The sequence below is a fragment of the Castor canadensis genome, chromosome 9 (assembly GCF_047511655.1).
Source record: "Castor canadensis chromosome 9, mCasCan1.hap1v2, whole genome shotgun sequence".
Classification (NCBI taxonomy): domain Eukaryota; kingdom Metazoa; phylum Chordata; class Mammalia; order Rodentia; family Castoridae; genus Castor; species Castor canadensis.
In genome coordinates, this window is record NC_133394.1 from 54,271,011 (window position 1) to 54,415,189 (window position 144,179).

Here is a 144,179-nt window from a genome sequence, read left to right on the forward strand (position 1 = left end):
AATGATGGGTAGCCAAACTCTCTTTCTTGTTCTTAATTTCCCTTGAGCCATTACTGTAAATGAGAATGGTGTGTAATTTTCCTCTCTTCCAATTTCTTCCACACTACATCAACTTAAGTGCCAGTTAGGTATGGGAATCTTAATTGCTAAAGGTAATAAATGAATGAAAACATACAACATGGTTTCCTTGACTGGCATTATCATATTCTTAAAAACCCTCACTGGGCTTTGTAGTACCCATGTGTGTTCCCAGCACTCAGAATGCTGAGGCAGGAGGACTAAGAGTTCAAGGCCAGAATGGATACATAGTGAACTCAAGGTCAGCCTGAACTACCCAGCAAGACCAGTCTTAGAAACGAGAAAAAAAAATCCTCAATATTTACCTACCTCTGGAGTATATTAATAGTATCTTAGCATTGTACTTATTAATTTAGTTTAGTTTTATAGTCACTTGATATGCTTTACTGTTTCTATTTCTCAGTGGATTCCTTTTTCTTTTCAATCTTTTTAAGATACAATGACTGAAAGGGGACTCTTCTTAAACTTACAAATTGGTAATTTTATGATTGCAGTGCTTTAGATTAAACTGAATATTAAAGGTATTATTATGAAAACATATTTGGGATTTTATACTGAAATGTCACTACCCCATGCAGAATTACCTGCTGCCATTTTGGTAGTCTTCAATTAATTCGTCCCATGTTTCTGAAGTGCTTATTGTACTCCAGGCACTATGCTAAGTACTTGGGATTCAGTTGTAAACAAAACAGACACAGTCCCACAGAATGTACAAGGTAGTAGAAAAGAACCATCAAAGCAAATCACACACAATTGTAAATTGTGAAATTACAATTACAATAATATGGCTGAAGAGGGTGAAATACAATTGTAGGAAGAATTATATAACACAGAAAGTCAGAAAAGATTTATTTTTTGTAGGGGAAAAGCAATCTAAGGAGAAGGGTAGCCAATTCAAGGATTATAGCTGAAGGGAGTACAGCAACTTCAAAGAACTATGAAAACTCTGATGGGTCTGAAAGATGATGAGAGAAGAGACTGGGAAGAGCTCTGGGTCAAAGGTGAAGAAGGGAGCATTTCTGAAATCATGGAGATGTGGAGTATTTTGGAATACTAGGAAAATTCCCACACAACAAAAAGCCATGAGGTCTAAACTTCCATGGTGGCCCATTTGAGAAATACAGAACACATTAGCTATGTTAAAGTCTTTTGTCACCATAATAGAAAACCACAAGGTGTTTTCACTGTAGGGCTAGGAAGAAGAGTGATGACAAGATCAAATACATGTTTTGAAAAGAACATTAAGGCTACAACATGGACAGCAGATTGAAAAAGTCCAAGAACGGGAAGGAGCAGACCAGTAAGGATGGTACTGGAATGGTACAGGCAAGAGTGAATCATATTGTCAGGGGTTTGGAAGCATTGGAGAGAACTGGTAAAAAGGTGAGATTATTTCTTACCAGCCATCAGGATACCGCTTTATATTAAGCATATGTAAAACTTTGACTATTTAGCTCCCCAGTTTTGTACAGTCATTCCTACCTTAAAGAACAACAGATATAGAGAACAAATAGCTCCTGTCCTGTCCTCATACTTTAAGCATTACCCAGTAATCATCCTGGCCACAGTCCTCTGTGCTGACAGCATACACTTGGCAATGACAGTCATGGAATGTTACACTTCTGAGAACATTAGAGATCATGCACTTAGGACATGGTGCTTCAGAAGACTGGCTCTCCGGAATTAATTGATAAGCTAAAGATCATACATTTGGTTAATTTAAGAATTAAACCAGAAACAAATATGTAGAGACAAAAACAAAATATATGATTTTAATATATAATAACCATAATATATATAATTTCTAATATACGATTTCCTTCAAGGATTCAAAAATTTTGTTCATTGTCATCCACATACTGGCCACAAACATCTTATACTCTGAAAATTGCAAAAAGTCATGAAAGTTACTAGAAATAAAAAAATAATAAATTAAGAGCACAGCTTTTTATTCCTTCATATTGTTTTATCTTTTAAATTTTTTAATGTCTTCAGAAAAAGCATTCCTTCACTTGTTCACCACAGGCTGTATCACCACCTCTTGTCACCCATTTATATAAGCTTCCTCACTGCCGGTGTTTTCCCACTGCTGACTGAAGCCACTGCTCTTTCTCCATCTTCACCCAACTCTCAGCCTAGATTAGCCGGGCAGTCCATTCCCTGTGCTCAACCTACAATTTGTACTTAAGGCAGGCAGAATGCTCAGACTGAGTTTCTTCACTTATTTCTGCTTCTAAATGTTAAGTAGTACACTTGCCAAGAGTCAGTTTTGCTGTTCTTCCAAGCTACTTATGAGTTTGCTTCTTTTTTTTTACTATTACAAAAATTAAATGAAATGTATATAAACTGATGGTGTGTGAGTTAAGAATAAAAGGAAAAAGAATTATTGTTTCCATACTAGTTAATTTGCCAACTTGGAAAACATCTAATTAAAGGTAGTTCCCAAATTTAGGCAAGGCAAATATAAAAAATGGTAGGAAGAAACTCATAAAAATCTAAAAGCATTCTGTGTTCACACTATGTTGTATCTTAAAATTCTTGTTCCCTTTTAAAGAAACAAACACTAGAATTCATATAACTCATTGTGGATCAGAAAGCCCATGTGGACCTTCAAGTAGATCCGTCTGTAGAGAAAAGGACTCAGTAAATGATATATGCATGTATTGTAAGTTATACTCAATTAATATGGCATTAATATATTATCTTTCCTAGTTTTAATGAATTTTTTAAAATTATTGCCCCCAGTGCTTTTGTATGGCCTATAAGAAAACTTTTTATGTACTCTTCAATACCAAAATGCTATTAAAAAAATCAAAGCAGGGTGCCAGTGGCTCACACATGTCATTCTAGCTGCTCAAGAGGCAGAAATCAGGAGGATCTTGGTTTGAAGCCAGCCCCAGGCAAACCCCATCTAGAAAATAACACACACCCACACACAAAAAAAAGAAAAAAGAAAATGGTACTGGTGGTATGGCTCAAGTAGTAGAGTACTTGCTAGCAAGCATGAGGCCCTGAGTTCAAACCCCAGTATTATAAAAAAAAAAAGTCAGTGTAAGTCCTTTTGTATGTGTAAGTGTGTGAATGTACACATACGTATTATTTAGAAAATTATCTTATAGAATTTTTATTAGTTATTATATACACATATAAGCACAATAATTTTGACTTTTGGCTTAGTACTTACCAAGGACATTTCATCCAAATTTTATTGAACTTGATTAATATTTAATTTTGAACTTAGTAAAGGCAGACACTAGAATTAAACAGTTTCTAGGTAAGTAGACCCAGAGGGAAACAGATTTTATATAGATAAAAATCACTTGTCAGTTTCTAGTACATTCTGTCTTAAGTAAATGTGTCATGCTTTTGATTGTATTTATATTTTGACACATTCCAATGCTGTAACATAGACTTGACCAACATAACAGACTTAGACAATAGCAGAAGAATTCTTTGGCAACTTTTAGCATTATGTTTTTAAGGTTTTTAAAACTGATTTTTGCAGAATTTGACTCTGACAGGTAATACATCCTAGCCCTTGAGCTGACATTAGAACACCATGTGTATTAAAAGCTGTCACCACAAGTGGTGAAAATATTCATAAAATTTGGTTTACTTCCAAAAGTAAGTTTATCCTCTAAAGTTGAGTTATTTTGGAACTGTGGATTATGTAAACTTCTGCTTAAACAATCAAACAGCTTATGATCTCCACTGATGCACTGAAATTCATCCAAGAATCCAAGTCATCTTCTGGTTAAGTTAAACAGAAAGCCACAGCTGCTTCTTTAGCAATATAGGAATTCCTTTGTAAAACGGAGGAAGTGGGCAGGGCGAGGAGGAGAAAGAAGAAGGTAATCAAGGATGAAATGTGTCTGCTTTTAGCTAGAGAGGACAAATACTGTCAGCCACCTGGGTGCTTTCCTGTTTATGGTCCTTAATGGCAAATCTTTTGGTTCTGAAAATTGTATGTGGTTATAGTTGTTTTCCCAAGGAAAACAAAACTAGAAAGCAAGTTTAAGTAAAAATTTAATCTGTTTGTTTCCAATTTCCTTGATATAAAAAGGGAAAAAGTAAAATTATTTACTTTTGGTTGCTGTAAATATCTGAGCAATTACATTGTCCATAGCAAGTGTCATTAATCCTTAAATTTTTAAATGTCAGTTCTACTTATCTTTCGTCTTATCATCTTCTTTCTTGTACAGTTAAGTATCATTCCTTCATTCTTCTGCTCTTAAAACATTAAGTCCTGAGATCTATATTGGGTCCTAGACATAAGAAAATAAGAAACACCTGATTTGGGACCACTAAGGTTTGTCACCCTATTTTCTCAGCAGGAGTGTCACCCTATTTTCTCAGCAGGATGATAAATTCTTTGAAGCAAATACCTATATTTTTACCTGAAATTATTAATAAAAAAGAGCATTAGAAATAGTTAGTGTATGGCTGCTCCATACACTAACTCTCCACTTATGACCGTGAATCAAAGTGATGAACTAACCACAATTATTTTACTTTCACCTCTGAAGACTCCATTAAAACAACATCTGTCAACAACTACAGTGCTAACTTGATCATTGCACATTGTATACACATATTGAAATGTAACACTGCACCCCATAAATATGCACAATTACTATGTGTTAATTGAGAATAAAAATACATTTTAAAAATTATAGAGTACTAACAGCATGCTAGTCACTCCTGTAAAAGCATATATACTTAAGTCTTGTCACAGTCCTGTGGCACAGGTATTATTATTATCCTCATTTCATGGAAGAGAAACAGACACAGAAAGGTTATAAGCTCCCCAATAAGAGCCATCGGTGGATCAGGGATTGTACTTGGGCATTCTTACTTGTGAACCTACTGTTACTCACCGCTCTGCCTTTACAGATGCAAAGAAAGGATGTTTTAAAAAGCTGTTTATAAAACAAGGAGAGAAACCAACTCTTTCCACCCTATATCTTTTTAAAGTCCACTGGCATTAAGTAGCTTGATTTTCTTCACCTTATTCACAGAAATTTAATCTTAATAACTTAGAACTTCTCCAAAATTTATCAAAAGGATGTGCCAGAGTTTCTAGAAGCAGTTTCAGAAAAGTGATCTCAGTATTTCATTCACAGCAACTTTGTTGGAATAGAGTAGATGTGCTATAGTCATGTCTCTGTGAAACAATGACATACAAAGATTTGGTGCCCATGGACCATACACATGAACATATTTGGGCAAAATAATGGCTTCTCAGAAGACCCTGCATAGCAGAGGATGGATGTCATAGTTATGAGAGAAAGGGAAGAAAGAGCTTGTGCCTATTATCTAAAAGCTGTAACTAAACAGTAGAGACTTCACTAGTTGTATTTTTAAGTATTTCACATACCCAGTCTGTCCTTTTATCTTCCCACTGTTTAGTGTTCACATATGATCTGCGTCTGTGGAAGTTCACCATTTAAGATCTATTTTAAATATTTAAAATGTTTAGCAGTGTAAAAATGTTTTGATTTCATTATATAAGAAATTAATGATCAAAACTAGCTGCATTTATGTCCTAAAATTGGATAGGAGTTCTGACTAGGGTGTCTCTGGGTTTCTTGTATCAGGTGTTTTTCACTGCCTGTCTTCTGGTATCACACCAGCCAATAAAAATTCAGCAAGTTCATGACTTCCCTGATAGACTAATTCTGTGCATTTTTTGCCCTGTGAAAAATTATAGGGGAGAGAATTTCAGTAGAATTCCTATCATATGGTTAATGTCACTCTGACTTGTAATTAGAGGAGATAAAGTTTAGAGAGTCACACAAACACTCGCCAAGTCCTCTGAGACTTAAGAAGTTGTTCATTTTCTCTAAGATTAAAACTTAAAAATGAGGCATTGGTATTGCCAAGGCTCTCTGTCTTCAGTGTGCCTTGATTTTATTTGCTTCCATTTGAAAAAGAAGCTCTTTTATTGCTGAGTGGCTTTTTTTTTCCATTTTTTTTCTTTTATTATTCATATGTGCATACAAGGCTTGGGTCATTTCTCCCCCCTGCCCCCACCCCCTCCCTTACCACCCACTCCGCCCCCTCCCTCTCCCCCGCACCCCCTCGATACCCAGCAGAAACTATTTTGCCCTTATTTCTAATTTTGTTGTAGAGAGAGTATAAGCCATAATAGGAAGGAACAAGGGTTTTTGCTGGTTGAGATAAGGATAGCTATACAGGGCATTGACTCACATTGATTTCCTGTGCATGGGTGTTACCTTCTACATTAATTCTTTTTGATCTAACCTTTTCTCTAGTTCCTGGTCCCCTTTTCCTATTGGCCTCAGTTGCTTTTAAGGTATCTGCTTTAGTTTCTCTGCGTTAAGGGCAACACATGCTAGCTAGTTTTTAGGTGTCTTACCTATCCTCACCCCTCCCTTGTGTGCTCTTGCTTTTATCATGTGCTCAAAGTCCAATCCCATTGTTGTGTTTGCCCTTGATCTAATGTCCACATATGAGGGAGAACATACGATTTTTGGTCTTTTGGGCCAGGCTAACCTCACTCAGAATGATGTTCTCCAATTCCATCCATTTACCAGTGAATGATAACATTTCGTTCTTCTTCATGGCTGCATAATATTCCGTTGTGTATAGATTCCACATTTTCTTAATCCATTCGTCAGTGGTGGGGCATCTTGGCTGTTTCGCTGAGTGGCTTTTTTCTGGTAGTCTCCTTTGTTTTTGTCTAGTTGGAAAAACACCTCTTTCTGTGGAATGGAAGAAAATTCTGATAGAAATAGATCAACTAATGGAAATTATAGTTTTCCTGGAATATTAACTTTTCTGATTAGCACTAGCTGGTATTTTTATTTCCTGAATAGAATAATTGATGTAAAATTTCAGCCTGTGAAAAGGCTGGAAGTATTCAGTAAAATAATACCTTTGAGATAACATGTGTCATGTCTATTTCCAGTGGCCACAGAGGTGTTATTTGTGAATCTGAAACTAAAATTTTAAGTCTGGAGATATCCCTTTCCACATGCCAATTTTGGATTTTTTCAGAGTTCAAATAATAAAATGTCATTGCCTAAGAAATATGTTACGAAGTTTTGCTTGTAATGTAAAAATGTTGTATATTACTTTAAAATTTATTACTAAAATAGATCTAATTTTATTTCAAACTTAAAATTTCATTTATATAATATTCAATTATGGAGCAATAGAAAATCAAGTATTAAGAGATTGGATTGACATCTAATCCTTGATCAGCTATAGATTAGGCAACTCATTTGTCCTCTCTGGACTTGATGGTGTTTCAGTTTTTAGATGACTCAATGAAGTAATTAAAGACATCTTTAGAAACCCTACTGTAAATTTACTCTTTGCTTTAAAACGCTTCATCTTCCATAAATTATAGGATAGGTATTTATTAGAAGTTTGTCTTTATCAGGTAACATGTCACTTGCCTTCCTCTTCAATACATTTGTAGAATTGTGTAATATCTCTCTGGTGTCACATAAAGAATCGAGGCAGTTTTGCAATTTTACACAGTTAGAAGATAGCTGTACTAGTTGGTGGTCCAGTTCCTACAACAATCCTGGAAGGCATTTGCTTTCATCTGGTAAGTGGCTACCATGGAGGTAACAGATGACTTTTAAACAGCTGTCACAAGCTGCAAACAAAATGAAACAAAAAAGCCACCCTCCTACACTATGTACAGACAGCTTGCCAATAGTTGAAATGAATCCTTCTTGGAGCGTTTTAACAAACAGACTTTTTTGGGGGGGTTGTTTTTACAAATCAACAGAAACTCATAAAACTTAGACAAGCTGGCTTCATATTTCCCATAGACTCAACACCCTAAATTTTCTAATGGGATCACAACAATTACTAGTTTCCAGATGCATTTAAAATGTGTTAATTGCCTGTAGGAATTGGCTTTCAAAATATATTGAAGTCTTTAATCTCAAGATTCCACTGTGAACTTCCTGAGGTACTATGCTGTTTGCATAATGTTTGACCACAGTTTGGGGCTTAAATTGCAATTAATATTAAACACAAAAAATAGGAAACAAAACAGTCTTTGTCTTAAGTACAGCTTTCCCCACCTTGTTCTCTTTTAATTGTCATATTACCAACTTTCCTGTTATCCTGAGAATCATGGAAATAATTACTAACCTCCCATTGGAGAAAAAGCTGGGATAAATGGCATTCTGAGAAGAAAGATCCTGGTGTTATTAGTTGTTAGGCACTCCTGGAAAACTCATTCCAGCACTATGGCTAATTGAACTGCAAACATGTCAGTCTGACAACTTTAACAGCTCATGGCTTGTGTGTTGGGATGTCCAGCCTTTTTCTTGCTTCTGGATAATTTCTTCCTGTCGCAAGAATCTTCCTTGACTGAAAGACTGAACCTGTGTTTACACCCAGTGTTTTACCTTTGATTGAAACTAGGCAGAAGGCAGGTTTGTGGTCTCTGTTCTCATAACTGGCAGGGCTGAAAACAAGATTGAGAATAAAAACATGGCTTTTGATGAAAAATGCATTTAACAGGTGGCTTTCTCCTCCAGTGATTGACACAGTTATATTCCCTTGAGAAACGTCTGAGCCTTATATCCATATTTGTGTGTGTATGTACTTTTAGATTCCTCGTGGACATCTCGTAAATAAAAATGAAAAACATGATGAGAAACTGATAATGTTCACCAATCAGCCTGAAGATTCTGAAAGGTAATAACAGCATTTTATTTATAGGTTCCATCCCTCTAATGGTAATATACTAATTAGAGCACTTCTGGTTTCAAGGATGGTGAATACATTAAGAATACATGAGAACATGTCTGGATGGAACCATATAGAGTAGATAGGAAAAAGATGGTAGGTACCAGTGTGGACTATTTGAACCCATGTTTTTCCTTGCTAGAAGCAAGAATCATGGTAGGGTATGGAAGTTATTTGATTTTTAAAGTATTTGGTAACCATCCATTGATGAGCTTTGGTACTTAGAATGATTTCTTTCCAATTGTGCAAATTTTCTCCTAGGAAACAACTCTGTTTCACCAATAAGATAAAGAAGTAGCTATATGTATCTCCTGATTTGCTTAATTCTTAGCTTAGATATACAGAGTTGTAAATTTACTTATTCCCTTATTAAAAATATCCTTTCCTCAGCCACTTTCAAGATTTTCCTCCAGCCTCACTCTACTCATTGACCCTTAGAGTTAATCCTTTGATTCTTATTTGGCACCTTTTATGCGAAGACATTGGGGGTGGGGGCTTGGGGGACAGCAGACCCTGTCTCCAAGCTGCTTGCAGTTCAGGAGGGAAAGCCATGCACATAGCCACGCATAATGTATGATGGACTGCTTTGTCTCCTAAAGTGCCAGATAAACTAACTGCTCTGGGAAGTCAAAGGAAGGTGAGATTTTTTTTTATGTAAGAGCAGAAATGTTTGAAGAAGTATGTGATGCAAGTTCTGAAAGGAGAAGGTGGGAGAAAGGTTGTAATCGAGTCTGAAGGCCAGGTGTGCATAGGTAGAAGAGTTGGAAAGTTCACACTCATGTTGGGGTCATGAAATGCCTCTTTTACCTGGCATTAAACTCATTCACTATAGTAGTCCTTCAACTAAGTATTAAACATGATCAATACAAGTTATTCATTCAGCAATCCATATTAATATTTAGATTCTCTCTGTTTACTAATGATGACAATCATACAGAATCTAATAGTTAACATATTTTATGGTGATTATAATGTGTACTTCTGAAAGAAAGAGAGAAGGATAGTTCTTGGAAGTAATCTAAAATGTGCAGATGATTTTCAAGTTAACCACTATGATGTATGACAGGGGTGGGGGCATCCAGAGAGAAAGACGAGGGATGAAGCCTGTGCTGCAATCATGTCTTTGTCTCAGGAGAAACTGGAAAGATGGAAGATGAGAGATGAGAGAAAATGAGGAAGGAACAGAACAGAGAGTGCCCAAGTCTTATCCTCATTCTCTACTGAACTGACTTTTCTAAGGAAACATCTTCATTTCTACAAGTGTAAAACTTGTCATCTCTTGAAGTGTTACATGTTGGTATAATTGTTGTACCAAGCTTCCTTTCAAAGGGAAAGTGAAGGAATGCTGGAAACAATTTTGATTCTCAGTGTGAGGGATAATCAAAGTAAATATACTATTTTATGATTTTTCTGTTCCCTTTAACATAGTTGTGAAGCATATCATTTTAAAAGCAATCCCATTCAACATGTAATTTTAAAAATAATGTCAGTTACTCATTTTAATTTTATAAAGCAGATGTTTCCCTAATTTTTATGTCCTAACATTCATTTTTAGTATTTTTAATGGATTATGCATTCAGAAAATTGTGATTATAACCTAGCAAGGGAAATTATTATGATTCATTTCAGCCTAAAGTAGGGCTCATCTCAGAAGAATGAAACAAATGTTTTTTCTCATGAAGTGCCCCTTTATCTAGCATTAAACGTAGTCCTTACAAGCTGTTCTTTAGGTTAGTATTGAACATGATCCAATTCCAGGTGCTTATCCATCTATTCATTACCTCCTGGTAACAATGTACTGGTTCTCAGATACACTTAAAGAATCTCTGTCTTTCCCCACATACAAACCATTCAAATATCTTATGTAAAAAACTGGTGTACTGTACTTTAAGAAAATTAACAATAGTTTTGTGAGGCTTTTTGCATGTGAATTGCACACTCCTTCCCAGATGCAGTATTTAGCAACCAAACAGCTGCTGTCTATTAAAAGTCCCTTAAAGCGCCATATTTTTGCCTATAAAGGAAAGAGAAGTGTAAGGACGTTTATGAGGTGACAGACAGATGTTGAAGTTGGAGCAGGACAGTGTATGTGGCAATCAAAAACTAAAATGATCTCTTTCAAGTTCTCATCAACATTTTTACAATTCTTTTGTCCTCTTTATTTTTAATACCCTTCTTACCTGACCCTAAATTTAATTATTCTGGAAAGACAGAGTAAAGGGCCTCTTATTTAGTTACTCTCACCCTGCAGAGAAGTCAATTGTGGTGGTGTTTTGTTAGGTGAAAAACAAATCTCTTTTGAAGAGCTGAGTAAGTATTTCTAGTGACCCACAGAGCATCATAGATCATATAATTTTTCACAAATTTTACTAATTTATTTATTTACAATCCAAATTTGTCAGTTCTTTAGAAATTATGTTTCTTCAAACTAATAAGCATAAAAGTCACATTGGGTTTCTGGACATCAGTTTAATTAAGTTTCTTCTTTTTCCAGACTAAGAGGGTAGTCTTCCAATCATGTGTTTATATGTAAGATAATAAATAAAATTAACTCTCAGTAGATGGAAAAATTTACAGAGAATTAAGACAAGGGACTTTTGGAAAACTCATGCTTTCAGTCCGGCTCCATAAGCACATTTTTGAAATGCCTTTTTCATGCAAACAACACCCATGTGATAAACATAGACTTTCCATTTTCTGAGGCTTTTCTTATATGGGAGGCCCAAGAAAATACCTAAGATATATATATATATACCTTTTGTTCTGTCTGTTTTCAATAATTTGTGCTTGCTTAAACTCTTGGATCTGGCAAACTAGTCACTTGCAAAGCTATCAGCATGGGCAGTGAAGTATTTGGGAGACAGTGTTGGAAAGAATACCAAACTAGGATTTTCCCATGAATTCACTTATGGTTTACTTAGATAGGACCCTTACTGTCTCTCAGTGTGGAATTTTTATGTCTGGAGACTGGAAACTAATCAGTTTTACCTCAGTGAAGTGTTTTTGCTGAAAGCTGTGGAGACAGAGTTGGTTAGAAGTCTACACTAGGCCCCAGGCAGGCCACAAACAACATGCAGGCAGTGAATGAGTTATTTCACATGCACATGTTCTTTGTGCATGTGGCAACTCTAAGAGTCATTCTCTTTTTGCAGAATGCCTCAGAGTTTATGCTGAAGCAGTCTCCTCCAACCCAACAATTAAATACACAGGTCCTTTAGGGCAGTGGATTCAGTTTCTGTAGCATTTCTTCAGCTTGTATTTGAGGCAGTTCAAAGCCAATTAACATGATGGAAGATATAGTATTAGCAAAATTCTGGTTTTCAGGACAATATCAAATATCAATACAAAACTTTCTCTGCTTCTCGAACAGGAAGTTATATGAATATACTAGCTGAGGAAATAATTGGGGTAAAAGGGACTGGAGTCTGGAAAATTCAGTTAGCTTTTGGTTTAATACCCTCAGTGAATTGGGTTTTTCATCTCTGGTTGCTTCTGCTTGGTGTACTGGACTATGTATATCTCTGTTCAAATGTGGGTTTACTTTAGAGAGCTGGAGGTGTGATAGAGCATCTGCTTAGCAAGCATTAAACCCTGAGTTCAAACCCCAGTGCCACCAAAAAAGAGTGCATAATTCTTTAGAGAGTAGGCAGATTATGTTGTGAATTTGTTTGAAATACATTTTTATTTCTTGCTTTTAGCAACTTACACCATTTGGTAATTTCTATATTGATATATGTCTTTGACCATCACTTCATATTCTTAATATAGTGCTCGGTTAAATGGGATTGTTATTACTGAAGCCACTCATCACCTTAGTTTCCAAACCAACTAAATTAAAGAATTTAGGTGAAATTTAGTTGTGAGGTCAAGGACATTTCTGCTTTCCGGAAAAATGTATTTTCATTGTTCATACCACTAGAGTTCCTTTATTCTCTTTATATTATCAGAACAGTATTTTTATTTGTCACAGAAAATACTATCATCTTAAAAAACAAAATAAAATTTATTTTAAGGTTCTAACAATTTGGTGATTTACCTTTTTTGTTTTCACTTTTGTTTGTACTATATCATACTTTATTTATTTTGGAAATAAATAAATTTCCAGCAGTAAACTACACCCTGTTACACAAATTGGAAGTTAAATATAAACATTACCAATAAAATTCAGATGAGTTTTATCTCATACTGTCATCATTATTGATATTTGAATATGATACTGTTAGGGGAGCTGTTATTCATAAACAGACTTTACATTTGTGCAATGTTTTACACAGTTTAGAAAGTGTTTTCACATTTGAAACTAAATTTAGAGGTTACAAGCTACACAGAAAAGTAAACTTCAGTATATTGTTTTTGTTTGGGATTTTTTGTTTCTTTGGATTTGGTTTTTTGAGACAGGTTTCCCTTTGTAGCCCAGGCTGGCCTGGAACTCATGATCCCATGCCTTAGCTTCCCAAGTGCTAGGATTACAGGCCTGCACCACAACACCTAACTTCGATGTATATGGTTCTTAACTTATTGCCAACTGCATCCATAGCTTATCTGTTGATTGTTTAGCTGCTCTTTTAGAAAAATCACATGGTGAGTGCTCTGAAAATGTTCATTGAACGATTGGATAAGTGGAGATGAATTGACCTTTAAGGTTGCTCTATTCCTATTCTAAGCAGAGTGCTTCTCCGATCGTCACAAATAACCTGCCACCACATTCCTTTATCCCCTTCATTTTTCTCTTTTTGAAGTAGTTATTTTCTAATTATAAAATCAAACCCAATAATTATGTCAGTTCTTTGTGGGGTAGCTCTAATAGGGACTATATTTACACAGAAGATTTTGGTATTTGCAAAATGTAGAAAAGAAAGAAATTACTACTCACATTTAATTCCATCATCCAAAATAATTGTTGATAGAAATTTTCTTTTTTCTTTCTCTCTTGTCTCTCTCTCTTTAAAAAATGAGACCATGATAAAAATGATTCCACTTTGAAACTTTTTATAGTACGTATATTATGAATACTCTCTTAAGTAAACATTTATCTTTTAGTATCCAGTAATACAGTTGTATCAATATTTATTTAACTGATTTTCTGAGACTGTTAGGTTGAAGTCAGTCTTTTACGATTAGGAATACTGCTGCACAAATATATTTAAATCTTTGGGCACATTCACTTTTGTTTTCTTAAGGTAAATTCTTAAAACTAAGATTTCTAAACCCTTGAGTAAAACTCAAGGCTTTGATATGCATTTCCTTATGCTTTCAAGCTAAATATAGCAATCACTTGTCTTTTCTTCCAGACAGTTTTTCTTTATTATTATTATTGCTTCAAATATTATTCATTGTTAACTAAATATTTCACTCTAATCCAAATTTCTTTCCTACCAGCAAATGTTATTTTACCTTCAAGTTAAAGGTCTTTCTTTACTTCAGCTGACTGACTTTCTACATGTGCCCCTCACCTAATGAAGCAAGAACCTTGCAGAATTTTCTCTTAAATCCAAACTATTGGTCACTTTTTTGTTTCTGCTTACACCCCCACTTCTTGAGCTTTGTTGTTCTTTCCAATCTGGGTTGTTACTCTGGCCTGCAGTGTAGCTTTTGTGGTCTAGAACTTTCTTTACCACCGCAGAACTTGACCTTTGGCTCTCTTCTGGCTGTGACTAGAGCTATGTGACTGTAGGTATTTACAGCAAAATCGTTGGAGGAGACCTCTATTACATTTACCTCTATTACTATTACAGTCGGATAAGTAGATTTTCGTGCAGCTCCTCACTCCCACAGCAGGAATTCTCTGGACCCTTTTCCCTGAATCCAGAGGCCTTTGTTTCTTCCTATCAGCAGAATTGGTCTCTGGCAACACCTGTGGTGTTAAGGATGTTGTCTGACTGCATGAGTTCATGTGAGAAGAGAGCTCAGGGATCCAAATGCTCTGAAACCCGTCAGTGAATTCATTCTCTTGTTTTCTGCTTTTTTCTTCAGGCCTCCCAAGTACTCAAATACTCACTAGTGAGACTGCTGAAACATATGGTAATTCTATATTTTGTTAGGAACCTCCATACTGTTTTCCATAATGATTGTAATAATTTACATTCCCACCAACAGTACATAAGGAGTTTTTTCCCTCAAGATATTTCCCAATGTTGTCTTTTGTTCTTTTATAATAGCCTTCTGACTGGAGTAAGGTAGCATCTCCTTGTGGATTTGTGATCTTAAACACTTTTTCATATACCTCATGACCATTTGAATGTCTTCTTTTTAGAAATGTCGTTTCAGACATTTTTCTTGTGTCTAAATATAGTTATCTTCTCTCTCTCTCTTTTTTTTCTTTATTGTTGTGCTGGGTGGAGGTACATTGTGGCATTTACAAAAGTTTTTATAATGTATCAAATACATCATACTTGAATTCACCCCCTGCCCTCTCCTTTATCCCCCTCCCCTGATTCCTAGAATAGTTTCAACAGGTATCATTTTTGCATTTACATACATGTATACAGAGTTTTTGCACAATATTTACCTACTATACCCTTTCTTCTCCACCCCCCCTTCACTGGTACCAACCCCCCAAAAAAGTGTATCCCATCCTCCTGCCTCATTCTCCTTGCCTTGTTGATTACCAGCATGCGTCACCATGACCAGTGCAGTTGTTTTCTTCCAAGTTGTTGCGTTCTTTATAACTTCTGGATATTAAGCCCTTGAAAGATGTACAGTTTGCAAATACTCTCTTCCATTCTGTAGTTTATCTCTTCGTTCTGTTGATTGTTGCCTTTGCTATGCAGAAACCTACTTTGATATAATTCCACCTGTCTATTTTTGCTTTTGTTGCCTCTGCATAACTCAACTTAAACAGCACCTTTCCTTTTTTGATGATGTAAAGTAATTTCAGTATTCAAAAGTGCTTATTGAGTGGTGTTTAATGGATACTGGGATGAACGTTTTGCTATCGTTTTTCTTCGCTTCTTGCTTGGTTTCTTAAAGAATATTTTCCTTAGATGAAATCTTTCAATACTCATTTTAAAAAATTTTCTTCCTCTAGTTTTTATGGATGTTGTGTATCACTTTATAATAATTTTGAAGTGTCATAACTTCCTGGCCTGGAGAGTACTCTTTCTATGTTGATATGGAGAGGGTGTCTTAATTGGGTTTACTAGTTCAAGAATACCTTTCTTTGTTGATATAGATAAATGTTTTTTCTTTAACGGCTGGTGCATTTTTGAAGTCAAAATGCCTTCTGCTTTTGTTTCTGTAGGACTTGATTCTTTCCACTGCCAAGACTCCCCAGAGTGCATTCTCCTTCCAAGTCACTATCTTTCCCTCTACAGTGGTGACTTCCCAAGGCCACCACTGTTGAAGACAATCTCCATGAGTCCTTCACATTCATGTTTGTCTTTTGAGCATCACTGGCTCCCCTTCTTCTGAACTATCTTTTCAGAGATACTTACAAAACAATCTTAGAAGATAAAAATAATATCTCCTTCTGAGGGCACAAGACTTAGAATAGTTTTAGAAGATAGAATGCCTATTTGTAGCAAGACTAGATATATTTACTTTAAATAAAATGTCTCCTTCTCTAAGATCATGGCTTCTCGCCTGTAAGGCTACCTAGTACATGACCAGTGGCACCTGGCCCTCTTTATAGCTCACTGTGGGACTCTGTCTTGACGAACTAGCCTAGTTCATCAACAAATCTGAACTCTCTGGCTCTCACTATTGTTCTAAGCAATAGAGTCCTTTATCTCTGACATAGGAGTCTCATTTCCTGTACTAGTGTCCATGAAACACTGCTAGGTTAAATTGTTAGCTTGTACATAGACTCTTCACAAACTTTGATAGCAGACTATTTTCCTCATATTTAGTCTTTGGGTCCCCAGGGGCAAGTCTCAGACATGTTTTGATTATTCCTCACTCAAAATAGGATGTTTTACCCTCTCTTCCCCACCTCTGCCAAACACTTAGTATATTCTCCTTTAAACCCTTTTATTATGAGTACTTTCAATTCTGTACAAAAGGCAAGATATTATGATGAACCCCATAACATCACAGCAGCTTCTATAATATTTAATACATGGCCAATCTTATTTCAGTATAAGATTGGATATTCAACTCACCTACGCTTGGACTAGTCTGAAAATAATCCAAGATATCATGGTAAAGGAAGGATAAATAGCTAATTAGTTTACCTGTTTTCAGAATCCTAAGGTCTTCCATGGCTGTTTATTGCTATTAGACCCCCAATAGTTTGCTCCTCATCTCAGTCTAGTCTTCAGCAGACCCTACTCTGACATGATTCAGGATTGAAATTTGAAATATTCTTCTCCTAAGTGTATGGCCTGAATTGTGCTGCCCAAATTCATCTATTGAACTTTTAACCCTGTGATAATATTTAGATATAGGGCTTTTACAAGGATTAGTGTCCTTATAAGAAGAGACAACAGAGACCTCTGTAACATTTCTCCCCAGCACAAGGGAAAGTGGTAGCTGTCTGCAATCTAAAGGAAGAGGCATAAGCACGTTGATCCTAGAATTTCTTGCCCACAGAACTGTGAGAAATAAGTTTCTGTGTTAACCACCCCAACCTACGGTGTTTACTTATGCCAGCCCATGCTGAGAACAAGAATTTATATAATCACTATATAATGATAATAATCTTTCTTTTCCTTTGCTATGTAGTATAATTTATTAGAGGATGGCGAAATTTTCTCTCATCAGTGGCTCAGTGTTACACTTACCCTTTTGAGCAAAGCTCATAGCATAAAGTCTTATTTGTTTATAAGTAATGAGTATCCACTATCTCAATGCTGCCACTTAAAATCAGATGTGGTTAAGAGTGTGGTTTCTCGAGTCAGACTGAGTTCATGTCATACTTTTTAAATAAGTTACTTAGTTTCTCTCAAATCTTCAATTTTTTCATCTTCCTAATAGATGTTATAATAATTGCCAGGATTAAATAAGATAATACAAATAGAATCCCTCACATGTAGTAAGTATTCAACAATTATATAGGTGTCTTTAAAATAAGCAAGCAAAGGCTAGTGTGGTGGCTCATGCCTGCAATCCCAGCTACTTTGGAAGTAGAGATTAAAGGCTTGAGGTTTCTAGGCCAGTCTGGAAAAAAGTAGCAAGCACTTATCTCAGAATCAAGTCAGGGGCTGGAAATGTTAGTAGAGGGCTTGTCTAGTATGCATGGGGCTCTGGGTTCAATCCCTATCATCACAAAAAAAAAAAAAAAAAAAGAGACAGAGAAAGAAAAATATCAAGCTTAGTATGGTGGTTCCAACCTACAATCTCAGCTACTCAGGAGGCAGAAGTAAGAGGATCACAGTCCAAGGCTCATCTGGGCAAAAGCATAAGACCCTATCTGAAAAGCAAACTAACCAAAAAAGAAATAAAATATAAAATGAAATAATAACCAACCAAGGTTCTGGTGTAGAAAATAATTTGCCTTAAAAACTTTTAAACTTCAATAATTTTCTCTTGAGGCAGTAATGTAAAAGTAGATACCAAAAAGAATGCTGTTGACATTTTTTCCCATAAGAAATACACTATAAAAAGCATCTAGAATAGTTTTTGGCCCATAGTACACTTTGATACATATCTATTGGGTAGGTGAATATAAATCATGTTTAAAAAATGATACAATTGATATTTATCTCACCCCATTCGGAATAAAAGGGGAGAGGATATTGAATCTTCTGCAGTTCTTTAACAGAGCATCAAAGGGACCAGCTGTGATTTTGATCTGGGTTTACAACGCATCCTGGAGCTTTTTATTTCCTCTGGGCTCACTGTTCCTTCTATATATATAATACTGCTTACTGAGTTCATTTAAGCATCAATTCTATTCCATGTGACATCTTTTTTTCTGAAAAATGTGTGTTTTTATGCACACCGATTCTTCAACACTAACTGGGCATTGAACAGTTCAGTTCTGATACTCTGAGGAATTAGTGCAGACACCACAGGATCAGGGCTCAGTTCTACAAGACTGCCCCCACTCAGATGCCTGGTGCAAGTCTAAGAGAACACTAATATTCCCCACCATCTGCTTGTAAACTTGGGGATCTCCATAACCCCCTCCTCAAATTTGGTAATTCTCTAGAACAATTTACACAACTCAGGAAAACACAGCCAAATGAAAGAGATGCATAGGGCAAGGTGTGGGGGAGGCACTGGCACAGAGCCAGTTCCTAACATGTTGCTTTGTCACCAACAAGGAAGCAGAAAGCTCTACAAATCACACACACACACACACACACACACACACACACACACACACATCATACTCACTAGGCAGGTGTCCTTACTGCTTGAACCACTCCACCAGCACCTCCAAATCACTTCTTTTCAAGAGGTTTTATATCCTAATCTCCAGCCCCCTGACTTCCCTGCAAATTGTGGGCTAGAGCTGAATGTTCCCACCCTAATCTGAGGTTGGTCTAGCTAGTGACCGGATCCCAGAGCTCCAAACGAGTCATCTCATTACCATAACCTTAGGTCTAGTTGAAAGGGACTAGTCATACACAACAAAAGACATTTCTATAACTTAGAAAATTCCAAGGGTATTAGAAGCTGTGTACCAGGAACTAAAGACAAAGACCAAGTATAATCTTTGTTACACTATATCCAAGTTTTAACCTTGTCTAAATTGCCTTTTTCTTTTGTGTGACCCAAAACTGCATGCAGGCTTACTGTTGTTGCTTTTATCACAGTACTTAGTGTTAGAACAGTTAAAAATCACCAAAATTAGGGACTGGGAGCATGGCTCAAGTAGTAGAGGCATGAAACCCTGAGTTCAAGTCCCAGTACCACCAAAATTACACAAACAAAAAACCCACCAAGTTAATGAATTAATCCAGAGTAATATTTAAAGATACATAACATCTACAGAGGATTACTTTCCTCATACAGTGACATTTTGCTATTATAACTCACTCATTGGTGCATACTGGTTTCTACCAAACTTGAATAGCTTTAACTTTAGTAGATTTTTAATTTTTTTTCTTGGAACTTGTTAATTTCTCTTTTTATTTAGGAGTTTCTTGTTTGGCACTCTCAAAGCTTATTTGGCTCTTTGTGTCCTGAGTTAAAATATATCATTGATCACTGTTTTTTTACAGATCTTGAGGTTGTTTGTTTCTGGATTCTGAGCAATTTTTTTTGTATATTTGAACAATTTCCTGGACATTCAGGATCCTTTCATCTTTCCCCTTCAATTTCCAGTAGTTAACAATAGCAACAAACAAACAAAACAAAAAGAAACTTGGACCACACATCCAGTGTTTACACAAAAATGACCTTCCCTGGAAGTTCTTTTCCAATGAGAAGATTTTCTTCTACTTGACCAGTTGGTCACCCTTTTTTAAAAACTCTTTGCAGCTGGCAGTCACATCTTTTTTTTTCTCCTTTTAGTACAGTGGTTAGGAGCAACCCTCATGTATAAATAGCTATATGCCCTCCAGCACTTATTATAAGAAAAAAATCTAAATTATGTATAAATCTAGCATTTCACCACCTTAATAAATTTGTATTTAGAAAGTCAGAACACAAAGTACTCTATCTGTGATAAAATACCTCTGACAAGCCAGGTATGGTGGAGCACACCTACTACAATCCCAGCACTTAAAAGGCTGAAATAGGAGAATTTCAAGTTCAAGACCAGCTTCAGCTACATAGTAAGATCCTGTCTCAGAAAAAAAAGGAAGAAAAGATATATGTCACACACACACACACACACACACACACACAAATCTGGATACCCATATATTTATATGAGCACAGAGAAAAATATGGCCGTATGGTGGTAATTATTATAGTAGGCCAGGCACTGTGGCTCCTAATTGTAATCCCAGCTATTTAAGAGGTAAAGATTTAGAGTTTTGCAGTTCCAGGGCATCCTGAGCAAAATAAAGTTAGTGAAACCCAAGCCACACATAGTAGTACATGCCTGTAATCCTAGCCACACAGAAGGCAGAGGTAGGAGGATTGTGGTCCTTGGCCATCCTAGGCAAAACAGGACATCTTATCTGAAAAACAAGGCAAAAAGAGTTGGGGTGTGGTTTAAGTAGCACAGCAATTGACTAGTAAGTGTGAGGCCCATGAGCTCAAACTCAAATATTTCAAATAATGATAATAATAATAATAATAATAAAACCATCACTGTAGAGAGAAACTGAAGGAAGATTGAAAATATTAACTTTTTCTTTTTATGTTTTCTAGTTTAAATGGGTATGCTTTTACAATGTAAATGTATTCAATAAATAAAAATGAGGGACTGGAGATACAGCTCCAACAAGTGGTTGAATACTTGCCTAGCATGTACAAGGTTTTGGGTTTAATCCCCAGCACCATAAAATAAAAATAAATAAAGTCTATATAACATATCAGATGACCTAGTTTTCCATCTCAATGCTCCAAAGAAATGTGACACTGAAAATCAATAATATGATTTCAACATTGGAGTGGATCTTGGGTAGTTCTGTTAATTTGCAATGAGGAAAATAAGATCCTCATGCCCACAGCAGGTTCTTGCTATATGGCCATTGAACAAATGAGTATATGTACTAATATATACTCGTCTAATATATAATATATAATGAGCTGAACATTTAATAATATAACATATGATGATATATAAAATGTAATAATACAATATATAGTTAATAATATAATATATAATTAGCTGAACATTTGTCCAAATCACAGCTAGCTAGTGGCAGAGGAATGTCTCAAATCCACATCTTCTGATTGCAGGCCCAGGACTCCTTCCATGGTGGCACAGGCTTAGGCATATGACCTGCAGACACATGAACTGCATGAAGCAATGACAGGTTTGCAAACATTTTGCTCCAAGTCTGCCTGAGACAGAAATAAGGATACTCGTGGTAAAGACCCATAACTGTTTTATTCTTAGAAACCCTATTTATCATTTTGGATTTTGGGAGATTTTGTTTGGTTTTCTGAGGTATACAAAATAATGCCTAGAAACTGATTTTAAACATGAGACACAAAACATCTGCCTAATGACCAGATGTTCTACTTTGGAGTCCACTGACTATCAGAAGTTGGCCAGTGACCACACCACCTACATCTTGAATGGAACAGATGCATGGTTGTGGTGAGATCTACTGTGTTCCTTCTAAGCACTAAATAAAACTTCAATATGGGCAGCCAGTTGTTCCCTTTTGTGGAATGTCTGATTAGCACATTTTTTCTGGACTTTCCTCACACCTCAAAACCTCCTTTCCTGCCCCCCACTCATCTAGGCTCATCATTAGAGTCCATTCACAAAGTAACCATAGTTATTGAAGCCACCAAATTTCCCCTTGACCTTCAACTCCTACTCTCTTCCCCAGCACAGAGTTCCACTTTTACTAATATTCATAGTCTCTCACCAAAGTGACCTCTACTTTCACCTAGCAGATCCAAAGAGCCAGTTTCACTTTGTGACACTTCCCTCCGGGTTAGGTCCACCCATGAGAACTTATTTTCCAGTACAGTTTTGTTTGTTCTTTTGATAGAACCTGAGAGGAGAACTTGAGATGGCCAGCAAGGCTGGGTTCCAGAAATCTACTAGGTTAAAAAAAACCCAAAAAGGTCTGAGGAATTTTAAATAACAACAACAAAAATCTGCCAAAGGAGAGCCAAGGTGCTTGCTTGCTGGATGTAATTCCCTGATCATTAAATCAATAACTTTGGCAAGGTCAAACTTTGTACTAGATCCTTCTGTTATAGGAACAGGATGTTTTCTAATCATAGTTAGTTGGCATCAAGAGACTGCTGGAGAGCCAACAGCTGCCAACTGCCCAAACTCTGCGTAAAGATGAAAAACGTTGCTAAGTGTGGAAAACCCCTCCAGTGTGACAAGCCCTAACTAGGTACCGTTTTGAGAAATTGGGTCTAAATAAAGATTGCTGAGGGCCCTACTATTAAGTTTTTGAGAAATCTTGGACTGTAAATAATCCTCTTCTTAGTTTAAGATTATGCAAAAAGGAATTTGTGAGTTTTGTAATCTCTTTGTGGAACTCTTCTGCAGTTGTCCCAGTAAACCCATTGTTCAGCATTCTCAGGTGAGGTTGATATTACCTGTTTGGGTGAGAACAAAGGCTAGAGAAAGTTAATGCTCCTATTTGTGTCCATTTGGGAGTAGTAAAGAATCAAGTGAAAGTGATCAGGTCATCTGAAAACACAAACAGAAGTGCCAGCCCAGGATTGCCAGGTAAGGACTCTACCTCTGACAGTGGTTTCAAGAGGGGACAGTTTCCAGAGCACCACTGGCCTACATAGTACCTCTGTGTCATGGAAGAGAAGGTGCTCCGTTCTTCTGCATGTGGGAAGTCCCACATGAAAGCTCTGGGCTTAGGGAGCAGAAAATGGGTCAGATCCCAGCTATCACCCCCACCTTAAGCCAGGGGTTCTACAGCACCTGCAGAGCTGCACAGGGAACTACCTGACAGATCACCTACTCTGATGTCACCTCAAAGACATTAAGTTTCCTTAACTTCCTTTTTACCTGAGGGTGCCAAAGGGATGCTCAGCCTCCTTGCACCTTGTGAATTGGGGTATATGTGACTGTTTTTCTCTTATCTGGGACATTCTTCTAAGCTGTTGTAAGCTTTGTATATACAATCAGTTCCAGTTGAGTGTGGGGGAATTTGGGAGATAAAAATCAGCTTAGTAATGAATTAAACTTCACGTCTTTCAGTTTTTCATGGGTTGAAATCTTTAATCAGTGGTTATCAGATTCCAATTCTTCCTCTTCCAATCCCTTGACACCTACTCATATCCACGTAGCCACACAGTGGTCTTTCCAAGCTGCAAGAGTAACAAGATTATTTTTTATAGTCCCCTTGATGACTCCTTTTACTTTTAAATAAAAACTATTGTCTGTCACAACCAGCTTTATAATTCTATTTTCAAGTACCCTATTAGAAATACACTGGTTTCCTGAGGTTGTGCCAACAACCATATTTGTGAGTACTTCCAGGTTTCCTTTTCTCTGAATTTTCTGGTTTTATTTTTTTCCCTTTTTGTTTTTCCTTTCTTTTTCATTTTTTTGTTTTAGAAACGGGGCCTACCATGTAGCCCAATCCTGGCTCCTGACTCTTCCTCCCCAGTACTGGATTACAGGTGTGTACCACATGCCAAGTTTGCTTTTTGTTTTGTACTGTTTCCTCTGTTGGCCCTGCTATGTGCTGCTGGGTCTTCTCAGTCTGTCTGTCATTTGTTTGCTTGTTTTAGAATTTCTCTGAACTTCCTCTTATTTATTTGCAACTTTTCACCTCTGGCCATTAAGGAGGATATAGAATTTTATAAAAGGTTTATATGTTAAACACAAATCTCTTTCCCATTTCCCTGCCAATTCTTCATGATTACTTAAAAATTTTAAACACCTCAGGGCTATATGGATATTTTATGGCATAATATACTAGATACTCTGCTGGGACCATGGCTCAGACCATAGTCACCTTTGAGGAGTAATTTTCAAATTTCACGATTTTTTCAAGTGTCTTTGAACCAGTTACATTTTCCAAACAGGTATGCTAAGTTTTGACTTTACCTGAAGTCAATCAATCTTCCTGATAAGTTTTGTTGGCCTTGAATAGATCTTTCAAGCCATGTTATGAAGAAACTTGACTGCAAATTCACTACGGGTTTATTCAGAGGCAGGATGATGTTTCATGATGCTCTGGGTTTGAAGTCTTGGAATGTGAAGTCCACAAGACCTGGTATTTTTTCTGTATTGTTCATTAATATACTATACCAAATACCAAGAATAATGTCTGGCCCATATTCGATGTTGAATGACCATTTGTAGGATGACTGATAAAATCAAGCCATTTAAAAAATGTGCTCTGTAGGGCTATGATTGATACTCTTTCGATGCCTTGTATCTGAAAGTTTAGGCTGTGCATATGAAATTTTTTGCTCTGAATGCAGTTCTTTATAATGAGAGTCATATGCTAATTTCTAGACAGTTCCTGTAAGCTTGAAAAATATTCCTATAGTTTATACTTTTTATTTTAGCATTTTGGTTTAAAAGTGTCCTTATTTACTTGATCTTTCTGGTAATTTATTTAAAAAAAAACAACCTGAATGAAATTTCTCTTAGCCCAGATTCCCACCAAATGTTTATACTCACCCAGAAATATACTTACTATCCTTACCATTTAGTCTCTTCTAGAATCTGTTTTTAAAAACATAACAACATATTTTCATATATACTCAATTTTTTTTGCAGTGCTGGGAATCAGTTGATTTTTAAATTGCTTTATCAGTTACTTTAATGAAGGTGTCATATGTGTGCAGTCAAGCAAGATTTGTCCTTGCAGAAACTTTTCTTCCCATAGCTTACCTTACTTTCATACTAATGGTCTATAGCATGACATTCTGGTGCTCACTGATAAGGTCTATGACTTCCTTATATTGCTGTCCTTATTAGCAAAAATAACATCAGCAATCTTCATTTCTCTGTCATGGTGCCTAACGTATTTTGAGCAAGATCCCTAAATTTGGCTTCAGATTCCTTCAGAACTCTTGTGTGAGTCCATTTTTTCCCTAGGTTTAGCTTTCTAACTAGTTTTGGATTAGATCCAGTGTGTGCTTGAACTTTGACTTGGGTGTTCTTCAGGAGGGCATTGATATAGGAATGCCTCAAATCCTAAGCAGCAAAGCTGAAAACCAAGTTTCTTAACTCAACAGCCCTCTGCTTGTTGGTTCTGAGTAGTTTTTCACATTCCACTGATAAATAATAGTCTTACTGCTTTCAGTTGGTTTTTGCTTATTTTTGGTATACTTTAAATACATTGTATCTTTTCAAGTTCTTTAAGCATCATACTTTGAACAAAGTCTATTTGTGTTTGTTCTTGAATGTTTTAAACTGAATTCTTATTCTACCCATGGATCCCTGGGTAAAGTAAGAATTTATTTGTTTCTTACAAAAAGAAATACTTTATTTACCAAAGGAAAACCTTTAAATTCTCTGATGATACATTAATCAATAAAAATAAAATATATTATTTATCCCTAGTTCCAAATTTTGGAATATGTAATAGTAGCAAATCTATTATGATTTTATTTCAAATTTTTATACTGAAATTGTACTATCACAAAAATCTTTATAGAAAAATTTAAAGTACTCGATTTTCTATTTATTTATTCAGTGTTTGTTGACACTTTATTTTGTTACATACTCCCACTATTTTTGGTATGAAAGTATGTTTTAAAAATTATTGGGCCAGGCATTGTGGCTCACGTCTGTAATTCTAGCTACACAGGAGATAGAGATCAGGAGGATTGTGGTTCAAGGCCAGCCCAGGAAAAGAGTTAGTGAGGCCTCATCTCAAGCAATAAGCCAGGTGTGTTGGGCATGCCTGTTATTTCAGCTATGAGGAAGGCATTTTTTTCAACTTCAAAACTATATATTTTATAATTTGGATAGATTATAATTCCATTAAAATAAGTGTGACATATTCCTTCATTTTCCAAATCTCACTGGAATCTTAAACTTAATTGTTATGATCTTCATTACATAGTCAGCAACATATAATTATTTCCTGGATCAAATCCTGATTTTTAGATCTTTGAGACCAAATACTTGATATTTCCATTTTTTTCCTTTTTTCCCCTTTATTTTCACTTGGGTATGTTAGTTGTAAGAGATTATGGGTTTCATTATGACATTTTCCTACGTGTCTATAATGTAATCTTATTCACATACCCTTTCTTGTCCCTTCTCCCATCTCCTGCTGGTCCTCATATTATTTCTTTTTTTGAAATACTATTTTATAGAAAAAAAGAGCTATTTATTAAAAAGTCCTAGCTCTACTGTTACCACTAACTGACCTATCCTGATTCTTTATCTTTAGCAATCTATAAATACATGTTTAAAATGGATTTTATCCTAGCTTTGTTTAGACATAAAATCTATAAAAACAAAGTATTATTTACCTTGTCTATTTACTTCTGCATATGAAAAATGAATCATTTATTTCTGAGTAAATGCAGTGTTTAAGAGCTTGCCTTGGACAATTTACTTAATTTCTTGAGTCTCAGACCGGGGAGACAATCCCAACCTCAAGAGGGCCTTCTATCAATTGAAGGAGTTAAAATACACAGTGTTAGGGCAGCAGCTGGTTCCATAAATACTGCTGTAACTGTGAGTGACCTGGCCAGGTGATCTGTGTGTCTGCCTACATTTCAACAAGCACCAGCTAAGGGAGTTGAATGTCATTTCTTCAGAAAACTGCTTCTGTTTCCCATTCACTGTTATCACTCACAAAGGCAACGTCACTTTACCAGTCTTCTGGTCCACAGTTTTATTTGTTTGTTCTTGTGTTATTTTGTTTTACAATACTGGGATGGAACCCAGGGCCTTGCATGCGTTAGGCAAGCTCTCTACCACTGAGCTACACTCCCAGCCCCATCCCTGTTTTTACCTTAGAAAGCTATCTGGCCTTGATTGATTTGTCTCTGCAACACTATTTACATGTGAGACTTCCCTGTGCTCCCAAGTATTCTAACTCATTTTAGGAATTTGTCTTCCTGCTTTTGTATCGCTTCATTTTTACAAACATTAGACTTACTTTTATGTCAATTCAATGAAAAATATGTATGAAGAAAAAGGAACAATTTTATACCAAATATCTGCTTTTAATTTGCTGATTTCTTATGTAGTTATGACCCGTGATAATTACAATGTGAAATCAATGGTTTGACACTTTATAGTAGAAAAAGAGTATTCAGTGTTTTGGGGCATTTCTATTTTCCATTCTCTATACTCAGAAATATGTAGAAATAATTAGTTGATAGCTTTTGTATCAATAAATAATCCTATGATAAAAGTTCATTTAAACCATGTGATGTTCTCCAATGTCAAGTGAAATTACATTGTGTTTTGAAGTATTTCACTAAAAGAAAAAATCACTTTTTGTATACATTTCTTTTTATCTGGAATCCCATTTAAAATTATGAGGAAATAGGTAATTGATTTTGAAGTTTGATAGGTCATACACAGAATGTTTAAAGAAATACTTGTTGAATTAAATGAGAAAATCTGCAGCTTTTTTCTTTGGTGCGTGAATATTACCACTGGCTTACATTTCAAAGGGTGAGTTTCTGTAATATGAACATTTCAACAGAACCTATTTACTTATTATGAGAAATTCAGAAAAAAGTGAAAATACTCACTTTGTTGTTTATTCTGCATATTTTACAATGTGGCTTTAAATATTATGGTGGGAGTATTTAATTTCATTTCTGGAATCCTTGGTGTAGAACTATCTAAGTAATTTGGTTCACACAAATACTCTCCCTCCTCATTCTTTTAGAAAAATAAAACAAATCCTATTTTGCTTATACCCATCTCAAGGAATATTTATCAGTCTGCATTTTAGTTCCTGCTACATCGTGATAGGCAATTTCATTTTTATAAAATGGTTCCTTCATTGACCATAAGGTAATTTAAGTATCAAATTGTACTTACACTTTAAGCTTCTTATTTTTAAGTATATTTTTACTTTCACTTTTAAAATAGCATCACACTTAAGTTTCCAAAGAACGTTTTGTACTCTCCCATTTGGAAGTAAGTTACTACTGGATGATTTTTTGTGCATTTTCTACAAACATGAGCATTCCCCAATATAATCATAAGATACCCACCAAAATCAGAACAGGAACACCTGATCCTCAAACCCCACTTAAATTTTGCGAATTATCCTATTAATCTCTCATTCCAATAGGATTGGGGGAAAGGATTCAATCTAGGCTCATGCATTACACTTATTTTTCATGATTTTTAAACTCGCAGTCTGGGACAGGTCCTCAGTATTTGCTTGCACTTTAGAATACTATAGGCTTGATATTCTGTAAAATGTCTGTCAGTATGCTTTGGGTTAATGTTTCTTCTTCTATTCAGGTTTTGAATTTTTAGCTGAAATACTACAGGTATGACGCTATGTTTTTTAATGCATCCTATGATAAGTTTAGCTTGGATTTTTCTCAGTGCAGGTGATTTTAACCTTCATCATTTGTTTAAGGCGGTGTCTACCAAGATTATCCAACGTACAGCTGTTCCCTAGTATTTTCTTTAATATTCACTGCTTGAGGGAGAGTACTATGAAATTATGTAGGCACCCCATTCCTCCCCAAAATCAGCCACATGTTTTAGTGTCCATTTCTTATTCTATGATTACTTTGATAGTTAAAAAATAATGATTTTTCTAATATCATCATTTCCTCTGCGTTAATGAGCAGACATTCCAATGTAAAGGCAAGCTTTTTCTTATTCCATTTATTTTTATGTTTAATTTTTATCTATACAGATGAAAGATTAATATTTTATTTAATAAATTATAATACTATTTTGTGTGTTTGAGATCAAACTCAGGGTCTTCTGTATGCTAGATAAGAGCTTTACCACTGAGCTACATCTCCAGCCCTAAAAATGCACTTCAATCACTATTCATTTTGCTATTAAAAATGCCCCATATTTGATTAGTTCTTTGAGTGCTTCCTGTTTTCTAACACAAAAGTAACTTTCCAGTTCATCATTTTCACATGCAGATGAACATGGCAAAAGGAAAGAATGTATATGGATTATTAGAGTCTTTGGTAACAAGATTCACTTAATGTGACAGCTTGTAATCTCTGATGGCAGCTCCTAATTGTTTCATCAAGCTGATAAAATGCATGCCACGTTTTTGTCAGATCCTCTGCATTAGTTTTGTTAGAAGTACAAAATATGGTGAACCACATCATGATCAGCTGTTGTTGTTTATATTAACTCTATGTGTTTAATGAGAACTGTCTCTAAAAACTTCTACAGTACGCTTAAGAAAAAGCTATTTGTTATAAATTTATTATAGGAAATATCCAACAATGGTTGCAACTAAAAAAATCTTCATTTGAAGAGAAATATTATGCTCTCTTTGGCAGCACATCTACTGAAATTAGAACAATACAGAGAGAAGGGCAGAACAGGTTCTGCCTGGAAGCGAGGGAGGGTGGGGGGGAAAGGGAGGGGTTGGGGAGCAGGGGGGAGAAATGGCCCAAACAGTGTATGCACATATGAATAAATGAATAAAAAAAAAAAGAAACCAAAAAAAATTTTTCACTAAACATTTTAAAATAAAGGAAATGGAAGACATGAGCTATAAATATAATTCACATGTGTATTACACATTTTCTCCCTTCTTCCATCTTTCCCTTCCTTCTCCCCACCTGTACCCACCCTGAACTCAAAATTCAAAATGAAACCTTAACGTCAGAAACAACTTTCTACCTGAACTGAATGCAGAGTGCCCTCTAGAGGCATCATTGAATCAATACAATATTTCCATCAGAAGACCAATGAACCTGGAGCTATATATATAGAAGACTGACAGCACCTGCAGTCACACACTCTGTCTCTGCTCCAACCAGCTTCTCCATGATCATCCTGGGTGCAGTCACACAAGGTTTAGCTTGGGTGGGTGGCATCAGTACAGTGACCTGGCTCATCACAAAAGCAGAGAGGAAATAAACAGAACGAGCCAAAAATGCAGAGGGAAGGCAAATTAAAAGGCTCCGAGGTTACAAGAAGTATCTCCCCATCCAATGAGCTTTCATGTCAGACATACAAATTCAATTTTAGACACTTATTTAAATTATTAAACCACATAGTCTTGAGTAAAACTTTAGAAATATTTCTCTGGAGTGAGGATAATGTTATTTAAAAAAAAAAAGAAAAACCTGAGCAAAACCTTTTTCTTGTCTTATCTTCTCAAGCCACAACTGTTAGTGTTTCCAATTATAATGGAAACACTGTTTAATAATATAATTAAAACATCAGGTCTAATCATCTAAAGTACACATACACAAAGAGTAATTTCTTTTTCTAGTAATCCATTTCTACCCCAAATAACCAGAAATATGGTTAGTGTATTACTGATCATAACAACAAAAAATAAAACCCAAAACTTGCTGTTTGGTTAGTCTTTTAGACAACACTTCTCATTCTAGGTTACCAGAGATTGGTACTAGCCCCTGGTCTTTGAACATCTGCCATTATAGAAGAAACTGCTATCAATTTTTCCTTGTCTCATATTTGAAAATATGCTTTGTTCTCCAGAATTTTTCCTAAAAATACATGGGTTACCACATAAGATCAAAGCAGAAAATGTGACTTTGGCAGTAAGCTGCGAGGAAATGTGGACATCAGAGATGGGTGAGAGTGCAGAGGAAGGAAAAGCACTAACATCCTAGATTCTTACCCCGGCTTTGCTGTGTGTCATTTTGCACTGCTGAGCTTCATTTGTCTGTCATCTAAACACAGGAGATGAATTAAATGAACTTCAAATTGCTTCCAAGTTTGTGGTTATCTGTTTTGTCTATTGAATGTAATAACTTTCTTCAGGAATTTATACTACTTGCCAGTACTAATGAAGCAGCCTTATCACCAAGTGTGCTGCTATTGAATAGCAAATGTCACTAATATCAACTAGAAATTCAACCATCTTAAGATACTGGTACTCGGCAATGTTAACAAACAAGGTAAAAAAAGTTAAAAACTTGGCTCCCTTACCAATGTAAAATGAACATATGTTCTAGGTTTTATTCATCATTAATTAATAAGGTATCCAGAAAGATAAGAAGGCTCACTCAAAGACTGTTTGAAGAGATAGATATTTATAGTTAATTTAATGAGGGAATGTTAGAAAACCTGTTCTAGTAGATTAATGAAATTTAAATAATTAAATAATCCTTAGCTGAACCTTTTAACCTATGGCATTCAAAGACATGCTGCACCTTTGAATACATTTTGGAAACTTCTGTACTAGAGACCTTTGAAGAAATCATAAAAGTACAGGAGCTTCAAATAGCCCTGAAAAACATTCATCCCTTTCCCTGTCCTCTCTTAATTGTTTGTGGGGGTTACTAGTCAGATTGTTAGTTCCCAAAGTAAGTCTAGGGAAAAACTGTTGTGGGAAGTTGCTAGCTGAGATACGAGACACTGAGGCAGTTTAGCAGGAAGCAATGTTTTCTTGTGCCAGCACAGTCCCAGGCGACTCATGTCCAAAGGCTGAGCCCTGAGAACAAAGGGGGTCTCATGTACCCTTGCAAGCAGGTTAGAGAGGCAATGAAATTTTAAAAACAAGGTTTAACCCATATATGGTTACATGCAATTCTGTAGGCTACTTCACCCTAGTGCTAAGTGCTCATCTACCCCTAGTGCTATGTGAGCTTCCTCACCTTTGAATTCTTTAGGTTTTATCTCTCTGCTATGCTATCTCTTCCCCCCTGCTACTTTATCAGAACTCAGGCCTGTCTGTTTTCTTCTGATCCTCCTCCCTGCTACAAAACAGCTCACAATCATATACAACTTAGGGTAAACTATCTTTTTTTAAGTTTCATTGTTGAACTGGCTTAACTTACATTTTACCACTGGTGAAATGTAATTAATATTGTAATTTCTATATGCTTTCTATCTTGATTTGTTTTCATTAGTGAAGGGAAGGAAGGAGTACAGTAATCAAGAAGTTTTGTGTCCAGGTAAGTTTAAAATGAGCTGTGAATAAGCCAATAGCTTAATTTCATTTAATTCTGTCACCATCATCTCAAATACTTAGTCTAACAATATTACCTCTGTCTGTTCACCTGCAATTTAATAATGAGACCACCTCATAAAGATTTTAATAATAGTGTTTGATTCAAAGGGTAATTTATGAATTTTTTGTAGCTCCTGTGTAGATGGAAGGAAAGAAGGAAAATGGAAAGGAAAGAAATTTAAATATACTCTTAGACAAAAAAAGCCATGATGCGATTTTATTTTAATGTAGTCTCTCATGATAGTAACTAAAGTTGACTCAATGCTTTTTAGCTTTTTGGAGGTTCAAGAACTTGATTAAAACACTGTGGACCCTTTAGAGAGAACACATATATAGAACACGTACTATTTTTCATAGTAACATAGTAAAATAGGAGCTCTGTAGAAGGTAGGCTATATGTGACACCTAATCCCATATCTCATCTCCCAAGACTCTCCTAACATCTGACTTCACACACCAGCTACATTACAGTTATTAATACCAATAGATTGTTTTCTTTGGAACTGGAGCAGAAATGCTTATCGAGATGGAAAATTTAATAAATTATTTGTAAATAACAGACCCTTTCATGGTCCTTCCACTTTAACAATTCCTCAAATCACTAAGAGTCCAATGGCAAACTAATGAAAGCCATAGGCTTCAGAGTGAACCTCACTTGCGGCTCACAAGTCAAGTGATCCTAGAGAGGGTACTTAATTCACCTCATGGGAGTCAAGTTTCTGTCTGAAAAATAAAAATGATAAAGAGGCCCCAGAGCATGGATCATTAGAACTTTAATCAGTTGAGCAGAAACAGGGAACAATTCCCAAGGTGAGGAGAATACATACCCAGTAAGGTTAATGCAAGGATATGTAGGATTTGTTCTATTTATGTTTAAAATTTTGGTAATGAAACTGGAATCTTCTTGTGAGATTGGGATCTGCAGCGCTGGCAAGGTCACAGCTCTTTTTACCTCACTGGCAGGGGGTTCCCGATTCACACCGAATTCTTTGTCTCGTGAGCAAAAAATGCAATCCAGGGACAACATGGAGGGTGAGTATATAGGCAAAAAGTGTATTAAGAAAAAGCATAAAGCTCCCATGTGAGACAGGGAGGGTCCAGAATGAGTTGCCAGTGAAGTAATGTGGTCTAAGTTTTTATCCATTTACCCCATAGCGTTGCTCAATCTCTATGCTAATTAGGTGTGCAGAAAGCATCATTCCAGGTGGCTGTGCCTGAAATATTCTGATTGGTTGTACCCTTAAACTCTGGGGTTTGAAATTCCTACTAGTCCTAGTAGTGTCCTCATTTTTCTCCATACTGCTTTTCCTTCTTTCTGCTCTTTAAGGTCACAAGGAGGTCATAATAGAGTTTTAAGGGGCTCTTCTGTCCTAGCTATACTAATTTTAGCTAACTGCATTGCCTACTTGCTCCATAAGAGTACTTACTCTATTGAAAAGCTCAGATCATAGTGTTATATTAAAGATATAATGATGTTAAATGCAATTATTTAGTCATCTACAGAGAAAATCAAAGTTTATCAACTTTAGTTCTGCTGCTCAATTGTCAGAATTGTGAGCTTTGTAGCAAAGAAATAAGCTTGGATAAATACTACTTTCTCTTATAAAATAAAATTCATGAAACATAATGAACTTACTCATTGAAAGCAAAATATAAGAATATTTTTACCCACTAAATTCTTATATTAATTAAAAAATAATCTAAAAGATTTGTTAAGCATGCCGTTAAACCCACATAGCTGACATGATTGTCTTTTATCCAAAGTATTAGTAAATTTTTTGTTATCTCCTGAGCCAAATTGAAATTTTTGTGCTTTTCGAATTACATCTCCTTTCTTTTCAGCAATATACTAAAATCCTGCTATCCAAACTCATATCTTAGACTGTTTGGTAACTATGCCAAGCCCTTGGAATAACAATAGTATCAGTCATCTTCAGCACACATGGGATGGCACTGTGTGTAAATTGTCACTAATCCTCCAGACAACCTCACAATACTACATTGTTTTCCTCTTTTTATAAACCAAACCATTAAGGCTCGCAAAGAGATTTACACTAGGTCCCAGAGTGCTCAACTCTAAAAGTGTATTTACTTTCCACTGCATCATAATGCTTTTTGCATAGACTTCATATGTAAATTCTCAGGCATGCTCATTGCTGACAATGACAATGGAAGTAACAATGACAATGAGAAAAGGTTAGTGCAAGGTTAAGGGTTATAGCTAAGGAGTAATTATATCTCATTAAGGTATAATCCCTAGAACACCACCCTTCCAGTGTCCATTCAATCCCCAACTGGGTTCCTGGGTGTGCAAGCCTATTCCACTGTAGTGATTAATACTGAGATCCACTCTCCATAAGGGTGATCACAGTTCCCTATCTCCAGTCACCAAATGTGGTTTTCTTCTTTTTTTGCCATTTCTCCCTTTTCCTGTAGTGGCCAAAGTCAATGAAACTGTGGTCACCATACTGAGTCTCACCCTATGTCAAGTCCACGAACCCACCACTCCCCTGAAAGCCCCTCTTGGCTGTGGGTTTGAGGAATACAAGCCAAACCATGCTTGAAGGTGAACCTGAACTCTCACCCTCACCTCAGCTCTGAGGTAGAACTTCACACACCTGTCATAATTAAAAGGGAAGGGTGACTGTTGGCCTGCATGCATGTTCACCATTCACTCTGATGTAGTTTGAGAATCATCACTGCATACAATTATTTCTCTGACAAGTTAGAACCTTACAATAGTAAACTCAGTTAATTACTGTTGATTGTTGATGAACACATATAATTCAAGTACAAAAGAACAAGACAGTCGTAAGGGCAGTAACAACAGAGCTCAAGTGTCCATTCTAAAGGTATTGGTGTTTCCTTGCTTAATGGTCTGTTTGCCAGAGTAATTATTCCTATGAGTTTGAGTTTATTTGCCTACAGTTTAGATGGCATCTGATTTAATGGTGAGAGTTGAGTTAATGGTTAGGTGTTTTGAGTTAAACCTCATCATGAAGTAACGCTATTCAGTTACAAATATTTATGGAGGTTCTAACATGTGCTAGGAGATAGAGCAATGAACAAAACTAAAGGTCATTCTTTTTTTCATACACCATATATGAGGGTGAGAGAGGGGGGAAAACAAATAAAATATCAAAATAAAAAATACTCAGAAGAAAATAAATTAGAATTAAGAGACAATAGTAAGGTTGAGAAGGCTAGTTCAGGTAGACTAGTCAGCAGTGGCTTTCTTTATAAAGTGACATTTGAGCCATGACCTGAAGGAATTGGGGGAGCAAGTGGTACAGAAGCAACAGCAAAGGCCAAGGCCCTAGAGTAGAAAATGAGCTTGGCATCTTCCATAAATTGTGATGAGGCAAGCATGCCTGGAAGGGAAGAGCAGGTAGGAAAGAAGCAGAAGAGATCAGAAAAACAGCAAGGGAAACAGATCATTTCAGAGCTTGGAGATCAGAGTGTGTCATCTCAAAACAGTCCTTTCTGTGACCTGAAATGTTCAGGAACATGTTTGCCAACAGAGGATGTAGTACCAGAAAGAATTGGACCTCTTGGCAGGCATTCTGGTTCAGAATGGGTCAGAAAGCTAGCCCAAGGGCTTGATGCTCCATTTAGTCCAATTCTGTTGCTACCTGGGAACCCAATTAAGCTAAAGGCTGTGGAGCAGTTACTGTGATGATTATCTGGATTGTCAGCTTGATTGGATTGAGAGCACCTGAGAGATTAGGTGAGCTGGCATTTCTAGAAATGATTAATTAAGGTGAGAAGAACTGTCCTGAATACTGGTTGCACCAACCAATAGGCTGGAGACCCAGATGGAATAAAAGGGGAAGAAGGAGGAACCTGTTAATACAGGCTTTCTCTGCTTTCTGGCCACCAGTGATGCACACATTCCATGGCCATGATACTCTGCCTCACCTCAGGCCCAAAACAATGGACCTTAGGCTGACACCTCCAAAATCATGAGCCTAAATAAATCTTTCCTCCTTTTAAGTAGTTTCTCTCAGGTATTTCTCATAGCAACAGAGTACTAAGGGAATTTTATAATCCTTCTTATGGGAAACCTTGAAGATAGTTCCAAATCCTATGCTGTGTGTATACATCATTTTTGACCATGAAAGGGGTACTATAAACCAGGTAGCCTACATTTTGCAGTAAGATTGTACATGGGACATGAGGTACAGATACTTCACAGCCTGCAAGGAACAATAAATAGAAACCTGAAGATTAAGTTGCATTATTTAGGGATAGTTTTTATAACACATAACAGAAGCCACATAAAAGTAACTTTATTGTTTAAAAAGTGAAACATAATTCATTGTAAAGACATGCGGTAGTTCACAGAATCCAAGTATAGGAAGCGGCCATGACTTCAAAGGGCTGATTCTGAACTAGAAATTGTGGAGACTCTCTCCACCTCTCAGCCCTGCATTTTTCTATCCTTCTGCTTCATTCTTGATGCCATCTGTGTGCAGAAAGGAATCTTATGGCCAAACTGAGATGAGTTGTTTATTCTTGGACCAATGGTTATGAGCATAGTCAAGTAGTACCGCAAGCATAGCTGTCAGAGCCTGCTCCTGGGAGTCCCTCAAAAGGAGGCATGGGATCAGGCAGACAACTCAAGCAACCACTACTGCATAGGCATACAATTTGGACTTTTGCCTCCATGTTTATTTATGTGGACACAACTTTGAGAAGTAGTTCTGTAAGACCGCCTCCACAACCCAAGGGTTTACTTTCAGAGGCTGAGAAATAACAAGGCAGGCAAAAACATTTAAAAAAATATCAAATTAATGCATTTTTCTTGAGTTGTGTTTTAAACAAGAAAATTTCTTCTTCATGCCAACATAACATGATGAGAAGGAAAGAATGATGGTCGTAAGTTGGAAGGCCTGGTTTCACATTCAGTGTTCTCAGGTACTGGTCATGTGCAATTCACCTTGGTTCTCAGCTAAATGAGACAGCTGGATAGATTCTCCTTAAGATAGATTTCAGATATTCTTTGGCTATAGTATAATATTTCGATTTATTGGCAGGTAATTGCTTAGGAATTGGTTCTCATGTTAATTGAAGATATGCAGGAAAAAAAAAAACATAGTTAAGAGACAGGCTATCCTACAGGTCTGAATTTCTTCTTGGCCCTGCCAGTGTTTCACATAAGTTAGTAAACTTTCTAAATTCAAGTTTGTGTTTCTGTACAGTGCAGGTAACGGTGACTACTGCAATGTCTGGTTGTGCTCATTGAGTAAGCGAATGTTTCAAAACACCTAGCTTTCTGTGAGTGCTCAATTCTTACCATTGTTATCAGACTGGAGACCCCTAATCTGATCTGTATATGACTGCATCAATTTGTATAAGTGTTTGAATAAGTGAAAATTAACTCCAATTCCCTTTCCATGTGCTCGTCTCATCTGGACTAAAGAAAAGAAAATGAAATTAGATTTGGGGAGATTCTAGGGAGGTATTATTTCAGTATAATATTTGAGTATTGAGGTACTCAGATAATACCTCCATGTCATCATAAAGTCACTGTACCCTGAATAAACTTTTCTGTGGTGCTAGGTGTCAACTCAGGGCTTGCATGTGCTAGGAAAGCACTCTACCACTGAGCTACACAATCAGCTCTATACCCTTGATTAATTTTTAAGTACCTTTGTGACATGTGACTTACCCTTGTCCTCCTGGGTAGGTGTGAAAGCATGGAGCTGGACAATAAAATCCGGGATCTAATTGAGAGAAATGTTTCTTCTGATCTAAAAGGGATCACCCCAGAGGCCACACCAAAGCACAGAAATTCCACTTCCCCAAAGGTAAAAATATTTCTTTCTATTTCATCTCACTACATACTCAACAGTTTGTTCACCAAGAAGAATTTATGGGGACAGTCCCCAAATCAGTCTTATACTTCCTTGATGGCTGAGAGGATAAAGTAAACCAGTATAAACATTTTCTTACAGTTACTTTCTACTTCTGAAAGAAATGCTTCCACACAAGGTTTCTTCCTGGTCAAAGTGTGCAAGCAGCAGGGGCTACGGGAAAGTGAGAAAGAGATCCTGCTATTAGAAATGGTACTACACAGTGACTTTTTGGAAGAAGTTATCTAATTTACTAAAATCAGCACAACTCATGCCTGTGTTTGCTTGTAGTTGTTTTTTGTTTTGTTTTGCTTTGCTTTTAAGAAAAAACAAGGTTTTACTGACTAAAGGAGTTGTTTGACTTTGAATTTCCTTTTGCTTAAAGATATTTGTCTGTGGTACTTTAGGTAAGTAAATAAAATTCAAAGTTATGTTTGAGCTAAGAATTTTGTGGACTACTTTCCAGAAGTGCATATAAAAGCATTTCCTCCTCTGCATCCTGTACTCATCAGCTCCATGATAGTCCCCTCCACTTAGAAGTAGTCTTTAGTGGTCATTACAAAAGATCTAATGTGAGTGGATTTGAGAATACGGTTGCCATAAAAAAATTATATCCTTTAGACTTCAGTTTGAAAATAACTGGTTCTTCTAAAGTAATTCATGCTCATTGTAAAAAAAATTTATGTGGATTTACACAGAGAAGGCTATAAAAATCGTGTAGAAACATTTACTGTAGAGCTAATGGAGCTTGAGCTCCCTAAACAAATATTTACTTTTATGGCTAATTTGCATACATAAATTCACATATTTCTTTCTTAAAGGAAGTTCCAGAACTGTACACTCCTCAGACCTCACTACACGTAGAAATGGCTCTGAAATCACCATTACATGAACCACTTCTAGAGAACATTGCTCAGCATTTGAGGCCTCCTTGTGTTTTTTCCTCTCTCTCTCTCTCTCTCTCTCTCTCTCTCTCTCTCTCCCTCTTAAACACACACACTCACACTCACACACACCTATTTTGTTAACTCATCATTTTTTACTGAAGATGTGGATATTCCTGCACCTCTTTCTCTCATTCATGTTGTAAACAAATAACTATGTGTGCATGCTCATTGAGGTATGTTTTTCCTGTTTAAATCTCGCTGTCTGACAAGGCGGTGTTTATTTTCATAGTTATCAATGAATGGTTTAGGAGATCACAAAAAGGCTTCCCCTCCCCCTTCCTTTTTTCTTTATGTGTCAGTCCTTTATGTTTACCTCTAATTCCCATCTAGAACATGTTCACTTTTCTCCTATGACCTTCTCATCTAATCCTAGAAGGAAATTTTTTGGTGATCATTTTAACCCCCTCCACTAGCCTTATCCTTGTGTTCTCTGGTTATCTTCCTGCATCCCATTTGCTTATGACAGATCCCCTTCATTATTCTGTTGGTCTATTTTCTCAATCCTTCCTTACATAGTAAAAATATCTTCTACATCCTCATTGCTACCCTCATCATAATAACTTTGGAAATTTGTATTTCCCACTAAGATGCTGCTCTCCATCACCTCATTGATGAAATTTGCTTTTCTCTGATAATGACACCTCCAGTCAAAGGGCAGCAAATTCTTAGCTAATGTGTTCTATCTTCCTTCTGAAATGTCAGGCAAAAACATAGAGAGGGTAAGTGATACAGTTCAAGGTTTACAGAAATTTGGATAGCTATGGCCATTGGAAGACTGAGACAGAAGAAATGAATAAAAATAAAATGAATTAACTAAGAAACAGCCAGTAGGTTTGAAAGCCACCACTTTATGATAAGACCAATAACTAAACAGTGCTGAGTTTCCTGTATCTTCAATATCTCTATCACCTCACATTAGCTTAAAATATGCTTAACTCTCCTCTATTTTAAACATATATGGGTAATGTTCTAAGTCTCTCTTATACATCATATATGTGCTTACTGGTCACAGCATCCAAAACTTTCCCTCCTCTGCCACAACACTAGTAATGTCTAATGTGATAAGTCCAATGATCTGTTGCATTATAGTTTTCATTCATCCTGTCATTTGCATTTGACACTGTCTACTAATTCACCTTTCTTAAAATGCCTTACTCTGTTGCTATCTGTAATATTAATCCCAAATCACAAACACACCATTTTCCCTCTCCTCACTCACATTCACTGGCTTCCCTTGCATCACTTGCTTGTTACATTAGTGTTACTTGGGAATCTGTCTATAGTCCTTAGTTCATTCAACTACAAAATATATGCTGATGTCTCCAGACACGTGCACTTGGCGTTCTTTACTATATGCATAACATTTTCATTCAGAACTTTTAAAGTGAGTCATTATCTTTCCTGTATATCTTCTTTCCCTGTCACCTACCACCTCCCCTCCCACACACACACACACACACTCATTTCCTGTGTTAATGGATCACTATTCACCCAGTCATCTAAATTTAGGCAAAATCCTGAGTTCCTCCAGGGCCACCATACTGTACAACTCCAGGTGCCCCCATTCCTAGAATAGTGCCCTCTTTCATTCACTCTGGTGTTTTTCCTAAGGGTCTTGCCAATTCCACTTTCATAACATACTGGAACTTTGATCCTTTTCCTTCATTCTGCCTACAAAGATCTTGCTAATGTACATGTCCTTCAAACTGCAAAGCTTTCCTTTACCTATACCATAGAGTCCAAACACCTTTGTATGATATATGAAATTCTCCATGATCTAGCCTCCAGATCACATTTAGAAAAAAACATTAGGAGGGTCTAATACCTGTTGAGCTTCTCCTATGACAAGTATTTTGTAGTTTGTTTAATATATATATAACAATACTTAATAGAACTATCTTTATTCTCATTTTCCAGATAAGGAAGTTAAGTTTCGTAGAAATTTTAAACATTGCCTAAATTCTTAAAATTGTAAAGTGCTAATCTCGGGAAATGAAACCATGCTTGTGGATATTTTTCTTACAATGCCATGTTGTATTCTGCATATTCTTCCACTTCCTAACTTCCTAAAATATATCCTAAAATCTACTTCTCAAAAAGCCACCCCATAACTCTTTAGTAGACTGTGAAGTTTCATGTGCTATGCCTTTCTCTTGTTATTTACTGTTTCTGGAAACCTTGCCTCTTTGCCATTGGATGAATTGTTTGTTATGCCAATTCAAACCTTTCGTAGTACTTTCAACCACCCTCTCTAGTCTCACACAGCACTACACAAGCCCCTCCCTGTTTTGTCCTAATCATTTACCTTGATTCGTAAGTTTTACCACTTTATTTTTATAATCATTTATGCATATACTTGTTTTCTCTCCTAGTCACAGGCTTCTTGAGGTGGTATATAAGGCGTCATATGAAGGTATAAAGTATCAGAATATATATTTTCAAGAAGATACCAGTAATGAACAATTTGTTTAATTTTAAGAGCCATAGTAAAGCTAGCTTTACAATCAACTTATCCCTGGATTTCCCCTAGAAATAGTCTAGAAGACTTACAGTCTGTAGGGAAAAAAATGAATGTACAGTGTACTCATAAACCCAGTCTCTCAGGTCTTATGTGGAAGCTGTCATTTTGTCTTTCTCATTCTGATCTCCCTGTCACTTAGATATCTGCTGTCAGGAGCACCATTGGGTAACCCTTGCTATGTCAAGCATGCCCAGTGTGGAAAATACTCTCTGGAGCCCAAATGCAGCTAAACACTAGTGCTCCAACTACCAAAGTAGAGAGATTTGTTTTTCACCTTAAGCTACATAGGTCCTCAGTGCTATTCTGTCCTCCCAATATTTGCCAGAAATATGCGTCACAGTTCCTTCAGTTGTCCATTGTTTGGGTTTTTGCTGCTGTCTATAAGTGTCTATTCTGAGTCTATACTTTGCAGAGCACTTCCTCTACATTAGCTTATTTGATCCTTGCAACTCTACAGATGTAGAATCTGAGTTTCAGTGAGACTAAATAATTATTTCCTGGTCTAACAGCTAATAGTATTTAGACTTTGGACCTAAACTCAAGCTAGAACCATTGATCTATACTTCCTCCTTTTAATTCTCCCTCCCTCACATAAATCATTTGAGAATTCAGTCAGAACTCAAGTGGTGTTGGGAACAATGCTGCTGTTGGAGCAGCCTCTCCTCTCTAGGCCTAACACACCTCACTGGTACCAAGCCACTGTGGCTTTACTCTATCTGGGCAAACTCTCCCAGCACATGGCCTAGGAGTCTCCATTCTTTGTCCCTCTAGACCTCCCACATATCTTCCTCAGTTGTCCTCAAAAGGTATTTAATTCCTTAAGCAAACACAGCTTAGTTCTCTAATGGGATCTCTGCTGGATTACTATTTACACCATAGCCTTCTGTAGAAGGAAATCCTATACTCAGAAAAAAATGAAAAGCTTTACAGTCTTGCTGTGATGTTGTCAGAACTGAAAAGATATAAGAACATTTCTGTTTGGTAAGAGAAGATTGAGCCACTGACCAGAGGGCTTCTTTGGTTTTCCCATTGAATGAAGTCAACATGGGAACGATAAGGTAAATTCCCTTCCCAGGAGCTGGAAATTAACTTCTTTTTGACTTAATGAGATGGAAAGGGTATAGCTGAATAAAACAGATATGACTTAATGAGAAATATGTCAAGTTCCTTTTTTTCTCAACTACTATTGCCAAGAATAAGTAAAGAGAGAGAATTACTACAAGAGAAATGAACAGACTGACTCACAGTTTTAAGGAAATAGAAAAACATTATTGATGAGCATAAGGAACTCCAACAACATGAAAGTATACCTTAATCCTCTGAAAACATTGAAGTTGGTGATCAAAACTCATGTAAAATATTGGAGGCAAAGAAAAGATAATTGCCTAAGTGAGAATGATAATAACATTCCAGTGGTATTTAACATACACCCAAAATGTATGTTAAATGACAGTTACACCAAACCAAGGTATAGAGCTAGTATTGTGAGAAATTAACATATGAATATTAATATATGAACCTACAATTGTATGTCATTAAATGAAAAGGAAAGGAATATGGGCTTGAAATGTATTTCTTGGGTAAACAAGTACATTTTCAACAATGATTAGAAAGAAAACTGCAATCTGGGAGTGGGAAGAAAAAGTGCCCAAATATTAAGAATATCCACCAGAACTGAATTTGCTTAAGAATCTTCTCCTGTTTGGGGATTCTATTTTTTTCTAATTTTATTTAGAAGCAGCACCAGATATTGGCTTTAAAAACTTGGAAACAAATTGAGAGAGGACTTTCCAGTGGCTGGGGACACATGTGAGATCTGGACATTAAAACCTTCCTAGATAAAAGCCTATGGGAAATGCTTTGGCTAGGTCAGAGAGAAATATGAACTTAAGACACTTAAAAGATTATGAGTGAAAAATTTCTTGCAAACTACACTAAGCTAACACTCATTTTTCTGTAGCCAATTATTGAAAACATAATCTAGTTTCTACTCCTCATTTCCTTTCTTGAAACCTAAATTAACTATTCTTCATCAAAATAAAAATCTTAATAAACCTTGATAACTGAAATAAAATTTTGATAATCCAAATACAATTTTGGTAATAAAAATCGTGTTTTCTCATCTGTTAAATGGGTTATGATAAGAATATTAAGTGGGTGAAAATATGAAATCACTTGGAAGATATAGAGTGCTAAATAAATGCAACATTGTAGGCTTCAATTATCATCACTGTCACACTGCTAATAGGATAAGCTTGAGTCTCAATTTTTTCTTTAATGTCATTCACATATAATTACTGACTTCCTCCTTGAATTCCATCATGTAATTTTCCATCATGTAACCTTAAGCTGTTTTGATCTCTGTTGCATTGTTGGGTGAAGATTTGCTTAGCTTTTGTTAGGAATGTTTCAATAGCTGTCTGGGGAAGTTTTGCACCTTATGGTACTTGATGCTTGCTTCTGGGAACCTGAATGAAGTCATTTAAATAAGCCATATTCATTCTCTTGTCTGTAAAGTCTGGCTATTAGTTTTGAGTCTTCTGATTCTAAAAGCATTATAAAAACTCAACATTAAACAGTTTAGTGTTGCATTTCCCAAACTATCACTGTAAAGTAAGGCCAGGTTGTATTTCCCAAACTATCACTGTAAACTTAGGCTGATCTCTTGGTTTATCAATGATATACTTCTTTCATTCATTATAAGGATTTAAAAATGCTGCCACTGAACTTGAATTTCAAGTATACATTCAGATAAGGAGATACTCTGTCTATGCCCAGCTTAAACCCTACTATATAATAATGTATACTACTGGGCATTTTAGAAAAATAAAAACATGGATCAGTAAGCTAAAATTGGATCCTAAGACAAAAGCCCTTAAGAAACTAGGAATAGAAGGATCATACCTAAACATAATACAGGTTATATACATATAGCCTGATACATACATCAGACCTATGGGCAAAATTATACTGAATGGGGAAAAACTGAAAATATTTCAGGAATGCCAGGTGCTTGTGGCGCGCACCTGTCATCCTAGCTACTCAGGGGGCAGAGATCAGGAGGAATCCAAACTTAGGCAAATAGTTTGTGAAACCCTATCTGGAAAAAACCCTTCACCAAAAAGGGGTGGTGGAGTGGCTCAAGGTATAGGCCCTGAGATCAAGCCCCAGTACCACAAAAAAAAAAAAAAATGTTCAGGAAAGAGATAAATTTATCCACTATCATACTCTTATTCAGTATTGTGCTTGAAATCTTAACTAGGGCAATAAACAAGATAATGAAATAAAAGGGATACAAGGGAAAAGAAAGAAGAAAAATTATCCCTCTTTGCAGGTGATGCTACATTTAAAAGACCCTAAAGATTTCACTAGAAAATTCTCAGATCTGATAAACACTTTCAACAAAGTAGCAAGATGCAGCTTTTCTATATACCAACGATGAACTCGGTGAAAAAGATCTCTACAATGAAAGCTATAAAGCACTGAAGAAGATACTAGATGATAGGAGATATCCCATATTTGTAGATTAGCAGAATAAATATTGCTAAATGGCTATACCAAAAGTGATATGCAAATTAAATGCAGTCACCATCAAAATCACAATGACATTTTTCAAAAAAAAATTAGAAAAGAACAATTGCAAAGTTCATATGGAAACACAAAAGACACAGAATAGCCAAAGCAATCCTGAGTGAAAAGAGTAATGCTAGATCTGTCAAAATTCCAAACTACAAATTATACTACAGAACCATGGTAAGAAAAACAGCATGGTATGGCACAAAAGCAGACACATGAACCAAAGGAGTAGAATAGAAGATACCTAAATAAACGCAAGAAGATGAAGGTGTTGACAAAGGTGCCAAAAACATATATTGGAAAAAGACAGCATCCCAGTGGTGCTGGAATCTGGATAGCCACATGCAGGAGACTGAAAGTACATTCTTCTCAGCCTATAGAAAAATCAACTCAAAATGAATCAAAAACCCTAAGGTACAACCTGAAACTTTGCAACTACCAGAAGGAAACAAAGGGGAAACACTTTAAGATGTAGACATAGGCAATGACTCTGAATAGGACTCCAATAGCTCAAGAAATAATAGCAGTAAGTGATAAATGGGATTGCACCAAACTTTAAAAAGTTCTGCCTAGCAAAAGAAACAATCAGCAAAGTAAACAGACAACCTACAGAATGGGAGAAAATCTTTGCCAGATTTTTTATCTAATGGCAGATTAATATCTAGAATATATAAAGATCTCAAAAAATTGAATATCAAAAATAATCCAGTCAACAAATGGGCAAGTGAATTGAACAGACGGTTTTCAAATGAAGAAGAACAAATGACCAATACATACATGAAAAAATGTTCAACATCTTTAGCCATCAGGGACGTGCAAATCATTTCAAACACTGATGGCTTACACCTGTAATCCTAGCTGCTCAAGAGGCAGAGATCAGGAGGATCATGGTTTGAAGCCAGCCTAGGCAAATGGTTCACATGACCCTATCTCAAAAATACCCAACACCAAAAAGGGCTTGTGGAGTGACTCAAGCCATGGAGCACCTGCCTAGCAAGCTTGAGACCCTGAGTTCAAACCACTGTACTGCTAAAAATAAATAAATAACTTCATTGAGATTATACCTTAACCCAGTCAAAATGGCTGGTCATCATGAAAATAAGTAATAACAAATGCTAGTGAGGATGTGGAGAAAAAGGAACTCTTACTCACTGCTAGAAGAAATGTAAATTAGTCCAGCCACTATGGAAATCAGTATGGAGTTTTCTCTAAAAATTAAACATAGAACTACCATATAATCCAGTCATACTACTTCAGGGTACATCCCCCAAAAGAATCAAAGACAGCTTAGTATAAAGATAACTGTATACCCATGTTTATCTTTGCACTATTCACAATAGCTACACTATGGAATCAGCCCAAGTCCCCATCAATGAATGAATGGATAAAGAAAATATGGTATATATATATATATATATATATATATATATATACACAGTAGCATTTTATGAAATTATGTCTTTTGCAGGAAAATGAACAGAACTGAAGATCCTCATATTAAGTGAACTAAGCCAATTTCCCAAAACAAATATCAAATGCTTTCTCTAACATAGGGAATCTAGAGGAGAGGACATGAATGTAAAAAAAGGGACATTGAGGGATGTAAAAGGGGAAAGGGATGAGAAGAGGGGGGTGAAAGATAAGTAAAAGTAATGAAGATGGTAAATATGATCAAAGCACATTAAATGCATGCATGGAAATGTCACAAGGAAATCCCTTTGTACAATTTATGTATGCTGATATAAAAGAAAATGTAGACACACACAGAATCCAATCTTTTAAAAAATTAGGGACACTAAAACTCTCCCTAACTTTTAAGAGGCACCTAAGTGTTGGACAGAAGATTCCTCTATAAGATAGAAGTGGGATAACTGGCTACAATGTGAGGCTCCCTCTTTGTTGGTATGTAAGAGATACTTTTGAACAAGATGCTTTCTCTCTTGTGCAAACATTGTCTGTTCTGTTGCTGGGAGAATTTGCCCCACTTCTACAAAAGAGAAAATTATAGAAAACTGTAAGATACAGGTTGTCTTGGAGCCTTTAATTTTGCTTCAGTTGAAACAACAGTCGGTAAGTTCCAGTTCAGGTCACAGGGGTGGCCAGAGGAGCAGTGCACTGAATCAGGAGTTGGCAGAAGTCACCAAGACTTTAAGTGTAAAAGGGCATCAGTGAGGAAATTATTTCAACTTACTAAATAAGTTACAAGTTACTAAAAGAATAAGAGGCATCCAGGACCCTGCAAAGAAAGAGAATTTAGTATTTCAGCAGATTGCACACTTGGAGAGAAAGATGTTATCCTTGTTTTTAGAGTCACCACTATACTTTTGTCATCTCTCAAACTTGTATAACTTCAGTAACTAAATTTGGCTGTGTCTTCCTTTTTATGTGAGATGAGTCCCGTGAGCCTGTGAGCTAAGGAATTTGTTAACTCGTGACAATATCAAGAAAGCAAAATATTTGGCTGGGCAGATACAGTGAAGTACATGTTCATAAGAGTTGTATAGCAAATGCATCATTACACTCGTTACTTCATTTCATACTTTTGGGGAGAGTGAGTTATAATGCACCTTAATAGCTTTACCTATGAGGCTCTGGTATAAGTAGCAAAAGATCAACATATTCTTTTTTTCCAGTGAAGACGATAGCTATTCTAATTACATTTTTAAATATATTTTTATTTGTTTTTAAAGATGTTTATAACTTTTCAGGCTAGTATATTGGGAGATTTTCTTTTGAGTCATGCTCAGTTTTAGACAAAACACTCTTGATATGTACTCCTTAGATCATTCGTAGTTCAAGTCCTCACCATTACTTCTGATATTCCTACGTTATCTTTATGTGCACATGCTCTTTACTAATTTTATAATGATTTTTTGCTACTTAAAAATAGTATCTAAGTCTACAGGCAGTTTTGAAGTGGTTTGCCTTCCCCTTTAGGAAGAAGGACGTTGTCTTTCACGTGAGGTATCCAGGCTGTCTAGACCATTGCACGGCAGGAATGATGTTGAAAAGATTCCATCAGCAATTGAGTGGTTACTGCTAATCATCAGATCTTATTTTTAAAACAGAACAGATGTGAGAGACATGTATGGTTTGTTCATCTTTATATTCTATACTTAGCACAATATCTGATTCACAATGCATAGTCTGTAAGTGTTTATTATAAGAATGCATACATGAATGAAGTTGAGGTCAACATATGAGCAAAGAGTAAGAGAAAAACAAAGTGATCTGTTTTGATATCAAATGATCAGAGATTTATTTTCTTCCAGAGAAAATCCAGTAAGCTCCAGTTAATAAATTGTGTCCTTCTCAGAATCACTAAAAATTCCTGGCTCTGTTTCCACTCTACTCTGGGACTGAGTCATATTAGCAACACGCTACCTAGACATGCCACAAAGCTACCTTGCAGCTATGTGCCATAGTGGTATCTGAAAATTCTCTTCAAGGCTTGTACCTTCCCCAGACTTAACCCAGGGAATAAGCCTAAATTCTGCCTGTTCTTTGATATTCTGGCTGGGAAGATAGGTAGATGATGAATGGGACTCTCTAGAGGTAGGGAATTGGGCTCAGTTTCCTCATAAAGACTAAGCAACATCCATGTAGTATTCATCTCTGATTCTTTTTCATTTTCCGCAAACCAGGAAACCAGTATCTACCCCTGTGGGAAAGATGGTGGAAGTGGTGAGAATAGGTTACATAGACTCTTTCTCTATCCCCTTTTCCATCAGCTGTTCATGATACAAGTTTTTACATCATGATTCAGACTTTTTCTCTAGCATTTTATCATAAAAACTTCAAACATACAGCAAAATTGAAAGGATTTTATAGTGAGCATCCATTCAGCTACTACCTAAATTTTGCCATTAGCATTTAAATATACTTCTTCACCTATCTATACATCTACCCACCCTTCTTTTCAGCCATCAATTTTTCAGTCATTTTCAAATGAATTGCACAAAAGTAATTAGCCTTTTCAAAGTTAAAAAAATTAGTTTCAATAAACTAACTCTTGCAATTTTAAGTTTTGGTTTTCAAGATATATCCAGAGTTTGGAAAATCTATTTTCAAGCCTAAATGCTGAATAAAGGCTGATTTTTCCCCCCAGTTTTATACCATGACAAACGATAATCTCTGAGGCAAAAAAATACCATTCAAAGAAAGGTCTAGCTACAAAAAACAATGAGCAGTGTGTGTTTTGGAGGGTCATGAGTTCTTTAAGATATTAATTTATATGGCAAGATGTTTTAAAGCACTGTGCAAATGTAGGAAGTACAAATAGAACTAAATATAATATAACTATTTATATTGCTTTTAAATTTAAATATTAACCAAGATTAAGGAAAAAATTTAACTGGAACTTGGTACAGAGGCAAAATAATACCGGTCTGCAACCAAGATAGGAAAGGATGAAACATTCACCCATGAAGTTGATAAATACCCTGAAATAGGACTACTCTATGAAGAGGTTTTGATATCCTTACTTGATCATTTCCGGTTTGTAGGCAAAATATACAATTTTGTATGTCCCTGGGGTCGTTTCGTGCTCTGGACTGTGTTCTGAAAAGTAGAGGCGTGCAGGATTTACTTCTGAGGACTCATACCTAAACAGATCCATTCCATAGAAATATGTTCTGCCACTACTCTGTACTCTGAAGACAGTTAGTTCCCAAGGCTAAAATGATAACTACTGAGCCCTCCTTCAAGAAGTCTGCATAGCCTCCGTGGAGAAAGATTTCATAAAGCTGAGGTCTGGTTTGTGGTAAGTGCTAGAGTCAATACTTCACATCACCACAAGATCACAAAGGAGGAAGTCTCTAGCTCTGCTCTAGAGACCAGAGGCCTTTGCAGAGGCACTTTTACTGCATGTGGAGTACTGAGAAATCTTTAAACAGGGAAGTTTCATAAACTCTGTAGTTTCATCAAGGCTATGGACTAGTAGGCAATGACCAATTTGCCCTGTACTGTATCTGATGTGCACTAAAATCTGCAAGTGTATGATCAAAACAGACTGCAAGCAACACTGCAGTAATCACATGTTTTACATGTATTGTTGCAAGCAATAATTCTGTATCGCATGTCAGAATTGTTCCAGAGTTACACCCTGGAGGGACAGAAGTATATATCCCCCATGAGGCTATGGAATCTGGAATACACTCCCCTAACTTCCCTAGACCCAGACCAAGTTCTGGGATCATAGAAGGGTAATTTGCTACTTTGGAAGATAATAAATTGAAATTTCTGATTTTGGACCTTTTATAATCTCTTGAGAAGGTATTTTGTTCCTTAACATTATAAATTTGGTTTGGGGTGGGAGAAGGAGGATTTTGTGCCTGATCCCTGTGTTCACAGGAGGCACTAGTAGGGGCTATTTTCAATTCAAGAAGTATAAAGAAAACGCAACACAGAAATTGTTACCATGAAGTTTATATTTTAGTGGTGGGAGGCAACAAAGAAGAGAAACACATATTCTATATAGTACTATGGAAAAAATAAAGCAGGAAATGTAGATAGAAAGTGCTGGGTCAGAACAATTTTAATCAGGGAGGCAGCTGAGATCTTAAGGAACTGGTGGCATTGACATCATCACTGTGAAAGGTGAGGGGATGAGTCATGGGGATATCTAGGGAAAAAATAGTTGTAGGCAGAGAGAACAGGTTCAAGAGACAGCAGTGAGGCCGGCCATAGAGTTATATGCACAAAAGGAAGGAACTGAGGAAGAGATTACAGAGGCACTGGCTAGATTGTGCGGGGCCTTGTCCGCCACTAGAGAGTTCTGCTTTCACTCTCAGTGGGGTGGGAAGCCACTGCCAGGGTCTGAGCAGAGGAGGGAATGAAATGACATTTAAAAGCTTCATAATGGCTACTGACTTCATGGGATGGCTCGAGAATGGAAGCAGGAAAGTCCTTAGGTTATTGCAGTGTCCAGCTAGGAGGGGTTGATGGCTTGGGAACAGGCCAGAGATGCTGAGCCTCTTTCCTGAAGCCATATAACCAGTAAGTAATAGAACCACTCACTGGCACAGAGCCAGAGATCACTGTTCCCATGAGTAAAACTGGGATGCAAACCAGTTATAATACAGAATGATTATTTAGTTTTGTGACTCAGTCTTTAACCTGGGAACCCTCTAGATGCTTGTGGCAATGGGAAGCTATTGTTTCTGGATATATTTTCAAAGTTATTAATACAAATTGAACATAAAATATTCATACAAAATGATACCGATCTGAAGATAATTTAAGTCAATGCACTGTAAGCTGTTGAATAAGAGGGGAGCACGGCAATAAAGAAACAGTATTAGAGGGGTTAATCTGATTAAAACACAATATGTGCAGGTCTTTAATCCCCTTGAGCAATCAATATACACTTTAAAAAACAAAGGACAGGAAGGTAAAACAAGTCTTGTTCAGGATGAGTTCAGAGGGAGGGGGAAGGCAAAAGAAAAGTGTGAAGAAGGGTGACTATTGTGAATGTATCTTGTATTTGTATATGATAATAGAACAATGAAAACTGTCAAAATTGTTCGAAAAAGGGGAGGAGAGGAGTGAATCTAATTAAGGTATATTGCAAGCACACATGTAAATGTCACGATGTACCCCCATGTACAACAATTATATGATAATAAAAAATAAAATAAAATGATACACCCTGAGATAAAAAGAGGAGTCAAAGATAATTCTAAGATTTTTGGTTTGTGGAATAAAAGTTGTCAGTAATTATGATGGAAAAGACACATTTTATGGGAAATAAGGAAATAGGCTTTATTTAGTTATTGTTTTTTTGGTGTTACTGGGGTTTGAACTAAGGGCCCCACTTGCTATGCAGGTGTTCTACCACTTGACCAACATCCTCAGCCCTTTTTGAATTTAGTTGTTTTTCAGATAGGGTCTTGCATTTTTTGCAAGAACCACCTTATTTGGCTTATTTGTTGAGATAAGTTCTTACTAACTTTTTGTCTAAGCTGGCCTCAAACCACCATCTTCCTGATCTCTGCTTCCTGAGTAATTGGAATTACAGGCATGCATCATCATGCCTGGCTAGGTTATAGGTTTCAGACAGGTAGAAAAGGAGATAACTATGAAGCAGTCCCATAGAAATGACATGTTGGTAATGAACATAGGAGTCTGGAGCTCAGGGTGTGGTCTGTTACAGGTGCCTGGTGAACTGGTTAAATGTTTTATTTGTCAGGAGCTATTAAATATTTAAAATGTTACTTTTGCTAATACCTATTAACTGGCATTGCAGTAGCGGTCTCTCTTATTTATACAATGTACATCTCCAGGCTTATTTTTACAAAAATGCCACTTTGATCATGAAATTCCTTCACTCCAGGGTCTTAAGTAGTCCCCCATGGCCTGTGATCTAAGGTCAAAAGTACTTCATCTGAAATTTAAAGCCTTTCACAATTTCACTCAAGTCAAACTTAGATACTGCACATAATCCCTACTCTAGTTAAAATGGCTTCATTAGAATTGTACTTGGGTTTGTTCCTCTCTGTTCTGTTTAAGTTGCTCCCTTTATAGCACTATATCTCAGCTTTCACCATCCATTATCAAATCCACTCTTCAAGACCCAGAGGAAACTCCAGTCCTTCCAGAGCTACAAAAGCTTGAGAATGAGCTGGCTTTCCTCTGAAATCCTACTGCATTTAATTTACTGTCCAGTTCATACATACAAATGTATAGTCATATATATATATATATATATATATATATATATATACACACACATATATGTATGTATATATGTGTATAAATTTCATTGTAAGCAGGGACCTTTCCTTATTTTCCCTGGGAAGCCACTCAGTTCCAAGTGCATAGTGAGTGAGGTGTAAATTATAGATAGACTTTTGTCATATAATTTGATTAATGATCCTGTTTTTACGATTATTATTATCTAAGCTCTTATACATGTTATTACAGCTAGCATCCCTGGGAGAAAGACAGTGTCACTACCATTGCATAAGTGTGGGAGTTGAGCATCTTGCCCAAAGTCACAAGATTCTTTCACCTGCTGAAGAAAGCCTCCCTACATGATAATCGTGCAAGGCTTTCTTCTCAAATTAATTTTGAAAGAATTCCTGTCAATTCAAATGACAGTTCAGACTGTGGCTTGGACTTCCTTGTTCCTTTCCTCCGTGTTTCTGTTAGTTTGCTGTCCTCTACATAACATTTTAGTTACTTCAGAGCAATCTTCTTTAGTTACTTTGAGGAATATTCAAAATAGCCTTGGAAGCATGGAAAGAAACCTCTTGTTTCTCTGAAAGTTATCTTAGCGAGTGAAACTTTTCCTGATAAAAACAAACAAAAAAATACTTACCTAAAAGCCAGACTCCTGATAAATGTAGCCTCTGTGAGAGTTGTGGAGTGAGAGAAATAGGGCATGTGGATCAGAAGTTATTCAGTTCATTCCTAAGAGTGGCCTATTGAAAGTTCCATTTTTCTCAAACCAAACTTGGGGTCCTTCAGAAAAGTTATTGTTTATTCATACATGGCTCTCTTGAGCTAATTGCAAATATGTTTACTGTTAATCTGAACAGCAGAAGAAGAAAAAGAATTGGGCTGAGAATTGCAAACTTACAGGATTTCCACTTAATAGAAGCCATCATACCTAACAATGAGTTTGTATCAGGATATCTTTACCGGGAGACCAAAGAGACAACATCTCTAACATTTACTAGCAAGAAAATGTTCTTCCAAATCACTTTTTTTGGGTTAATGCTGCACATCTAATGGGTTTTTTAAAATTTTTTTTTATTGTTTTATTATTCATATGTGCATACAAGGCTTGGGTCATTTCTCCCCCTTGCCCCCACCCCCTCCCTTACCACCCACTCCACCCTCTCTAATGGGTTTTTTATCATCTAATACAAAGATAAGCCTGAACAGAACTTTGAATTGCATATAATTATTGTGTGTACATGCATGCGTGTGTGTATGTGTGTGTGTGTGTGTGTGTGTGTGTGTGTGTGTTGGAAAAAAGTTATTTTTACACCAGAGATTTCTTTTTCTGATGAGCAGATTTTAGTGCTGACAAAGTGTCAGTCTACAGGAAATCTCTGCCTCTATCCCCTAAAGTCAGAGCACATGTAAGTCATAACTTTTACTCTTAGAACTCTGAATGAACAATTTGATTCCCACCTGTATTTTTGGATATTGCCTTAAGGCAACATCACTCTTTTTCACTCATGTATATCTCTAAAACAGATCAAGAAAATAGCAGGAACTTAGCCAAAAATCCACAGCTTTTGTGTACAGTATAGTTAGATAGATATTCGTCTGTTTATTCATTCAGCAAGATGTGTTGAACACCTGCTCTGTGCCAGGCTGCTCTGTGCCAGGGCATTGTGTTTACAGAGATGAACACAGAACATAGAAACCTGCAATTGTAATGTGACTGGGTGGAAGAGGACAAGATAAGGTCAAATGGCAAGAGAGACTTAGCTAGGTTTTGCAGGTTTTGCAGATCACGAGGTTCCTGGGGAGGCTCAAGAAGGGATGTTTAAGGGCACAGGCTATAGATAGCATGACTCATTTCAGAATGTGGAGATAGTTCAGTATGTCAAGAGCACAGGGAAGAGTATGAGATGGCAAGAAATATTAAGAAGAGAGAGGGTCGGACCATAAACAGCTGTTTACTTCCTTTAGGCTTTATCCTACATATATGTGGATATCTCCATGAAAAATTCAAGTGATGTGATTGACTGTAAATTCTTTCTGTTTTCCTTTCAGCAACATATTCTTTCTCTGTATTGCTGGCCTCTTTTGCTCCCTCTTATTCAAGTCCAGAAATAGTGGTCCATTTGTGTAACTCTGTACCTGTCATTTCCAGGTTTATCTGCACTACCTACCTAACAGCCATTACCTGAAGACCCTGTAAAATGAATAACAGAAACTCTGTAATTAAAGCTAAAATGTTAGAGGGAAAAATATTTAATTTGAAATGTCTTGGTCAAAAATCTGGACTTCATGGGTGGAAAAGACAGTCTTTAAGAATCCAGTTTCACCTTTCTGCCAGTGCAGAAGATTAGATTTGTAAACAATGACCATTTTTCTTTGTAGTGAATTATTTTCTCTTTTAGTTCCCTAAGAGCTAGTAGCACTTACAGAATTATGTATGATTCATGAAGTTCTACACAGCTAAACTCACATTTGGGAAATACTGCCAGAAAATCATGCCTTTAGAGAAACAAGTGAGGAGCTGTCAAAAAATCAGCAGTTACCTAATTGCTCTGGGAAATACAATGAATTTATGGCAGTTAGGCTAGTGAGGAAATACTTGGTTTGCCCAGGCTTTTTGTGGTGATAACTTCCTCCTCCCATGGGAGAAGCTGCCAGTAAAGGAAGAATGACAATTTACATACCATAGCAAGGCCAATCTGCCCCAGGTCTTAGTCACAGCCTGCCAACTTGAGACATCATGGGAAATCCCTGTTTGGAAGAGAATAAAAGTTAAAATCACAGTTTCCATTCTTCTAACTTTATTCTGTGTAATTAACATAGAGTCACCTCTGTTCATTTTTAATGAAAAATTATTGTTATTTTCCATCATTAGTTAATGGTGGTGTGTATTTATCAAATTTTGAATGTTTGGAATCACCCTAAAAAGCACAATAAGAGAATTTTTCCCCCCTCTTTTTCTTTCTTCTTTGCAAGACTACTGGAAAAACAGCTTCCATACAGGGCAAACCTGGAATGAATACAGAAAGTTCTATGGAGCATGCAGAGGTAAGAACACATTTCTCTGGATATATTTACCACATCCAGCATTGATACCATTTTCAATGGTCAGTTGTGCAGTGACAAATTAAGGGTAGAAATGGTTTGTTTGCTTTCAAGATCTGTTCTCCATTTTTAACCAATATTATTTGACATAGAAAAAGTATCTGTGTGACTGTTCCCTATTTGATTATGTTTCTTCTTTTGCAAATGATATAAGTAAATCTGTTGAAATTTCTTTCAGCTCCCAAATTCTATGTTTCATATTTTGTTCTTGATTTAGAGGAGTTTGATTTGATGCAAAATCTAAAATGAGTACTATATTGGTATGGTTAGAAATAGAACATATAGCAAAAGAGTGCCTGTAGTAAAATATTTATATATTTACAATTGGTACTATAATTTTTGTTCAGTTACTGCAATAATACTATTTGAATTGATTAATTAATTAAAAATACTTTCTTCATGATATTTAAAGAGGTAATGAAGATGCAGTAAGAAACTAAGAGGAACTTTCTTGTTCATTCAGTTATTTAATTTGTGTCACAACTAGAACATATGAGAATTTATGGATGTTATGGTAGAGAAAGAAATGCCAGATACTTTGAATACAGATGACATTTCATAGGAAATAATTATAAGGAATATTTAGATAACTGATATCTATAATTCATAAGAAATATTTATAATTATTATAAGGGATAATTATGAGGAATGTTTAAAAGGAATATTTGTTCTATAAGGAGGTCCTTACTAGAACCCAATGACTAAATATCTTTATTTATTGCAACATCTGATGTCTTCATTAGTAACTAAAAAGCAAAGCAAAAGAAATGAAAACTTCCCCCAAATACAAATGTCTTTGTATTTGATTGATTTTCCTTCATTTTAATATATACCTGAGCCATGTAAACCATGGTAAAATATTGATTAATCTCTAAAGAAATCCCTGATGATACATTTATTGCTCACATACCATTCCTATTCATTGTGTTTTCTATCCTTCTCTCCATCTTTATCTCTCCCCCTCATTTCTAATTGTATTACTTCTAAATTTCAGATATTAATATGCTACAGTTATAAATCAATTCTCATGAAAATTAAGTATGTAAATCTTATAAATAAAAATCAAGGGTCAAAGTATTTTATAATTTTTTTCCAGAGAAAACTGTCTATGGGGTGGAAAAAATTGGCCCACATCTGGATTCCCAGAAGGCAAGAACATACCAATACTTGCAAGTCACAGTGTTTTTCAACATCAAAAATATGGAGGAGGACTTTTGAAAACCACAAATTCACATTTCCAAGCATGACTTAGGATAGGAGGATATTTAACGTTAGTAGGAATTGTGGTTACTTAGGACTGACCTAGTGTTCAGGTTGTCCTAGGTTTCACAAGCTTAACAGTGACATTGATGTGCTGTTGGGGTGAGAATCACTGGTCTGGGACCCAGTGTCACTGCACCTCTGCTTGGCTAAACTTAGGATATGTGGAGCAGAGCTGGATCACAGAATTTTCCAGACCAAATATGCTTTACATTTAGTCAGTTCTAATCCAGAATGGGTCCAGTTTCTTACAAGTCTTCTTGAAAAAGAGAAAGCCCCGTATTATTGTCACCTGAGTTTTGATGTGATGATTGGGGTTCAGCTAAACCAGCTACTTGAGGTTAAAAGCAAATAAATCATTCTGAGTTTACTGACCTACAGAAGATTGTCACAAACCTCATTATAGTTATAACATCACTCTAAATAGAACGAAGTTAAGAAAATAAGTATAGTAGCTATACAGCTTAAAATATCAAACCCTAAAATACTGAGACTTCAATAAATAAAGAAAAGACAGAAGAATACAGTTTTATAAATCATTGGTAATAAGAAAAATCCTTGAAATTCCATGATGATCACAAAAGAGCTTTTTGATCTCAACATTTCTGGCAAAGACCAGCATGTATTAAAAATATTTCTTAATCGTTCATGAGTAACTGTAAGCAGTTTCAAGGTCTATAGTAACTATTGAGCCTGGAACTGAACACAAATTTTTGGGACTTCCCTCATCACCCAATTCATTGTGTTACTTATGTGACTCAGGAATGAGACAGTAAGAAGACTGTTGAGTTACTGGGGTTTGAACTCAGAGCATACACCTTGAGACACTCCACCTTTGTTTTGTGAAGGGTTTTTTGGAGATAGGGTCTCGAGAACTATTTGCCCTGAACTGCAATTCTCCTGATCTCTGCTTCCTGAGTAGCTACGATTACAGGCATGAGTCCCTGGTGTCCCAGCTGAAAACAGTCTTTTATGTAAGTGAGTTTTGCTGCTGATCGATTTTTCTACATGGCAGGCAGTTTCCAGAGCTTTAGTATTTTCTTTAAATGAACATTCCCATCCCTGGGGGGGAAAGAACAACTAACTGAAAGAAAGATGATAAACTTCTCATTATGCCTATAATTATTAGTCTCAACTTATACTTGTTCCGTGACTCTGGGCGTAATTTATCGTAATTTAAGGATAAATTCTCTGCATTTTAGTTGTATGTATTGGTTCTGTCGCTCCTCTGACTTTTGCCAAGGCCACTCTTCAGAGTCTTGCTGGCAGCGTGTTCATGGGCACTTATAGTAGACATGACCATGTTTAGAAATGTTTGTTATCTGAATACCTAAAATGTATCTACAAACGGACCTGATTTCTGATTTCTATAAGCTATTATAATTTTTTTTTTAGTTTTTTGGAGCAAGGATTAAAATCCAAACTGATGAATTCTAATTTTTGGTTTTGCTCATTATGTAGATATATTTCTAAATTGAGAGTTATTTAGGTAACTAAGTCATATAAAGGAATTTTAAACAGAATATGAAGCTATTACATCAGTACATCGCTGTGAAGGACTTATGGTATGATAATTGTTACTGTAGAATCAGTTGTTTTGTTTGTCTGTTTGGCTTGGCTTTTCTTGCAGTGCTAGAGATCAAACCCAGGACCTTGTGCATGCAAAGTAGCACACTCTACCACTGACTTACATCCCCAACCACCAAATCAGATCTCTTCAGGAATCACAATATACTAGTTAGCTAAGTGCATAGGGCTTGTGAAGAACAGTATTTCTCCTATTTATTGTGCAACTCTAATCTCAATCTTTTCTTTAAATCAAAGTGTACTCAATCATCAAGAAAGATGACAAATTCTCTGGAACAAAAGATAAGGTGCTTGGAAAAACAAAGAAAAGAGGTAATTTAGAAATATTAATTAAAGCTACATATGTTGTGAGTTAATGTTGAGAATAAAATAGCATGTATATCCCTTTGTGCATCTCATTTGTCATTAAGTCACAGCATTTATCGCTAGGATATGACACTGCACTATTTTGAGAGAAAAATGCTGTTTATCAGTGTTTGAATAAGAAAAATGACAAAGTCATAAACCTGATAACTATAATCCTAATTTTCCCAGAACTTCAACATTTCCTCCACCATGGACCACATGAATTTATCACTCATGCCTTTTAAGCCTTGCAAACTGACTACCTTGAAACTCAAATTGTGAAAGGCTTTAAGAACAATTGATTTGGGTGCTATCACTTCCTGAATTGGACTTCCAAATACATATGGGTTAAGGAACATTGCCATAAAAAAAAAAGTCTGTTTCTACAATGTTATTGTGAATTATTAACTGCTAATTTTACTATCTTTATTTTCTGAGTTTAGTGAATGTTAGAAACTCTTTACTCTTCTTGACAGCAGGATATGAAAAGTACAACAGTTTTCTCACTCCCAGTCTCATCGATTTTGTAATTCTTTTTATAACCCATTCTCTCTGTAGTGCCTTCCATTCCTCTTATAGTTCAGCAAAATCACTATAGCAAAGTAGTATTGCTATAGCATAGGAATGTTAATCCCTAAAATGACAGCAGATCAGATATCTTTATACAATAATATTATGTCATTATATCAAAAGACCATATCTGTTTCCACCATAAGAGTTACATAGTAACTGCCACTCTGGATTAGATATTTTCTTATGTAATTAGGAGAAAGTTTTGCTATTTTTGGTCATTGTGACTGTCACATTCTTGGTATCTGTCTCATATTGGTAAGTATTAGAATTTCTCCTAATGTAGTAAACTATTAACTTCCCCTGTAAGAAAACTAAAACAGATCATAGTATTGTTTCTTTCTTCTAATTAGCATAGTTTAAACATCTTTAAACTGATTGCAGCCTAAAATGTTCCTAAATATTATCTTGTGATGAAAATATTATTCCTTGAAAATCTATGCATTCAAAAGGTGATATTACCCATTCATTGAATATGTTTTACAAATGATGTGTTAATCTTTTACAGGACATTATTGCAAGCAAATGATTATAGTTAATAGCCTATACTTTAATATAAACTTTTTGAAAAGCCTGGAACAATTATTCATTATAATAACCAGAGTAAGCACAAAGAAAAATATGAAAAGAATTTGGAAAAAGACCCTTCATACATTAATAATTCTTACCAAAAACACCAGTGCTTACAAATTTTTACCAGATTCTGGTGGAATTAAACAACAAAAAAATTCAAATAACTAAGAAAATAGTTATAAGTTGCTGATAAACTATTCAACTGACTTGCCTTGATATACCTAAGACTTAATTGTTTTTATATGTGAATCATTTGTGAAAAGATGAGAGTTGGTCCAATTAAATCATCCCAACCAGAACTTCCTAGAAAAAATACTGACCTTACGCATAGCTTCTAAAAATCCTAGTGTTCTCAAAAAGTGATTTCATGTTGCTCAAATTAAATAGAAAGAAATCCTTTGTTGATTCACCAAATTTTAATAATTTCAGCTCCTGGAAGTTAATCGACAATGGGACCAGCAATTTAGAAGTATGAAAGAGCTCTATGAAAGAAAGGTAAGCTCCTCTATTAGAGATTTTCTTTAATTCTGTTGGGGCCAGGGGTGTAAGGACTCTATTTGACTTCAGCTATGAGGAGATTCAGTGGCTAGCTAACTATAGAAAAATGAGGGGTGGGGGCCTAGTCCATTACTGGTCTACTGAAGATTCATGAACAGTGTCAGGGAATTGTCTTGAGTATGACTAAAGGAAAGAGTTAAAAATAAAATGAACCTCCAACAATATCTCAAGAGTTCTTATGCACATTTTTTCTGTCTCACTGTGCCCTGGCCCTTTGTTACAAGGAACCATAAATTCACAAGGTTATAGCTGAAGTTACCATCAAGATCAGGTTAAAGTCCATGCTTTTTTATGCTAGGGTATCCAATTTTTTAATTGGATATCATCACTTATTTTCCACAGATAAATAAGCAGGTATCAGGTGTATGGCACACACCTGTAACTCAGCAGGAAAATCCAAAATTAGAGGCCAGGCTGAGCTACATAGGGAGACCCTCTCAGAGAGAGAAAGAGAAAGTAAGATGAAAAGTGGAGGAGAAACATGGGGCACTCCTATCCTGTGTCTAAAGCACATGTGTTGTCAAGAAGCTTCTACTTTGGTAAGAAAGGCACTTTTTTGGGAAAAAAAAAATCTCCTTTAATAGGTAAAAGTCAATTTGTAACTTAAATGTATTTTCCAAAAGAGAGAAAAGAGAAAGTAAATTCCCCTAAATATTCAGAATTAAGAAATTTGACCACAAGTGAGTAATGTAACAGCATGGGTCTTTTCTTCCCCATTTTGACACTCAGAAGTATTAAATCTAGAAGATGCAAGATAATGCTTCCAGTGCAGTAGTCAGACCACATCACACTGTCCACTCGGGGGTAGTTGGGGTCTCCAAAATGTAAAGACAATGATACCAGAGAGAACTACACTGCTTTCCTGAAAGGCAGTGGGATAGATGGATAGCAATGGGTATACTTTCTGATTGGAAGGAAATGACCCGTCTCTTAGGTTCCTCAACGGCCCTTGTCACTCTGAAGTCTAATTTGGCACTAGGAGGACATTCATGCTGAGATTAGGGGAAAATGGAGGAACATCTGTCTTTTCCAGTTCTAGACATGGCCTGCCTAAGGCCCTCACCCCCTCACGTCCCATCTTGGAGCTGAGAATAACCAGGTCCTCCTAGGGACCCCTTGTTTCATTCCCTCCGCAGTGGGCCTGGTGTGGAGGGGGAGGGAAGAGCTGGGCGCTGTTTGGGTGTAAGGTGTGTGCTTTTGGCGGTGGGAAGTAGAGCTTTTCCTTATGGGACCTCTTGATGAGGGGCGTTTCTGCCCCAAGTGCACAGTCCCCGAGTAAATCCCAGATGTGGGCTTCACAATCGTCGTCTGCAACAGTCCGTGATCGACTTCCTCAGGTTGCAGAGCTGAAAACAAAATTGGCCGTGGCAGAGAGAGTCCTGGGTACACTGGAGACGGAGCCGCAGAGTCGGAGAGAGAGAGCGGGCCAGCACGACCTGACTCGGGGCCCGCCGCCCAGAGAAGAGGTGAGGGAGGAGGGGCGCCCGCAGGAGCTGAGAACAAGCAGTGCTGACTTCCTGTTGAAAACCTACAGTTGGTGAAAACCAACAAACTGCTCAGCACCGCTTGTGCTAGGGAGTGTGGGTTACGCAAGGCTCCGAGGGCCCGAGGCCAGACGGTTTCCCTGGAATTAGCAGGGAGGGGACGCCCCCCGACCCCGCGCTTCTTCTGGCTGAGCAAACAGCGGGCTGCAATTGGGCTGCAATTTGCCAGGCCTCGCCAGGAAAAAGAAGTGAAGCATAGGTTTGATGTTGTCTTTCTAGAGAAGAAAACCAATTTTCCCTTTGCTTTTATTCGTAAGTATTGTTAGTATTGCTACTGATAAGATGCATACTAATACAATACCTGTATTTACACAGTAGCTTTTCAGCCTATAGAGCCCTACAAATATGCATTACTTTTTAAAAATTAAATTTATTTTTGAGGTGGTGGGAATGGAACACAGGGCCTTGCACTCTGCCACTGAACTCCATGCCCAGCCCTGTATTACTTTTGCAATTATAAAATATAACACTTTAAAAAGCACTTTCATCTTATTTAATATGCTCAACCATCTGTGCAGAAAATATTACTTTTTCCACATTAAAGACTAGAAAGCTGAGATATGAAGAGGTTAGATGGCTTGCCAACACTGAACTAGTACCTGTAAAAACAGGACTTGAACCCAGTCTCCAGATTCTAAGCCTCTTTCATTCCCTCCTGAGAACTATATGGTCACAGTTGAGGTAACAGATTCTCCCGACATAGTCTTTTTTCCTGGTTTTATTTTCACTTATTGAACTTCATGGATCTTATGGAAAACATTAAGCTCAATAACATCTCCCTTTTTTTGTAACAAAAAAATAGAGGAAGCCTTACTGGTATTGTAAGGCATTGAATTATGAATTATGTGTGTATACACACACACACACACACACACACACACACACACACACACACACACATATATACTGGGGTTTGAACTCAGGACCTTGCACTTGCCCCTCCTTTGACTTTTGTTGATTTTGATTTTGTTTTCTTGCTGTTTACTTCAGAAGGAAAAGGAATGCCTAAATGAAGAATTAGAAGAATTGAAGAAAGAGAATAAGCTTTTGAAGGAAAAAAATATCCTCGCAACTAAGAAGAAGGAACATTACGAGTGTGAAATAAAACGCCTGAATAAGGTACCAGAACAGATGAGCATGGGACAGCAAAAGGAAAGCTTCCTTAGACCAGCCATTCCCATTTAGAGTCACCCAAGAATCCAGGCTGTAATGTGGCTCCCAGCCTCCCAGCCTGCAGCTTGGCAGGATGTTCTCTGAGACTTGCAAATCTCTGCATATTGGCTAAGGAGGCTTTAGGGAATTCATGATCCTGCACAGGGTCAGCATGGAAAAGAGGAATAAGGAGAAATGATAGAAGACAGGAAGAATTTTTTTTTTTGTTTTTAGTTTGAAGAACTACATAAAGCAAGTGGGTGTTTGTGAACAATAACTTATCTGTTGATCAACCGCAAAAGCTTCCTGAGGGAAAAAAACTGCTCTCTAAAACGATAGCTATGGAACTGGTGTGATGCATGACACATGGAGATGTGCTCACTACCAAACTCAAGGCTGAGATGGCGGCCCTCATGAGAGCACTCTGAAATCTCTTTTATGGGAGTTGGGGATGCAGAAAAAATAAGTAAGGGCTTTAGGAAAATTCAAGTGGTTAAAGCCTTAGCTCCAACTTTACTGGTTCTTCAACAGAGTGGCTATGAACTGCTGCAGAAGGATGAGATGCTGGTGATGGGGTGTGTGTGTGTGTGTGTGTGTGTGTGTGTGTGTGTGTGTGTTGTTTTATGGACTAACTCTTAATTTTCTGAGAAAAAGGACACTGACTACTTCAAGGAAAAAATATAAATCCCTTTTTATTTTTCCAAGAGCCACGTCACAGGGGGAGCCTGGGAGTACGGTAGCACATGGTTGATTGAGATACCCATCATTCAGCTAACTAGTTCATGACCAAAGTAACAGAAATGTCTCCTAAACCAAAAACGGGTGATTAAAATTTGCTCAATCCCTTGATTTTGGACTTCATGTCAACTAGTGCTTAGAGGCTTTATTTAGAAGATTCCCCTGGTCAAGTATGTGCTTGACAGGATGCTTACAAATAGGAAACTACATTAGGTTGTTTGTGACATAAGCCATTCTTCAGGAGAAAATGAGAAAGCAGAGACTGACTTCATCAATAATGCATTTTATCTTCTAAGAAGGCAAGAAAATGTTCAGACATAAATTTTCAGTACAGATGTGTTTCTTTTCCCTTTTATTCTCTGCTGGAAACTCCTCTGTAAATGAGCTAGAAGAACTAAGGATAACTGAGATTATACTTGAAATTCCTCCATTTCTGTTACCATGTTACACATTTTTTAAAACTTTCTAGCACATTTCCCTAAATGTAGGGACAAAGATATAAAGTCTCTAGACATTAGCACATTCAAGAACTTTGTTGTGTGCTCATTTATGTACCTTATTTTTATGCTATCTGTATTTATAGTTAACAGACTTCTTTAAATTTAGAAAACTAGTAATTTTATAATTTAGGGAGTTATAATCACAAAATCTCAATCAGAAAAATTAATCTGAGCAAAACATATGTCTTCATACAAATGTCACCTTCTCAAAGAGAAATTTTCTGGTTATCTGAATTAAAATTACATGTTCTACCCCTGATATAACTTGCTTTGATTTTTCCCTGGAACTTATTACTACCTAAAATATGATAATGTCTCATACTCATTGTCCTATTCATTTTCTTCCTCCTAGTTTATTGAAGTTCCCCGTGGGGAGGACTTGTGTGTGATAGAAATCTCCATTAGCAGAGCAGCACAGTGTCTAGTCTAGGGCTCACAGTACATTTAGGGTTCCATGAATAGGTCTTATAATCTTTTCAAATCAGAAGAAAAAGTTAACTTTTATACTGGAAACACATTTTCATATATTACATATTTATCACCATAACAACATAGTTGTAAAATGTAATTTTAACATGTGCTTTTATGGATGAAGGGACTCACAAAGGCAACAATCATAAGGTGTCTCCAAGATTTTCTGCTTTCCTGAATACCTAGAACAGTGCATTACTCATGTAAGTTCTCAAATATTTGTTGAGCAAGTAAAAGGAAGAATGAGAAATTAATTAAATATAATTATGTAATATGTTCAATAGCCAGTTTTGGACTTGAGATTTATCATTTAATAGACATAGTACATTAACTTAATTCATAATCTGTTATTTATGAATAGCATGAAAAAGTATTGAGAGCTAAAAAAAATTTCATCCCACACATCTCTACTTTAAAAACATAGATACAAAGTGGTAAGTGGTGAAAGATTTTTTTCTTTCTCATGTATAACATATATTACTACCTAATAAAGTATAAAATATTACTGTCCTTGGCTCTTACAGTGAATATCTTTCTTTTCTTTTTTCACTCCTGTGGGAATGAGAAGTCACTGATTATGTCGATTTGGGTGGCTGCCTGTGCACACCAGCTCTCACAGCATGGAATTTGGTACCTATCCCACCATGCACAAGTTGGCTTCCTGCTCACCCTTCAGTCAGCAAATATTTATAATGATTGCAAATAACAGTAGTAGCAAGAGTAATTAACACATGGTTTCCAGAAGTTCGCTCAACTATGTGTACACAATTATTTATTTGCTTCGAAGGAAGTACCCAATGGTTTTGTCTATAGCATGTTCTTACAGAGGAACCAGATGTTTAACCAAGGTGTGAAGAATTGCTTGAAGTTGGCCAGCCAGTGCCACCCATGGACATAGTTAATTTATCTAACATCTTACCATTGTGAGATGGGTAGATCTATTTAGTATATTAGTACTGATAAGTAACAACTATTCTAGAATAAGTTACAGTGGTCTGTTCAAGAAAGCTGGAAAACTCCAAGATGGGATAAGTGTCTGCTAGACTCACCTTTCACTTCTGAGTATTTGGAAATTTCCTGAATGGCGTAAAAGCTAGACCAGGAAATTCAAATGACAAGACCTGCAAAAGCAGTGTAGTCATAGGTGTGGGATATGGAACTGACATATTTGATTGCCATCATTAATTTGACTCACTCATCCTAGGTTCTCTCAACTATTAGTCATACAACTTTAATTTTTAAATTTCATCATGGGACATTTCCTAGAACTATGTAGCTTTTATACAAATTCCAACAGGACTGATGAAGCTCCATGGTAGAGATTCTGTTTCACATTCATGAGACCCTGGGGTTGATATCCATCATCCCCTAAAAAAATTCTGCTAAATATAAATTATTAAACAATTTTTGCTATTTCTTTAAATTCTTCCTGGGGGAAGAAAAAAGTGCTTATTTATCTTGCAACTTCCTGAAAAATGATAGTCATATCAGGCTAGATAGTATCTGTAGATTCTAAGACATTCTATTAGGAAATTCCCAGTCCTATAACACCTATTCACAACCATGGATTGCTTTTCTACTTTTATTACCATATTGTATAGAAATGCAGGGGAGTGAGTTACTACTACTGTCGCCCAACATGTTACTTTAGAAACAGCCACAGAGGAGGTGAATTCCTAGAACTCTGAAAATGAACCTTTTCTGTTTGTACAAAGGACTCATTTGATTTATGAGCAAATTGTCATATTGTGGTTCTGAGGCCACACAAGGGTGAGAAGTGTCTGTCACAATATTGTAAAGTCATTTTTATTGACTCCATCATGCATTAAAGGTCTTCAAATCAGAGGCAGTGTCTTTTATATGATGTCACTAAGTATAGGACATGTACAAACAATGGTTAATGAATAAGGTTGATAATCTTATTGGAAAATATAGGTATCTATTACATTCTTCACCTCTTTATCCTATGGTAAAAAAAAATCATGTTATAGTGCACATCACTTCACCAAGAAATGAGTTAATGGATATTTTAACAGAGAATAAATATGACTGTGGCTAGACCAGGATATGGTATGCTAAAGGAGGGCAGAACAGAAGAGCGGGAAATTAGTTGTAGAAGAGAGTAAATCTGCATGTAGTCACTTTTCTGTGGATTTCCTTCTGTCTTACTGGAAGCATGGTACGTTATACAACAGCATTCTTGGACCCTTCCCTCAGGTGTACCTCTGGGGACAGCGGACAGCACCCAGTGGTTGGTATGTTTGCTTCTTCTGATGTTCCTCAAAGTTTGAGCATCATTGATGCAATATACCTTTGATTGAATCAGAGCATCTGCAGAAAGGCTATAGATAATTTCCTTTCATAGTTGGTTAGTGGAGGGGAGTCTAACATCAAAGATTCCCCCAAAATAATGAGGGTTGAATGACATAAGCATCCTAACGGAGAAAAGACAGATTCTGAAAATATACATATATGCAGAAATCCAGAAAGAAAGATGTTCAATCATGTAACAGCCTTAAAAATGAACCACTTCCTTGTGGGTATATTTAAGATGATTGTGTCAATTATGGAGGAATTCATATGATGTGGAAAATCTCAGATCAATAGTGTGCTTATCTTATAACATAGGTTCTTCAAGATGTCTTGAAAATTGAGAGTTCTTCATTTTCTGAGGACTGTTCAGGGCAGGGTAAAGTGGAGTGCAACCATGCAGAGATGAGAACAGAAATGGAAGTTCTCAAACATCAGGTGAGAAGTTTATGATCTTGAGGAAAACCGGGAGCCTGTTGTTCATACTTCTTTGGACAAGTTTGTATGCCTTGCTGTTGAAAATATGACAAAGGTTTTCACATTTATTTTAGTTAGAATTATCCAATTTTAAAGCTTGATAAGAAGAGTAGAGATCAGCTAGTTCACTCCCACAGTTGATAAAAGAAGGAATTGAGTTTCAGATGGGTTAAATGGCTGGCTCAAGATCACACAGCTGAAAGAGGGTCATACTGCTTAACCACTGGGTAAGGTTCTGTTAGCACTACATCTAGAGGGTTTCATGTAGACAGGATTTATTTTGAAAACACTATTAACCCAAACTGAAACTTTTCAGGAAATGTTAGCAGCGGGAACATCATTCTGTAGCTGCTTGCTCCAGCCTTTTGAACAATCAGGGTAGTTTAAAAGAGAATATTTTGCACTGGTTATACTCACAGAAGAGTCAAGTCTGCTTGACTATTAAATTTAGTTCAGCCAGCTAAGTTTTGCCTAGCTGAGGGGCCAACCATACCTACCATATTTCTTTTCCTGGGAAAGGTTAAGTGAACAAATGTAAAAGGCTAGAATAATCCATGGTGATATCAGTAAATGCATCCTACATCTAGGAATCCCATTCCCTGAATATACATTGTCAGTATATATTAGCAGTGGGGGAGAAAGTGTCATAGAACAAAGGGCTGGAAGTTAGCACTCTTTTTCCTGATGCCCCTGGGTGTGATTTGTTGACTTCTTTTTCTCTGAGTAAGGAACAACTATAAGGATCTGAGATGTATTACATGGAAAGATCAAGCAGTTGTGTTATTATGTTTGCTATTGATTTTATTGTTATTACTTCATAGGAAGAGTAAAATCTAACAAATTCAGAGCACTTGATAGTAAAGTTGGAGTTTCTCTTTTAGCAATCATATTTGAATAATCTGTTTCATAATATTCAGGATCACTTACATGGCTTAAAAATAAACTAAAGAGGAGAATGAGGGTAGCATTCAAATTGTTCTCAACACCTAACATACTGTTGGTGCTACCCACATTTCCTTTGGGGGGAGCACTGCTAATGTTCAGACACTCAAATATCTTTGGTGCTCACTCATAATATATACCACATATGAGTCACTCTTTCCCATGGAGGCTGCAGTTATGGTTTAGCTCATGTTTTATACAGACATGAGCTACCAGAGAGTAGACCAGGATCCATCTACATAGCATTGGGGTGACTCTGTTACTAACTTTCTGTATCCACTTTTTAACCATGCACTGCTCTAACCCATAAGGGTTATATCACCAAGTGCCACGAGAAACAGTCAAGGCTTTAAATTCACACAAAAAAAGAGTTATAATCTGAGTCCCTACCTGACTAAAGCAATAACATTGGTAAAGTTAAATTCTGATCAGATGGGCTTCTCCCATTGAACATGATTCTGGTAACTATTTACAGTTTAACTGTCTGGAATTAATCCTCAGATCCCAACTTAAAAAAAAAAAATCAATGTCACCTTGGATGCATGTAGTTTCCTTGCAATATTTCTAGTAAATAAATCTGTAAAAAATAAAAATAATTAAAATTTAAAATAAAGCCTTAAATATTATATATATACATATGTATATATCCATCAAGATTTATATGCAAGTTTAATTTCTTCTCTTGCCTATTTTATTGACTTAAATTGGATACACAACTACATAAAATTTGTTGAACTGATCCTATTGAGGGTGCAATTTGATGTAGTGTTAGACAAAAATCTAGCTACAGAGCTTCAATATAAGTAGTTATTCAAATCATGGTCTTAGAGGAAGTCTTTTGCTTCATTTTCTAAGTTTCATTTGTTTTTCCAGCTTCACAGACTTGTCTTCAAGCTATCAGTCAGCTGTATGCTAATTATAGGCAATAATAACTTTTCTTTAGTTTGGTTACTTTTTTAGAATACTTACAAGGCCTTTCATGAAGTGTTCCACTAAAGGATTATGATATTTCTTTTTTATCGTCTACCTCCCAAATCACTTATAAGAGACAAAATGTGTAAATACCTTTCAAAATCATGCCCTGCTTTCCCAAATATATCATGCCCAGATGCCATGGTAGCCTTTTATTTCTATTTTGTGTCTAACGCGTAATCTATATTTGGAAATTTCATTTCATTGCCCTGCATTTGGAATGGATGACTTGCTCCAAAACAGTGATATTTAGCATTAGGCAGGGTATTCATCAAACATGTTGGATGCAACAGAATAATGGGTGAGGAGAAGTTTTGTTTTTGTTTTTGTTTTTTAAAAATACATGTTTCTTTACTTCTGAATTCCTGCTGCATGCTCAAGAAGGAAAATTTGAGATCTGCCACTCTAAAAGTTAAAGATGCAATTGTAGTCACATGTATTTCTCCATCCCATCATGAAGAAATATTCATGAACCAAGATAGTAATGCCCCCAATTGGAAAAACCCAGATATATCTTTTTTGAAATTATTTAAATGGCCCCCCAAAAAAGTAATCTAACAGTAACAGCAGATTGATATTTTTAGGTGCAAATATATGAAGAAGACTTCAGAAAGGAGCGATCAGATAGAGAAAGACTTAATCAAGAGAAAGAAGAACTACAGCAAATTAATCAGACTTCTCAATCCCAGTTGAACAGGCTGAGTTCTCAGGTAAATCAAAACAAAATCTTCTTTACTGAGTACATACAATTTTGTTTTTATTTTCTCATTTTTTAAAAAATTCAAGCCTTTTTGAATCGTGTTAATTGACGTTGGATTTTTTTTTGAGAGGTGAACACCTGAGATGAAATCATTTTCAATCTTGTAAGGAGATTAAAACAAATGGAAATTTCTTTTAACTTAAGTATTTTAAGGAATTCCCCTGAGAAATTAGGTTAAAAAGTTAACATGTAGTTCTTATGATCTTTTTCTCATATTTATTTTGATAGAATGGGAGTTGAACTACTTGACACTCAAATACAGTGAAGTAGTTTCTAAATCCTTGTCATTTTCTGTGAAGGGCTGGGTTAGAACGTTCTTGTCTTCCAAAAACATACATATTTCTAAATGCCCTGTAGAAATCTAGTGAAACCTAGTGTTTTTTCAGTAGATTCCCAGATTTAATAAAACTAGTGCACTTTTAAGGAAGTCATTTTAATGGAATAGAGCATATTAAATGTAAACAAACTAAAATTAAGTGTAGTCAAATATATAAAAAAGTACATTCAGGAAGTTGCCGTGATGGGTAAATGCTGATGTTAATGAAGGAAAATGTAGTTAACATAATTTTGACTTTTGATTTGCAAAATCATGCCATGCCTTTCAAAGAAAAAGGAAATTGGCGTGAGACACGCTGTGGTAGTTCCTTAGCTTCAAGGTTTTACTCTTCAAGATTATTAGACATTTTCTTGTTCCTAATGCAAAGTAGATTGTGAATTAAATTTAATTTCTTCCCTGATTATTGTTTCAAGGGTTAACTTGAAATTCCTCATTTTATACAGAGATTTATTTGGCAGAACCATTTCCTCTCTAAGAAATTAGAAAAGAATAAAATTAAGGAATTTCAAAGGAAACTAGATGGAATGAAAATATAATTATATAGCTTTCTGAAAATAATTCATGCAACATAATAAATAGTTTATACAATAATGGCTGAACAAAGTTCTGATGTTCTTGGTGAAGAAATTATTCTCTCAAATGTTATTTCTTACATGCAAAGCTGCCTTAATTGGTTTTAAGTTGTTAGTGCACAAATTATTTTACCTCCTGCCATACTTTAATTTTATTCATTCTAGTCTATTAAGTTCAAAGTGATGATAAATTGGTGTGTACGATCAGTAATGTACTTGCCATTTCAGCATTCTTAGGCTAGGCAGGAGCACATATCCATCTACTTAACATTTTAGAAGATAACTCAAGTAATTTTCATGCTTGTATCATCTGTAAAAAATAAATATCAAAAATATTTTGAGATAAAAATATATTTTCTAAAAACAGTATGATATAATTATGTTTATAAACTAAGGAGCAGTCTTGAGATCTAAGTGATATCTTAAATCTATCAAAATTTTTCTTTAAAAGAATGATAGCCTAACCTTTTTTTCTTTCTTTTTTTGCTGCACTAGGGTTTGAACTCAAGGCCTCATGTTTGCTAGCCAGGCACTCTACCACTTGAGACATGGCCCTTGCCCATCTTTGTTTTAGTTATTTCTCATTTGAGTCTCATGTTGGCCAGCTTTGGACAGTGATCCTCCTATCTACAGCTCCCACATAGTTGGGATGACAGACATGTATCACTGCCCCTGGATTGATTTTTGAGATGGGGTCTTACTAACTTTTTGCCTGGGCTGGTCTTAAATTATGATACTCCTGATCTCTGCCCCAGGCAGGTAGAATTACAGATGTGTACCAATAGACCCAGCCCCCTTAATCATTTATTTTTTTCAAAAGTGTCATTCACTTTAGTTAGATAATAATAGAATTCACAAAGAGATATAGTAAATGATTTGATGATCTATGTTTAATGTATTAACAGATTAAACACCAGGAATCAATAAAAATAACTGACATTATCTTAAGTAGCATATTATTTGTTGTTTAAATAAATTTTTCATGTCAAATCATTCTGGCACTAGTAGTAACACAACAGAACATATTTAGACTATCACTGAGGATGTCTACACCAATAACAATGATTAAACAGACAGTGTGGTGAAGTGAAACATACTTAGGGCCCTTGGAAGTAGGAGGGATGTTCAGGGAAAGACCTGTGTCCCTGCCCCCTCTGACTCTCAGTGATGTTAACCTTGAGTAAGTTATTTGACCCCTATGCTTTGCTTTCTTTATCTATAAAATCAAAAGTTTGAACTAGATAATCTGTAAAGTGTTTCTTGTGGTTCCAAAACCTCTGTGTCTAAAAATAAACTACCTACCTGCTCTCAGTATCCTCATCTATGAGCAATTTATATGGATAACCACCTCATGACTTCACAAAGTTGTTCTCAGAGTTAAGTAAAAGAATAATTTCAGAAAGCCCTTATAAATATCTATCTCAAGTCATAGCTCAAAAGTATTTCATAAATTATTTTAGTCAATTAGAAGGAAGTATCTTCACTAGTTTCATTTAGTTGTATAATTATCATGCCACTTTCAGTTGCTGGTCATCCAATTTTGATGCTTTCTTTCTGCAAGGCATTCTGCAGTGTGCTGTTATAGAATAATATACTGGTCCTTGCAGTTAGAAGACTTACAACATAGTGAAAGACACATCCAGTGTATCCTCATCATTTGCAAATTCTATGTTTATTAATTTGTCTATTTGCTAAAATACACGTCACTCGAAAATCAATACATGTGGCGTTTACATGGTACATTTATGAATTTACAGAACAGCTAAACACTTGAGTCACCTGACATGCATACTCAGTACTGAGGTCAAACAAGACAATGGTCTGCCTTTCTTATTTCATCTTGCATGTGGTAATGTGTCCTTTTCATGGTCTATGTCAGGCCATGTGTTTTTTGTTGTTGTAATCTTAGCTTTTTGTTTTGTCTTGCTTTTTGTTTTTGTAATGCTGGGAATTGAACCCAGGTCTTGGAACAAGCTGGGTAAACACTCTACCACTGAGCCACAGCCCAGCCCCTGCTCTTTGTTGATGATTTTGCTATCTAAATGGCTCCCAAACGTGTTCTAAAGTGTTGTCTAGGGTTCCAAAGTGCAAGAAGGCTGTGATGTGCTTTACAGAGAAAACATGTGTTAGATATGCTTTGTCCAGGCATAACTGTAGTGCTGTTGACTATAGTTCAGAGTTAACAAGCTAACATTATATGCTTATTAAGGTGTTTTTAAACAAAATATACATAAAACAAAGTTATATATCAATCATTTGACAAAAGCATTGTGACCAGAGGCTCACAGGAAACTAGCCTTGAGTTTCTTCTGGGAGCAGTGCTTCACTATTCATTAATTCAGTGATTTTGGTGACTTTATAGAGCATAATTACTTCAAATAGCAAGAACTGACTGAACATAGTTCACATTGGACTAAGAAGTCACATGATAAATGTACAAGACTAAATGAGAGGACCAAAGCAGGTGGGAATAATCCTCATAGATGGGACTTGGAAACACATCACACAAGAGGGGACATGTGACCGTGCCTTATAGATATGGATGTAGAACCTAGGTTGTAGGGATGATGACGACATGACTAAAAAAGCCAAAATCCAGTTTCCTCTAGATATTTCAGTTGTGGAGGTACTGTAGGCTAGGTGACTCTGATAGAGGAGGTTTCAACCTTAAATAGTGAGAAGTCATAGAAAAAAGCAGTGTGACTTTGAACAACTTACTCAGTATCTTATGTCTCAATGTCCTCCTCTATCAAGTGGAGGTAATATTAACTATAACATAGAGGTACTTGGGGGGATTCAAGGACTTATTTTACAGAATGCACAGAGATCTAAAACTTACAGTGGAAGCCTTTGAATGTCAGTATGACCAGATGCAACTTCATTGAATAAGCCATGGAAGGTGTTTCTACATCTATATCTAAATAGATTAACCTAACACAATTATAATGGTTTCAACAAATTGCAGTCACAACTTAAAACTATCCAGTTTTCTAATTTTCTTTTGAGAATTTCAGGAAAGAATCAGTGCATGTCTGGAAAACCCAAAATGTGGCTCATTTTGTTGGTGTTACTGCTAGTAGCCTCACTCTTGGGCTTCTGAGTAGGTCACTGACGACTGGGTCAAGACCAGCTTTGGAACTAATGATTTGAACTCTTCCTGATAAACAATGTCTGTGTTTTTTCTGTAGATAAAATCTTGTCAGATGGAGAAAGAAAAACTAGAAAAGCAACTAAAACAGGTGCGCTGCTCATTACCCTCTTACAGTTGAAACAGCAACTGTAAGTTTCACCCACACATTTCTTCTTCTACAGGATTTCTCATGATCACAGTTAAAAAATACTCAAGCTATGCTACAGATATTCTAGAACAACCCATGTTTTTCATTACCCACCAAAATGTCAATGGATACATAGTGCTTAGGAATGGCTAAGGCCTTTCATCTCTAATGTTCATGAAAAACACATACTTTCACAACATGTTACCAGTATGTCAAATCTTAGAGTGTGTTCACTCAAATTAAGATTTCTTCAAAGACCCACAAACACCTGGGAAATACATTTCCTTTGTATTTCTTGCAGTTGTTTACACAATTTATAGTAGAAAACTATATCAGAGGCTTTTGTCTCTTTCTAGAAAATAGAACGTGTCTTCTCAAACACAGCAGCATTCTACCCCATTTGTTCTCTACTAGCCTTAAAAATGAATATTATTTCTCTTAATTCCTAGTTTTCTGCCTGGAGTTTAGTTATGTCTTTGGCTTCAGTTTAAGAAAACTTATTTCATGACTCAGTGGATGGTTTGTCTTCAAAGAGGACCATCTATGACAATAACTCAGAAACATAATGTTAATTATATATATTTTGTAATTGTAATTTCTTCAAAATGGAGAAATAATTATGGCATCACATTAGATAAGATTTACCTTGTGATCCTCATCAATATCAGTCCTGAATATAGTTTGACTTATTTACTATTTTGACTTATAATTATCCCAGATTAGGTCAAACTTATAAGTTCGAACTAAATCCCATTGTATATAGCAAGTGTCAGCATTACTCCCCAGTTTTACCTGCTTCCAATGAACTGACAGCATTATTTTTTTACAGATGCATTTCCCAACCTGTAAGTGTAGCCTGGTTTTCCACATGAGGGATCCTTGGGTACCCACAGGCACCGGGGCTGCACAGGATCCACAGGAACATCCCGTAAGTAAGAGTTTCCATTTCAACAAGTGATTAGGAGTCTCTGTTGGTAGGAATTGTGTGCATCTCTGCAATTTGGCACATAATATGGTCTACAGAAAGAGCCTCTCTTTTATCTCAGCCTCTGATTTGCAGAGTTGCACTGTAATTATCCTTGGGGCAATGAATTCACAGGACACATTGATATGAATGAATTAACTAAAAGATGTCAAATTGAGCTATAATTCCTGGACAACATAGCATGTTATATGGGTCATTTTCAATAGCCCTACCTACCTCTACCCAAAGATAACTTTTATATATAAAAAAGAGCAAAGTAGATATAGCAAGACTACAACAACAAAAACAAGATGCTTTCTTCAGTTGTGAACTTATTTGCATTGCTACAGTTTTTGCTATATATAAGCAAAATAGTTTTTGACATTTTCCAATTGAAAAGACTCTCTTAAAAGATACAGGAAGAAGTGATCCAGTGACCCACGTAAGTTATTGTGTCTACCCAGGCAAAATGAAATGAACAGTTGAGCAATTAATTGTGAGTGGAATTGATTTGGGCAGTCAACCTGAATAAGTCAGAGCCAATGCACCCTTTCCTTCCTTCTCAAGAGCAATATTTCTCCTCCTGCCCCATGATCTGGGTGCTTGTTTCTACTCTCTCTTTTGCCTATGTAGGCAGAACTTTTATCCAGGAAAAAATGCATTTTTCTATATTTTGGATTTGCTAAGATAACTCTTAGATGAGTGTCATTCAAAGCCCTTTCCCAAGGGAGGAGATAATGACTCTTTGGGTGGCAGAAGGATGTAAGGATTTAATGAGCATCTCTTATTTGACCCTGCTATGACATAGCATTCTGCTGACAATTTGGTTCTTTTCCTGTTTATGTCATTTACTGCTTCAGTCTTCCACATCCCCTCCCCTACCATTTCCTTTCTTCTTTACCTGTTTTCTTACTTTTCAGTCTTTATCAGAAACACTTCTGGGAATCTTAAAACATAGCTGTCATTCCTTAAAGTTTTTTTTTATTTTCAAGTATGTAAAGATAAGATTATAAGAAAAATAGAAAGAAATTTACTTAGGAGTAGTTCCTACAGCTTAGACAATTGGAGAAATATTCTTGTAAAAGATTAGCTATAAAATTAAGGAGTAATTCCAGTTTATCTAAGACTAGATATAGCTGTTTTTTGTCAAATATTCATTAATGAAAAGAAGGAAGTCATTGACTGTGACTCATTAAACTTTTCCCTGTCAGTTAGCAGAGGTAAGGAAGTCCAGATCACATAAATTCATCACCAAATAAAGATCTGTATTTGAAAAAGGTTTTGAAGTCATGTATAATGGCCTACATTTTCAAGCAGTATCCCATTGAATGAAATTTCAGTATAACAAAACCTCAAAGTTAATTTAAAAAGATTTCATGTTTCTTATTTACATGTAAGCCTGAAATAAATCACCTCTAATGGTGTCAGTAAACTTACAGTATATTTACCTTCTTCTGGCAGCTCTCCTGGAATATAAAACCAGGGCTCACGTCACTTGTCCTATGTGTTATTTGAGACATCTAAAAAAAAAAATGAGAAGATAAAATACAGAGGTGATCTCATTTCCTCTTCTAGCTCTTCTGTGGGCCAAAAGAAGCCAAGGGCCTAGTGTCTGAGGGGGTGAAGTGGGTTAGACTGTGCGAAAATAGCCTTCTCAATGTCTTGTCAGATAGTCAAACGTTTAGTGGTCCGGCAGCCTTTTAAATGCTCCCTATTGCCTAACTGATAGAGGAATTTTCTTGATTTATTTTTAGAAGATAATTAAATAATTGAAGTGCATTCTCTGTGTCTTGTGGGGAAGTAGGAGACAGGGTGAGTGTCTGGAGCAGGAAGATAGATTTACTCTGAGGGCAGGTAAAGCTGATTGAGATCACTTAATTCCAAGGGGTTAAATACTAAAATGGTAATTTTTGGAACTAACTTGGTAATTCGGGTCTATAGCTTCTTATTTATTCAGTGCAATTTTTTTGATGTGTTCCCTGATATTCAATACCTTTCTTTCTTTTGTTTTTTAATTGTTATGCTGGGTGGAGGTACATTGTGGCATTTATAAAAGTTCTTACAGTATATCAAATATATCATACTTGAATTCACCCCTTCACCAGTCTCTTTTATCCAGTATCTATCTTTCTTAAAACAAAATTCCAAAAGAAAAATCCCATCGCTTTTGTCTGAACTCTGAGCAATTTAGAGAATAACTTTTGCAGAGGAACAGCAAACTTCTGTGTGCCATATACCCACAATAGCTTAGATTTCTTGCTTGATCTACCAGAAAACATTAAATTTATATTTCCTTTCTGGTCTTCTCATTGCCTATAGTGTGACAGTTTTCAAGAGAGCATTTATTGATAGTAAATTGCTTTGCTTTATTTATAGAATATAATAAGTTTTACAAAAGTGTTTATACTTCTGCAGAGATCCAAAACACATCTGTTTCCAAAAAAAGAAAAGGAAAAAAAAATACATACTACAATGCCAAAGTCATAGAAACTCTAGTCAAGCACAGAATGAATTTAGAAGGCGATAGGGCAAGATGGTGTTAGTGAAGAGGGAGATATGTGGGATGAGGGAAACTGGCAGCAGGTTGAATAGAAATGCCTTTTGTGTGGCCTGCTAAATAAAAGCCACAGGGCATAATTATATTTTTAATATGCTACTATGTTCTGTTTGAAGTCCATATTGCTATAATAATGTTTCATTGTTCCACACAGCCAGATTATCAGTGGTATGCTCTTGACCAGCTTCCGCCAGATGTACAGCACAAGGCTAATGGTAAGACAGACCACAGCTGTATTGAGCATTCTTTTATATTTACATTTGAATGGGATCTTTTGGAGATGTTTACTCAACATACATTCATTCATACTTGGGGAGGACCTACCGTGAAGCTGTATTGAACATATAACTAATTTGATGCACCTGGGATTAAATTGAACTCCTGAAGACAAAGAAAATATTCAACTGCAGAAATGCATGAATTTCAATTCTGGCTTCTGTTCCTATTCCAGTCTCAGAGTCAGAATTCCATCTGGGGTTAGAAATGCAAACTTGAAGCAGAGCTGTATTGCAGTAAGAACAGCAAAGCTCTGCAAGTTGACTACAAAGAACAGATGAACATCTACTATTCCAGGTCGAGTTTGTGAGACAGATGTTTTAAATGTCATTGGCAGACAGACAGAAGAAACTAAAGCTCACAACTGAGCTCCCTTATGACTAGATGTCAGACTCCAAGACAGAGCTCTGAGTGTAAGCCAGGGCTGCCCTTAATACCCACATCACCTTATGGTGGGAAAACTAAAAGTCACCTGTACAATATTCACAACTAAGACTACTTTTAAATCTTAGTTTTCTTTGGTTTATCATTCTCTTCCTTCTTTCCAGAATCTGCTGTATTTTCTACTACTTGTTTCTATGATCTTATGAGATCACCCAAGAGTGGGCTGTATAAAATAAGTTATAGTCAGAATCCCACTTCTACTGTCATCACACATTAATCAAAGTCAGAAATGATTGTTGCATGATTAAAGTCTCATATTACACATACCTGTGACTCTTCCTTTTTAATTTCTAGAGGTTTTAATCTATCAAGAACCCTCCAGATTAGCTGTAGACTAATTTCAGGTCACACTTGAAATTTGTTTATTTAATTCAGAGCCAAGAACATGCAATTGTTTTTAAAATACAAGTAATCCATTTTGGAATGGAAGTAGGGATCCAGGGATACCACATACAGTTTTGCAGGTTGTGAATATCACACGGCTAAAGGGTGCTTCATGGTTGTGTAAATAAATGTACCCTCCTGGAGTTGTGTAATACATAACTTGGACAGCTATATACAGCAACACTGGGAGGGGCAAAGGTCATAAGACACAGTAGAATCAGAGAGAAGAAACATGAAAAGTGAGAGTTCCCTAATAAAATGCCTAAGTTTTTATCAGAAAATTATTGACTTTCTTTTTTCTTTGCTTTCTACTACAAATGTAACCAGTGGCTTTAATGAAGGTTTGTGTTTCAGCCATAATGGAGAGCATTTATTAGAAAGGCATATTTTAACCAAATGATTGCTGTATAATGTCTGTGTTTTTGAAATCTGTTGTTATATAATAACTGAATTGCCACCCAGTTATAATTTTTTTCATTTTATATTGGTCTGGAATAAATAATAAAGTTATTTTCTCCTGAATTGGAGTTTAGTCGCTGGAAAATACAATTACTTAGGAAAGAATTCAGAAATATAAGACAATTTATATATCACCTCTGAATTCTTCCTAAACCAATGCTACAGAAACTGATAATTATATAAAATAAAAAGGAATTAACTTGATCTTTAGAAATTAAATAAAATATGCAAAAATGAAACTTTGCAGTCAGTATATGATACCTACTGATTTTTGTCTACTTAGATACATGAGTTTTGTGATGTGTAAGCATACCGTATAACAGTCTCTCTAGATATAAAATTACAATAAAAACCCTAACATTTACCAGCTCAAATAATTTAAAACATTATTTATTTTACTCTTCACAGCAATGCTATGAAACAGGTATATTTTATACATGAGGAAACTGAGACTTGGAGAATTTAAGTAACATACTTAAATCACATAGTAAAATTTAGCACTGGAATTAGATTCATTGGTCTATAGGATTCCAAATCCCATACTTTAGATTACATTCCACAGTGCCTTTAAAAACTTATCCCTGTCACTCTATTAAACTTTTCAAATATTGCAGCTATAAAAACAAGATGGAGGCTCTAACTTGGATAATTATCTGACTAGTGTTTAATTCCTCCATAATTTCATCTTCCTGCAATCTCCTAGCATATTTTCCTTGTTTGACATTTAGAATGGGTAAGGAAGGGTGTGGATAGTAAATTGGAATGGCCTGATCCAGCATTGGCCACCCTGGAGGAGCCTCACAGGGACATGTTCTCCATATCCGCACAGCCCTCAGCTGACTGCAGCTTGTCTGCAGCAGAAGGGGAACTGAGTGTGGGGAGGGTCACCACAGAAAGAAATTCCTAACTCAGAAATCTACCTGTTGGGGCTCTAATTGCTCCTTTTCTGTTCCATAGCTCCTGGAGTCATAGTTCAAGCCCAGTCTTAATTGTCAAGAGCTCTGAAATTATCTTCTCACAAATAATTCATGTGCTGTCACTAATTTCACCAGTCGTTCTTGATATGTTTTGGTTCATTTAATTGAAAAGCTCCTTTCTAACTGTAGGATTTTTTTTAAGTTACTTGGATTTGAACTCAGAACCTAGCACTTGATAGTCAGGTGCTCTACCACTTGAGTCACTCCCTCTGTCTCTTTTTGCTTTAGGTATTTTGAAAGTGGGGTTTTGTTTAATGCCTGGGCTGGCTATAGACTGAAATCTTCCTGTATAGTTGAGGTCATAGGTGTATACCACCACTTCCAGCTTTTTTTGGTTGAGATGGCTATCAAATTTTGTCTGGGCTTGCCTAGAACTGCAGTCCTGCTGATCTCCACCTCCTGATTAACTAGGATTAGAGACATGAGCCGCTGTACTCAGCTGATCTGATTATTTTGGAGATAGCCTCTGAGGATACCACAAAGTATTCTTCCCCACCTCCCTCACAACTGGCTTAAAACTGTGATCCTCCTGATCTCAGCCTGTGTAGCTTAGGATGACAGGCAAGAGTGATTGGTTGAGATGAGGTCTCCTAACTTTTTGCCTAGGCTGGCCTTGAAGCATGATCCTCCAAACCCCAACCTCCCAACTACCTAATATTGACAGGCATGAGCTACTGGTATTTGGTCTATTTCTTTTTAATTAACATATACTTATAAATATTTGAGGTACAGTGTTACATTTCAATATGTGTATACAGTTCATATGATAAAATTAGAGGCAGTCCCATCTCATTGTCATTTCTTTATGTTTGGAGTCTGTGAGCTCTTCTCTTCTATTTTTGCATAAAATATAAGCTAGGTTATTGTGAACTGTAGTCACCTTACTGTGCTATTGAACACTAGAACTTATTCTTTCTATCTATATTTTGATAGCATTATCCAGCTTTCCTCTATCCTCCCAGTCCCTCCCCCCACACCACAAGTGTCCATTAACGGACACCTAAGTTGATTCCACATTTTGGTTATTGTGAACAATGAGGTAATAAACATGGGAGTACAGATATCTCTTTGATATACTGATTTTATTTCCTTTCAAAATATCACTAGAAGTGAGAAACGTAGATCACATGGTAGATCTACTTAATATGTGGATATTTGAATTGGTACTAATTGGCATGTTGTGCTTTATAGAGCATCTAGTTCTGGTTTTATTAATTTCCTGATGACTGACAAGTATACCCTTCTGATCTGTAATAAATGTCACATTGTATTTTATCCCAGTATCTTCCATTATAATTACTCCCCTTTTGACAATTAAACCTGAAATGGCAGTCTGGTTTTTTAATGTATTGAATTTTTATAGAGAAGTAGCTTCATACATTTTAAAAAGGCACAGTAGGTAATGAGTGATTAAATTTCAATGATACCAACAAATTTTCTTTAACATTCCTGGGGCCTGATACAAGAATATTTGACAGCAGTGTAAATTTTATGAGTAAAGCTTACAAACTGATAAAATCCAGTCTGTTCTACCATGATAAATATACCTGAATAAGTCAGAGTAAATTTAGAATGTTCACTTTCAAAAGCCAGTTCTCTTCCAGAACATGGTGACTAAGGGAGACTTAAACCCTGGCCTTCTACCTAGGGCCACCCTCTTCTTTTACCTCCTTCCCACTGTGGGAGCTCTTGAGTGTGGACTCAGGAAAGCCTATCTGGCATGTCTCAGCTTTCTCTGCACCCCTCACCACCCAACAAACATCACCCCTTGTATAGCCCTCAGGCCTGAGGAGGATGCTGCCTATTTAGACAGACAACTCTGCATTTGGGTGCCAGAGGACCATTCTGAAAGAAAGGCTGCGCACACTATGAGGTGGGCCAGAGCAGAGTCCTCTGAAGTGTAGGGACCTATTGAAAGGCTCCCTAACCAGGTACTAAAGGGAGTAAGTATTGAGTACCACCTAGAACAGTCTCCCCATCAATGAATTTCCAGCTTTAATCTCAGTTACTGTCTGTAGTTATTTTAGAATGCTTTACAGACACATTGAAAATCAACTCTTCTCTCAAACATCAAACATTTTAAATGATCAAAGCTCAACTATTATAATTGATATTTATTAATGTCCAATAATGACTAAATGTCCTTACTGACTGAACTTGTTTTTAGGATTGCCATAACATGGTACTAAAAGCTAGGTGGCTTTAAAGAGCAGAAGTATATTCCTCATAGCACCAAAGGCCAGAAGTTTAAAGTCTTCCAAAAGCCTCCAGTGACATTTTTTTCCTTGCCTTTTTCCATTTCTGGTAGTTTCAAGTATTCTGTGGTTTATGTCAGCACAGTGCCTATCTCTGCCTTCTTTTTCCATGACCATCTTCCTTTGTGTTTCTGTCTAAATCTTTCTTTTCTCTTAAGTACATTAGTCATACAGGAATAGGGCACAACCTAATCCAGTATGACCTCATCTTAACCTGAGTACATCTGCAAACACCCTACTATGTTTAAAAAAAAAAAAGTCACATGCATAGATTCCAGAAGTTAGAACTTAAATATATCTTTTAGGGGAATACGATTCAACACATAACACTAACTTATGCTACACGTTGTATGTGACACTGTCTTAGTCTATTTATATATACACATATTCACCAAAACATCAAAACTTCATAGCAACTCTATTAAATGACTTCTGCTACTTTCCCTGTTTTACAAATGTAGAACTGAGGTACAGAAAAGTAACATAACTTGTCTAAGTCCACAAAGCTAGTCATTGGCTAGTATAAAGACACACCCACATTGTAACGGCTAAGCAACATAGACTCTCCTATGCTATTTAGTAAAATATAGTAGTACCAAATTTCTATCTGTGCTATTCAAATAAATTCTAATGGGTCTGTTCCAAAAGACCTTATCTTTATATTTCAGTTTGTGTCATTTTATAACTGCTCTTAAATCTCATCATTAAATATAATTTTTATGTTAATGAAGTGGCAGGATAAGTTAGATACTTTTTAATTCCTGTCAGTATGAGAAAAATAAAGGAGCCACTGTAAATAGTAAAATTAGCTATAACAACCAGGGGAAATTTAAAAACTGCAATTAGTATAACTTTTAATAGAAATGAATAAATTATTTAAAATATTTTTCTTTTAAAAATACATTTTTTTGTAATTATCTTTGCAGTGACTAATATGGACAATAAATCAAAACTCAGTGATAAATAATGTTATGTCTCTTTCTACATTTAAAAATTATAGAAGAAATGCCTTTGTACCCCTATTATAAGGCTATGAAAGTTTATCATAAACACATGAATTTTGCTGAGAATATCTTTATTTATTTATCTGTTTTATCATTTTTACATTTACTTACATGTATATACATTGTTTGCCCCATACACACACTTCTAGGCAGAACCTGTTCTGCCTTCTTTTCTTGTCCTCCAATTTTTTTGAGGAGAAAACATAAGAGATAATAAGAAAGACATAGCATTTTTGCTAGTTTAAATAAAGATAGCTATACAGAGAGATTCCTAGCATTGCTTCCATGCACATGTGTATTACAACCAACGTTGGTTCATCTGTGCCAGACCTCTTCACTACTTCCTGGTCCCCTTCCCATAATGACCTCTGCCAGTTTTAAGATTAATTCACTCCTCTATAGTGAGCACATCAACCACATTCAAGTTTTAGGTTTCCTTCCCTTTCCCTATCTCTCCCGTGCACATTCTACCATTAGTGTGTGACCCATGTCCAATAATATTACTGCATTTGTTTTAGGTCTATAATCTGCATATGAGGGAGAACATGTGATTTTTGGTCTTCTAAGCCTGGCTAACTTCACTTAAAATGATCTCCATTTCCATCCATTTGTAATTCTGAATGACAAAATTTCATTCTTCTTTATGGCTGAGTAAAATTCCACTGTGTATAAATAACCACATTTTTTAAATCCATTCATCAGTAGTGGGGCAGCTTGGCTATTTCCATAGCTTGGCTATTGTGAATAGTGCTGCAATAAACATGGATGTGCAAATGCCTTTGTAGTGAGCTGATTCATATTCCTTTGGGTATATCCCTAGGAGTGGTATTGTTGGATCATATGGCAGATTTATGTTTAGCTTTTAAGAAGCCTCCATATTGTTTTCCAAAGTGGTCATAGTAGCTTACATTCCCACCAGCAGTATATGAGGGTTCCTTTTTCCCTGCATCCTCACCAACATTTGTTGGTGGTGGTGTTCTTGATGATACCCATTCTAACAGAGGTGAGGTGGAATCTTAGTGTGGTTTTGATTTGCATTTCCTTTATGGATAGGGATGGTGAGCAATTTTTTCATGTGTCTTTTGGCCATTTGAACGTCTTCCTTTGAAAAAGTTCTGTTTAGTTCAGTTGCCCACTTCTTTATTGGTTCACTGATTTTGGGGAGTTTAGTTTTATGAGCTCCCTGTATAATCTGATTATCAGTCCCTTGTCTGATGTATAGCTGGCAAAGATTTTCTCCCTTTCTGTGGGTGACCTCTTTCAATTTAGAGACAGTTTCTTTTGTTGTGAAGAAGCATTTTAATTTCATGTAGTCTCATTTGTCAATCTTTTCTCTTAGTTGCTGAGCCATTTGAGTTCTGCTGAGGAAGTCATTGCTTATGCTTATTGCTTCCAGTGTATCCCCTGCTCTTTCCTTGTACTAACTTCAACGTTTCAGGTCTGATATTGAGGTTATTAATCTACTTTGAGTTGATACTAGTACAGGGTGACAGCCATGGATCTAGTTTCAGTTTTCTGCAGGCAAATAGCCACTTTTTCCCAGCAACATTTGTTGAAGAGGCTGTCTTTTCTCCACCATATGTTTTTGGCACCTTTGTCAAAAATAAGGTGGGCATAGCTATATGGATTCATATCTGGGTCCTCTATTCAGTTCCCTGGTCTTCATATCTGTTTTTGTGCAAGTACCATGCTGTTTTTATTGCTATGGTTCTGTAGTCTAGTTTGAAGTTGGATATTGTGGTACCTCCAGCATTGCTCTTTTTACTCAGTATTGCCTTGGCTATTTGTGGTCTTTTGTGTTTCCAAATGAACCTTAGGATAGATTTTTCAATCTCTGTGATGAATGTCATTGGGATTTTGATGGGAATTGCATTGAACATGTAGATTGCTTTTTTTTACTATTTGATTCTGCCAGCCCATGAGCATGGGAGATCTTTCCACCTTTTGTAGTCTTACTCTGTTTCTTTCTTCAGTGGTTTGTAGTTCTTCTTGTTGAAGGCATTTACATTCTTTGTTAAGTTTATTCCTAGGTATTTGATGTTTTTTTTGAGGATTTTGTAAGTGGAATTGTTTTCATATATTCTTTCTCAATTTGTTCATTGTTGGTATATAGAAAGGCTACTGATTTTTGTAAGTTGATTTTATATACTGCTATATTGCTGAAATTGTGTATGGTGTCTAGGAGTTTTGTGGTAGAGTATTTTGGGTCTTTGAGGTATAGGATCATGTCATCTACAAAGAGGGATACTTTGACTATTCTTTACCTATTTGTATTCCTTTTATTTCTTCTTCTTGCTTTTCTTGCTTTGGCTAGGAATTCCAGGACTATGTTGAATAGGAGTGGGGAAAGAGGGCAGAGAAAATTAAATAAATTATAAAAGTATATTTTTACTTGCATGAACATAAGGGTGATAAATATATTCCTATTCAAACATAGATTTATAAGCAAGCATGAGATATTCTAACAATTGCATATATACATACAGAAAAATAGGTGATGATGATAGATGATAGATAGATAGAGATAGATAAATAGATAGATAGAGCCTAGATGAAAAAATGCACACAATATATCTAGCAGTCATAATTCCACCAGATAATAAAATTATGGTAATTATTTTACATAAATAGAAGCTAAAAACCTGAGGGGAGGAAAGCAAGCTGTATGTTTTTGCATCCCAAGTGGGAGGAACGCTTACTTTTCCGGATTTGCTTACTGTTCATTTTAAGTGCCCACATTCTAAGAGGTGAGTGACCCACAGAGAGTAGTGTCCCCTGTCCTTTTTACTGCTCTGTTGTGTTGGCATGCCTTCCTTTCTTGAGGAGCATCAAAGTCTCAGGGTCCTGTTCAGATCATGTCAGCATCAGCTATTTAACCTATACTTTTATGAACATAAAAGTACAGAACATAACCTTTGCAGATAATCAGATACACAGTTAGTGAGTGGGGTTCTTCACCAGCCAATGAGGCAAAGCTAACTCTTTCTAGCACTGCGAAGACCCAAGATTCCCATATAGTATTTGTCTTCCCTTGCTGTATAACTACAAGGTACATCTAAGGACCTAAATCTCTTCCATCTCCACTCTATAAGGAAACTCTGCATTCCCTTTGGGAAACTAAAGACCTGCTTTTGGTTTTGTTCATATTTTCTTTCCACCATGGATGTCTCATGGGCCACAGCCTCTCTCTACTTAAAACATGGGGATAATCGCCTTGACTCTATACTTATTTCATGAGAGCACTGCAAAAATGACAAAAGTTATTTTTTGAAGTACTTAAAGATACCTGGGGATAGTGTCATTGATGGAATATGCCTTAATTTCAGACTGGTTAGATTGGACTTATGGTTTAGGGTGCAAATTTATGTTCTCAGCATATCAGATATTTTTTAATGTAGTGGTAATAGTTCTCAGCAGCCTGTTTTTTGTTTTTTTTTTTAATCCTGGAAAACTAACTTACTGTCTTCCTGGTGGATTTTTTTTTGTTAGCAAGTGTTAATTTGGCTTGTCTTTGGTATACCAAATGTAAGGCAGAAAATACAAAAACCTTCAATATATTTTTAAGTTATCATGAATAAACACTTCTTTCTTGGCATTTTTATGAATTTTTCCCTATTGCCCTGAATAAGCCTCTTTTATTTTATGTTCCTTGGCATACTCATTTGTAGCATTCTATCCTGGTTCTACCAAAATTAACCAAATTTTTCACATTAGTCTTTGCAGTACACTAATACACCTTAAGAACTGTGGTCTTTCCTATGGTTTTGACAATATAGCTGATGCCATCATTTCTGCCTTGTTTTTCTTTTTTCGAGACAGGGTCTTGCTAGGAAGTTCAGACTGGCCTCAAACTCATAATCCTCTTGCCTCAGTCTTCCAAATGCTGAGATTATAGGTGTGGACCATATTCTTGGCCACAGTTCCATATTTTAACCTATACTCTTTTGTTCATTTGGTAAGTTACCTTTCTCTGTGTTAAGTACTAACTCAAATAGCTATGGAAATGACTTACTTTCATAAACAAATGTTAGCAGGAATGAGAATTACTATGTAGAACATTCCTCTTCAGGCATGATTAGAACTAGACTACAACTGATTCACAAAATGATAAGCATATGTCAATGCTTAAAATGCCTTTTGATGTTACAGTGTAAATTCATGAATAAGTTATCTCCTTTTTTGCCAAAATAGAAGTTTATATTAGCCATAAGCTAGAAAAAGAGAAATGAAATTTTAATTTTTAATCTGAAACATTTTTCTGCTGTTTTCCATAGATTTCTCCTCAGAACAGAAAGTCAATCAGTAGAAGCAGATGCCAACAGAGTCGGACATCAGTCAAAGAGAGAATTTGGCTGAGGGCCCTGTTTTGAATTTTCACTGTGGCTTGTTTCTGCCATAACTTCACATCTTCTGCTCCATTATTTGTGCCTGGTGTTGCTTCCCTTTGGCATGAATACAGGAAAAGGCATCTGGTTTGTGAAGTCAGTTATTGTCCAACTAACACAACTTCCGGTTTCCTCAGCATGAGATTTGGCAGCTGAATTGCATACCACTCCTTGAAACTCTCTCCATCTATTGCTGTTAGGCTTACAAAGTAATTCCATGATTTAAAGAACTCCCTTTTCAATGCAATGATACTGTACATTGACATGTATAGATACATTCCCTGGGGGAAAAGTCTCTGTACATGTAAATGTTTAATATCACTTCCATTTTTTCCATGGGGCTTAGTTCTTTATCCGTTTTGGCTAAATACTATATTTATCATTGTTAAAGCCAAAAATGAGTGAAACTAAAAATATGATTTAAGATGTGTGCATACTCCCTTAAATTAAATGAGTGGGTCAACCTAAATAAAATGGTAGACTTGAAACTGCTTTGAATAAATTATTTTTAATATATTGAGAAATTATAGAGTTGGAGACATGGCTCAAGTACCTGCCTAATAAGCACAAGGCCCAGAGTTCAAATCCCAGTGCCAGCAAAAAAAAGAAAATAAGGAAGGAAGGGAAGGGAAGAGAAGGAGGGAAGAAAAAGAAAGGAAGAAAAGAAAGAAAAGAATAAATGAATATAACCATGTGTGGTGGCACACACCTATATTCCTAGCATTTGAGAGACTGAGGCAAGAGGACTGAGAGTTTAAGGCCAGCCTGGGATACATAGACCCTGTCTCAAAAGATAAGGAGAGAACGTTGTGGTGGTAGTGGGGGGAATTAGAGAAAGATATTGTTAGCCTCCATTTTTAAGTGAAATAGATTATGAGAGATAAAGTCCTAACAGGATAGTGATAGCTTTAGTCTATATGTAGTTAAGAATTAGTTCAGAAATGTATGGATTTATGGTTAAGTCTGTGGTTTTCCTTGCTGTGGATTTGAGCAATTATTAATGAAAAACAAACAAAAAAAACCTCTTGACTTTTGAACCAATTAAAATGAAAATAGAATGTATCTAAATTTTATTACAACTAAATTATACAATGACATGACAGATGTCTGAAGATTAAGCAGATTTAACCATTTTAAGTTCATCATTTAATTGGGATTCTGCTAGAAACCACCTGAGCTTGTCTTTGTGAGGATGAATATATAACAGAAGCTTGAGATCCACAAATAACCTGTGCTTCTAAAAGTACCTAAATAAAACCCAGAGCATATGATGCAGATACAGTTAAATAAAATCACCTAGGCATTCTGCTAGAACTCTATTATCCACCTCCAAAAATATGCTGCTTGATTCCAGCTCAAACTACTTTTGTTTCACTTTCTGGATACACTTGAAACTTGAACTTTAAGAAATTAAGTATTTTGGCTTCAGTCTTTGTCTCCTCTGAAACAATTCTTGGAAAAAAAATTTTTTAATTAATTTCCTAACACTTTGTGTATTCTGCTGTTTTCAGAGAGACAAATCATTCTCAGGCATTAGTTCAGAATATATGAATCAGAAAAGCAACAGGGTTAACAAGTCAGTTGCACAGACACATTCTGGAATATTGAGATTTTTCTGTTTCCTCATTGCATTGTCAATTTCTAGTGATGAATTATGTCTGCCAACTGGAGTGTGCTCACCAGAATTTTGGTTTTACCAAATGTACACACAGGAAAACACCCCTTGATAGGCCAGTTCCAGGCCTATTCAGCAATAGTAAAACATGACTTAATTATCCAGTCTGAAGTCATCCATATTACTAATTAGCAAATTGTCACACATTAAAAAGATTACATAAATGCTAATGTAATGAAAGAAGATCCCTGTAAGATCTTATTTCATCTGAAATCCCACTGGGGGACTACAAATGTGGGATGAGGAGCCCTGGCTCAGTATTATTCCTAGAAGACAGATTTTGATAACCCTGTCCTGAGAGTCCCTCAATCTTTTCAGTCCCTCTCCTCATAATGTTGGGGACTTACGTGCCTCTACTCATAAACATGCCCTCAGCTATGACTCTTTACTTCATTTCCACACAGTTTGTGGCAGTTGGTGAGGAATAATGTAACCTTTTGAAAGAAGAGCTCATGTGGCCTTTCTTACTTAGGAAGAAAATGTGATACTATACATGTTTCAAGGTGATCACCAAGAATTTGGTCTTTGACTTGAAGGTATCACATGAAGAGAAACGTGATTCACTTTGGGTTCCAGTGTGAGGTTAGGAAAAACTTTCCTTGAGGCATAGTGGGGTTTAGAAGAGAGGTTAGCCTCTCCTCATCCTTACCAGCTTCATTTTCTTTTCTTTTCTTACTTTATTTTGGCCCCATTTTCCTTCCTTCCAAAAGAGAACATTTAGATGATTTTCCTTAGTGTATTCACTGAGCTCTGTCACCAGCAAGATGAGTATAATTCTCTCCTTGTGTTAGAGGATTATGGTAAGGCACACAAAGATTCAAAAACTTCTTTAGAGGCTCATGACAAATAAATGGCAGAGCCAAGATTCAAAACTGTCTGCAAGACAAATACTCAGAGAGTAGCATGGAATTGGTTGTACACAAATTCCTAACCAACAAAAACAATTAAATGGCACACAGCTCTCAATATTAAAACTGAATTTTACTGGACTTGACTCCCCCCATCAACAGACACCTTTTGGCAAACTGTATTAAAAAGGAAGACCTGACAATCTGTTGTTTACAAGAAACTCACCTTACTGACAGAAACAAACACTGTCTTAGGGCAAAAGGGTGGAAGATGATTTACCAAGCAAATGGCCCCCCAAAACAAGCAGGAGTAGCAATACTTACATCAGATAGAGTGAACTTCATTCCTAGTCAGAAGAGACAAAGAAGGCCACATTATACTAAAAAAAGGAGCAAAACATCAAGAGGAAATAATAGTTATCAATTTACATGTGCACAATCCCAGTGTACCCAACTTCATTAAACATACACTAATGACTTAAAATCACAGATAGACCCCAACATATTGGTAGTGGAAGACTTCAGCACTCCTCCATCACCAATAGATGGGTCATCCAGACAAAAAAATCAACAAATTCTGGAATTGAATGACACCATAGGTCTATTGAACCTAACAGATGTTTACAGAGTATTCCATCCTGCAACAGCACAATATACATTCTTCTCAGAAGCCCATGGAACTTTCTCCAAAACAGACTATATCTTAAGACACAAAGCAGGTCTCAACAAATTTAAGAAAATTGAAATAACCCCCTGCATACTGTCTAACTACAACACAAAGAAACTAGAACTCAATAGCAACCAAAAAAAGCAAAAAAAAAAAAGAAACTTAAACACCTGGAAACTGAATAACACATTGCACAATGATCAGAGGGTTATAGAAAAAATGAGGAAGGAAATCAAAAAAGTTCCTGGAATTTAATGAAAATGAAAACACAACCTATCAGAAACTATGGGACACAGCTAAGGCAGTCCTAAAGGAAAGTTTATAGCCATGAGTGCTTATATTAAAACACAGAAAGATCTCAAATAAACAACGTAATGCAACTCAGGTCCTAGAGAAACAAGAACAAGCTACACCTAAAACAAGCAGGAGAGAAATAATAAAAGTAATGGTAGAAATCAATGAAATAGAGTCCAAAGAAAAACATACAAAGAATCAATGAAACAAAAAGCTGGTTCTTTGAAAAGGTAAACAAGATTAACACACCCCTGACTAAAAAGAGGAGTGAAAGACACAAATTAATAAAATCAGAAACAAAAAGAGGGGAGATAACAACAAACACCAATGAAATCCAGGAAACCATAAGGGACTACTTTCAAAACCTATATTCAAATAAATTGGAAAATCTAAAAGAAATAGACAAATTTCTAGATACATATAGCCATTAAAAATTGAACCAAGAGAACATTAATCATCTAAATAGATCTATAACACCTAATGAAATTGAAGCAGCAATAAGAGTCTCCCAAAAAAGAAAAGCTTAGAACCTGACAGATTCTTTGCTGAATTCTACCAGGCCTTTAAATAAGAACTAACAAAAATACTTCTCAGTCTTTCCCATGAAACAGAAATGGAAGGAACACTGCCAAATTCATTCTATGAAGTCAGTATTACACTCATCCCCAAACCAGACAAGGACACAACAAAAAAACATAATTACAAGCCAATCTCTTTAATGAACATAGATGCAAAAATCCTCAATAGACTATTAGCAAACCAAATTCAATAGCATATCAAAAAGATCATACACCATGATCAAGTCAGTTTCATCCAAGTGATGGTTTAACATAAGCAAATCATTAAATGCAAAACACCATATTAACAGAAGTAAAGACAAAAAAACACTTGATCACCTCAAGGGTTGCAGAAAGCATTCAATAAAATTCAATATCATTTCATGATAAAAACACTGATGAAACTAGAAATAGAAGGAATGTACATCAACATAATAAAGGCTATATATGACATGGTTATAGCCATCATACTTAATGGGGAAACACTGAAACCATTTCCCCTAAAGTCAGGAATGAGACAAGGGTGCCCACTCTTTCCACTGCTATTCAACATAGTCATGGAATTCTTAACCAGAGCAATAAGACAGGAAGAAGAAATAAAAGGATTACAAACAGGTAAAGAAGTAGTCAAAGTATCCCTGTTTGCTGACAACATGATCTTATAGCTAAAAGACTCACAAAAACTCAAAAACTCCACCAAAAACTAGACACCATACACAGCTTCAGCAAAGTTGCAGGGTATGGAATCAGTCTACATAAATTAGTAGCCTTTCTATACACCAACAATGAAAAGATTGAGAATAAAAGAAAATCATTCCATTTACAATGCTTCAAAAAAATCAAATACCTAGGAATAAACTTAACAAAGAAGGCAAATGACCTCTACAAGGAAAATTACAAACCATTGAGGAAAGAAACTGAAGAAGACTATAGAAGATGGAAAGTTCTTCCATGCTCATGGAGTGGTAGAATCATCATAGTAAAACTAGCTATACTACCAAAAGCAATCTACATGTTCCAGGCAATTCCCATCAAAATCCCAATGACATACATGACAGAGATAGAAACATCTACCCTAAAGTTCATTTGGAAGCACAAAGACCATGAATAATCAAGACAGTATTGAGCAAAAATAGCAACACTGGAAGCATCACAATACCCAACTTCAAACTATACTACAGAACCATAGCAATACAAACAGCATAGTACTGGCACAAAAACATATGTGAAGACCAGTGGAACTGAATAGAAGACCCAGATATGAACCCATGCACCTAATTTTTGACAAAAGTACCAAAAACAATACAAGGGAGACAAGACTGACTCTTCAACAAGTGTTCCTGGGAAAATTGGGTATCTACCTGCAGAAAACTGAAACTAAATCCATGTTCATCACTTTGTACGAGTATCAACTCAAAGAGGATTAAGGATCTTAATATAAGACCTGAAACCTTGAAGGTAGTACAGGAAAGAGCAGGGTATACACTGGAAGCAATAAGCATAGGCAATGACAAGATTCCTCAGTAGAACAGCAATTAGGAGAAAAAATTGACAAATGGGACTACATGAAATTAAAATGTTTCTGCACAACAAAAGAAATGGTCCCTAATTGAAGAGACCACCCACAGAGTGGGAGAAAATGTTTGCCAGCTATACACCAGACAAGGGACTAATAACCAGAATAAACAGGAAGCTCAAAAAACTGAGCTTTCAAAAAATCAATGGCCCAATGAAGAAATGGGCAGCTGAACTGAACAGAGCCTTTTCAAAGGAAGAAGTTCAAATGGGTAAGAAACATGAAAAAATGCTCACCATCCTTGGCCATAAGGAAATACAAATCAAAACTACACTGATTCCACTTCACTCCTATTAGAATAGCTACCATCAAGAACACCAAGAACAACAAATGTTGGCAAGGATGTGGGAAAACAAGAACCCTCATACACTGCTGGTGGGAATGTAAGCTACTACAATGACTTTGAAAAACAATATGGAGGCTTCTTAAAACACTAAAAATATAAATTACCAAAAGCAATCTACATGTTCAATGCAATTCCAGACAAAATTTCAATGTCCTTCATCACAGAGATTGAAAAATCTACCCTAAAATTCATCTGGAAACACAAAAGACCACGAATAGCCAAGGCAATACTGAGCAAAAGAGCAGGACTGGAGATATTACAGTATCTGACTTCAAACTATATTACAAAGCAATAGCAATAAAAACAGCATGGTAATGGCACAAAAACAGACATGAAGACCAGTGGAAGTGAATAGAGGACCTAGATATGAATCCACACAGCTATACCCACCTTATTTTTGACAAAGGTACCGAAAACATATGATGAAGAAAAGACAGCCTCTTTTCCCAGATAGCTGGGAAAAAGTGGCTATCTGCCTGCAGAAAACTAAAACTAGATCCATGGCTGCTACCCTGCACTAGTATCAACTCAAAGTAGATTAAGGACCTTAATATCAGACCCAAAGCCTTGAAGTTAGTACAGGAAAGAACAGGGAATACTCTGGAAGCAATAGGTATAGGCAAGGACTTCCTTAGTAGAACTCAAGTGGCCCAGCAACTAAGAGAGAAGATGGACAAATGGGACTACATGAAATTAAAAAGCTTCTGCACAACAAAACAAATGGTCTCTAAATTGAAGAGACCACCCACAGAGTGGGAGAAAATATTTGCTGGCTATACATCAGACAAGGGACTGATAACCAGGATATACAGGGAACTCAAAAAACTAAACTCCCCAAAAATCAATGAACCTATAAATAAGTAGGCAACTGAACTAAACAAAACTTTTTCAAAGGAGGAATCCAACTGGCCAAAAAAACCACATGAACAAATGCTCACCATCCCTGTCCATAAAGGAAATGCAAATCAAAACCATACTAAGATTCCATCTCACCCCTGTTAGAATGGTTAGCATCAAGAACACCAACAACAACAAATGCTGGTGAGGATGCAGGGAAAAAGAAATCCTCATACACTGCTGGTTGGAATGTAAGCTAGTACAACCACTATTGAAACAATATGGAGGCTTCTTAAAAAACTAAACATAGATCTGCTGTATGATCTAGCAATTCCGCTCCTAATGATATACCCAAAGGAATATGAATCAGCTCACTACAAAGGCATCTGCACACCCATGTTTATTGCAGCACTATTCACAGTAGCCAAGCTATGGAAATAGCCAAGCTGCCCCACTACTGACAAATGGATTAAGAAAATGTGGTATTTATGCACAATGGAATTTTACTCAGTCACAGAAAAGAATGAATTTTTGTTGTTTGCAGGTAAATGGATGAAACTGGAGAACATCATCTTAAATGAAGTTAGTCGTGCTCAAAAAACCAAAAGCCACCTAAAACAAATGCAGCAATATTATGGGATGTGGGTCACACTAAGGGGAGGTCACGCTCGAGAAGGATGGGTTATGCAAGGGAAGGATAGGGCAGGAAACTAAAAACTTGAATTTGGTTAATGTGCTCTCTGTATAGGTATGAATATGGAAATCTTAAATTGGTTGGGGCCACCATGGGAAGGGGACTAGGGAGGAGTGAATAGGACTAGAGGAGATGAACCAGTTGGGGTTGTAATATGTATATGCATAGAAACAACACAAGGAAACTCCCTGTGTAGCTATCTTTATCTCAAATTAGCAAAAAAGTCATGTTTTTCCTTTTAATCTTTTATCTTTTTTCTGGTACAAAATCAGAGAAGAAGAGGGTAGAACAGGTTCTGCAGCGGTGGTATGTGTTGGGGAGAAAGAGGGTAGGAGGATGAATACAGTGCGAATAATGTATACACATGTATGTAAATGCAAAAATAATACCTGTTGAAACTGTTCCAAGAATCGGGTAGGGGGGAATGAAGGAGAGTGGTGGAAGGGGTGAATTAACATTTTTATACATTATAAGAAGCTTTGTAAATGCCACAATGTATCCTTACTCAACACAAAAGAAAAAAAAAAAAGCCTGAAAAAAGAAAAAAACTGTCTGCAACAGTGCCAGCCAGTTCTCATGAGTACCCCAGTCTGCTTTCTCTATCACCTCAGCAAGCTCTACTTGGTTTTCTGGCTCTTTTAGGTTTTCATTAAGTAGCATTCATTACATGAGCCTATTTCTTAGGAAAAGTATTTTGACCAGATAAATTGCTAAATATTATATGGAATTTTTAAGTTACCTCCTGAATTAAGAGAAATATTATCTCAGGCTACTATATGGGATAAGAAAAATGTATACTTAAAGTGCATTAACTAATGCAAATATGGTTGCTTCACATGTTAACATTTTCAATGTAGCTCAGTCACTGGTAGAATCAAACCTAAAAGACATATGGTTTTACAGTTAAATTACCCAGTTCAACAATTATGATTTAAATACCCACTTATTTTAAAAAATGTCTGTGCAGCAACACATCTCATTTTGCTTCTCTGTCTGTGCACTGTTCTTATGGATCCATACTTGGAGGGAGAACAAAGCATTTGCCAGCCCATATTCTGCCCAACTTGAGGGCCTCTTTACCCCTTTTTGCCTGTCATTTTTCTTCACACTTTTCTGGAGTTCTGATGATTCCTAGACAGATGTAAAATCTGTTCTGTTGTTGCAGCCACACTATGGTCCCTTTTTCCCTGCCTCAACTCTGCCTATGTCCCAATTCCACTGCTCAAAAGGAAAGAGTTTGCTGTAATCTTTACTTTTCAATAATTTAAAAAACAATTTTTCATGCCTAGTTTCTTACATATGACTTCCACCAGGGAGAAAGCTGTTGTAGGAAGAAGTTAAACTCCCTGTGATTCCCTAGGAAAGGGACCTTCCATCGGCACACACTGATACATTTCACACCACACACATGCACACACTCCCCGTACACGTTCACACGACATGCACACACATACCCTGCACACAGACACCACACAGCATACACTATACACACACTCCACATCCACACCCCACACCCCTACACATAAATATACCACAGGCACATATGCACACATGTACACCCCTCAACGCCCTCCATGCACACATTGGATACATGTGCTACCTCTCTCTCGCTCCCTCATCTGGCAAGCAACATTGTCATCCCCAGCTTCTCCACTTGTGATTGAGTAGATTAATTTAAATTGAAAACTTTGTGTAATAAAGCTGGTTTCCCTCTATTTTGTCTCAAATCCTTGTGTATATATTTCCAAGAACAGTACAAATACCATTCTAAACCTCCTATAGGAAGTGCCAATGTTGAGATAGAGAACCAATTCCCTTTGCCAGTAATTGCCGGGCAACATGAGGGCAGGATTACTGTTTGGGAGGGTGTGAATTTCACTACTTGGTGCAGTGCACTCAGAGGTGAAAATAATTTGTCCACTTTCCTTCCACTTCATTCCACTGATGAAGAAGATAAGAATTTTGGTGAGCTGTAGCCACCCCTCTGGGCTTTCCAATGCACTTCGCTTACTACAGAGAACCAATTTGATGGGAGAGTCCATGTTATTAATTCATCTTCCTGAGTCGTATCTTTACTGGTGTGGGTATGCCTAGATGGACCCAAGACTCCATTTGTACATCTGCAAAGGAACCTGTTCCTCTCAGCAGCCACAGGATGATGATCCACATTAGTCAACCACAGACACTCACAGAGTAGCAAGAACAATGCTTCCTACACTGGTAGACACACTGCAGGCAGGAGGACCTGTGTTGCTGAAGCACAAGAAAAATGGAAAAGGGATTCAAAGAAGAAGACTGTTCTCTTGATGTTCTCCCTTGAAATCCAGCTTGTAGGGCATAGAAGAGAAAGAGAACACAAAGTCCACACATGCAGCCCTCACAGGAGAAACTGGCTCTGAGAATGAAAATAAGTAGGGAGAATCAATACTGGAAATCAACCCTGATTTTTCTTTTTCAGTGCCAATTTGTTTTATTTTATTTCATCATTTTTGCGTTTACTTACATATGTATACATTCTTTGGGCCAATTCCCTACCCCTCACCCCATCTCCAGGCAGAACCTGTTCCACCCTCTAATTCTCCAATTTTGTAGAAGAAAAAACAGAAAAGATAATAAGAAAAACATGGTGTTTCTGCTAGTTTGAAATAAAGATAGTTATACAGGGAGATTCTTAGTGTTGCTTCCATGCACATGTGTATTACAACCCACATTGGTTCTTCTCTACCAGACCTCTTTGCTACTTCCTGATTCCTTTCCCATAGTGGCCACTGCCAGTTTAAGATTACTATATTTGCTCCTCAACAGGGAGCACATCAACCACATTCAAGTTTTAGGTTTCCTTTCCTTTCCCTATCTCTCTTGTGTACAGGCTCCCCTTAGTGTGTGACCCATGTCCAACAATATTACAGCATTTGTTTTGGGTCTATAATCCACATATGAGGGAGAACATGCAATTTTTGGCCTTCTAAGCCTGGATAATTTCGCTTAAAATGATGTTCTCTAGTTCTATCATTTACTTGCCGTTGGCAAAACTTCATTCTTCTTTATGGCTGAGTAAAATTCCATCATGTATAAATATCATGTTTTCTTGATCCATTTGTGTGCAGGTGATATTGCTGGATCATTTGGCAGATCTATGTTTAGGTTCTTAAGGAGCTCCCATATTATTTTCCAAAGTGGTTGCACTAGCTTACATTCCCACCAGCAGTATATGAGGGTTCCTTTTTCCCTGCATCCTCATCAACATTTGTTATTGGTGGTGTTCTTGATGATAGCCATGCTAACAGGGGTGAGAGGGAATCTTAGTTTGGTTTTGATTTGCATTTCCTTTATGGACAGAGATGGTAAGCATTTGTTCATGTGTTTTTGGGCCATTTAGATTTCTTCGTTTGAAAAAGTTCTGTAGTACAGTTGCCCATTTCTTTATTGGTTCATTGATTTTTGGGGAGTTTAGTTTTGGGGCTCCCTGTATATTCTGCTTATCAGTCCATTGTATGATAGATAGCTAGCAAGTATTTTGGGTGGTCTCTTCAATTTAGAGACCATTTCTTTTGTTGTGCAGAAGCTTTTTAAATTAATGTAGTCCCATTTGTCCATCTTCTCTCTTAGTTGCTGGGCTGTTGGAGTTCTACTGAGGAAGTCCTAGCCTATACCTATTGCCTCCAGAGTATTCCCTGCTCTTTTGTGTACTAACTACAAGGTTTCGGGTCTGATATTAAGGCCCTTAATCCACTTTGAGTTGATACTAGTGCAGGGTAGCAGCCATGGATCTAGTTTTAGTTTTCTGCAGGCAGATAGCCACTTTTTCCCAGCAACATTTTTTGAAGAGGCTGTCTTTTCTCCATTGTATGTCTTTGGTGCCTTTGTCAAAAATAAGGTGGGCATTTTGTTCCAGTACTATGCTGTTTTTATTGCTATGGTTCTGTAGTATAGTTTGAACTTGTGTATTGTGATACCTCCAGAATTGCTCTTTTTGCTCAGTATTGCCTTGGCTATTCATAGTCTTTTATGTTCCCAAATGAACTTTAGGGTAGATTTGTCAATCTCTGAGATGAATGTCATTGGAATTTAGATGGGTATTGCATTGAACATGTAGCTTGCTTTTGGTAGTTCAGCCATTTTTACTTTGCTGATTCTGCCAATCCATGAGCATGGGAGATCTTTCCATCTTCTATAGTATTCCTCAATCTCTTTCTTCAGTGGTTTGTAATTCTCCTTGTAAAGTTCATTTACATACTTTGTTAAGTTTACTCCTGGTTATTTGATTTTTTTTGAGGCTATTATAATGGAATTGTTTTACCATATTCTTTCTCATTTTTTTCATTGTTGGTGTATAGAAAGGCTAATGATTTTTGTAAGTTGATTTTGTATCCTGTTACATTGCTGAAGCTGTGTATGGTGTCTACAAGTTTTGGGGTGGAAGACTTTTGTTTTTTCTTTTTCTTTTCTCCTTTTATTTTATCATTTTTACATTTACTTTCATGTGTATACATTCTTTGTGGCACCTCCCCCCTCTTCCCTCTCCCTCTCTGCTTTTGGGCAGGACCTGTTCTGCCCTCTTGTTCTCTGATTGTTGAAGAGAAAATGTAGGAGATAATAAGAAAGACATATCGTTTTTGCTAGTTTGGGATAAAGATAGCAATACAGAGAGATTCCTAGCATTGCTTCCATGCACTTATGTATTGCCACCCACATTGTTTCATCTTTAGAAGACCTCTTCGTTACTTCCTGGTCCCCTTCCCATAGTGCCCTCTGCCAATTTTAGATTAATTTATTCACTCTTCAACAGGGAGCACATCAATTACATTCAAGTTTTAGGTTTCCTTTCCTTTCCCTATTTCTCCCGTGTGCATTCTCCCCTAAGCGTGTGACCCTTGTCCAATAATATTACTACATTTGTTTTGGGTCTATAATCCCCATATAAGGGAGAACATGTGACTTTTGGCCTTCTGAGCCTGGCTAACTTTGCTTAAGATGACTTTCTCTAGTTCCACCTATTTACTTGCAAATGACTCTTTTCCTAACTTCCTACTCTTTCTTTTCCCTCAGTAGTAAAAAAACTTTCCCTTTTGTCATAAATGTAGCTTCTTAATGACCATCATTTATTTTGCAAATGTGACCTTGAGGGCTAACCTTCTACCTAAGAGAATGACTAATGCAGTCTATCACCAAAACATACCCCCCTCCAAAAAAAAAAAATGAGATGAATTCAATTTTCTCCAAGTGCTGAGTCTTAAAATGTGAATAACAGTTATTAAGTAATGAGGCTATTTAAGGGCTCAATCACAAAATGCATATAAAAATCTGACATGTTGGCTAGCATGTGATAGGAATTCAATAAATCCCTTGATTTCTAAATCTACAAAGAAAATTCCAGTGCTGAAAAGGCTAATAAGATAATTGTCAAGGACTGTAAAAGGTCTAAGATTATTATCTTACATCTAAGATAATAAGTCAGCTCACCACAGTTTCATGGACACTAGCAGAAGATGGAGTCTCCTGGCTCAGAGACAATAGACTTTATTACTAATAACAGTTGCAGTAGCTAGGGCATCAGTACTTTCTTGCACCAGTTATTGGAGCATTTGTTCTAACAGGGTGAAGTGAAGAGGGCCAAGTGTCACCTGCATGGACAGAGGAAGCCTGAGTATAGAGGATCCAAGTCTCTCACAGTGGACCAAAAGCTGGCCTGTGCTGTGTCTAGGAAGAGACATGATTATACTGGGCAACTGAGCCATCTGGTGCTTATTCTGGGAGACACTATCTCCACTAAATCTGTTCACCATAGAACTAGTTTTTTCAAATATTACCCAGAACTATGATGGTGAATGTCTATGCAGGATGTACAGAAGTGAAAGAATTCCAGGAATTCTCTTCCACTAGTTATTTGTGAATTTAAAAAAAATCACAATTTTCTAAATATTTTAATATTATTAGTTCCTTTATACATATAGAAACCTGAGGTTAAGACTTGGGTTATATATATATTAACTCTTTTATGTAATGGAAATACTTCCAACTAATAATTCAATTTTAGTCATTTATGAAACCCCTTATCAATTATATGTATTAAATTTACTGTATATGTATACTGAAAGGATAGGTAATGAAAATAGAAGCTTTCCTGTTCTTTGAGGAAAACCTCTTGTTTAATCCTCCATTAAAGGTATCAGAAAAACTTGCTTGGCTCACACACACACACACACACACACAAACTTCAATATTTTTTAGGAAAATAATATTTGCAAATGGATTCAATCTAATGGGCCCTCTCCTAAGCAAGGGACCATTGGGTGTGATCAAAACCACACCCCAAAAACTTCTTGGCTGTAATTCAAACTTCAAACCAGTTGAGTGCCTTGGGAAGAAGTGTTTGTTACCTTAGCCTTTTGTGATTGTTAACAATTTCCCTGTCATCTCTGTGGGTCACTCATTATCTCTCCAAATCAGTTCTTTAATTTGTCTAGAATTCATTTCATTTTTGTTTTGATTGAGCAGGTTTCTTTTGTTGTTTTGAAATAAAAACCTTGTTTTAATGTTGTAAGGTACACTGCAGGTAGGCCATACTTCCAGTTATTATTGGAACAACAGTGTCCCAGTCAGTGATCCAGAGGACTGGGAAATGTGTGAACTCACATTTCAGAGCATGTGGAGTTGATATTTATAGTTTCTCTTCTTGAAATCCACCTAGGACAATATTTGACTCTATACAGGTGTTGCCATAGCACTTGCTTTGATGCTCAGGATACTTCATAATGAGTTCAGAATCATGGTCTGTGGGTCCTCCAAAAGGTTTCGTGGTTAACATGCAAGCAAATGGTACTAAACAATATTATCTAAGCTATGGCTGCAAAGTACTAGAACTTATTAATGAAACCAAATTATAAAACATTTCCTTGTAGATCTACATACAAAAGATAAACAATTAAAATTTAAAATATCAGCTATCTTTAAATATTCCAACTCTCCTACAGTGCAGTGTTCCACATCTTTTACCTCTACTGAATTTTTGTTGTTGTTTTTGTAGAACTGGGATTTGAACTCTGGGCCTCATGCTTGCTAGACAGGTGCTCTACCACTTGAGCCACTCTGCCAGCTACTGGATGTTTTTAAGGAACAAGTTAACAAAAATCAAAATAGGTAAAAATATTTAAATCTTTGGATCCCTTTAGTCCATGGCTTTCATAAAAACACAAAAATAACCAGATGTTTTCTACTATAGCTTACATATCAAAAAGATTTATCAGCAATTTATAATTAACACTGAACTTTATACTGAGTCATTTGTGGGTCACATGCCCAGGACCAATGCTAATGATGTGTTACAGTTCACAAAATAATTCTGAACACTCCAAATCCTCTTGAAATATAATGAAATGAGTCAATGTTATCACAACAAAATTCCATGCATATCAGAATAACAGGTTAATTGATGCATAGTTTAAATGTCTTAGAAAATGGGGGAGGGTTACTTATGTGAAAATACAGCTAGGTACATTCTTTTCTATGATTATTTACAGTCATACATGAAAAATATCACTTATTTGGACAAATCCTGTGATACACCACTTACTTCAAAATGAACTTCTTACACTAAGTACAAATAAGTTATCCTTTTTAGATAATGGAAGAATGTATCAAATCTTTATTTATGTTCCAAACATCAAAAAAAAAAAAAAAAGAAATCAAAAACTGTAAGCCTGGGAAAGCTAAAAGAAAAAAGAGCCATCTTGCTCCTCTGAGTATGGACTCCTGCAACGACACAGTATGCTTGCTGACTTTAAAATGTTTATTCTTTAAAAAATTGGCTGTTTTTTTATACAGCTATACAAAGTTCTTAATGTTTCTTTGGCAATGGAATATAATGGAATTTTACAACTATATAAAAAAAGTTACCATTGCCTAAGAAACATTATTTACTGTGTGTACATAGTTGACTGACAAAATTCTCTACCATCCAGCACCCTAATTAATTGACAAAATAAGCTACCTCATATTATAGGATTTCCAAAAAGAAAGAAAGAAACACACACACACACACACACACACACACACGCACACACATGCACACACACAACCTTCTTTGGCTCAAAACAAAGTATCATAGCCCTATCTGCAGCCAACTTGCCAAGTACAATTTAGTGACAAGAAAAATCCTTTCATTGATGAAAAAATACTTAGTAGTCCCACTGAAGTAATTAGTTTGAGTCAAGGTTCAGAAAGAGTTTATATCAAGAACACAATGAGGAGTACACTTACATATTTATTTATACATATATTTTATATATAATTTTACATATATTCATTTATACATTAGATATATTCAGATATGTAAATGTACCTGCAAGAATGTGTATGCATTTTTTTCTCCATAATAACTTTGAGATGGAAATAGAACTGGTAGTCCTGCACCATAATCAGGTGTGTTATAACTGACTGAGTTAACCCATTCAAATGCTATACTTGCCAGTCATAGAAAAATACTACCTTGGCTTTTATTTTAAAGTGAAAAAAACCATAACAAAAGATAAAATAAAATGCTTCATTTGAATTTTCTCCTGAATCTGACTGACTCAAGGTATTTTAATGAAGCAACCTTGGAAAAAGTTACAGCGAAACAAAACCACTAAAGCCAATGTCTAATTTCTGCATTTCTTTTCCTGAGATTCTTTTTTGCGTATGTCTCATAATTTATATTTTAATCAATTGTTAGCAAATAAACTAAAGGAAATAGAATTCCTTTGCGTAAGACCTGTGTTAAATGAATTCTGTTTTCAAAGTCAGTAATATAATGTTTCTTTCCAGCAGAATTACACTCTAGCATATAAACTTCCAGTTATTCTGAATTAATTTTAATTTACATACAAAGTAGTTCCTCAATGAAGGTAAAATTCCTATTATTTCAAGATTTTCTGTAAAATTAGTGCACTTTTGAATAATTACTCAGTTCTATACATATCCTAGCCCTCATCTAGATCAATTATCTATTTTGGGTATTACTCTTAGTCAATGTCATTTGTTGGAAGTTTCTCTCATTTGCAAAAAACTGTACTGTTTGTCCAGTGATGGGTGGCACAAAAGAAATAGATACTGTGTATGCTTTCTACTATCTAAAGGAAATTATTAATAGCTGCAGGAGGATGCCTTGAAGCAAGGAGAGACTGAAGCTCCTTTTAATTTCTAATGTATTTCTTGGTGTTCCACTGCCTCTAGCAATATCACCTTTACTACATAAAATACAGAAGATAATCAAAGTATGACAATTTAAATTAGACAAAAATACCATATTCAAGTGTTATGCCAACATCTTGTAAGAGTTTGGTTTTTTTTTTTACAAAAATTTATTATTTAAATAATCAGAAAATGCAGATCTAAACCACATTGAGATTTCACCTCATTCCTGTTAGAATGGCTATCATCAATAACAGAAACAACAACAAATGTTGGCAGGACACAGGGGAAAAGGAACAGTCATACACTGTTGTTAGAAATGTAAATTAGTACAACCACTGTAGAAAGCAATACAAAATGAAAACAGTATGGAGGCTCCTCAAGAACTAAAAATAGAACTGCCATATGATTCAACAATTTCACCTTAGGGACATACCTGAAAGAATAAAGATACTTGCAAACCCATGTTTATTGCAGCAGTATTCACAACAGCCAAGTTAAGGAAATAGCCAAGATGCCCCACTACTGATGAATGGATTAAGAAAATGTGGTATTTATACACAATGGAATTTTATTCAGCTATAAAGAAGATCAAAATATGTCTTTTGTAGGTAAATGAATGGAACTGAAAAACATCATCTTAAGTGAAATTAGCCAGGTTCAGAAAGACAAAGGTCACATGTTTTCTCTCATATGTAGAAGTCAGGTCCAACACAAATACAAGCATTATCATATATACATATAAATATACACAGAACGTGTTTCCAAAAGTGAGACTGTTAGAGGTGACTAAGAGAGGAGGAAAAGAAGGAAAGAATGTTAAAGAGTGAATAATAATGAAATACATCACATCTGTATAGGAACAAGTCACAACAAAGCACATTGAAAACTGGTAAACAGTATAGGATGGGGGGAAGGGGTGAAGAGTAGTGGAGAGAGTTAGACTCATTTAGGCACAACACATTTACAGGTAAAACACCAAGGCAAAATCTCCACTGAAAAACAAAAAGACACCTAAACAATGAAGGACAAGAATATAAAACAGGTCATGTTCAGTTGAGGGCACTAGTGGGAAGGGGAAGATAAAAGAAAAGAATAAAGAAGGACGAATATGGTTGATGTATTTTCTATACAAATATGAGCATGGAACATTGAAACCTGTTGAAGTCACCTTCTAAAAGGGAATGGAGGGGGAGAGAGCCAAGATGGTGACTAGGGTACAGAAGTAGACACCATGAACTCCGTGAATCCAAAACCTTGCTGAGACACTGGAGCCACACTTCAAGGAAATAAAGCAGCAAGGAAAATCAAAACTTAGACACCCTGAATGCCTCGCCTGAGGAAAGCTTCTCCATGCCACATTACACTGAGAAAATAAGGAGGGCAGCAGTGCTGCAAGATGCTGGCTTCAAACCTGCTTGGGAGACATTCAGCAGACCAACAGGTAAGCACCAAGCATCACACAGTATTCCCCCAGCCACCCCTGGGATAAACCAGCATAGCCCCCTAGGCAGACTGATGCCCCCACAAAAAAAAAAAGAACAATAAGGAACTGAAAACTAACACACAGCAGAGGGGTGGAGTTGCTGAAAGTGCACCAGAGAAGAGGGAAGGGGCAAGGAGCTGATCTCCATGAGAACTTTCAGTAAACAAAAGCTGGAAAGGCAGAAGGGTCAACAGCAGGCAGGTGATAAGCCACTGCCTGAAATAGGGCAGGTAGCAGTCCACAAAGCTCATCTCCTGAGCCAGTGAGCAACATCCAAAGTCAAACGATACTGCAAAATTGAAAAATAATCAGTAAACCATCACCACACGCTGACAGCAGGGGCCACCTGACAGATCACTGACCTTGCCCCAGAGAAAGGGGGTGAGGCAAAGAATCAAGCACCTAGTCTCAAGCACAATAAAAACCGAGCTCTAAAGCAGAACAGCTGGTGAGCTACAGAGCTGATTCCGGAACCTGAGGACAACATACAAACTTAAACTGCCACACTCCACTGAGGGAGAAGCTGACCAAGCAGCTGACTCTGAAAGACAGAAGAAAAAAAAACCAAACACTACCAAACCACCTGGCGAGACTATGACAGAGCTTCTGCTTAAATGCCAACACCAGGATTGGGTGCTGGAGAGGAGTAATACCAGAACTTAAACTAAGACTGAAATTCTATTGTTCCTGAACCTGGACTTTTGTTTATTTGTCTGTTCTGCTCCTTGTTTGTTTGTGTTTGTTTGTTCATCTCTCCATATTGATTTCTTTGGGGTTTTTTTTTCTTCCTCTCTTTTTTCTTTTTTTGGTTAGTTTTACTATTATGAATTAGCAAATACTAAATTACACCCAGACCAGTGACAGAAATAGCACACACACACTTATCTTACAAACCCAATACAGTCAAAAAACAAAATTAAACCAAGGGCAAGAAAACAGGTGACTGAAACCACTAATTAGCCTATGAAGAACATAGCTGCACAGTACCAAGTGGAGCAATAGGAAGATGAAAAAGGGATGGAAACCATTCTCCCCCCAAAAATAATTTAATACAGGATTCAGAGGGAAATGAAGAAAATGGATACCCAGTTCCAGACTCCAACAAAACAAAGATTAATGATGCCAAGAAACCCAACAATGCCCACAAGAACATCCTTAAATAAGAAATCCTGCAAGTAATCACTGAGAATTTCATGGAGATGTTACTAGACATAGTTAACCAAAATGTACAAGAGACACTCAAGAAATTTCAAGAAACTAAAAATAAAGAATACAAGAAGACAAAGAAACAAATAAATGAACTCACAGGAGCACTAAATAAACACCAAAGTGAAACAGAGAACACTGTGGAGAGATAAATGACTTAAAGATGAAAATAGACACTATTGAAGAGGATATGACCCAGGATATGGAAAACCTCAGAAAAAAAAAAATGAAACAGAAATACAAACACAATGGAGGGCCACTCCAGCAGACTAGAACAAGTGGAAGACAGAATCTCAGTACTTGAAAATAAAATGGAAATTAAAGAAAAAAATGAAGAGCTATTAGTCAAACAACTCAAGACCTGTGAAAGGAATATGCAGGAACTCACCAACTCTATCAAAAGACCAAACCTGAAAATCATGGACATTGAAGCGGGAAAAGAGGTGCAAGCAAAAGGGATTTATAATATATTAAACAAATTAATAACAGAAAATCTCACAAACTTAGAGAAAACTATGCCCATTCAGATACAGGAAGCCTCCAGGACAGCAAACAGACTTGACCAAAACAGAACTACCTGATGACATACTATTCTATTGAGAAAGAATATTGAAGGCTGTAGGAGAAAAAACAAATAACATACAAAGGTAAACCCATCAAAATCTCAGCAGATTTCTCAACTGAAACTTTAAAAGCAAGAAGGGCATGGAGTGAGGAATTCTGAATGAAAACAACTTCAACCCTAGGATACTCTACCCAGAAAAACTATCATTCAAATTAGAGCAATAAAAGTCTTCCATGATAAACAGAAACTACAATATATGACCACCAAGCCACCACTACAAAAGATTCTTCTAGGAATTCTGCACACAGAAAATGAAAGCAAACAAAACAGTAAGAGAACAGGCAGCACCAAACCACAGGACAAGAAAAGACAAGGAATCAGAGAGTAACATTGATTTAGCTGCACACAATCAAACCTTTAAACAACAACAACAACTAAATGGCAGGAATCGCCATATACCTATCAATATTAACACTGAATGTTAGTGGACTTAACTCCCACATCAAAAGACACCATTTGGCAAACTGGATTAAAAAGGAAGCTCCAACACTCTGTTGTTTATAGGACACCATCTCATTGACAGAAACAAGCACTGACTTAGGGTGAAAGGCTAGAAGAAGATTTACCAAGTCAATGGCCCCCCAAAATAGGCAGTAGTAGCAATACTTATCTCAGACAAAGCAGTCTTCAAACTTACATTGATCAAATGAGATAAAGATGGTCACTCACACTAATAAAAGGGGAAATACACCAAAGGAAATAACAATTATCAACCTATATTCACCCAATGTCAGTGCACCCAATTTTATCAAACATACTCTGAAGGACCTAAAAGCATATACAGACTCCAACACTGTGGTAGTGGGAGACTTTAATACGCCCCTAGCACCAATAGATAGGTCATCCAAAGAAAGCATCAATAAAGAAATTCTAGAACTAAATCACACCATAGATCAAATAGACCAAGCTGATGTCTACAGAATATACATTCTTCTGCACAATATGCATTCTTCTCAGCACCCATGGAACTTTCTCCAAAATTGATCATATCTTAGGGCACAAAGCAAGCCTCAGAGAATACAAGAAAATAGAAATAATCCCATGCATTCTATCTGATAACAATGCATTAAAACTAGAACTCAACAACAAAAACAACAGTAGAAAACATGCAAACAATTGGAAGCTGAGCAACACATTGCTCCATGATCAATGGGTCATTGATGAAATAAAAGAGGAAATTGAAAGGTTCCTGGAAGTTAATGAAAATGAAAACATGACCTACCAGAACCAATGGGATACAGCAAAGGCATTCCTAAGAGGAAAGATTATAGTCATGAGTGCATATATTAAAAGAACAGAAAGATCTCATATCAATGACCTAATGCCAAATCTTAAACTCCTAGAAAAACAAGAACAGCAAATTCCAAAGCAAACAGAAGGAGAGAAATAATAAAAATAAAGGCTGAAATTAATGAAATAGAAACAAACAAAAAACATACAAAGAATCAATAAAATAAAAAAATAAACAAGATTGACAGATCCCTGGCAAACCTGACTAAAATGAGGAAACAAAAAACCAAAATCAGTAAAATCAGAAATGCAAAAAGGGAGATAACAACAAACACCACAGAAATCCAGAGAATCATCAGAGACTACTTTGAGAACCTATATTCCAATAAATTTGAAAATCTTGAAGAAATGGACAAATTTCTAGATGCTTATGACCACCCAAATTTGAACCAAGAGAATATTAATCACCTGAAGATATCTATAACACAAAATGAAATTGAAGCTCCCAAAAAAGAAAAGTCCAGGACCTGATAGATTCTCAGCTGAATTCTATCAGACCTTTAACGAAGAACTAATACCAACTCTCCTTAAACTTTTCCATGAAATAGAAAGGGAGCCCAGTATTACACTCATCCCAAAACCAGACAAAGACACCTCCAAAAAGGAGAACTATAGGCCAATCTCCTTAATGAATATTGATGCAAAAATCTTTAATAAAATAATGGCAAACCAAATCCAGCAACACATCAGAAAGATCATCCACCATGACCAAGTCAGCTTCATCCCAGGGATGCCTGGGCAGTTCAACATATGCAAATCTGTAAATGTAATACAGCACATTAATAGAAGCAAAAGACAAAAACTACTTGATCATCTCAGTAGATGCAGAAAAAGCCTCTGATAAGATCCAACACCACTTCATGATAAAAACTCTAAGAAAACTAGGAATAGAAGGAATGTACCTCAACATTGTAAAGGATATATACAACAATCCTATAGCCAACATAATACTTAGTGGTGAAAAACTGAAACCATTCCCCTAAAATCAAGAATGAGAAAAAGGTGCCCACTCTCCCCACTCCCATTTAACATAGTCCTGGAATTCCTAGCCAGAGCAATTAGGCAAAAAGAAGAAATAAAAGGAATACAAATAGGTAAAGAAACTGTCAAAATATCTCTATTTGCAGACAACATGATCCCACATATTAGAGACCCAAAAACTTTACCCAAAAACTCCTAGACACCATAAACAGCTGCAGCAAGGTGGCAGGATACAAAATCAACTTACAAAAATCATCGGCTTTTCTATACACCAACAACAAACAAACTGAGAAAGAATATATAGAAACAATTCCATTTACAATAACCTAAAAAAAAAATCAAATATCTCGAAGTAAACTTAACAAAGGATGTGAATGACCTCTACAAGGAGAATTACAAACCCCTGAAGAAAGAGATCGAGGAAGACTACAGAAGGTGGAAAGATCTCCCATGCTCATGGATTGGTAGAATAAAATAGTAAAAATAGCTATACTACCAAAAGCAATCTACATGTTTAATGCAATTCTCATCAAAATCCCAATGACATTCATCACAGAGATTGAAAAATCTACCCTAAAGTTCATTTGGAAACACAAGAGACCATGAATAGCCAAGGCAATACTCAGCAAAAAGAGCAATGCTGGAGGTATCACAATACCTGACTTAAAACTATATTACAAAGCAATAGCAATAAAAACAGCATAGTACTGACACAAAAACAGACATGAAGACCAGTGGAACAGAATACAGGACCCGGATGTGAATCCACACAACTGTACCCAACTTATTTTTGACAAAGTCACCAAAAACATATGATGGAGAAAAGACAGCCTCTTCAACAAATGTTGATGGGAAAAGTGGATACCTGCTTGCAGAAAACTTAAACTAGATCCATGTTTATTACCCTGTTACTAGTATCAACTCAAAATGGATCAAGGACCTTAATATCTGACCTGAAACTCTGAAGTTAGTACAGGAAAGAGCAGGGAATACTCTGGAAGTAATAGGTATAGGCATGGACTTCCTCAATAGAACCCCAGAATCTCAGCAACTAAGAGAAAGGATGGACAAATGGGACAACATAAAATTAAAAAGTTTTAGCACAACAAAAGAAATGGTCTCTAAACTGAAGAGACCACCCACAAAGTGGGAGAAAATATTTGCCAGCTATACATCAGACAAAGGACTGATAACCAGAATATACAGGGAGCTCAAAAAACTAAACTCCCCAAAATCAATGAACCAATAAAGAAATGGGGAGCTGAACTAAACAGAACTTTTTCAAAAGAAGAAATTCAAATGGCCAAAAAACACATGAAAAAATGCTCACCATCTCTAGCCATAAAGGAAATGCAAATCAAAACCACACTAAGATTCTACCTCACCCCTGTTAGAATAACCATCATCAAAAACACCACCACCAACAGGTGTTGGCAAGCATGTGGGGAAAAAGGAACACTAATCCACTGCTGGTGGGAATGCAAGCTAGTGCAACCACTCTGGAAAACAATATGGAGGCTTCTTAAAAAACTATACATAGATCTACCATATGATCCAGCAATCCCAAGCCTGGGGATATACCCAAAGGGATGTGACTCAGGTTACTCCAAAGGCACCTGCATACCCATGTTTATTGCAGTGCTATTCACAACAGCCAAGTTATGGAAGCTGCCAAGATGCCCCACTAAGGATGAATGGATTAAGAAAATGTGGTACTTGTACACAATGGAGGTATACTCAGCCATGAAGAAGAATGAAATCTTATCATTTGCAGGTAAATGGATGGAACTGGAGAACATCAACCTGAGAAAGGTTAGCCAGGCTCAGAAGACCAAAAATCATATGTTCTCCCTCATATGAGGACTTTAGATCTAGGGCAAAAGCAGTAATGTTGTTGTACTTGGGTCACAGGCTAAGGGGAGAGCACACATGGGACATATGGGGACAGGTAGGAAACCAAAAACTTGAAAGTGTTTGATGTCCCCAGCGCAGAAGAGCTAATACTGTAACCTTAGGGAAGTAGTGAAGAGGTCAGGTAGAGATGAATCAATTCGCATTGTAATACACTTGTGCATGGAAGCAATGCTAGGAATCTCTCTGTAGAGCTATCCTACATAGCAAAAACACTATGTCTTTCTTATTATTGCTTATGCCTTCTGTTCAACAAAATTGGAAAAGAGGGCAGAACAGGTCTGCCTGGAAGCAAGGGGGTTGGGGAGGAGAGTGTGGGGGTGGGAGGCAGGGGGAGAAATGACCCAAACAATGTATACACATACGAATATATGAATAAAGAAAAAAAAGAAAAGGAATGGAGTAAGAAGGAGAATAATGGAGGTGATGAACCAACTTGGAGTATAAAACATGTACTTACGGAAATGTCAAAATTAAACCCACTATATGACTATCATATACTATCAAAAATGTTTTTAAAATGAAGGACAGGAAGGTAAAACAGGTATCAGTGCAAGGAGTAGGGGCATAAGGAATGGGTGAAGGAGGGCAAATGAGCAAAGGTGGTAGATGTATTTTGCATCTTGTATGAAAATAGAACAATGAAATCTATTAAAACTGTTCTATGCAGGGAGGAGGAGGAGGGAGAATGATGGAGGAGGTGAATCTAATTCAGATATATTTTAAGCACCTATGTAAATATCACAATGTGTCCCCCTGTACAATTATAATATGCTAACAAAAGAAATCAAGTTAAATAAGTTATTTGTCAATGGAAATACTGAAGGCACTTTAAAATCTTTTTTCCTGGATCCCTGCAAAATGTCTGCTTTTACCAAACAAAAACATAATGAAGAATGTGCAAATTTTTGTAGAAAGTATACAGTATCTAGAGCCAGGAAAAGAATCAGGTCCTGATTGCACCATGTGTGAACACAGGCAGGTATGCCCAGTACAGTGAACCTCAATTTTTACAACTGAAGAAGGACAAGACAACAATATCAAATATGTAATGTTTGACACTCGGTTGATTTTCAATAAATGTTAGCTCCCTCCCACTTACTGCTATGGCTAAAGAGATTTCTCTATGACAATATTTCCCCAAATGTGTTTGGTGGGAGGGAAGTAGAAGCTATCCAAAAGACTTTCCTATAAGAAATAATAATGTAAGTGTAAGAAAAGCTTTGTCAAATTCAGCTCTTACCATAGGACTTCTCATACCTTCTTTTTTGACATTTCAAACTGTAAAACTCAATTTATGATCTGTGCCCAACATCAGAATTTAAGTCATCCTAATAAAGAGAACAGAAACAGAATTAACACAAAAATCAGATATCATTCAAATGTTAGTCTCTGCATGTTAGAAGTATAAAAATGGTTATTCTTTAGTAGTTTAGATATCATGTGCTTAATGAAAGATTATTACAAATGTAGAAATGGTAATGACACCACATCACCCAAGGACACAGAAGGATTCACTTGAAGAGGATGGGACAGGCAAGGGAGAGAAGTTATACCCACAGAGTGGATGATACAGACCCTGAAGGAATAGACCCAGCTGCAGAGGATGGGGGAAGTCCAGGCTGGGGAATGGGTGTAAAATATCAGATATAGAAATAAGCCCCTGGAAAATCCAACAAGAGTAACAATGGTATGCAACCTGAATGCTACTGGAAAAAAATCAAAGCATACAAATAAAATGACTTATTTTGGTTCAGGCAGAATACACCAAAAAAGAACACTATCTGGACACATTCTTTTAACAAATGAATTACAAAAATAACAATCATAGATATTTTTTAATTCCTATTTATATTTCTAGATTAAAAAAATCAACTAATGTACAAAGCAACAATCCTGGACAACCCAATATACAAGGAGGTAATGAAATAGCACTTGTTAATTGTGTAGATGTTATATTTTCCTTTTTCATTCATTTTTCAATCACCATTCTTTCATCTATCAATATGTAAATACTATATTGAAACTGAGTTACAATAAATTTTGTGTAGATTTCAAATGCCTTATGTCTTAGTAATGTATTTTCATTTTTAAAATATACTAAAGAAAGCCAGGCGCCGGTGGCTCAAGTCTGTAATCCTTGCTACTCAGGAGGCAGAGATCAGGAGGATCCGGTTTGAAGTCAGCCTGGGCAAATAGTTTGAGAGACCCTATCTTGAGAAAAACCCTTCAGAAAAAAAGAGCTGGTGGAATGGCTCAAGATGTAGGCTCTGAGTTTCTGAGTTCAAACTCCAATATTGTTAAAAAAAAAAAAAAGCTAAAGTCCTCCCACATTTAGAGTTAGTTAGAATGTAGAAATGATATAATTCAAGGATCTCACTTCTCCAAGAGTGTATCTTCCCATTTTTAAAATCAGAAGTTTTATTTGTTTCATCATATTTAGGTTACAGCTCAAAGCGAGGGGCTATTTAATCAGAAGTATTTGCCTTTGAAAACCTAAGAGCATTTTACCTTTTTGCTGTCACACAAAATCCTTTTTATAATTTTCATTCCGTCTTGCAATTCTGAAGAATTTCAAGTAAAACTCTGATACCAGTGTTTTCGAATCTATCTCCTTTAGTAAAACAAATCATACCATCTAGAAGAAGATTAAAAGGTGTGAATATAGAGTTAACAATCCAGCAAAGTGGCAGCTTTTTATATCATATTCTACTTTGTAGATATCCTGATGAAGCCAAACTGACATATGTCATTGATGTAGAGGAATTTTGAAGATCTGACAGTAATTCAGGTTAGGTAGCTACATGCATATTTTAATATTAATGTCTGTAAGGCACCTGAATTTTTCAAGAAAAATCAGACTGTCAATTAGTTTCAACAGAAGATGCATTCTAGTTCCTAGTTCAGCTATTTTAAAAATTAAAGGTGCAGCACTAAGGGGAGGTCGCACACGGAGGAATAGGACAAAAGAAGGAAACTAAGAACTTGCATGTGGTTGATTGCTCTCTGTACAGAAATGAATACAGAAATCTTAAACTGTCCGGGGCCACCATGTGAAGGGTACTAGGGAGGAGCAAAGAGGATTAGAGGAGATGAACCAATTGGGGTTGCAATTCATATATGCATGACAATATCAAAAGGAAACTCCCTGTGTAGCTATCTTTATCTCAAATAAGCAAAAATGTCATTTTTTTTCCCATAGGAAATTGGGGAACAAGAGGGTGGAACAGGTCTTGGCAGAGGTTGGGGAGGTTGGCACCAGTGGGGTAGAGAAGGTGGGGAAAGTGGTTAAGAGGGTGAATACAGTGCAAAAAATGTGTACACATGTATGGAAGTGCAAAAATGATACTTCTTGACACTGTTCCAGGAATCAGGGAAGGAGGGATAAAGGAGAGCAGTGGAGGGTGAATTCAAATATGATATATTTAATATATCATAAGAACCTTTTTAAATGCCACAACAACTCCCACCCAGCACAACAATAAAGGGAAAAAAATTAAAGTTCCAAGTATTCCAAAGATAATCCCAAACTCTTTAAGTAACAGGAAATTACTGGTAAGAAGCATATATTCTAAATGTTTTTCTTTTATATCAAATCTGCAAAACTTATTTTTATAAACCTCATAAAGAGTTTTAAAACTTAAATTCTACTTTGGCTACTGAATCTTAATTTTTTATATTTTAATTTTCAAGCATAGCATAAAATAGTCAGATAACCAATTGAAGTGCTCTGACAGAAATTTAGTAACAGAGTTAAACTTATGATTTTAAAAGTTTCTTTTGATAACTTTCTCAAAGTTCTTTTTTACCAATAAACGTGACATCTGACTACATCTCAGATTCTTTACAAGGAATATTCGTTTGATTGCTAAGAACATTTTATGGCACAAGTAAAAGTTAAAATTAGTCATATGGATGTATAATTTGCATGTTCTTGCACATGGTTTGCTAGAACAAGAAGCTAAACTTAGAATGTAGTAAGCTTTAAAAATTATTTTTCTCTCATTCTTATTCTCTTCGCAGTTTTTCTGTGTTTACTGGAGCCTGGGTATAAGAGTCCAAGGAAGTAGGTAGAAAGAGGGAAGCTGGGTTGATTGGTGAGGAGGAAGATGGGGACATTAAACAACATCCATCATCTGACATTCCATAAGCAAGAACCTATGCATAGCCTCAATTTTTAAAAAATCCTTCCAATTATGTAACTATTTTAAATTCTGTCTAAATGGCTGGGAGGGAAGGAAGGGAAGGATAAAAAAGGATGAAGTACAGGAATGAATGAAGGAGAAATTTTTCTAAAACATTAGTAGTTATCTTTTAGAAGTGGAGTTATAGATGTCTTTTATTTCTTTTTTTCCCAATGTTGTGAAAAACAAAAAAATATAATAAACATTTTAGGCCATTTCACAGTACTGAGAGCTCTTTGTAGAAAACACCAAGAAATTTACCAGGTGCTGTGTTTGAACAATCACCAATATAAAATTAGTGAGAAATCTATTAATGGATTTTCAGAATAAAAATATACATTTACACATATACATGTAGCTGGCATTTAATTTTTTTTTTTGAGGAAGGTCATGGGATTTTTATTTATTTTCTTTTTAATTTTTTTTTTATTATTCATATGTGCATACAATGCTTGGGTCATTTCTCCCCCCTGCCCCCACCCCCTCCCTTACCACCCACTCCGCCCCCTCCCTCTCCCCCCCCACCCCCTCGATACCAGGCAGAAACTATTTTGCCCTTATCTCTAATTTTGTTGAAGAGAGAGTATAAGCAATAATAGGAAGGAACAAGGGTTTTTGCTAGTTGACATAAGGATAGCTATACAGGGAGTTGACTCACATTGATTTCCTGTGCATGGGTGTTACCTTCTAGGTTAATTCTTTTTGATCTAACCTTTTCTCTAGTTCCTGGTCCCCTTCTCCTATTGGCCTCAGTTGCTTTTAAGGTATCTGTTTTAGTTTCTCTGCATTGAGGACAACAAATGCTAGCTAATTTTTTAGGTGTCTTACCTATCCTCATATCTCCCTTGTGTGCTCTCGCTTTTATCTTGTGATCAAAGTTCAATCCCCTTGTTGTGTTTGCCCTTGATCTAATGTCCGCATATGAGGGAGAACATACGATTTTTGGTCTTTTGGGCCAGGCTAACCTCACTCAGAATGATGTTCTCCAATTCCATCCATTTACCAGCGAATGATAACATTTTGTTCTTCTTCATGGCTGCATAAAATTCCATTGTGTATAGATACCACATTTTCTTGATCCATTCATCAATAGTGGGGCATCTTGGCTGTTTTCATAACTTGGCTATTGTGAATAGTGCCTCAATAAACATGGGTGTGCAGGTGCCTCTGGAGTAACCCGTGTCACAGTCTTTTAGGTATATCCCCAAGAGTGGTATTGCTGGATCAAATGGTAGATCAATGTTTAGCTTTTTAAGTAGCCTCCAAATTTTTTTCCAGAGTGGTTGTACTAGTTTACATTCCCACCAACAGTGTAAGAGGGTTCCTTTTTCCCTGCATCCTCGCCAACACCTGTTGTTGGTGGTGTTGCTGATGATGGCTATTCTAACAGGGGTGAGGTGGAATCTTAGTGTGGTTTTAATTTGCATTTCCTTTATTACTAGAGATGGTGAGCATTTTTTCATGTGTTTTTTGGCCATTTGAATTTCTTCTTTTGAGAAAGTTCTGTTTAGTTCACTTGCCCATTTCTTTATTGGTTCATTAGTTTTGGGAGAATTTAGTTTTTTGAGTTCCCTATATATTCTGGTTATCAGTCCTTTGTCTGATGTGTAGCTGGCAAATATTTTCTCCCACTCTGTGGGCTGGCATTTAATTTTAATCAACCTTATATTTTTATATCCATGTAAATGTATGCACCTTGTGTGCATGCATATATATGTAAATATTGACATATATGAAATACATCTGTGTATGTGTGTATATATATACATGTGTATATATACAGATCTATATTTCTCCATGACATCTCTTCTGTCCATCTCATTTCAAAAGACAACCTCTCCATGCTCTCAATTTTGAGAAGCTGCTCTATTTCCCTCTGTTGCTCTTACCACTTTCTATCATGTTCATCATTCATTATCTTTTCCCCATTAGAATATTAGCTCACAAGAGCCTGGATCTTTTGTTTATTTTGTACATAAGGACAATGGCTGAAACATATTAAGCACACAAGAAATATATGTTGAATTAGTGAGTACACATAATGTCGAAATAATGATGTAGAGAATTACTCATCATTTCTGAATTTTCAGGAGGATAGAATATTAAGTCTCGAAGGAGCCCAAGCTCTTTCTAGTTTAACTAAATATGGTTTTCAGACCTCAGTTATTACTAGATAGGTTATCCAAGCATAGCATTTCAATTATACTAAGAAACATTTATAAAATTTTCAAGTAGACAATCTTTTTGAAGTTTGCCTCTCTTTTATGCTTTTCAAGTTTCAAAGTGAAGATTAAGGATTTGTCTTCTAAATTGTTTTGTAATAAATGTTTTGAGTTCTTACTTTTGCAAACTTCACTATAATTTCATTTTCAGCAGTTGATTGGAATTTTGAAGTAGTTTGATTATGCTAGGATATTATCTTGGTCCCTTAAACCAAATGCACTCAAAAGGCATTTATGAGAGAAAAATCTGAAAATCTAACTACAACTCAGACTCAACTGTAGTCTTATTGCAAAGCTATTCTTTGAACTTAATTTTTTTAATCTAAATTTTAGTGTCCCTTGTTATATGGAAGTTAATGGTTATGTATCTACTGTCTCGGATTGATAAAGGTATATTCACAACCAAAGACTCCTCCAAATAAAATTGAATTTTAAAAATTACAGCAAAAGACCTTATCAGGTTTGTAGGTGTGCTTGCTGTTGTACTACTAGACCCCATTCACAGGGGGTGAGAACTTGTAAAGATTTCTCAAATGGGAGATGTTCACTCTACACTGCTACCAATTTTCAAGGTCATGAACTTTCTCACATTTCCAAATATTTTTTACCACATGTGTGTGGTTCCCCAGATTTAACATTTTCTTCTCTTTTGTATTAAGTATATATTATACAAATGAAAATCCTATGGTGAAGTCCTGATAAAATGGATGTAAAGTAAAAGTTTGGAGCTCTGTCTTCTTCAAATCTGCCTGTCTGTGAGCCCAAACCCAAGGCTGCAACATCATTTCCTCATCTCTCACACAAGGGAGACCAGCCAGACCCCATGCTTCTGTTTTCCACTGAAGCACCTCCAATACTGAGGCAGTGATGAATGTGTTTGCAACATAAACAGTTTTAGAAGATCTCCATTAAAGATGAAAATTTCAGGTAAATTTTGCAGTATAATTTATAAATATTTGTTTTTATACATAAATATTGAAAAAAATTTAGATGTCAAAAATGTGTTATGCTTATTCTGTGACTACTTATATGCCAGACACCTCCATATTCCTCCAGGAATATGTATTCTGTATCTTTAAAATTTGACAAAACATTTTCTTCCTCCTCTAAAATATTAAACTTATTTCTAATGATGACAGAGTGTAATATCACACATGGTCAGCAGGTGCCACCACTAAGTATAATTTATAGGAATGTGAGAATTCCTTAGTTCACCATGCAGTACATTTTTAAATTACTTTTTTCAAATATAGAAAATGTACATAGTTGTTTTATTTAAAATAGGGAAAGTTTCCATTAGGGATCTAGGAAAACTTAAATTCTGAAGATAAGTGCTATAAAAAAGAAAAGTCTATATGAAATTTAGTGAAATCTACATGAAACTTATAGGAAAATAGCCAAATCCTTCAGAAAGAAATATAAAGTTTCCTATTAGATTATGTACCCATTCTGCCTTTCAAAATTTTAAAGTAAGAAAGTACTCTTTTTTCCCAAACATATTTTAAAAATTCTCTTTTCCACTCAAATAAAAACGTAATATTGGCAGAGGGTTATGTAGGAAAATACATGGGATTTGGAATTGGACAGACTCAGATTTGATCCCAGCTCTTCCACTTACTACTTGGACAACTTAAACAGTTTTATTTGAAGTATTTAAAGCTACAGACTCTCTATGCCAGATTGTTTGAAAGATTAATAATGTATATAAATCCCTTGGTACCTAGTAAGCATCAAAATAGTACTTAGCAGTAGCTGTGTTTCAGAGACTACTTTTTCACCATGGCATAAATACAGCAGTATACAACATTATTATTATTAGTAGTAATAGTTTAATGTTCTTTTGTTCTAATGCACTTTGGATATAGCACTTAAGGTATAAAATAAATTTCCTTATCAAATAAAATTCTACTTAACATTTTTATTCTCTATTTAGAAACTGAAAATTTACTTACATTAGCTAATCTTGGCAGAATTTGAGAACACAAAAATGACCACTTAATTCAAATGACTGAAAAAATGGTGCTCAAAGTCAGAGGCCCCCACAGCTCTGTGAATGAGGCCCTGCTTTGAGGACACCACAAACTGGGTCGTTAGCTGTCACTACGGATCAAAGTTCAGGGAACCCAAGACGTGAAGATAAGGAGCATCTCCTACTCCCTGCTTGGCAAACAGTTCAACCCAGAGTTTCACAAAGAATTTTTTTTTTGGCATTACTGGGGTTTGAACTCAGGGCCTCATGCTTGCTAGGCTCTACCTCCTAAGCCAATCCACCAGCCCTCAAAAAAAAAAAAAAACTTTATGGGCCTGGAGATACTAGGAAAGAAAATGACCTGCAAAGGTGGCATCTTCCCCTAAGGCTGCTTTAGAAACCTGTCAGCAGGCTTAGACATAACCAAGGTGAATAGGAAGTTCCAATGCACTACAGGTCACAGTCGCCATCAACAAACAAGTCCTGAACAGCAGCTGAAAATCCCAAGTATAGCATTTGTATCAATGCAGCCTCGCTAGTGTGTGTGGTAGTATCAGTGTTTTGGAGCTGTTGTACCCAGGTACAATGGACTGAGCGGCTTAAAGAGAAATTTAGTAACTCACAGTTCTGGAAGCTGAATTCTGAAGTTCAAGATCAAGATGCCAATAGGTTTGGATCAGTCTGAGGGCTCTGAAAAATCTGTTCCATGTCACTGTCTTAGCTTCTAGGCTTATAGAAACATCACCCCAATCTCTATCATGTCCATATTTCTCTTCTCTCTCTCTCTCTCTCTCTCTCTCTCTCTCTCTCTCCCCATCCCTCCTTCCCCTCCCATCCTCCCCTCATCTTCCCTCTCTCCCTCCCTCTCTATATAGTACTAGGGGGTTAACTCAGGAACTTGCATATGCTAGACAGGTGCTTTGCCATTTGAGGCACACCACCAGCCCTTTTTGTGTTGGTTATTTTTGAGATAGGGTTTGCTTTATGCCCAGGACACCTGAACCATGATCCTCCTACTTGTGCTACCCCACATAGCTGGGATGACAGATATGTGCCACCACACTGAACCATTGGTTGGGTCTCAACCAACTTTTCTCAGGTTGGCCTCAAACCCACAATCACTCTGAATTCCACCTCCCAAGTAACTAGGATTACAGGCTTGAGTCACCCCACCTAGCCTAAATTTCTCCTTTTTATGAGGACACCAGGCATGTTAGATTAGGTGTTTGTCCAACTCTAGCTTAACCTTATCCTAATTTGACTAATTACATCTGCAATGACCATATTTCCAAAAAAGGGCATATTGTGAGATTCTGAGGGTTAGGACGTTAATATATGATTTTTGGGGAAACATAACTCAATCCATAACAGTGCCCCATGGGGAATTGAGTTTGAAGGAGGTCTTCTAGCTGGGACTGCTTTTTTTTTTTTTGTCCTAGTAGAAGCCCTGCTGGCAAAGAAGGTGAGTCTGATAGTGACAGAGAAGATGGGGAGGAATGTACTCATAAGGCTTGGGGGTCTGCTAGACCAGTCCACGTTGGACAGTTGACCAGTATCATGCTGTGAAAATCTTTTGTGGACCACCTGGAAAAACGTGATTCTGACATACTGAATTTTGTCAGCTTTGTTTCTAAACATTTCATCCAAAAGTTCTTTTTTTCAGATGTTTATAGAAATATTTTAAAAATGAATAAAGATTTCCATACTTACAGTGAGATTTTAAATGTAGAGACAAAAGTTATATCCATGTTTTTATGGGACTTTTGTTTGTGGTGTTGCAGTGAGTTTTTTTAAAGGATTAATTTGTTTTTTAATTATTTGGTTTTATTCTTTCTAGAATATACTCATTGCAAGACCTTATTTACTTTTATCTCAATATCTTGAAACTTCCCCATCTGCTGGCCAGTGTTCTGGTCAGAGGGAGGGGTGATGATCTTGGTTTTACCTTTGCTGACACTTAGATTTGTCAAGGTTAATACCATGCCTGGGCCCTGAGAAAAAATCTACCTGGGCAAAGAATGATGTCACGACTGTAATGACTCAATACATTTCTTTCATAAAACAGAATCATGCATAAAGTTTCTAAGACTGACCAAAAATGTTGGTTATTCAATCATTTAAATAAGCAACCTCAACAATAAGGTTTTCACTGAAATGTAGTTTAAAAAGTAGAAGGGAAATACATTGGATGGTGAGTACACTACTACCCAACAAGACCAATATCAAGACTACAAGAACCCTATAAATAAATTCTCATCAGATCACTGAACTTCTGGCATGGATAAAGGACAAGGAGGAAAGCTACATTACAGATGCCAAATATATGGCAAGAATTCTTGTCAATGCAGCATTAGTGTTGATAATAGATATTCTGAAAAGTCAGCTGTCTTGCTGAAGCACTAAACAAATCTCTTTAGGTGTGTTTTCAAGGCAACATAACTCATAAGGTTATAAAGGTGAACCCTGCCAGTCTGTGTCCTGTGTCATTTCTGGTCCCAGGACCCTCATCCTATAGCTTTTTCTCCATGTTCACTTCTACTGGTTCTGACACACATTCAAGAAATAATTTGATCTAAAAAGAGAATAAAATCTGTGCATTATTTCCTCAAACTTTTTCCATGAGAATAATCCTGCAGTAAGATTTGAATATGGTCTTTTCCTTGGGGTCAATTACGATAAGCACACTTTCTGAAGGCCAAGTAGTAGGGAATAAACTATAGGGACTAGGTGATCCTCCATTTTTGGAAAACCCTAAATACTCACAAGCACTAAGAACAAAAAAATGCTAAGCTCAAAGTACTGCCTAAAGAACACTAGCTGCTTGACAGAGGGGGATAGAATGAGCCTTTCCTGATAAGTTCATCTGGGATTTGTGGTTACCTAGTTCTACCCCGTTTGCAGAGTGGAGAATGGCACCACCAAAATCCTGACATCATAGGAGGAAGACTAATTGAGGTCCCTTTGTATGTACAGTTAAATAACACTCCACATTGGTCGTAGCCTTTTGCATTTATATGGCACATTTAAGACACTCACACCATATGAGCATAGCATATAACTAAAAGGAGAACAAACAGATTTTTTTTTTCCCAGTAAGAGACATACTAAAGGGTGCTACAGAGACCATGTCACATTGATCTCAGCTAGTCTTTATTTTACCATCTGGCTCCTTTCCTCAGGATATCCCTAACTAACCCATCAGGGCCTTCTCTCTCATACATCAGTCCATGTGGAAACAACAAAGGAAGTGGATTGTGCCCCTCTCTGTGTAAGCCCCATACCAGGCTTGTTAGCAGAAGCCTCCTTCACCCAGCCTGGCTGACCTCCCCTTCGCAGCCAGGAGTCTTCATTTAAGTCTCTTTTAATGAGAGGAGCTGAGAGCTAACTCAATAGTCCCAACCTTACTCTTAAAGGACCTTAAAGGGTGAACTCCACCCTCCCACCACAGCTACTTCCAACAGCATTCCTAATAAGACTCTGTTATGTTTTTCTGTAGGACTTATTCAGTGACTACAGTTTTGTTTTCAGAACCAACAGTGCTGCTTTTCAGAATAATACTGTTACGTGGAACTTACTACACTTGATATAGGACTTGTCACCTACTGCTTTTCCAAATTAGATTGTGGATTGATGTACCAAACTATGAGTAGTAATGTAGACTAATAAAAATCTTGGTCACTCACGGATAAATATTAGAAATCTCTTCTCCCATATGAACTTATTCCATTGAATTCCTGAACCATTATCATTTCATTGGATGAAGTCTGTTTACAGAAGAAGTATGTTCAACAAAGAAGGAAGGATGGAGTGCAGGCGCTATCTCTGTTTCCAATTATCCCAGTGATTTATTTGAAGCTAAATAAGCCATTTAATCTAAAAGTGCTTAAGTAATTGCTTAAATAATGCATGGGTGAGGGGTAGCTTGCTGAATCTCAGTGGTAGTTCTTTTGATTTGAGAAAGATCCATATGGGTTCCCAGACCTGCTTGTGGACATCACCAGGAAGTCTATTCTTTCGATTCTCTTTGTCCTTGTTTCCAACTGCCAGTGTTCTTCAAATGCAGAGTGGCATGTTCAAAGATGTATGTACCACAACTTTCACTCTGTTTTCATATTGGAGCACATATTCATCTTCAAATTTACTTTTAGGGAGTCTTGTTGTTATGTATTAAATTTTAGACTAGTCTGTATTTTTCACATCCTCCATTTACTTGCCATTATGCAATTAGCCTGGCTTAACATTATAATCACCTCTCCTCCACTGGGCAATTGTTTTAAATGTTGCTGTGTCTCTCCTGTCATTTGTATATGAAATCTTTGGTCAACAGTCTGGACAAAATTGTCAGTTGTCTCTTAGCAACAGAGAGGTACACATATTAACTCAGTAGATTTACCACAGTGTTTTGTGGGTCCAAATGCAGTGCTCTTAAAATTTACACAGTGATCTGTTTCCTCATTGTAAGAAAAGATATCATTCATGCTTACAAACACTGTTCTCAAAGTGTGATCACCAGACTGGCAGCATCAACATCAGCTAAGAACTTATTAGAAAATGAAAATTATTAAAAATTAAAATTGCTAGAAATGTATACCCTAGAATTTGGATCAGAAATTTGAGGTGGGGGGAGCCACCAATCCTAGGGCTTTATTGCACACTGAGGGATTCTTAGCAGAAGACCAGACTTTACCTACACTATAAATGGATAATGCAAAAGTCTTTCTTATACTGCTGAAAGTCTTAACAAGCATCATAGTGTTCACTAACAATCTCCCATTTTACTGTGAATTGTTTTAATTACAAGTCAAAAAATCATGATCAGAATGATGTAGACAATGTTAAATAATCTTTTTAAAACCTTTTGTCTTTGCTACAGCAATGTTCACATTTCATCATTTTCTTATTCATACTCAAACCTACTTTAGCAGATTAATCATGTTGAAAAGGGGATGAACAATTATGAAGCAAAAAGGCAGTGGAAACACCATGGATGTATACAGCAAACATTGTTCCCCTAAAATAACCCACAACATGTGCCTGTTTCAAATACTTTAAAAATAAGACTCTTCATCCATATGATTTTTTCTTTCCCCATTACTGAAGTCAAAGCTCTCATTCAGAATGTTATCATGTCCAAAGACTCTGTAGCCCTTTCCTAATCAGCTTCCTTGTCAAGCACACTATTTTTAAGTCTTAGAATAACTCTAAATACAATCATTCAAACTATTTTTATGGTATTATTTATTGATCTGACATGCTGGTAATTCTGTTTCATCTTTCTCATTAATCCCAAATTCATGTATTGATTACTTCTGGTCTTGGGTCATCTTGACTAAGCCTTTTGGTACTGTGTAGTCCTCTCCTTTATTCATTCACTATCTTTTACCCAAGCCAGTGTTTATTAGCTTTCTTTGGCCTAACCACTGAGTCCTTTATCTTTGCTTCTTTCTGCATCTATTTAATATTTGGCAGCATTACTCAACTTGTAAATATTCAAACTGAGCTGTCCATATTGACGGGGTGAAATGAAAACCATCCCTTCCCTTGTAGGGGCAAATTTTTAACATAGACTCTGTCTATAGAATGGTATCAAAGTTCCTGAGTTAAAGAGACCAGAGTCAGAAGTCAGCTTGGCCAGCATGGAGCCATATCTTTGCCATCACCTGTTTGTGAACATACTAAGCTATCTCCAATTCTCAATCAATTCCCTCTTTGTATGCATCTGCTAGACTCTGTGTAGCCCATACCTTGAAAAGCAAGTTACACAAAAGTGGTCTTCTTGACCATACCAATGATAAGATGACACACAGGCAGACAGTTTTACTAAGGGATCCCTCCACTGAATAACAGACAGAAGTGGCCAATGTAGCCCTCAGAGGTTGGCAAATGCAGTTGGGGTTGGATTTCAAATGCCATGCCCATGCCTCAGCCCAACCCAGCACTGTTGTTTCATACCAAAGCTGCACAGCCTGATCCATTGTTCTGCTTGTCTTTCCCCCCACTTCTTGCTGTCTGCCTAGAGCACTGTTTCTCAAAGCACCATTCTTGGACCTGTAGCATCATCCACTAGAAATATATCAGAAACAAAGTTCATTAAATCCCACTGTTGACCTCTTGACTCAGCAAGCAACAATCTTTTATCAAATCCTCCAGAGAATGCTGATGCACCCTAGAAGAACACCAGGCACATAATAGATACTCAGGAAGTGTTTGTTGGTTGAATGAATAAGTGAATTACTCTTTCAAAACTAAGCTCAGTCATCCTCTCCTTATGCACAGCCCCTTCCTCAGCCTCCATCTTTTTTGTCTCTTCCCTTTCTGTGTCTTCACAGGATTGTACATCACTGTGCAGTGAGATGATTTAATACACTGAACAAAACCACTGGCCTCCATTCCTCCTTCTATGACTACACTGACACGCCTTGTCTATGAGAACTTTTTCCTGAACTTTACTTTTATCATACCCAGCATAGTACTTAGGCCACAATAGAAACTCAATTTACATGAAATAAAGCAAAGAAGAAAAACATAGAAGAAAGCAAAGAGACAAAGGAGAGTAGTCACCTGCCTGGAATTGATACCTGCCCAAATTGCATAGATACTTCTTTTCATTTTTCTTTCTTTCTTTTTTTGGGGAAAGCAACTAAATTACTATGCTGAATACACAATGGGTTGTATTAAATTATACTTATATAATATACATAAAATGTTTATAATCATTTTTAAATGATAGTATACAGACATGATTGTTTTTATATCCAAAATGCATTTTGTACTTCTCCCTAACTAACAAACCCTCGCTTATTTATTTTTTTTATTGTTGTGCTGGGTGGGGGTACATTGTAGCATTTATAAAGGTTTTTACAATATGTCAAATATATCATACTTGAATTCAGCCCCTCTGCCATTTTCCTTTATCTCCTTCCCCCCATGTTTGGAATAGTTTCAGCAGGTATCTCTTTCTGTTTACACTCATGTGAACACAGTATTTCTACCATATTCACCCTCTAACACCCTTTCTCCACCTCCTCCCTCCTCCCACTGGTATCGACCCCCTCTCTTGCAGAGCCTGTTTCACCCTCCTGTTCTCCAATTTTGCAAAAGAAAAGAAAAAGAAATGACATTTTTGCTTGTTTAAGGTAGCTACAAAGGGAATTTCCATGTGGCACTTCCATGTATACATGTATTGTAGCCTGCTTTGGTTCATTTCCTTTATATTTTTCTTTCTTCTTTAGTCCCTTTCTTATGGTTGTTTCAATCAGTTTAAAACTTCTATATTCATTCTTGTATAGAAAGTACATCAACCATATTTACCTTAACTTCCTTCTTTTACCCTCCCCCTCTCATGTGTGACCTCCCCTTAGCATGCCCTGTTTTTTTTATAACATTGCTACATTTGTATTAGGTCTAAATTCCACATATGAGAGAAAACATGTTGCCTTTGGTCTTCTGAGCCTGGCTAACTTCACTTAAGATGATGTTCTCCAGCTCTATCCATTTACCTGCAAATGACAAAATTTCATTGTTCTTTGTGGCAGGATAGAATTCCATTGTGTATAAATGCTACATTTTCTTCATCCATTCATCAGTAGAGGGGCATCATGGCTGTTTCCACAGCTTAGCTATTGTGAATAACGCTGCAATAAACATGGGTGTGCAGGTGCCTTTGTTGTAACCTGACTTACATTCCTTCAGCTATATTCCTAGGAATGGAATTGTTGGATTGTATGGTAGATCTATTTTTAATTTTTTGAGAAGCTCCCATACTGTTTTCCATACTGGCTGTATTAATTTATTTTCCTACCAGCAGTGTATGAGGGTTTCTTTTTCTTCACATCCTTGCCAACACTTGTTGTTTGTGTTCTTCATAGCAGCCATTTGAAAAAGTGAGGTGGAATCTTAACATGATTTTGACTTGCATTTCCTTTATGGCTAGGGATACTGAGCATTTATTTATGTGTTTTTTTAGCCATTTGGATTTTTTCCTTTGAGAAAACTCTTCAGTTTTTTATTGGGTCATTGAATTTGGGGGAGCTTAGATTTTTGAGCTCCCTATATATTCTGGCTATCAATCCCTTAGTTGGCAAAGATTTTGTACCATTCTGTGGGTGACCTCTTCAATTTAGAGATCATTTCTTTTGTTGAGCAGAAGCATTTTAATTTCATGTAGCTCCATTTGTCAATGTTTTCTCTTAGTTGCTAAGCCACTTGAGTTCTACTGAGGAAGTCCTTGCCTATGCCTATTAATTCCAGTGTATTCCCTCCTCTTTCCTGCACTCGCTTCAAAGTTTCAGGTCTTCTATTAAAGTCCTTAATCCACTTTGAGTTGATACATGCACAGGGTGACAAACATGTCTCTAGTTTCAGTTTCCTGAATGAAAATATCCAGTTTTCCCAGGAACATTTGTTAAAGCTGTCTTTTCTCCATTGTATGTTTTTGGCACATTTGTCAAAATTTAGGGGAGTGTTAGCCACATGGATTCATATCTAGGTCTTCTGTTCCACTGGTCTTCATTTCTATTTTTGTGTCAGTACCATGCTGTTTTTACTGCTGTGGATCTGTAATACAGTTTGAAGTTGGGTATTGTGAATCCTCCAGATTTGCTCTATTTTATCTAGTATTGCCTTGGCTATTCATGGTCTTTTGTGCTTCCAAATGAACTTTAGGGTAGATTTTTCAATCTCTGTGATGAATGTCATTGGGATTTTGATGGGAATTGCATTAAACATGTAGATTGCTTTTGGAAGTATAGTCATTTTTACTATGATGATTCTACCAATCCATGAGCACAAAAGATCTTTCCATCTTCTGTAGTCTTCTATTTCTCTCTTCAGTGGTTTGTAGTTTTCCTTGTAGAGGTCATTCACCTCCTTTGTTAAGTTTATTCTTAGGTATTTGATTTTTTTTTTTTTGAGGCTATTGTAAATGGAATGATTTTCCTATGAAATCTGTTCATTGTTGGTGTATAGAAAGGCTACTGATTTACATAGATTGATTTTGTATTCTGCTATATTGCTGAAGCTGTGTATGGTGTCTAGTTTTTTGGTGGAGTTTTTCAGGCTTTTAGGTATAAGATAATGTTGTCTGCAAATAAGGATAGTTTGACTACTTCTTTACCTATTTGTATTCCTTTTATTTCTTCCTCCTGCCTTACTGCTTTGGTTAGGAATTCCAATACCATGTTGCATAAGCATGGAGACAGTGGACACCCTTTGTCTCATTTCTGACTTTAGAGGGAATGTTTTCAGTTTTTTCCTGCTTAGTATGATGTTGGCTATAGGTTTATCATATATATATCCTTCATTATGTTGAGGTACATTCCTTCTATTCCTAGTTAAATCCAAGCTTCTTTCATGAACGGGTGTTGAGTTTTAGCAAAGGCTTTTTCTGCATCTCTTGAGATGATCATGTGTTTTTTTGTCTTTTCTTCTATTAATATGCTGTATTGCATTTAATGATTTGCATACGTTGAACCATCCCTAAGATGAAACCAACTTGATCATGGTGTATGATCTTTTTAATATGCTGTTAAATTTGGTTTGCCAATGTTCTATTGAGGATTTTTGCCTCTATGTTCATTAAAGAAATTGGCCTACAATTCTTTTTTTTTTGATGAGCCCTTGTCCACTTTAGGGATGAGTGTAATACTTACTTCATAGAATGAGTTTGGTAGTGTTCCTTCCCTTTCTGTTTCATGGGAAAGATTGAGGAGTATTTTTGTTAGTTCTTCTTTAAAGGTCTGGTAGAATTCAGCAGTGAATCCATCAGGTCCTGGACTTTTCTTTTTGGGAGATTCTATTTGCTGCTTCAATTTCATTATGTGTTATAGATCTTTTTAGGTGATTAATATCCTCTTAGTTCAGTTTTGGATGGTGATATGTATTTAGAAATTCATCCATTTCTTGTAGATTTTCCAACTTATTTGAATATAGGTTTTCAAAATAGTTCCTGATGGTTTCCTGGATTTCCTTAGTATTTTTTCTTATCTCCCCTTTTTCATTTCTAATTTTACTAATTTGGGTCTTTTTGCTCCACATTTTAGTCAGATTTAACAGGGGTTTGTTGATCTTGTTTACGTTTTCAAAGAATCAGCTTTTTGTTTTTGTTGATTCTGTGTATGTTTTTGACTCTATTTCATTGATTTCAGCCCTTATGCTTATTATTTCCCTCCTTCTGCTAGTTCTGGGTTTAGCTTGTTCTTACTTTTTTAGGAGTTTGAGATGCAGCAATAGGTCATTTATTTGAGATTTTTCTATGTTTTTAAGACATGCACTCACCAATAAATAAATAGGCAACTGAACTAATCAGAACTTTCTCAAAAAAAGAAATTCAAATGGCCAAAAAACACATGAAAAAATGCTCACCATCTCTACCATAAAGGAAATGCAAATCAAAACCACACTAAGATTCCACCTCACCCCTGTTATAATAGCCATCATCAAAAACACCACCAACAACAAATGTTGGCAAGAATGTGGGAAAAAAGAAACCCTTATACACTGCTGGTGGGAATGCAAGTTAGTGCAACCACTCTGGAAAAATATTTGGAAGCATCTTAAAAATCTAAATATAGACCTGCCATATGATCCAGCAATCCCACTCCTGGGGATATACCAAAAGGAATGTGACATAGGTTACTCCAGCGGCACCTGCACACCCATGTTTATTATAGCACTATTCACAATAGCCAAGTTATGGAAACAGCCAAGATCTCCCACTACTGACGAATGGATTAAGAAAATGTGATATTTAAACACAATGCAATTTTACTCTGCCATGAAGAAGAATGAAATCTTATCATTTGCAAGTAAATGGATGGAACTGGGAACATCATTTTAAGCGAGGTTAGCTAGGCTCAGAAGACCAAAAATCATATGTTCTCCCTCAGATGCGGACTTTAGATCTAGAGCAAATGCAGCAATGTGGTTGGACTTGGGTCACATGATAAAGTGACAGCACACACGGGAGGTATGGGGATAAGTAAGAAACCCAAAACATGAAAGTATTTCATGTCCCCACTGCAGAGGAACTAATACAGAAACTTTAAAGTGACAGAGGTCAATATGAGAAGGGGATCAGGAACTAGTGAAAAGGTCAGTTAGAGATGAATCAACTTGGGTTGTAACACATTTGTACATGGAAACAATGCTATGAATCTCTCTGTATAGCTATCCTTATCTCAACTAACAAAAACACTTTGTCTTTCTATTGTTGCTTATGTCTTCTGTTCAACAAAATTAGAGATAAGGGGAGAATAGGTTCTGCCTTAGCTGTGTCCCATAGGTTCTGATAGATTGTGCTTTCATTATCATTAACTTCTAGGAACTTTTTGATTTCTTCCCTTATTTCTTTAATGACCCACTCATCATTGAGCAATGTGTTGTTTAGCCTCCAATTGTTTGAGCATTTTCTGCTTTTTCTTTTGTTGTTGAATTCTAGTTTTATTGTGCTGTGGTTAGATGAGCCCTAGTTTTGTTTAGGTATAACCTCCCTTAAGGGAGGTTAACTTATCTTGAGAGTGAAGCCTGACTGTCTAACCCTATTATAGTTACTCCATTTATGCTTTTTTATTAGTACATATTAATTCTACAAAGTTAAGGGTTTCATTGTGACATTTTCATCCATGTATGTAATGAACTTTGATTGTATGCACCCAATTATTCCTTCTGATCTACCTTTCCCTATTTTCCTTCCACATCCCTAATAGTCCCATAGGCTAATTTTTTTATTTAAAATTCCAATCAGTTCAAAAACCCACGCTCAGGAAACATCTTTCAATGCTTGTATGGAAAAAAATGTATCATTTCCTTTCTATTTTTTGGTTGCTTGCTTTCTCTGAGCTTAATTTTAAAATGTATTAAATATTTAAGCCACTGGTGATTTGTTAAGAGTAGTATTTTGTCCATTTCTAGGTCTACATGGAAACAGGATCAAGGACTGAAGTTGGTTGGATCCTTAAGAGTCTGGATCCAATCATTAGCAAGAGTATTAAGATACTAGGCAGGTGACCCCAGTGAGTGAAACTCTAGGAAAGAAAATTTATGATTATATAAGACAGTCCAGGTACCTTCCTCTCTAAGTAACTGCTTCTCAAGTCACCTCCAAGATCATTTTTATCAGGATGATATTCCTTCATTTCCCCTTTAGTGACCTTCTTCAACACAGCGTGTAAAGAACTATCTCTTAAGTCTATAGAACTACAAGATTGTCTTGGGGGAACACATTTTTCACGGTGTTTTAATCTTCTAGGGTACCATAACCAACTGCCATAGATTGGGTTACTTAAACAACAGAAATTAATTTGCTCATCATTCTGGAGTCTAGAAGTTGAAGATCAAGGTACTGGCAAGATTGGATCTCTTCTGGGGACTCTCTCTTACTTGCAGAAGACTATATTCTTTCTGTATCTTCTCTTGGTCTTTCCTTGGTAGGAGCATATCCCCAGTGTCTCCCTGTGTGTCCAAATTGCCCCTTTAAGGTACAGTAAATTATATTAGGGCCCATCCTAATTCCTTAATGATCTCATTTAACTAAAACACTTCTTTAAAGGTCTAACCTGAAATGTAGTGACATTCTGAGGTACTTGGAGTCAAGATTTTGACATGTAAATTTAGGAGTGGGAAACATAATTCAGCCTAAAACATAATGGAAAGTAAAGTAACAGGTCTCCTGTCCTGGAATAGAGTTGGTAACAGCTTTAGTCATTAACTAGGACCTCAACATCCAAATACTCTTTCTCAGATAGGCAGATACACTGTTTGCCTACCCTTGTTTCCTTGATTCTGTATGTATAAACTTGACTGAATGTCTGTATCTCAAACCAGTCATAGAAATATCCAGGTTGTACAATTTTTCTGGTTGTAGAAGCCATCAGTTAACTCCCCTCCACTGCTCTTGATTTTATCCATAATCTTTGACCATTTCTCAAAACTCTCTCATCTTCAGTGAAGCATTTTTTTCTTCTTTTCAATTATACTAACATACATATAGTGTGAAACTTATCATTTAAAAGATTTTGCATAAGTTAATTGCATAATTTAGTGCCATTAATTACAGTCACAATATTGTATAACTATGATCATTTCCAGAGTTTTTCATCATCTCAAACAGAAACTTCACTCATCAAACAATAGCTCCTCCATTTCCCCCTACACCCTATATCCCCTTGTAACCTCTATTCTAGTTTTATTATCTACTTATTTGCCCATTCTAGGTACTTCATATAAGTGGAATCATGCAACATTTGTCCTTTTGTGTCTGCCTTACTTCACTTAATACAATGTTTTCAAGGTTCATCCGTGTAGCAAATGTCAAAGCTTCACTCTTAGGGTTGGGGGCATAGCTCAGTAGTAGAATATTTGTCTAACATGTGCAAGGCCCACTTCCCAGCATTGTCTCAAAACAAACAAAAACAATAATAACAACAACAACAAAAAAACTTCACTGTTAATCAGCAATATAGTAAAATAGGAGGTCCAAGGCTAATGTTTCTACCCAAACCATGATCTGTCAGTCATTTACAGGTATAAGTTTCTTTATGGCAGCTTTGAGATCCAGGTAGGAGGCTACAAAACCTCAGTGAAGCTCAAACCCAAGAAGAGACACCTACGCTTCAGTGAGTGGCTCATTGAGCGTATTGCTGGCTGAAGCCAGAAAACACCCCCATCTTCCTATGGACTTGGCTCCAGTTTCTCTTTCTTGTGGCCCTCCAACCAGCCCCATCTGACAAAGGAGCTGTGAGAAGGCCCACCTGTTCTTTCCCCTAATAGCATACCAGCCTTGGACCTGACTTTAGGTTCTGAAGCAGCCCTGTGACCTCACTCCAGCTCCCTGCTATCATAGCTGGATTAAATCTTGCCCAACAGAGGCCCAGCAGGAAACACACTCATTCCTATCTTTTGTAAGATAGGAATAACTAAACTCAAATCTGACTGTGGGTTCTGAAGCAGTTATATAGCATGCCCCAGTCCTATTCTACCATAATCTGCAGTTGGGTCTGCCCATCCACAGAGGCAGCAATGCTTGTCTGTATCTCTGGTACCAGACTTATAAACCTCAGTCCATCTGCAGACTGTTCCAGCCCCAATTTGCCATGGTCCAAGGGCTATCATGCCCACCTTGGAAACTGGCAAAAGACACACTCATTCAAACCCATACCCCTGTGTCAGATCTGCTAGCTTGGGTTGTAACAGAAGATCCTGAAGCAGCCCTGTGACCTAGCTCCAGCCCTGCTCTACCAGAATCCCAATGGTAGTCTTCCTCACTACTACCCATTGGGAACCAATCCAGGGACTAGTGGAAGCCATATCTGCCCCTTACCCTGGTAATAAGCTTATCGTCTGTGGATACAACTGGGAATCAGAAACAGCTTCATGACCTGACTATAGCCCTATCTGACTGTTATCGCAAAGGCAGTCCCATTGACAGGATGAGCTAACAGGAACCATGCCTACCATGCCTACCAAGACTCTAATAACAGGCCTACCAACTGTAGCCCCAGTTACAACCTAGAAGCAGCCACATGAGCTAGCTCAATCCTGGAGGCAGTTCCATTTGGCAGAAAATCTGTCCTTACAAAGAGTGTAGAATTTGCTTGCTCTTCCAAACACATAAGACATACACTGAGTCCTGATTCACAAAGAATCAGGCAAACGTAACACCATCAGAAGAAATGAGTAAAACTCCAATAGCTGACTCTCCCTGAAATGGAGATGCAAATTGACTAACAAAGAACTCAAAATAACTTTTAGGGAAGTTCAGAAAGCTATAAGGAACCTCAATGATATCTGAAAAATAATATGTGAACAAAATGAGAAAAAAAGGTAATAAAAAGCATGAAACAAAAATTTTGGACATGAAAAATATAATGAATGAAATAAAAAAATGCAATAAAGAGTTCCAACTGCAAACTTGACAACCAAGTAGAAAAAGGAACTTATAAACTGAGAGGTCATATGAAAATAACTGGTCAGAGGAGAAAACGAAGAACATAAAAGAGTAAAGAAAGCCTAAGGAATTTGAGATTTCATCAGGCAAATCAATATATGTATTATTGACATCTTAGAAAGAGAAGAGAGAGAAAGAAGAAGAAAGCTTATTGAAAAAGAAATGGCAGAAGCTTTACCAAATCTTGGTAGGATGTAAGCATCTAGATCTATGAAGTTCTGAAGTCCAAAAGTAAGATCAACCCAAAGATTACACTAAGACACATTATAACTAAATTATGAAAAGCCAAAGAAAAGAGAGAAGTCTGAAGGCAGCATGAGAAACACAACTCATCACAAAGAAGGAATCCCCTATCAGGTAATCAATGGATTTCTCAGCAGTAATCTGGTTAGGAGACAATGAAATAATATATTCAAAAATCTAAAAGAGAAAAACTAACAAGCAAGACTATTATATTTGTTAACAATGAAATGATGCTAGGGTTGTAGCCCAGTCACAGAGCAATTGCCTAGCATGCTCAAGGTCTTGGGTTCAACCCCAGCACTGAAAAAGGATTTCCTCACTAAAGTGAAAGGAAGCTAGTTGGTAACATGAAAACATATGAAAATAAAACACTCAGTGGTTATGCAAAGTATATAATCAAATTCAGAAACCCCCTACACTTAGATGGTAGTATGTCACTTCAATTCTAGTATAAAAGCTAAGTGACAAAAGTACTAAAAATAACTATATACAATTTAATGGTACACAATACAAAATGATATAAATTTTGACATCAAAGATATAAAATGTGAGGGAATTTATAGAGCTTTGTATGTGATTGAAGTTAAATTATTATCAGCTTACAATACACAATTAGAGCTATAAGATGTTTTATATAAGCCATATGGTAACCATAAGGAAAAAAAGAAACTCTAAAAGACAAAGAGAAAGTAATGAAACATACCACTATAAGAAATCATTAAATCCACAAAGGAAGACAGTATGAGAGGAAAAAAGGGACAAAGGGATTACATTACAATCAATAAACAATTAACAAAATGCAACAGCAAGTCCTTACCTATTGACTATTACTTTATATGTAAATGGATTAAATTCTACAATCAAAAAATCATAGTTTGGTGCAGTGATGCACACCTGCAATTCCAGCAACTGGGAGGCTGAGATAGGAGGATCATAAGTTAAGGCCAGCCTGGGCTATATAATGAGATCCTACCTCAAAAAAATAAATAAATAAAATGAAATTTAAAAAAATAAGTCAAAGGTAGAAAATACAAAAATATGTTGCCTGCAACAGACTCACTTTAGCTTTTCCACAACACAAAGGCTGAAAGTAGAGGAATGCTAAAAAGATATTACATACATATGGCAACCAAAAGAGAGCAGGAGTGGCTATACTTACATCAGACAATAGATTTAAAGTGAAAAAACGGTCATTTTATATACATTAAAAAGTACATTCAACAGAATAACAATCATCAAAGTTTATGCACTCAACATCAAGCACCTAAATACATGAAGCAGACATTCACAGATTTGAAGGAAGAGATATACAGTCATGCAGTAACAGCAGTAAACTTCAGTACCCCAATCTTTGTCATGGATATGTCATTCAGACAGAAGAATCAGTAAGGAAACAGCAGAGAAATACTGTAGACCAGATGAACCTAAAAGAAATATAACTTCCCACCAATAGCAGAAAAACACACACTCTTCTCAAGGACACATGAAATATTCTCCAGAACAGATTACATGTTAGGTCTAAAAACAAGTCTTAACTATTTCAAGAAGACTGTAATCACTACAGATACTTTTTCTAGCCAAAATAGAATGAAACTAAATTCAATAGTAGTAAGAAAATTGAATAATTCACAAATATGTGAAAACTAAACAACATATTCTTGAATTACCACTGGGTGAAAGAGGAAAGCAAAGGTAATTTTTTAAAAATCTTACAAATGAAAACATGCAACACATCAAAAGCTTGTGAAAATAGAAAAAGAAGTTCCAAGAAGGTAGCATATGGCAGTGCAGAACTTTATTTTTTGTGGTACTGCTACTTGAACTCAGGGCCTACACAGTGAGCCACTCCGCCAGCCGTTTTCTGTGTAGGATTTTTTCAAGATAGGGTCTGGTGAACTATTTCAACTGTGATACTCCTGATCTCTGCCTCCTGAGTAGCTGGGATTGCAGGCGTGAGTCACTGGTGCCTGGCAATACTTTACTTAAAAAGTAGAAATATCTGAAATAAATAACCTAACTTTATATGGCAAGGAACTAGAAAAAGAAGGACAAAGTGAAGCTCACAGTTAGCAGAAAAAAGATATAAAGATTAGAGCAGAAATAGAGAATAGAAAAATTAAGAAAACTAAGTTGGCTTTTTAAATATATAAGCAAAATTGACAAACACTCAGCTACACTCACTAAGAGAAAAAAGGAGACTTAAAACCAGAAACAAAAGATATTATATCAAATGTTTCAAAAGCAAAAAGGAACACAGGTGACTACTATGAAGTTACACGCTTTCTTAGTTACCTTTCCATAGTTGTGAACAAAATACCTGGGAGAACAAATTAAAGGAGGAGGAGTTAATTTTGGCTCATGATTTCCGAGGGTTCAGTCTATGGTTGCTTGGCTTTATGCGTTTGAGTAGAACATCATGGCAGAAGGAGGCTGTTCACCTCATTACAGACAGGAGGCAGAGAGAGAGGAAGGGAAGAGCGACCAGATGTATCTTTTAAAGTCACCCCTCCTGGAAACCTGTTTCCTCCAACTAGCCCTACCTCTTAATGTCTCCATAATCTCTCAAAATAGCACCATCAGCTGGGGTTCAAGCATTCAACACAGGAGCCTGTAGGGGACATTTCATATTCAAACCATAACATTCCACCCTTGGCCTCCAAATGTTCACGGCCTCCTCATAATTTAAAACGCATTTAGTCCATTGCCAAGAATTCCCAAAGTCTTAACAATTTCAACATTGTTCAAAGGTCTGAATTTAAAGTCTTTTCTGAGACTCAAGACAAACTCTGAGCTGTGAGCCCCTGTAAAATCAATTTGCACACTCCCAAGATACAATAATACAGAGTAAACTTTTTCATTCCCAAAGGGAAGAATAGGAGAATAGCAAGGAAAGACCAGAGACCAAAGCCAGACTGAAACGCAGTAGGACAAAGACTAAATCCTGTAATTCCATGTCTGGCATCTGGGTTGCATAACGTCATGATGTGAACTCCAACAGCCTTGGGCAGCCCCACCCCTATGGTCTGCCATTTGCAGCCCACATGGACTCACTCTTGGGCTGACTTCATTCATTGCCTGCATCTTTCCTCAACATATGCTTCATATTCCTAGCATCTCCAACATCTTGGAGACTCCATTATAGTTCAGGCTTCACGTTCACAGCTTCACACGTTGCCCTCTGAGGGACTGCATAGAAGGATCCTGACCCCGCCATTGCCTGGTCTTCCAGGTCTTCCTTTGAAATCTGGGCAGAAGCTTCCATAAACCCATAACTCTCATATTCTGCATGCCTGCAAACCCATCATCACACAGAGGAGACCAAAGTCTGTTTCCAGCTTGAGCAATAGCACAGCCCCCTTGGACCAAAGCTGCAGCAGCCTCTGAGTATTGAGGCAATTGAACCCACTAAAACTCTTCCCTAGTACCCTGGAGCTCTATTCTGAAAGCAAAGTCTTTCAAATGAGTTAAAGTCTTTTTACCCTTGATCCTGCTATGGCTGGAGTCCAGCAAATTCCTGGGCATCTTCCCATTGTCCTAGTGCAAAGTACTTGATTTCTTTTTTTTTTTTTCCTCTCTCTTCTCTTCCTTTTCTTTTCTTTCTTTCTTTCTCCTTTTTGATGGTGAACTGTAGATTGTTTTTATTTTTTTACCTATCTCACTTTAAATTATTTCTCTTTTTTATTAGCAGAGATCACTTAGACAAAGGAGTTTCATGCATATACTATTTTTGGCAGTACTGGGATTTGAATTCAAGGCTTTGCACTTGTTAGGCAGGTCCTTTACTACTTGAGCTTTCATTATTTTCCATTTGCTTTAGCTATTTTCCAGGTAAATTTCCACATTTTTGCCTGGGACCACACTCAGAATGCCATTCTCCTATTTATGCCTCTCACATAGTTGAGACTACAGGTGTGAACCACCACACCCAGGTTATTGATTGAAATGGGATCTTGCTAATTTTTTGCCCAGGCTGGATGACATTAAACTGTGATTTCCCTGATCTCTTCCTCCCAAGTATCTGGGATTTCTTTTTAATAGTGTAACTCTGTGACAATCATGCCCTCTTGATGTCAACTCTGAAGTGCTCCTTTTCTGACCAAACCACAATTTTTCAAATCTTTCCACTCCCCTTTTGCTCAAAGTTCTTACTAAAAATCTGACTAAAAGCAGCCAGCAATAACCATGCCTGAATGCTATGTTGTCTTGAAGTTTCCTCCATCAAATTAATTAGTCCATTGCTTTTAAATTCAGTATCACTCAAAATCTCAGGACATGAACAAAATGTACAAATTCTTTGCCAGAATGTAACATGAATAGTCTCTATCTAATTCACAATAAAGTCCTTATTTTCACCTGAAACCTTATGAGCACTGTTTTCACTCTCTGCATTTCTATCAGCTTTCTGATCTTCTGAGCTCCTGCCAAGCATTGCCCATTAAGCTCTTCTTACAGAATCCTTGCTTTTGCTAGCCTGCTTCTCCAAGCTCTTCCAAATTCCTCCCACAAACCAGTTCCAAACAGTTAAGAACCACAGTGTCAGGTGTAGTCACAACAACAACCCCACTTCTATGGTACAATTTTCTGTAATACTACTTTTCTGTAGCTGAGACCAAAATACCACAGAGAACAATCTAAAGGAGGGAAGGTTTACTTTGGATCATGTTTTCAGAGAGTTGAGTCCATGGTTGCTTGGCCTCACATACTTGAGCAGAACATCATGGCAGCTGGCACATATGGAGGAGGAGGTTGTTCACCCCATGACAAATAGGCACAGAGAGAGGAAGGGACTGGGAGCCAGGTATATCCTTCATGTCACACTTTTAGTAACTACTTCCTTCAACTAGGCCCCACCTCCTAATGTCTCCAGAACCTCCCAAAATAGCATCACCAAGTAGAGAATAAATAGTGATCACATGAGTCTATGAGGGTTATTTCATATTCAAACTATATACATGCCAACAACATATAGAAGCTAGAAGAAATGAATACATTCCTAGAAACATACAACCTATGAAAACTAAATCTCGAAGTAAAAGAAAGTCTTAATATACCAATAAAAACAAGAAGCTTGAGTCAGTAATAAAAAGCCTCCCAACAAAGGAAAGCCAAAAGAAAAATTAATGTCAATCAGTCTATCTTAAACTCTTCCTAAATATAGTAGAGGAAATACTCCAAATTTGTGCAATGAGATTAGCATCACCTTAATACCAAAGCCATACAAAGAAAACAAGAGAATAAAACTCTAGGACAATATCCCTAATGAACAGAGATACAAAAATGCTCAGTGAAGTATTAGCAAACCAAACTCAACAGTACATTGACAGGACTACATACCATGAACAAGTACAATTTATTGCTGGGATGGTAAAATATGGGCAAGTAAGTCAACATGATATGCCACACCAACAAAATAAAGTGTGAAATGATATGATTATCTCAAAACACACAGAAAAAGCATTTGACAATATTCAACATTGATTCATGATTAAAACTCTCAACAAAATAAGTAGAAAAATAACTCACCTTAAGACAATAAAAGTCATATATGAAAAGTCCACTGAAAACATTGTAATCACTAGAGGAAAAATTTCCCTCTCTGATACAATACAAGGCAAGGATTCCCATTAGAATTACTTCTATTCAATAAAGTACTGGAGGTCCTAGCACAGCATTTGGACAAGAGAAAAATAAAAGGTATTTATATTGGGAAGGAAGAAGTTATATTATCCTTGCTTTCAGATGATATGATCATAAATGTAGAAGACAGTAAATACTCAATAACAACAAAATGCCCTCTTAGAACTAATAAATGTATTCAATGAAGTGGCTGAACCCAAAGTCAACATACAAAAATTAGTGCGTTCCTGTACATGAACAATAGACTTTCCAAAAGGAAATTAATAAAACAATTCCGTTCACAATACAAACAACAAATAAAAATTTAAAAATACTTAGTCGGGGATATAGTTTAGAAGTAGAGTGCTTGCCTAGCATTTGTGAGATCCTGGATTTGGTCCCAGTCCAAGAAAGAAAGAAAAAGAAAAAGAGAAAAAAAGGAAGGAAGGGAAGACGTTACAATAAACTTAACCAAAGAGGTGAAAGACTTGTATACTGAAATTATAAAATATTGATAAGGAATATTAAAGAAAACACAGATAAATGGAGATATTCCATGTTCATGGATTAGGATAATTAATATGGTTGAAATGTCCATATTACCCAAAGTGATCTACAAATTCACTATAATCCCTATAAAATCCCAATGTCATTTTTCACAAAAATAGAAAAATCCTAAAATCTGTATGTAACCGCAAAATACCACACAATGAAAAGATAGTCACTTCAACAAATGGTGTTTAGAAAAGTGGGTATCCATGTATAGAAAAATTAAAATTAAATTGGACCCTTACACTATATATGAAAAACAACTCAAAGTGGATTGAAAAGTAAAATGTAAGACCTAAAACCATCATACTACTAGAAGAAAACGTAGGGGAAAAATCTCTTGACATTGGTCAATGATTTTGAGAGACATGACACCAAAAGCACATTTAACAAAAGTAAAAATAGACAAGCTAAAAATGTTCTGCATAGAAAAGACAACATTCAACGTAGTGATAAGGCAACCCATGGAATGGAAGAAAATATGTGGAAACCAAACACCTGATAAAGGGCTAATATCTAAAATAAAGTACTTAATACCATAGCAGAAAAACTCCAAATAATTCAGTTTAAGAACAAGTTAAAGACTTGAATAGATATTCTCAAAAGAAGATCAATGTGCTTAACATCAATAATCCTAAGGAAAATGTAGATCACAACCACAATAATACAACACCTCATATCTGTTTTGAATGTTTATTGTCCAAAAGGCAAAAAATAATGTGTTAAGAAGGATGTGGAGGAGAATAAACCTTTGTACATTGTTGGTGAGGCTGTATAGCCATACGGAAACCAGTATGAAAGTTCCTCAAAAAATTAAAAATAAAGCCACCATACTTAACTTCTGGGTATATTCAAAGGAAATGAAATCACTGTGTGGAAGAGATTTCAGCAAACCCATGTTATGGTATTATTCATAACAGCCACCATGTGGAATCAAGCTTAGTGTTCATTGAGGGATCAATGGATAAAGAAAATGTGGTGGATGTATACAACAGAATATCATTAAGCCTTAAGAAAGAAGGAAATCCTGTCATTTACAACAGCCTGGAGGACATTATGCTAAGTAAAATAAGGCAGACACAGAAAGACAAATACTACAATATCCCACTATACATTGAGTCAAAAAATTCTCAATTCATAAAAGCAGAGAGTAGATGGCTGTGGGTTGGGGAAGTTGGGGAATGGGGAGATGTTGGTCAATGTACAAATGTTCACTTATGAGGAATGAGCATGTTCTGAAGCTCTAATATGCAGGATGATGACTATAGTTAACAATACTGTATGCTTAAAATCTGCCAAAAATGTTGATCTGAAGTGTTCTCATGACAAGAAATGCAACTGTGTGAGATGATGGACATGTTAGCCTGATTGTGGTACTGATTCATACTGTATATGTATATCAAAACATTATGTTGCATGTCTAAAATATATACAATTTTGATTTGTCATATACATATCAGTCAGTTGGAAAAAAGAAAGAAGGAAACTGTAGTGTCCCAGCACCAAATTTCAAAGGTCACCAATGCACAACAGCCTAAATGAGATCTTACTTCTGCAAATAGA

At 36.4% G+C, this 144,179-nt stretch overlaps 1 protein-coding gene across 1 annotated transcript; it reads left to right on the top strand.

Moving 5' to 3' along the window:
• The first annotated feature begins 1,332 nt into the window (after window positions 1–1,332).
• Tnip3 (TNFAIP3 interacting protein 3) lies at window positions 1,333–89,213 on the top strand. The gene is made up of 16 exons (XM_074041114.1): window positions 1,333–1,461; window positions 8,681–8,766; window positions 22,841–22,874; window positions 23,870–23,934; window positions 38,080–38,200; window positions 55,946–56,017; window positions 59,159–59,233; window positions 60,839–60,904; window positions 62,305–62,433; window positions 63,502–63,630; window positions 68,001–68,120; window positions 70,658–70,783; window positions 74,931–74,981; window positions 75,850–75,948; window positions 78,696–78,756; window positions 88,615–89,213. The coding sequence occupies exons 1-16, from the start codon at window positions 1,333–1,335 to the stop codon at window positions 88,644–88,646; spliced, it is 1,395 nt and encodes a 464-aa protein (XP_073897215.1). The 3' UTR covers window positions 88,647–89,213.
• Window positions 89,214–144,179: the final 54,966 nt, after the last annotated feature.

What these genes read in the sequence shown, in the direction of transcription:
- Tnip3 (XM_074041114.1), top strand. Translation starts at nt 1,333, where the DNA reads ATGGACAGCAGATTGAAAAAGTCCAAGAACGGGAAGGAGCAGACCAGT. An exon ending in TCCCCAGTACTGGATTACAG is followed by an intron (nt 23,935 to 38,079) that starts GTGTGTACCACA and finishes CCTCCTGGGTAG; the next exon opens with GTGTGAAAGCATGGAGCTGG. An exon ending in GTTCTATGGAGCATGCAGAG is followed by an intron (nt 56,018 to 59,158) that starts GTAAGAACACAT and finishes TTTAAATCAAAG; the next exon opens with TGTACTCAATCATCAAGAAA.